Here is a 143,132-nt window from a genome sequence, read left to right as displayed (position 1 = left end):
ATATCGCGGGAAATGATGGCCCGAATTGCGCAAACCAGTGAGCCAGGCAATGATTAAAGGCCTGCAGGTGCATTATCACTTACAGACACCTGCAACCGCAGCTGCTGATAAACGACATAAAAAAAAAAACCTCCGCGTTCTCAGACGAGAAGAAGAACTGTTTTATTGGCTACAACAAGTTTTGAAATCACAATATGTTTTCCCTCATCTCTCTTCAGTTTAGCAGTTCTCGTTGCTTTGACTTGCAGCTCAAGTCCTGCCTATATGGATTCAAGGATCACAGGGTTTTTTTCCACAATCAGAGCTTCCATGAACAATTATGACCACTTTCGTCCATCGTTGGTCGTCCTCACATTTTCACAGACAACAGCTGCCAGCTTTGATGCGTTGAAGATGTGTGCTGATGGACCAAGACAAGACAAAGAAACTACACTTTCAGCAAAGCGGCTGTTTTTATCTTATTTTGCTTGTACTTGAGACATGGCCAAAAATGACCAAAGGGTCATGACTTTAACCCTTCAACCCTTCTTTCCACTATGGAAACTCTTTAACCGTTCATGCTAGTGGTCTCCAAATCCTGCTGGTTTTCCAGAATCCTCGCCTTTTTTTTGCTGCTGATTACCTGGATCAGGTGTGTTTTAGCCAATAAGGATCTTCAATGCAGGACCCCGGCCCTCAAGACCTGGATTTGGGGACCCCTAATACAATCAACGTAACCACATCTTGCATCCCGAACAGCCAGATGATTCCTTCATTGCTGTTTCTCTCTATTTTTACGCAATCAATGGCTTTATGCTCCTTGCAAACTGGCGTTAAGGTGACACGAAAAACCGCAATGTTGCACCTCAGCGTTACGGTAATCACGTAAAAGGTTGAAGAGTTGCAGTAATTAACAAATGTCATTGTTTTGAGTGTATAAAAGTGAATATTGGTCTTCTGTCCACATTCTGAGGGACTCATTTATGAGATCACTTGCACACCGGTCACGGTAAGCAGGCTCTGGCCTGTGCGATGCCGACCTTTGGCAGCAACATTTAACCCTTTAACACCGAAGCATTAGCTTCTTCAACCGTTTACGCGATTAAAGCAATTCCAGCTGATTCTGAAGCGGAGGAAACCGGCTTTGCATCGCATTAGTCATGTGTCAGAACAGAAGTGCGGGTCAAAATCAGCTGATTGGCGTTGATCGCATTAAAGGTCAAAGAGTCAAAGAGCGTGGGTCACTCAGGTGTCACTGGCAACATCTCGGTGTTAAAGGTTAGATCATTTTTTTTATGTTTGAAGGGTATTTATAGAGTATTTCAATGTTTTCGTGATATGCTAGGTATATTAATGTGGTGTGAATAGACAATGCTAAGTGTCCCCATACGGAGCCTTACATCCATCAGGCAGGCCCATTCTGATGACAAACCATCAAAACTTTAGATTCAAAAGTATTTATTTTTGTTTTACTGAACTGTTCCTCAAAAAAAAAACCACAAAACTATTTAAAAAAAGAGATCGTTAAAAAAATGGGAAAAAAACAAGTGTTTTTGTACATTCAAATGTGATCCATTTCTCTTGTTGTGCTGGAAAATAATGATTGTGCGTCGGTTCTGAGCGAGTCCAAAAGCTGTGGAGGCTTCATCTCCAGCAGGCGGCCGCTTTATAATTATCTCGGTGAACCTCCCCAGCGAGGTCCCGGATGCTGTTAACCGTGGCGACAAAGCCATCGCCTCTGGCTGCATTCAGGCTATTCTTGGGTGTTCAGCAGGTTTCCAAATTAAACCAGCCAGTTGCATTTCATCACATGACATTGATTCTGTTTTTTTGTTTTGTTTTTTAAATACTTCCAAATTAACTCCATAGGGGGTTTAAAAGGCACTAGGTGTGCAGAACACGTATTTTCAGAGACGGGTTGAATATCAAAGCGTCCTTTTTTTATGCAAGTTCATTTAGCAAATCTGTTTTTGTCAGGACACCGAAACAGAAGCCAATTAACATTTCCACCTCACCGTTTGTAACGGCCATCACTCAATCTGTCACATTACTGAACATTTCAAGGTGAGAAATCACTGTTTGCCCTTAGATGCACACAAACAGGGCGCCTGCAACCTCTAGTTGATAAAAACACACTTCAAATATCCTGCTTCACACCGCAAGATGCCCACAAGAGTTATTTGATCCGAACACGAGCTAAGAAATGAGTTCAGGCACAGACGCAGACATGCAGGTCATTCCTGTAGAGGAGTTATGAAACTAAGAGTGACGCACGGAGTGACGAAATAGGCGGACGGACGCCATGTGGGAGATAAGAGCTCCGGGCGGATTTGAAAGACATCCGTCACAGGTGGCAGCTACACTTGGACGGATGACACACGACGGGAGGAGAAACCGTCCTGGCAACCTTTAAACGGACAAAACACCCCATTTGGACGTGTTGATGTGTTGTTGTTTGTTGGAGTATTGTCCCCAATAAAAACAAATGTTGCTTTTCGGTCAATTTACAGACCAATAAATGACACTCTTGCACCAAGAAAACCCCAGAAAATTGTCACAAATTCAAAGTTCTTGGGCAAACTTTAGGCCGTACACTTATCTTTATCACACTTAAGTGTTGCTGGAGCTGATTCCGCCTGTATCAAGGCAGAGTGCAGCTCTTGAAAATCCATCCTCTACGTTCTTAAAACGACTGCATCAGCCGTTAGATAATAACATCCAAGCCAACAAAGTTAACAAAACAATAAAAACATCTTTGGAAAGCGTCTTTTCCAGAGAGGAAAACATAAGAAGAGCCTTTGATTTCAAAATAAAAATAAATCTGCATTTAACAGAAAAAAACGGGACTCCTTATTCCAAATATGGATTTATTGTGACCATTATAGGAACGGAGAACATTTAGCATCCGGTTGTCTAAAGTTACGAAGGTGCTGCCAATAAAGTTGATCAAATGGTGGATTCATTATAATATTTAATAAACACAAGTAGACTTCCATTTTGACAGGTATGGGCTAAGGCAGAGTTGTCTAATTCCTCGAGACTTGTTGTCTTACATGTTTTGCAACCAAACTGCTGTTGAAGCTCCTTGTTGGCTAAACACACCTGATCCAGGTAAATGGTGTATACTTGTGTAGCACTTTTCCACCTTCCTAGAAGGTCCAAGGTATTCAGCAGTCACAGTGTCGTTCCCACACTGATGGCGGCCCCGCCGCCGGCAGCCTTCCACCACAGGTACACTTCGACATTTAGGCCCGCAACGTTCCGATCGCCACGATCAACTCGCCCTTCTCAGGACACCAAATTGCAGATGAGACAGGGTTTTTGGAAAACCAGCAGGAGGTCAGACCCCCAAGGCCTGGATTTGGACACCCCTGTGCATCATTTAGGCGACTTCCCACCAACAGCAGGAGGGTTGAAGTCACACGGGAAGCAGTGAGCCGGTCCTGACTGGAAGTTTGCTCACACTGATGATGCTGACAGGAAATTTAAAAGAAAAAGAAAAACGTCTATTTTGGAAATGTTCTCTGCAAAGTGGAACAGGATGGCACTCATGAGAGAGGAAATATAAATATCCCCGTTTTAAAATGATCAGATGGCACTCTAGATTGATTGCAACCTTTTACAAAATGCAACAAAGGAATGGTAATTAGTGCATGACATCTTCTGGCGGGTGATTATCCAGTCAGATTGCAGCCAATCACCAAGAAATTGCATTGTAGCTCAGAGGGTGTAACTTTTCTTTTTTTCCTTCTTTTTTTTAGATGCAGCATCTGCGCACACAAAAGCGACACACTCGTCTCTGTATTTAGTTTTAATCACCTTTTATATCGTGTCACAGCGGCAAACGTCACCGCAAATTAACAATCTGCTCTGGTATTTTGATGAAGCCACAGAGGAAAGTCCTCAAAGCCTCGCTTACTTTTGTCCTGCATCTGCTAAGAATATTAGCATGGCTGCTTAACCCTTGTGCCATCTGAGGCACTTTAACATTGGGAGTTGGGTCATCTAGACCCACTAGACAGGGCTCTGAACCTTTTTTCTTCAATGATTTGTGATCTTCACTGGTGTCCATGGATTACATGAAATCTTTCCACCTTAATCCACCTTTGTCATGGTAGGGAGAACACGTCAATGTGAGGGTGGGGTCATCTAAGATAGCACAATGGTTAAGGGAGCATGCCGGAGCCGACTGGACCCAGGCAGAACTGAGAACCGGGATCTCCGGAAACCAACACAAAGTGGCTTTAAGGCATGGAGACGGGATAAATGAACGCACATGTTTACCCCCACAAACTCATTTCCTCGGTAGAGTCCTTAGTTTACTTAGAGGAATGTCAAATTAAAACGAAATGGCTTCTTAGTTTGTAGAAAGCGGAAAACAACAGTGATGAAGTTTTGGGGGGGGGCACCATAAAAGAAGGAAACTGAACAAAAATATATGAGAATGAAGTGGTAAAATTATAAGAATAAAGTCATACAATTATGAGGAAAAAGAAACGATGGAAAAGTCAAACATTTATGAAGGAAAAAATGAAATTTTAACAAAATAAAATCAAAGTCAGACAAAAAAAGTCAAAATTATGAAAAAAGTTGTACAATGATAAAAATAAATAAATTAAAGAAAGTCTTACAAGACGAGAGAAAGATAATCACAAAAAGTCAAGATTTTATATTCTACATAAAATATAAAAAACTTTACGACATTAAAACTATGACATTACGAGGAGAAAAAAATAAAAATGTTACAAAGACAAAGTAATAAAATTATGAGAAAAAACATCAAAACTTTACGCATACAAATATGAGAAAAAAGTCATAATTTTAAAAACAAAGAAGTTGCAAAAAAATAACCATCATTAGACAAAAGTTTAGAAGAGTAAAGAAAAACGTGTAAAACATGTAAAAAAGTGATAAAAACTAAATGAAAAATATATTATAATTACATTTAAGGACAAAGATCACATGAGGTAAAGCCTTTTATTTTGGAAATTAAACACCAACAAACTGCAGCATCAGGAAAAACACAGCATACTTTACCATTGACATTTAAAATTGAGTCCAGCAGTTTTAATGTGGAACATCTGCTTCAACGAACTGCCACAGAAAAGTTTTGTTTTTTTTAAGTAAAATGTCACCGAATTATTTCTAGCAGGAGTCGTTATGTGACGTCTGGAGGAGGAAAAACTCAGACAGGAGCTGAAATGAATCCAAGGCTGTAGCAAATCAAAGCTCCGTGACAGCAGATGCAGCATGGAAAGGACACTTTGTTCTTCTGCTTTATTCTCACTCACATTTGCAGTAAACACAATATATCATCACATCAAGTGGTGGGGATGAGACTTAAGCATATTTGGTCAAAAATAGGTCTGTGTTTGGTGCCCAGCTGGACCTCTGCAGACGTCTACTTGGCGTGCTTGTTCTGCTCCTGGAAGAAGTCGTTGCAGGCGACGGTCAGGGCGGCCACCAGCACCACAAACTCGTTGAAATCCACCTCGTTGTCTTTGTTTGAGTCCAGGTCGTTCATGATTTTCTCCACCAGCAGCGGATCCTTCTGGGACTGAAACAGGAAAGGAAGAGTACCTTTAATGTACAGCTTCAGGTGTTTGTTCGGTTAAAAAGACTATAGACGCGTAGATCAGGATGTCAGAAAAGCGACAGAGCAAATCCATGGATCTGAACGCGATATGTTAATTTCAGTGATATTGACACGTCCTCATAGTAACTGGGAGGACATGTTTTACCTACTTTCTTTTAACTCTTTAACACCAGAGCTCCAGTGTTGACGTTCTTTCGACTACCGTAACTCTTCAACCGTTTAAGCAGTTTACGTAACTCCAACTGATTCAAAGATGGGAGGAAAAAGTAGCTTTGCGCAGATGTGGAACACTCTACTGTAGTGAAGTGCTCACGCAATCAGCGTAAGATGATTCTGATGCAGACAAGAGCGTCTTTGTTCTTATTTCTTAAATCAGTTGGTACTACGATTAACTGCGCTAAAGGTTGATCATTCAAAGACTATCAACCCTGGAGCAACAGCTCTAGTCTCAAGCACAAAGCCGGCAGCACAGAATAACACAGAATAACACATTATTGCAACCCTTTACGCAGTTAACAGATTAACAGAGCTAAAGATTTACGGTAATTCAATCCATCCATCCATCGTCTCATCTGGGATCAGGTCACGGGGGCTTCCCTAGCCTCGGCCACTTCCTCCAGCTCCTCTGGGGGGACCCTGAGGCGTTCCCAGGCCAGCCGAGAGTCTCTCTAGCGTGTCCTGGGTCTTCCCCAGAGCCTCCCCCTGGTGGGACATGCTCCTGGACGCCTTCCTGGGGAGGTGTTGGGGACATGCCTGGAACACCACTCCAGGAAGGCGTCCAGGAGGCATCCTGATCAGATGCCCGAGCCACCCAGACTGGCTCCTCTGGATGTGGAGAAGCGGTTCTACTCCGAGCTTCTCCCCCTACCTCTGAGGGAGCGCCCAGCCACCCTACGGAGGAAGCTCATTTTAGCCGCTTTTATTCGGGACCTCGTTCTTTCGATCATGACCCAGAGCTCATGACCAAAGGTGAACATTATTAGAAACTGCAGCTGAATCTCTGACTGCTCTTGGACATTGTGCCACAAGGGGGACACTAATTTCAGTAAACTGGGTTTATGGGGTGTTTTGATCCCCCTTGAGAGTCATTCCTTCAGCTATAACAACATATGAGGTCAACAGTAGCTGTTTCATTATTCCTTTCTGTTCTTTTATCATGTTTGTCAAACAAGTGAAACTTTATTTAAAATATTGTTCGAAACATGTGTGCTAAAATTTATGTTTTAGAAGATAATACAGATAATAAGGTCAGTGTGGAATCATAATAGAATTTATTAACAACAATTAGGGTTTTTAAATGGTCAGTAAACCATCAAGGTGTGGAAGATGTTATGCTATGTACACAGAGGCATGTGCATACAACGACTCCATAAAACAGATGTTAAAACATGTAGCGATGAATTAACGCAAGAGCTTTGAACGCGTGAAACGCCTAAAACGCGCATACATGTGCGTTTACTTTGACTTTTCGTTGAAAGTGGCCGTATGTAGCATGAGGCTCCTGCGGATCGTAAGTATGTGACGACACATTTCTCTGTTTGGATGCGATCCGGACGCATGAGCACACCGGAGGCTTCCCGGCAGCGTGAAGGAGACCAAGAAGCATCAAGGATACCTGAAGCCGGCAGAGCCTTAAGATCTCTGCTGTTCGCCTTCAAGGTCACAGGCTTCGCACGCCGCCATCACTCAGACCTCCTCAAATGACCTTATTTATCTCCGCCTCCACATCCTTTATTACTATGAGCAGTTACGCTCTGACCGACGGATACAAATCAGTGAAAAATCAATTTCCTCTCGCAAGGTCAGACTGCTAAATCATTTGAAAACAGCATCATCCAGTTTGACCTTTGAAGGCAAACCGAACCTAAATCCAGCACCACTGCTCTTTGGGAAAACGCTGGCTCGCACGTTACCGTGAGGAAGTCGGTGAGCTCGCTGTGCAGGAGCTCCTTCAGCTCGCCTTTGTTGAGTTTGTGCTTGTCTCCGTCGTTTCCGGAGTAGTTGTAGAAAACGGTGATGAGCGCGCCCATGGCGCCTTCCAGCTGACTCGGCATCCTCCTGAGGGGTTCTGAAAGGTTTCCTGCAGCTTCTTCAGAGGAGAAACATCGGGTCACAAACGCTGATTTTGGCCGATCAGAAAGGTGCTCCTACCTGCTCAAAGTCCCGTCCAAAAAGACGGAGAGGCCCAGCAGCGCGGCTTGTTTGTGAGGAAATGTGGGGCAGGTCCGCCTCCACCTTCCTGGAGATAATTAATTCCACAGGTGAGAGGCCCATGGTTACTGTCTTTCATCGCACGTCTTCGGTAAGTGAAAAACAAAACGCGCAGCGGCGCAGCCGGCAGGCCTCATGGGGGCTCATCAAGGCCCGCGACCGCGTCGGCTTCGTCACGTCTGTGGAAGTGTTACTCAGAGGGAGGATCTGTTAAGACCTGTCTGCCCGCCGTCACCAGGTCATCAGAGATGATGTTCATTAAGTTTGATACAGACGCCGCCAGCAAGACTTAATGAACGGGCTGCATCGATTTTCCACGCAAAGTTCACAGGCCTGAGAGGCACTAATGAAATCAGGAGCTCCACTGGAAAAAACGCCGCTGGTCGTTCAGTCCTGATGTATGCAAACCTGCAGGGTTAAAGAAAAACGTTACGTTACCAAAATAGTGTATTTGTGGCTTTTGCCATATATTAAAACTCTAAATGAAGGTTCAAGGAAACATCAACCAACAAAAAACAGGCAAAAATTCCTATATTCCAGTTTATTCCAGAGGTCAAATCATCCCAAATGTATTACAATAAATATCCTAAATAATCAACCGACAGATTATATAATCTTGAACAACAAAATAAGAAAACTGTTCACTGAAAAAAAAAAATATCACCAAGTAATTCAGTCTAGTTTTTACTTTAAATATGTCATTACATTCAATAAAAGACAAAACTAACTTTCTAACTTTTCTGTAAAATGTAATGAATGGACGATAATTCTTGAATTTCTCGTTGAGTCATGTGATTTCTTTCAATCAAACTTTATTTTTAAAAAGCGCCTCCAATAATTGTGCAGCTCAAAGCGCTTTACAATAAAAAGAATTTAAAAAAGCACTGAAATAAAAAAAATTAATAAATAGATAAATTCACCTAGACAATAAAAAAGAGAAACAGTTGGAGACCACACCAACAAGCGACGTTTCAGGAGTGTGAATGGTCCTTCTGCATCCTTTTATTGAGAATACAAGTCGGAGCTTACAGCGTACAAGCAGAGAAACAACGATAAAAGGTTCATTAGGAGTGTCTTTTGATGAACCTTTTGGGCATGTTTTCCGTTCAGACAGCAACCTTCCTCATCTGCAAAGGGCAGAGTGACTTAAAACCCCCTCATCCTAGTTTGGGGGTGAGAAGCAGGGCATAAAACACTGAAGAACTGTTGCTGAAAAGGTGAAAAGGTCATCTGCGAGCTACAGTTCGAGTTAACATTTTAAAAAAATCCAATATGAACAAATGATTTCACAGATATAGTAAAGAAAAACCCAACCAACCCTTACCCCCAACCTCCCTCTGGTGACACGTACCACCCTTCTTTGACAACTTACATAACTGACACAAATATCACTAAAGAATTGCATATAAACAGCGCGATAATCACACACATTTATGCTTTATTTATATTTCTTCCATGATTTTAACATTGTTCATTCGTGACACATCTGCGAAAATGTAACATACTTTTTCCACGTATTTCTGTATAACATGCACAAAATGTACGTAGTGGCTGTGTGACACCGCCTTTAGGCTGGGGGTGTGAGTGGCTAGTGGGAGAGCTTGTAAACGGAGAGCTCTCAGCAACAGGGACTGGGGTGTGGTTCCCACAACTCAGAGGTGAATTTTGAATGAACTCCTGCTGCTCTGCAGAAACTATGTCTTAGAAAACGACACAGGTTGTTTTTATTTTGGCTAAAAGCAGCATAATATAATTAAAAGACCACATGAAATGCATTTAAAAATGTTCAAAATTTGACTTTAGTGGGACTTTAATGACCAGAGATGCTCCCAAATCTTTTTTTATTTATCAAGAATTGTGATTCAAATTGAGTGTTCATGGTCACACAATGTCACTACACAACCAAAAGAAACACAAATATGGTCTCTCTCTGTGCCTGTCTGTCACACAAGAACAAGAAAATGGGAAATAGATCTTAGCCGGTGGATCTGACAACGTCCCAGAGGTGAAACCACAGATAAACTCACGATCATCAGTCAGAAACCTGAAGTGTCTTTCAGGCGAAACTCAAATCAATTCGTCCAACAAACTGACAACTGAAAAACTAACAAAAACAGAGAAACCCTAACGTGAAGAGAAATAATAAATGAAGGATGTATCGCAGACAAAGTACATTGATCTGTTTTTGGTAAAACCGTTTCTTGCATCCCAGTTTTAATCAGATGGAGGAAACGTTTTTGGATTTGCTCTTTTCCCTCGGTTTCACCTTCACAATTCCTTCCTCTTTCTGTTTATTTTTAGTTGCTTCAGCCCTCCTCCTCTGTCCTGGGTGTCCTACGTCATGGTGTCATCACTGACGGGGGAGAAGAACTCCCTCCTCACAGGGGCGCTGGTCGTCAGGCGTTCCCGACACTCTTTTCCACTGCCGTGAGGAAAAGCTTTTTCCATTTGTTGAGGTGATGAAAGCGTTTCCCGGAGGATGTCGCCCTCAATGCTCACATTTGCAGATAAACAAAATCTTTGGGTGTAAAAGTCGGATTTTTGATCTACCCATGGTTATTAATAAAGTATTTATTCACTCAGTCCGTCAACAATTACGTCTATAATGAATTAAAATCAATAAATAAAGTCAATTAACTGTTACATTTAATTGAAAAATATATAAAAAAGGGATTTTTGTATTTGACCAATGAAGTTTCTGTTTTAACTTACTTTTAATATTCTGTTGGGTTTCATTCAAAGACAAAAAAAATGGATTTATTTTTTATATTTATTAAGATTTTTGACGTTTGAGATACACAGACTAAATGGAGTCTTTTCAATCTTTCAAAAGTTGATTTATACAGCACTTTTGATCAAATATAATATAAAACAAAATCCTCCACATGTTAAAAAACGAAATGAAATGAAATGAATCGCCTTCATCCTTCCTCTATGAAAAAGCCTTAAAACGTTTAATAACATTTTAAATAAGCAAAAACATTTTTGCCAATAGAGTAAAAAAAAAAGGTCCTACCAAGAATTCTTATTTTAAGAAATAAATTCTAGACATGTTTTCTTGGACTATTTTGCTTTTGAACAAACTTTCTTAAGATAAGATTATTTTTCTTGCAAGACACAAAATCAGACAGAATTTCTTGACTTTGACCTTCTGAAAGGTCAGTTTTTGGACTGTGATCCCATAGATTTTTGTCTGCTGATAAGAACAAAAGAAACAAAAAGTTAATTTGATCCTTTTCTAGCAACCACAAAAAAAATTAAACAAATAATAAACGTAGAAAATAAAATATAATTATTTTTCAATTAAAAGTAAAATTTTATTTTAAAAGTAATTTAATTTAATTAATTTATAATTTTCCTTTTAATTTAATTTTTAAAACAACCCAGCAGACCGATCTGACCCTGTGGGTTCTCCAGGGTTAATATTAAATGAATTTTCTGTTTGTGTGTCTAAAAATCAACAGAGCTTGGCAGTCAGAGGAAGGGTCACTGAAAGGTCAACTTCTTTCATTCTTTTTTATTCTTTTCTTAGTGAGTTTGATTTACATTGTTTTTATGATTATAATGATTACTTTTAAGATTTTTAACATCATTTTATGATCCTCATAATTCATTCATTGTTTACATTTGGAATGGATGAACATGCAAGTTCCCTCTGGATTCATAAAGTCATATCTATCTATCTATCTATCTATCTATCTATCTATCTATCTATCTATCTATCTATCTATCTATCTATCTATCTATCTATCTATCTATCTATCTATCTATCTATCTATCTATCTATCTATCTATCTATCTATCTATCTATCTATCTATCTATCTATCTATCTATCTATCTATCTATCTATCTATCTATCTATCTATCTATCTATCTATCTATCTATCTATCCTTTAAAGATGCACACTGCTCATTGTTTGATCTATTTATGATTATGATGTTTTTTAGGCTTACAGCCCCTCACCACCTCAACCTAACATTACCGGTGCAGCAAAAACGGTGATCTAAAATATACAAACTTTTATGCAATTTAGATAACAATATTTCACTTCCGACAACAAAATGGGATGCGGATTTGAGCATCAGCACAGATGAAAGTTTTTGGTCAGAAGTTTGTCTAAACACCTTTAAAATGACAAAAAGTCCAAATCTGCAGCTAATCCATTTCAAAACTCTTCACAGAATTTACTACACTGGACAGAGGCTGTTCAAGATGGGTCTCAGTAACTCAGACATTTGTCAGCACTGTGACAGTAATCTACCCGACAATTACATGCATGCACTATGGTTCTGCACTCCTGTCCAGGCTCTCTGGCGGCAGGTATGTGCCGATCTATCAGTCTGGCTTAAGGTTTCAATCACAGCTTCACCGTCACTTTGTGTGCTTGGTGACATGAGTGCCATCGATGTAGAAGGAGGACTAGGCTCTATCATTTTCATAACTCTTTGCATTGCTAAAAAAACTATTTTAATAAATTGGAAAAGCAAAAAAAATATAAATATAAGTCAACACAGAAATCTGCTGCTTGATCATATCAGCTTGGAAAAAATGTCAGCCCAAAGTTCAAGTAACTTCGAAAGAATTCGGTCTCTCTGGTCTCCCATAGCTAACTCCGTGACTTAGGGGGTGGGGGGGGCCTGGTCGTCGCTGCTCCTTGCCCTTCTTCCGTGGGCTGGGGTGGGGGTCGGGGCCTCCGGTGCCTGGCGGGGGTTGTTGGGGGCTCCGTTGGTCGGGGGATCGGGTCCGGCGCCTGGGTGGGGCGGGCTGGGGCGCTGCGTGGTCCTTTGGGCTTGGGTGTGGGGGTGCGTGGTGGTGGTCTGGCTTGGCTTGGGGGGGTGGTCCCTTTGCCTGTGCTGGGGGGGGTTGGCGGGGGGCGCTGCTCGGGGGGGGGGGGGCCCAGCGGCGCTGGATGGGCTTCCCATCTACGCCTGGGGCTGGGATCGGCCCTTCCCTGGCTCTGGGGCGGGACGGGACAACCCTCTTGGGGCCCCCGGTCGCTCTGGGTGTCCTCCGCTTCGGCTGCGGGGTCTGGGGGGGTGGGGTGGGGGGTCTTGTCGGCCCTGACCTGTGGGGGGGCATTCTGGGGGAGGGGGAGGGTCCCCCTTGGAAGGGGGGGTGCTTGGACATCACTGCCAGCAAGCAGCGGATGTCCTCCTAGCACCCTACCCGCCAATTTTAACCGCACCTTAGACATTTAGGGCCCCTTTCGTGGGGAGGGTGAGGGGACGTCACTGTGAGTAATCAGGAGATGTCCCCTTAGTGCCCTACCCGCCAATTTTAACTGCACCCCCCTTAGTACACACACCCCTCCCCCCTCAATATATACATCCCAACATAAACACACACACATGCACACACACACCCTCTCAAACACACATACACGCACACACATTTTGCAAGGAAGGTGGGACCTGGGTCCATCTGTCCCCTGCCTCTTCCCTGGTGGGGGGTGCGGGCCCCTTTGCAACGGCGGCCGTGTCCCCGGGGTGCCGGCTTCCTGGGCCCGGCGGTGCTCTCTCCGCGCGGTGGGGGAGTTCACATTACATCTGAGCCGGGGGTGTCTGGTCCCTGGGGGGTGGGTTCTGGTCCTTGCTCCTGAGTGCTGGGCCCCGCCAAATTTCCAACTGTGGCCGAGCCTGGTCGGGCCATATTTATAACACCCCTTGTGGGCCCTCTTTTTTTTCCCCGGGGTTCCCCCCTCCTGGGCGGGGGCGGCGGGCCCCCTGCCTCGCTCCTCCCTGGACCAACCGTGGGCCGGGCGGATGGCTGCCTGGAGTGCGGAGCGGGTCTCCCTTGGGGGGTCCTGGCTCGTACCTGGGGTTGGGGCGGGGGGATGCCCGTAACTCCTGGGTGGTGGTGGGGTGCTCGTTTGGGGCTGTGGGCGTCCTTCTCCGGTGGGGCTCTGAGTTGGGTTCTCCCGGCGCGGCGGGGGGGCTGCTCTCCTGGTTGGGCGGGGGCGGCGCTCTCTTTCCCTCCGTGCTTCCCTGGCCTCTGGCTCTGGGGGCCTTGCGGCGGCCCTGCTGGCCCTGGCCTGGGTGGCGGGCTTGGTCGCCCGGGCGGCGGTTGTTCCCTGCCGGTTCCCGTGTGGCGTTGGGGGGATTCCGGCTGCCGCTGCTGCTGCGGTGGGGGTCTTGGGGTGGGGATGGCTGGGCACTCTCCCTCCTTCTTTTCACGTTCCACCATCCATTTTAGAAGAACATAAACACTCACCTGAGCACAGGTGTTAGCTCACCTTTGCACTAACAGTTTGCATGACTGAATGACTGAAATATTTCACACTAGTTGGTTTTAAGGCATAAGTATGCGTGTGAACACTATCTGTTTTGTGTACATGTCGACAGGTGGACATTTTTGCAGCTAGCAGATGTGTTTATAACATTTGAGTGTGTGTGTGGATAGGCCCCACCCTTTTTGTACTGCATTTGAACCTTACCATAATGATTAACAACCAGTAAACCTGTCTGCTCTATGCTGCTTCATGGTCTTATCCCCCTTCCCCTCCTATTATCACCCCCTACCCCCCCCCTCTCTCTACCCCCCTCTCTCTAGCGTCCCTCTCTCTTCTTCCCTTCTTTCCTTTTCCGTCCGGTCCAACACCAAAGATTTTCAGACATGATTGAAATTAATAAAGTTTGCCCTCAATTACAAAAGGGGTTTATTCAGACATACCTTTGGTTTGTCTGAAGATTAATAACCCCTCTTGTTAAAGCAAAATATGTCCAACACAAGAGGCCCTCAGCTCTCGTCTGTCTGCCCAGCTGTTGGACAGGACAAGTTGAAAAGAAAAAAAAAAGAAAAAAAAACGGTGATCTAAATCCGAGCCATCCTGTCGTACAGTTTAGATCCAGATTCCAGCTCAGACGAGGAAAACAAAGTTGTTCAGATCATGGATCTGTTTGTCTGCATGTGGATTCATCAGAATGGAGCGGAGCAGAGGAGATGTGGACTGCTGCGGTAGCTTCCACGTCACTTCCACAAGCTTTTGTATTTTAAAAGGCTTTTTTTTTCATCTGCTCCTCATAACGGTGATTTGAATGAAGAAATCCTCAAAATGCAATTTTGAGGTGAATTTCTTTATATATGTCCTCCATTATCAGAAAAATGCTCAAGGGATGTCATGTTATAACATGTTATAAACACAATTTTCAACAGAGTGGGTCTTTAAAAAAAAGGTATTTTACCAAACCAGCATTAGATTTAGTTTTTTTTTCTCTCTATTCTAATTAGCTTGCTTGTTACTATATTTTCAACATGTTTGTCTTCATGACACCAACAAATCTGGATTTTTAAATTTCCACTTGTGTCTGCAAGGCAGCTGAATCCTCTCATGTTCAGCTTTCTTTCCTTCTGGACAGCTAAGCTGTTTGTTTGTTTGTGTGTTTGTTTGTTTGTTTGTTTGTTTGTTGAGTTCGGGACATAGTTTCCTAACTTCGCTAAAGGCAAAGTTGCAAAAATGTTACATAAATGCAACAAATATCAGCTTTCTTATGAGGTGAACGAGGAAGGTTATGTATTCTGAAGTGTTGATACCATAAAAATAACCATAAATATTGAGTTTTAGCAGTACGATTACCTTTAAACGATGAACATAAGTTAGGCTTGAATAACTAAAATCAGTGGGATTTATCAAAAAGGACAGATTGCTGCAAACGTAGGCAATAAGGAGGAAGACAACGTCGTGTGGCGTTACAGATGGAAACCATCTCATGGCCAAAAACATACTACAACAACAAAATAAAACTATTGATTACTTTTCAACCCTTTTTGAAGAGGTTGAGCCACAGGGAAGGATCCCTCAGGAGGTCATGGGTTTGGATTTGGCAATCTCAAACTTTATTTTTCCTACATTTAGTTTAAGATCTTATGAAGATTTCATCTTGAGCCTGACTTTAAGTTGATCTAGAAGACCAAAGTCGACCATGAAGCTCATCAAAAACAACCCTTTAAGGGGTTTTTAGTTGGTAAACTATCATTTTAGTGTTGATTTAGGTTTTAGTTAAATATTTGATTCTCTAGTGTGCAGCATCTCTGTTGTATGTCTCAAAACTAACAGGCCAGCTGAGAAACTGATTTTTATTTTACGCTAAAATGGAAATGTCTACATGTGCTTTTTTCCATGTCAAACACCAAACAATAACATCAACATTTATCAAATATATGTACATGAGATTCCACAGTTCTCAGTTTCAGTCACTGACTCTGTTTTTTCTAAAGATTTGAGTTCTGCTGCCCCCTGTTGGCTGATTCTACCAATCACAGGAGCCTGAAGCAAATTCTGCTTTTACTGTATTTGCTGTTTCCATCCCTATAAGTCTCTTCTCCTTCTAGAAATATTAATAATTATTGCTCAATTATGTTGTTTATGTCAAAATAATTACCTGTATATATTTTTTAACTTTGTATGGATGTCATGTCATATTTGGATGATGTCCCGGTGTGTCACTTTGTGTTCTTTTAGGTCAAGTTGTGTTACAGTTTTTCTCAATGGCTTTAGTACAATTCTCAGATCAGAATTGAAGTTTGCAAATACATGTGTGAGGGCTGCACGGTGGGGCAGTGGTTAGTGCTCTTGCCTCACAGCAAGAAGGCCCCCGGTTCAAGTCCCGGCTGGGGGACATGAAAGAACTACATCAACAGGGGACCTCGCGGGGGCCAGCCGTACATACCTGTAACACAGAACAGCCAATCAAATTGCAGCTACTGCAGCATAGTCAGCCAGTCAAACTGTGGCTTGTGTAGCGCTGTCCAAGCTGATGAAATCCTTTGGTCCCGAGTTCAAACCCCGGTTAGAGTGATGTCAGTCAGAAGTTGTGGTATAATAAATGTTTTTGTTAAACTGAATATGACATTTCATAATTATTGTTTTCTACTTCTGTCTCTCCTTGTTCCAAATAACAGTCATGATCTGTTGCTCATTTCAATTTCAACCATGTTTTATTAAGAAATCAACATGAAAATAAATAAAACACAGTATTTAACACAAAATGTACCAAAATGTTCAACCATGGATTTACAATTGAAGGGCAGAAGGGTTTAAACAGGCAAAACTTTAATACAAGTATTTTAAAGGTGTAAAATGAATTGAGGAAGTAGTAAATATGTTTGCTTTTTCTATCAAAACTAAACACTAATAATAAATATGTAAGAAAATTGTATTCACTAAATAGATTTCACAAACTAAATTAAAAATATTTTCACATTGATAGATAACATCACGAGTTCTATCATAATCAGTGTGTTATCAGAAGAGAACTTAATACAGGCAAACATATAGACAGGTTTAGCAGAGATTTTGACGTTTTACACTTATTTCTCATCCAATATGACAAGCTGAGGTAAAATGAGACAAAAGTGGTCAAAACAGCAACATCTTTTGATAACAAATAGAACAGACATAAAAGCTATCTCTTTCCCTCTTCTGCTTGCCGGCCAGCAGCCCACCTCATCTTTTCAGCCTCATAAAAAGGAGACTGAGAGAACTCCTCCCAGGTCATTTCTTGAGTCATCCCATTTGCCCGGTGGAGGGACAAGACTCTGGCAGGACAGTAAACATACTTCCCCACAACACCAGGGAACCCGGTGTGAATGTGTGGACTCTCTGGACCTTGTTTCAGTGGTTTGTGGCAGAACCTGCACAGACGCCCACTGGGATGCTGCTCCCTTGCCTTTCTTTTATGTCGGTCCTCCAAAACCTTTCTGCATTGTGCAGACCTCTGCTTTGCAGCCTTTAACTCTCTCTCAAAAAATGGCGTGGCAGCAAAGTCTGCAAATGGCATCCTGGGGTTTGTAAGGCCTTCTGCTGCATAGATCTGGAGTACTTTTTTGGAGCAGTAGAAGTATCTCACATCCCCAGACTGATAAAAGAAATGAACAGAAGATCCATCACCAAGGTAACGAGACTTTGGCTGCCCACAAGCAAGACAGTTCCTTGTCATTTTTTTTTCAGGTTTCTGCTGTTGTTGCTGCAGACCTACAATCTCCTTCACCATTTTTTCAACGTCAGTCTTCGTTAAAGGAGCTTCATCTGGTTGAGAGCTGGGGGGGTTCACTGGAGCAGGAGGGAGAGTCACAACTGGCACAGTGACAGTTTCACTGCCTTCAGTGAGTTTATGCCACAGCTGCTGGGTTTCCAAAAGTTTTTCGGGACTAGTGTTCATAGACGAACTTCTGTTAATCATCTTCGCCATGTGCTTCACGTAGCGGGAGATGTGCTGTTTAGTGGTGGGGTGGAGAAGGCTGTTGGGATTCCTGGAGGCAGTTTGAACAAGGGCGGCATACTCTGCGTCTACCTTGCTCAGAAAGTCCTTTTGTCCATGGTGCTTTGCCAGAAGGACATCAATGGCATCTCTCATTGGATTTGTCCAACGAGAATGGTCCAGGACAAAAAGCAGACCCCCTGCTTTGATAGGACCAGTGCGAGCTGCGCGTGGAGAGGCAGCAAAAGGCAGTGGTGGTGGTGTCGTTGAGACATCTGATGGAGAGGAAAAAAGAGAAAAGTTAACCCCTTCTCACTTCTCTTTCCTTGAATGCAATGCACAAATAAATTAAAAAAGGCTGAAAATTTGAACTAAATTACCTTTCACTTCAGGGGCTTGGGGCATTGCTAGGGATTCATCAGCAACCACACCTAAGACGTTATCCTGAAACATTGGACCATTCAGTTAGTTTAAACTTGTTATGTAGCTGCAGTTTTATTGTAATAGAGTGAGGATGTTTGTTACAACAAACTTACATGAGCAGAGTGTTCTTCTCCATGTTCTTCAGGCAGGTCGATGACTGTTTCATTGGAAGGAGGTGGTTCTGGAGACAAACGCTCTTCTTCCTCAACAACCGGGTCTCTCTGAGACTTGTGTTTGTCCCAGTGAAGAGGAACCGGACGGCAGCCAGGCTCCACATACTGCAGTCAAAACCTTTCCCCAGTGTCGGCCTGTGACAAGACTAAGGCAGGGTACTTAGCTTGTCCTGTCACTTCCTTTGACAGCTTGTTCAGCTGTACAATCAGAGCTGGATTAAAAACTAAAGGAAGCTTCAGACCAGGTTGCTTCAGGCTCACAAGGCGCTGGAAGTTCCACCGAGCTACTCCAGTCATGCCTTGGGCCTGGAAAAGTTCTGTCGAGACCTGATTTCCTGTCACCCATTTGGACTGGTGGAAATGAAATCCCTCCTGCTGGGATGTTCCTCGCACCGGGATCCAGATCGGTACCGCTGCCGCTTCCCCCTTGATGTGGTTCAGCTGTAACGTGCCACCGTGTCTGTAGAGGATCCCGTCTCCCACCTCCGGGTCGCTCAGACAGCCCCTGAGGATGTGAACGCGCTGAATCCTCCACACTTTCAGCATTGTTGCCTTAAACAGTGGTATGCCATCTGGATCCGATTCCAAAAAGAACCTCTTCAGAACACTCTCCACCCGCACCAGCAGCTCTCTGGGTTCTGGGATCTTGGTGCGGCAGTGCTCCCTGATGTGCTGCTTTGTGGGGTTAGCTGGCTGGATCCCACAGAAGGTGTAGGCCTCCTTCAGCCTCTGAAGATCGGTTTGGTCCACCACACAAAAAGCTGCCGAAAGGAACTTGCAGAAGGAGCTGTGAAGTGGATGATGCTCTGAGATGCACTCCCTGGTGAACCGCCGCATGCAGTGAAACAAGTCCAGCTTGATGCTTATTTCTCTGTTGTATTTGGTACGGGATGCACATCTATTGGTGAAGTCTCCAGATGTTGCTTCACCCACTATAGCCTCTATGGTCTTCCAGGAATCCCAGAGAAGATGCTCCTGAGGCTGGGAGTTTGGGATCCTGAATGGAGAGCAGCAATCCCTGTCCATGCACACAGGTAAAGCACCTTTTAATTGTTTATTGTGCAAATAAAGTGATTGTTTTTAAAACAATATTTACTTGTGTTTTTCACGTTTTTACTGTTGAAACCATTAAATTAGAAGTAAAATGAACAAAGTTTTTCTCACCTGTCAACCTACTGGTACTTTGCTTTTGGTAGCCCTGCAGAAATGTAACGCCGGGACAGCCCGTCGTACATTGGCTCCAGAGACTTGTCGCTTTCTGACTGCAGCATCACCCAGGACAAAATCATCCAGTTTTCATTCATAACTGCATAAGATGACATTGTGCCTGATGCCAGGACAACCTTCCGTGCCACCTTTCGGGTGTGGTCAGCCCTCAAGACCTCACCAAAAGTGCCTTGAAGGAGCAGATTGAGCGTGCCCTCCTCCCTATGGTACTCTTGTATGAGGCAGTCCACCAGGTAGTGTGAAGTCACTGTTACCCCACACCAGCCATCTATGTCTGTATACCCACCAAAAGGATCTGGTGTAGATATTTTCCTCATTGCCCCCGTGATTGTCTGCTGGCCATATAGTCCGCTCTCTCCATCCAGAACATTCTTCACTGTTCCCAGATAAGCCAAGTGTGCACGCTCGTATCTTAGGTGAAGAGCTTCATTTAGCTGATTGGCCATATCACCTGGAGACTTTGCTGTACGCCGCAGCTCATCCATCACAGTCTTGCATACTGCCTTTTTGTGGGTCAGGAAGGCTGGAAAAATCTCCTGAAAACGACGAGGCAGCATGTCCATCCATGAAGGTTTGTCTGCAAACCAGTGCTTCTTGCAGACTTTACAGGTCAGCCGAGAAGCAAGTATGTAGTACTGACCACTTGTGCCAATTATGACACGGGGCCGACCTGTTCCAGAGGAGACCACGAGGGGTTTTGGGCAGCCATGCAGACACGGGAGGGGGTAGTTGTTACGCACTCTTTCCATTATTGCATGGTCTGGTTTCCAGATAAAAAAAGGATGGAGGTGAAAGTACTTTGGGGATGGTAGCTCATAAATTGAGTCAATGAGTTCCGGCTGAGGTGGGTTACGCCACAAGGAGATCATATTCATGGCATGTCTTACAGGTGGAGACCCAGGCCACAGTCCTAAGGCTTCCATCTCTGTTTTCATCCAGATCCTCTGCTGGGGAGAGCAGTTCCAGCTGCTAACATCCTGGTCATAAGATGGAAGTGGTGAAGCAGCAGGCGTTGGCTGAAAGTGAGCAGGAGAAGGAGCTGCAGACTGAGCTGAGGGTCTTCCAACGACTGCTGCAAAAATAAAAAAATACCTTGAGTTGTTGTTGAATAAAATATTATCTCAAAGTCCAAATGAATACAGTACTTTGCATTTTTGTCAAAGTTAATGCACTGACTGTAGGTTTTATCCTGGACACTTTGAGGCAGTTCCAAAGCGAGCAACTCTGGTGGTACTGGCAGAGGAGTCTTCACTGGAGCTGAAGTAACTGGTGAAAAAGACAGTCAGAAACAGACAGGAAGCTGCAGCAGAGTAAAGCTGACAAATGATCCTCAACACTCACCTGCATGTGTGGCAGCAGGACAGCTGGACCTCTCAGGATGGTCTGGATTCAGATCAACAGAAATATCCATCAGTAATGCCCAGGTATTTAGAGTTCTTTGTTAGTAATTGTGCAAAACACTCAAAACCATGCAAGAAAACATGCTCAATAGAACAGGTGTGGTATGAAAATCAATAAATTAACTATTAGTTTCATTTTTTTATCTTTTGATTGACCAGGAAAGGTTCCATTATGATGTAATAATCCATGTGTAACCACTTTACTCTGATGTGTTAAGACATGTACTTTTGTTGTAATTCTGCTTTTTAAGACTGGTTTCCTTCAATCATTTTCATACCAAACCTATAACCAAACCCATGCAAATAACATAAGTCTGTACTTACCCTCGACGACGAACAATGAATACCTTCAGCATCATAAAAGCAGTCAAACAAAACACCTGCATTAGAACAGGCCTGAACGTGGCCAACCAGCAAACAGAGGAAAGGAAAAGGTGATCCTGGTTTACGACAGAACCATCAGGTACCAGCGGCGGCGGTGGCAGTGGCAGCAGCAGCATCTAGACCTTTACTCAGTGAACCTGAAAGAAAATAAACCAATGAATATTCTTCTTTTTGAACAGACACATTTAAAAGTGCTGAGTGTAAAGAAAGGACTGATCTAAGACTAACATGTAGTCTAATATCAGTTTTTCAACTACCAGTACTACTACTCCACATACAGAAACATAATCAACACGTGATGCATGATGTGTGCACGTTGGTGCTGCTCACTTGGTTGGGTTGGGATTGTTTCTAAACATGTTGGGCCTGTCATCTTCTTCACTAAATGTCTCTGCTCTTTAGTAAAAAAAATAAGAAAACAGGTTTGAATTAGAAGTAGTAATTAACACTCAGTGTGTACTTGTGTGTGATTTAGTTTTACCTTGTAAAGGGAGGAGTTTGGATGGAGAGACAGAAAGCATCATTCTCTCCAACTCTTCATCATCTTCCATCTCTAACGAAGATACTGAAAAGATGGGAAACATCATTTCTACCATCTTTCCTAACATCAGCATGAACGTCTAGTCTGCCACAGACCTGGAGGACTAGAAGAAGGTTTAGTAAGAGCAGGTTCTGAAGAGCTCTGAGTCTGAGCCTCTTTCTTCTTCAGGTACTGCTGGAGGACATTTTAGCGTCTGAAACCCCCTGTTTCCTGAGGATAAATGATGCGTATCCATCTTCTCTTTTCTCCCAGACGTCCCTCCAGGTCTTCTTAGAATGCACACCAAATCCAACCAGCTGGTTGTCCTCACTACTTGAAGGTGGCTCCACTGATCTTTCAGCTAAATAGTTTCTCAGATCTCTGATTTCGTGAAAGTGTCGGGTATAATCCAGAAATGAAAAGAGACTCTCCTTCTTTGGTCCCTCGGCATTAAAGAGTCCAGCTCTCTCCTCTTCCTCAACCTTGTTAATTAAATAAATGGTGTAGCCAATATCATTTTCTAGCAGCCACCGAAAGGACTTCCCCTTGTATTTGCCAAATTGAAGAACATACTCCCCCAACACCTCCTGCCTGTCAGATGTATCTCCACCCCTAATGAAGACTTTTGACAGGGCGTTTTCCTTCACTTTTTCCTCTCTCTGGGGAGCAGACTTGTCCTGGAGCTCAGGATTATTTTTGATCCTCTTGGCTTCATCTGAAGGGTCCTGCCTGAGAAACCCAGTTGGGCCTCGTCTGAAGCTCACGCAGATTTTTCCAGGAAAAATTAATTTCCTCTTCATTCTGGAGATCTATAACCAAAGATACATTTATTGTCGTTAGTGGGTGAAGTAGCCCAGGTCTACTGTAACTCAAAAATAGTAAAAAAAAAAACAACAACATACAAATATATATATATATATATATATATATATATATATATATATATATATATATATATATATATATATATATATATATATATATATATATATATATGTGTGTCTTCTTCTTTCTCTTTCGGCTTTTCCCATCAGGGGTCGCCACAGCGAATCATCCTTTTCCACCTCACTCTATCATGAACATCTTCTACCCTAACGTTAGCCAACTTCATGTCCTCTGTTAAGACATCCATGTATCTCCTCTTTGGCCGTCCTCTTGCCCTCCTGCCAGGCAGCTCCATCTCCAACATCCTTCTACCAATATATCCACTATCCCTCCTCTGAACATGTCCAAACCATCTCAGTCTGGCTTCTCTGACTTTGTCGCTAACACAGGCAACATGAGCCGTCCCTCTGATGTACTCGTTCCTTATCCTGTCTAACCTGGTCACTCCTAAGGAGAACCTCAACATCTTCATCTCTGCTACCTCCATCTCAGCCTCTTGTCTCTGTCTCACTGCTACCGTCTCTAACCCATAGAGCAGAGCTGGTCTCACCACTGTCTTGTACACCTTTCCTTTGAGTCTTGCTGGCACTCTTCTGTCACACAACACTCCTGACACTTTCCTCCAACCGCTCCAACCTGCCTGCACTCGCCTCTTCACCTCTTTTCCACAATCCCCATCACACTGAACTGTTGACCCCAAGTACTTAAACTCCTGCACCTTCTTCACCTCAGCCCCCTGTAACCTAACGCTTCTACCTTGATCCCTCTCGTTCAGACACATGTATTCTGTCTTACTACGACTGACCTTCATGCCTCTTCTTTCCAGAGCAAACCTCCACCTCTCTAGCTGTTCCTCCACCTGCTCTCTACTCTCACTGCAAATTACAAATATATATATATATATATATATACTGCAAATATATATATATATGTGTGTGTGTGTAAATGCACATATAGATATTATTAAAGTTATCTACCTTTGGTAAAATTCAAAAGCTTTTGAAAACACACAAACTATCATGACTAAGTTTGAAGAGGTTTTTCATCTCTTACGAGTAGCCGTATCCTCACCGCTGGAGTTTCAGACCTTTCATGCTCAACAAAAAATAACGGGAAGAGAAATGTCTTCAAACTAGGAACAGTTTTTTTTTTAACTTTTTACTTACATCAGACTTTAACTTGACTTTAACTTGTTGTGCTCTTGTGTTTTAACAGCGATCGGATCAAATCTGGCCGCAGGATTATTGTTGTTTTGTCTTCCTAAAGGCTCTTCCTGTGAAAACCTTACTACTAAGACGATGTGGAAACAGCGCCCCCAAAATCCCGCTAGTGGTGAAAAAGTATATTACATCCGTAGTGTTAAGAACTACCATAGAGAATGAATGAGAAAAGTTAAGAGAGTTAAGCTTAACCATTTTCGGCTCCCGCCGCGTTTCTGTGTGGAGTTTGCATGTTCTCCCCGTGCATGCGTGGGTTTTCTCCAGGATCTCTGGCTTCCTCCCACTGTCCAAAAACATGCTACATAGGTTGATTGGCAACTCTAAATTGTCCATAGGTGTGAGTGTGAGAGTGAATGGATGTGTGATTGAGGATATTCCACCCTGCAACAGACTGGCGACCAGTCCAGGGCATCCCTTGCCGACGCCCAAGTGGCCGGGATAGGCTCCGGCAACCCCGTGACCCCGAAAGGGAATAAACAGTTAAGAAGATGAATGAATGAAATACGTGTGTGCATTCCTCAAAACAATTTGTACAAACAGCAAAACACTTTCTTGCAAAAGCCTGTAACTTGCTCAAAATCTTTAGTTCAACTCTCAAAACTAAGTCTTTATGTCATTGAACATGTCAGTGCCATCAGAATGTCAAGTCCTTGTGTCATTGTCTACGAACAAGACAGTCAAATTACTCAGTCATGTTGTCAATATAAGTGTGTACTTTAGAGGGAGGTTCTGATGGAAACTATGGCTAAAGTTTGGATGACAATTATTGTAAAATGTAAGTTACACCTTTTTGATTGATTGCAAGAGACTGGACAAGATTCACATTTACACTTTTATTGTTCATATTGTAATTTGTTGACAGACCATGTCATCCCAACATAGAAAAAACCCACTGCAAACAGTAACACAAAGGGGAAAAAAGATTTTTCTGTACAACAGTCCAGGCAGTGCAGTAGGAATTGGTGTGGTCTTCCTACACCTCTTGTCGTTCCTGTATGTTAGGACACAAATTCTCATCCACATCACAGCGAATATCCTCTCTTGCAATGCAGCCAAATATGTTTGTCACATTATGACAACTTGGTCAACCATTTTGCTGTTAATGACTTATGGGATGAACTAATGACTAGGTGTTTTGAGGAGTAAGACTATTGCACAGTGAACTATATAATACATTTTGATCAACATGACATAAACAATTTAGAATGAAGGAATGAGCAGAGAATTGTACATAATCATTTGCATGGATGTACCAAAGCAATTGCAACTTGTTCAAAGAAGTGAGAAACTGCTTATATGATGTGCACAAGTGACATCATGATGTGAAGACTGAACAAACAGTTTTGTGAATTTCATTCTGATCTGAGAATTGTACTAAAGCGACTGAGAAAAACTGTAAAATGATGCATTTTATTTTGGTACTGTAAGTTCTGAAAATGTATTAATAATAGGTTGTGTGGGATGTTGTGTGTTTTGTCCACTAATGGCATCACATGTCCCAGCTATTACTGTAATATAAGCACTCAATGAAAAATATAATATGACAGATAGGTGGTCGTGTGGTTTGCTGTGGCAAAGTCCAAAGTCGCCTAACAGAAGTGACGACTCAATCTTTAGGTTCCTCAACAAAGTGAGATCAAACTTGACGTGATTCTAGTGTTGGGACATTAAAAAATGGTAAAAGCTGTTGGTAATCTGAAGATAAAACTGAAGTCAAAACTGTTTCTGTGCCTCTGTTTCAACTAGCCAGCCACGCCTTTTGCCTTCAGAACTGCCTTTAGTCCTTGGTGGCATGAATTCAACAAGGTGCTGGAAACATTCCTCAGAGACTTTGGTCCATATTGACATGACAGTATCACACAGTTACACTGTGTGATACTGTCATGAAGGGATGGACATGGTCAGCAACATTACACAAGTAGGCTGTGGTGTTGTAACCATGGTCTATGGCAGTGTTTTTCAACCCTTATTGAGCCACGGCACACTTTAACCTTGACAAAAATCCCGCGGCACACCAGCATCCCAAAAAAAAAAAAAGCAGAAATTCATGGTCTGTATTGATCGACAACCCCCCCCCCCCCCCCCCGGCCGCAATCTCACGTGAATTTTTGTGATAATTGTGGCAGAAAAAGCAGGAAGTTGCGGCTGTTTTTTATATGAGATGAAATAAAAGTTAAATTAGAAAATTTACAAACTGTTTGTTGTGGTTTCAAGACGTTTCACAAGGTCGACTCAGTATGCGCTGTCCCTTTAAGCCAATGCATCATGGGAGATGTAGTGTGAAAACGGCAGAAAAAGGGCAGAAAGACTCCCGTCTCTGAGCTTCATTGTTTTGTTCACTTGTTCCACGGTCTGATACCGGATTCTGTGGAAAGCTACACCGCTAAAGACGAGCTTTAGCTGGTATTTTTGTTGGAACTGGGAGACTTTATCAGCAGAATTAAGAACAAGGAAGTGAAAACTTCTGATTGGTCCGACTGATGACATGTGATTAAGCCTTCAAGAATGATTGGCGGAGACAGTTAAAGGGGCGGGGACTGCAGGTAAATCGCAGTACCGTCATAATTATCAAAATGTCTTTAATAGAATTAAATAAACACAAAGAAAAAGTTATTTTAAGATCTTTCATATTCCTAATTACTCAGTGTTTTATCAGGGCCTGTTTTGATGAACAAAGAGCTGAAATCCTGGAGATGGGAAATCTTAGTGCAGTTAATGAGGGCAATTTCCCACGGCACACTTGACCATCTCCCACGGCACACTAGTGTGCCGCGGCACACTGGTTTAAAAACACTGGTCTATGGTACTAATGTGGCAAGAAAATATCCCCCACACCATTACACCACCACCACTACCAGTCTGAGCCATTGATACAAGGCAGGATGGACCCATGTTTTCATGTTGTTCTGACCCTATACCATCTGAATGTGGCAGCAGAAATGGAGACTCATCTGACCTGACAATGGTTTTCCAATCTTTTATTGTCCAGTTTTGGTGAGTCTGTGTGAATTGCAGTCTCAGTTTCCTGTTCTTAGCAGACAGCAGTGGTACCCGGTGTGTCTTCTGCTGCTGGAGTCCATCTGCCTCAAGGCTGGACGTGCTCTGTGTTCAGAGATGCTCTTCTGCAGACCTCCATTGGAAGCAGTGGTTCTTTGAGTTCCTGCTGTCTTTCTATCAGTCTTCTCCTCTGACCTCTGGTGACAACAAGGCATTTCTGCTCATAGACCTAGAGATAAACTCTAGAGGTGGTTGTGGGTGAAAATCCCAGTAGATCAGCCGTTCCTGAAATCCTCAGATCAGCCCGTCTGGCACCAACAACCGTTCAAAGTAAGTCCACTTTCTTCTCCTTTCTGATGCTCGGTTTGAACTGCAGCAGATCATTTTGACCATGTAACACGCCTACATGCATGATGTTTCTGCCATGTGATTGGCTGATAAGAATTTTGCATTGGTTAGCAATAGGAAAGGTGAGCCAAAAAAGTGACCAGGAAGTGTACATCTTTCTATATATTCTTTTCCTTTTTAATCTTCCAATGAATTTCCAATTAATGAATTCTAACAAAGTTTAAAATGTATATATTTGTTTATTCTTTTGTTTGTTTTTGTTATTTATTTATTTATTTTTTGCTTAAAAAAACAATTTCTAACTGACTGATAGTACATCATATTCTGCTATGTCAAGTTATATGCAGATGTTTTTTTTTTTTTTTTTTGCCGTTGTTGAATTTAAAGCTTAAAAATTCATGTTTGAGTTGCAGAAAAATGCTCTGAAAGGCCCTGAAACCTCACATTGCTTCATAAGCTATCCTATGACATGTAATTTTTTCGATGATGTTATCTGGAGTATATATAGTTTCTACGTTCCAGCTTATGATGTTGGATTATTTATCTTATTTCGTTCAATTTTGTGTCATTTTATCTCAGCTCCTGTTTGCCACACACACACACACACATATATATATATATATAAAAATATTTATATAGTGTTTATTTTTTATTTATTATGATTAATTTACCATAAATTAACTTCACTTAAGTCACATTAACTTAGCTAAGATATATTTATTTTTATATATTATTATTTCCTGTTTTGTGATCTCATCTCTGCTTTACAGCCATGTTTTGTTGTGTTATGTAATCTCAAACAACGCAGGGTTTTGATCTCCTCTCCTAAAATAAACCTTGTAAAGGTCGAACATGAAATATTCAATCAATCAATCAAACTTTATTTATAAAGCACTCTTCATATAAAACTATAACACAAAGTGCTTCAAATTAAAACAAAATAAATGATAGAAAAACAAGCAGGAAAATTAAAATAAACATGCACAAAAATAAAAAAAAAATAAGGCCCCCCTCCCCGTACCTAGACACAGCCCCCCACTTCTTTCACACCTCCCACCCCCTAACAGATGGGGAAAGACAGTGAGAAATAGGCTGAGCACGAAAACAAGATGTTGGAAACGTTAACAATTTGGACTTCCCTCTCTGGGAATAACTGCATAGACTGCCAGATGCAGCATCACAGGGGGGGACCGCTCCACCACAGCATGGTGGCAGGTCCCCATCTAGAGCTGCAGCGGCTGAACAGCAGCCGACCCAGAGGGAGAGGATCCAACTGAGGAAGCACAGATAATAAAAATTTAAATATAAATGAGAATGAAAAAGTAAAAATACAGATAAAAGCCATAAATTATAAAACATTGAAACAAGGTGAATTAAAATAAAGCATTAAAAATCGAGTGTAAATTCACAAAACAAGATGTTGTTTCCCTTTCAGCTTTTCCCATCAGGGGTCGCCACAGTGAACAAGTCGCATGGTAAACTTGGCAACGTTTTATGCCGGATGCCCTTCCTGGCGCAACCCTCTCAAAGCAACCGGGCTTGGGACTGGCACAGAGGTAGAGAAGGGAACAGGGAGCAGCCCGGAGTTGAGCCCTGGTTTCACAGACGGAAGGTGCCGCAAACCAGCACGAGCTAAACCGGCTCCCCGTAAATTCACAAAACAGGATAAAACGAATAAATAAACAGATAGATAGATAGATAGATAGATAGATAGATAGATAGATAGATAGATAGATAGATAGATAGATAGATAGATAGATAGATAGATAGATAGATAGATAGATAGATAGATAGATAGATAGATAGATAGATAGATAGATAGATAGATAGATAGATAGATAGATAGATAGATAGATAGATAGATAGATAGATAGATAGATAGATAGATAGATAGATAGATAGATAGATAGATAGATAGATAGATAGATAAAAGAAGTAAAACTTAGCTAAAAGCCAGGTTAAAAAGATGGGTCTTGAGCCTTTTCTTAAAGGCATAAACGCTCTCTGCGGTCCTCAGGTCTTCTGGCAGACCGTTCCATAAATGAGGGCCATACTGCTTAAAAGATGCCTCTCCATGTCTCCTGGTTTTCACCACTGGAATGGGTAAAAGACCAGCTAAAGAGAGATGTAACATTTTATCTAAAGGTCTCTTGATGCTCTAACTTCTGTCAAATCCCGGCAGCAGGGGAACGACCAGAAGCAGCTCAGAGTCACATGTCAGCCGTCGGCAGAATTATTGCATCAAACCATAGAAACAAGAGCTGCGGTCGCCGCTCCAGTTCTGTCCAGCTCTTTCAAAGCACGTCTGATTTGACAACATTTCGATGATTAATGACTTCTTTGTGCTCTCTGCATGAGCCTGAGGGTGTGAGAGGCTGAAGCAGCATCAGGCCTTACGATTAGCATGCAGGGCAGAAAAATCGGACTGCTTTGGGAAATATCTTTGATTGTGCTGACGGCCCCAAGTCGGCGTTGCTCTGAAGTCAGATTCACAAGGAGGCGGAAGCTCTCTCTCCATGATTTGGGTCAAAAAATGAGAGCCGCTGTGGCCCGGCTCCTGAGTTCTGGCTGCCGTCCTTGTACCCATGAAAAAGGGCCTTCACAGAGTGCCTTCTTTTAAGATGCAGAGAGTGGAGGGGGGGGCGGAGGTGGGGCTTGAACATACATAAGAGCCAAAGACCGTCCGCCAGTCCAATTTGGCATAACATCACCAGACAATTTGTTTAACCTATACGAGGCAGCTGATTGGACCTCTGCTTTCATTTAGTGCCTCTTTATCCTCTCCCGAGGCTCGTCAGAATTAATCCTTTGGGGTCGGCCCATTTTGGAAGAGAAGCGGCACATTGGTGATGAGCGCAGGCCGGTTGCTCAGAGCAGAGGCTTTGTCCTGGATGTCGGATGTTCAAAACGTGACCGGGGGCCAGTCCCAGGACTTGGTTCTGCAACCTTTATGGGACTACCTCCACCAGAACCACCATGACCTTCTGAGGAGCCCTCTCTTCCCCGTGGTGCTCTCTGTCACCACCTACTTTGTGCTGGTGGGTCTCTACACCGTGCTGGACTTGCTGGCTCCCTCTTGGCCATTCATCAACCGTTATCGGTTGCATCCTGACAAGCCCGTCACCTGGCCCAACATCTGGATGACTCTTGGCGTCACCATCTACAACCACCTGTTCTTCATTTTTCCCGCTGCAGTGGCGCAGTGGCTGTGGCGACCACCGACTCCTCTGCCCCCTGAAGCCCCCACCCTCTGGAGCTTCTTCCTGGGCATCCTGGGCTGCATGTTTGTCTTCGATTTCCAGTACTACCTGTGGCACCTCTTGCACCACCGGGTCCCCTGGCTGTACCGCACCTTCCACGCCGTCCACCACCAGTACAACCAGCCCTTCAGCCTGGTCACGCAGTACCTGTCCGGCTGGGAGCTGTTCAGCGTGGGATTCTGGGCCACCATCGACCCCATCCTGCTGCAGTGCCACTGCCTCACGACGTGGGGCTTCATGGTCTTCAACGTCTACGTTTCCACCGAGGACCACTGCGGCTACGACTTCCCCTGGGCCATGCACAACCTGGTGCCCTTTGGCCTCTGGGGGGGAGCTCCCAAGCACGATGTTCACCACCAGCGCCCGGGCACTAACTTTGCCCCATTCTTTGCGCACTGGGACTGGCTGGGAGGGACGCACATCGCGCCAGCTCAATCCAGCCACGCTGCCAAGTGGGAGCCAGACGAGATGAATGAGAAGAAAGAGTGAAGAGGCTGAATGAACCTCTGACTGACTCTGCTCTGATCCACACAGACTCGTTTACATTCCATCCTTTCACCTTTTCTCTTTGACGTCGTCTCACTAAGTTTTCTGGAACTGCTCTAACACCTCCTGACTTGCTTGACAAATAGAATATTTTGCCAACATCGGTCATCCTGTGCTGCGATGAATGTACAAATGGGCGTAGAAATTCCTCCTGTATATATCACTGTACTGCTGCGTTTTTGCTTCTCTTTAAGCCGTTCTTAGGTCATTGTGCGTGTGCGATGTGTTTGCATTGGCCTTACAAAAATAAAACATCAAACTGCATTAGGCAGCTGTCGCGCCGTCTTTCAGACGGTGAGATCCGTCGGAAAGGATTCCCAAACCCTCTGCCTCCCTCTCGCAATGAAAGGCTGTCTTTTAGCTGCATCCCAGCATCAAGCATGGGTGCAATACTAATCTATCACCCTGCCTTTGAGGGGAGACAGTCTGCCTGCAGGAATCTGTAGCAGAGGAGAAAATCCGGGGAATGCAAAGTCGGAAACGGATCTGGGTTGGCCTGAATTACTATTGTTCTTCCTGGTGTAGGTAGGTAAACAAATACTGAACTTGAGTCATCACCTAGGCAGAAATTGATTCTTTTAAATGACAACACATGCATTTCCTCTTGAGAACCAGCAGAGGTCTTTCCTCCTGCAAGAGCTGCAAATCCTTGTCTGCATGATGAGCAACAAGTTAAACACAGGAACCCAAAACAAACCCTTCACTCTGTTTTTACATACTTTTTTTTAAGCAAGAACACGTCCAACTGATTTTAGCGAGACTGAAACGGCACTGGAACCAGTGACTCATTTTCATGCTCTGCAGTTGTTTACAGTCAAGCAGCAGCCAGAACTGGTCAGACCTGATTTTGCTTTCCACCTGACACACCTCTCTGGTGCACATCCGTCTGCATATAGTGTCTCAGTAAGCCTTTGTGTGAAAGGCAAAGATCCTCATATTTCGTATTTGGTGGCCTAGTTAGCACAAACCACAGTTCTGCAAATCCTCTTGATGAGGAACCTTTGAAGCGCGTCATAAGTACCTGTTGATTCCTCTGAGTTTTTGAGAAGTCTGTGTTCCCTTTTACCTGCATGTACAACTTTGATCGTTTGGATATTTGTACCAAGCTTAAAGTTCAAATGTGATCCAAAGGAGCAATATTTTATGGAGCATGCAGAAGGAAAAACATAATTGTTTCTCAACGTGACTATTAGTTTATATAAACATTAAAAAGGGGGCTGTACACAAGCTCCTCCCCCTGCAGGCAAAGGAGGAACACGACCGACCAGACAAGTTTGTGGTTGTTTTTTGTGTCCACCTGCTTACACGCCGTCTGTCAGCCCTTTTTCTCTGTTGTTCTCATTTCTGTGTGTTTTGTCGAATCATCGTTTTGTATTTGTTTCTGGTTAACAGGATTCTGGACTGATTCATTTGTGGATTTGATTATATTTGGTCTTTTTCCATTCTTTTAATTCTAGCTTTTGGATTTGCAACAACCTGCAGCACAAAGTTGACTCATTTTATGGTCTTTATGGTAATTTTATATGAGAAGGGAGGGGGTAAAAGACTAGGGTGGCAAATGACAACACCGGTCTAGGAGGCCATTACAAATTAAAGGATTTTGAAGCCTATAATTTGAGGGGCCGAAGATTTTGTTTTAAAAAATGCATTTTGTAATTTTTGCAATGCTGAAAGAAGCTTCTGTTGATGGTTTCTCAATACTAACGATACTTAAAACTGACTCAAAAATTGGGAGGCAAAGCTTTTTAGCTAAGGGGGCCTTTGCCCCTCCGTAGCTCCGCCCCTGCTCCTCCCGTTTTACCAGCATTATTATTTTATTCAAAAAAAAATTTGAAACTTCAAAATGTTAACACTGTCTGGGACAACCTTGAAGAGGGGAAATATGTTTTTTATTTTAATAGTCAGTTCCTTCCTCCTATATATTATTAGTCTGCATTGTAAAAAAAAAAAAAGCACTTCTGGTTGGATGACGACTGCATTTTAGCCACATTGACAGTAAAGTTGAATCTGATTATATCACCATAGCAACCTCTTTAAATTCAGAAACAATGAAGCCACAAAATGTACAAAAGTCACCTGCATGCATTTTCTTTGTGTCAAAACGTTAAAAAATATATTTATGATTTTATATTTTATTCTTAAGAACCCTATGTATGGAGGGTCAAATGTTGGGTTAAAGTGTAACTTTTATTAGAAACAAAACTTTTGAAACTTTTACATATCAACACCCGCAGACTTTTACTTTGTTGCAGACTTCACAAATATTTTAGGAGACTGAAACGGATTTCCCATGATGCTTTAGCAAAATGGAGAACTTATCATTGAAAAACAATTTTGCATAAAGTAATTGTTTTTGTGTAGTATTTGTTTTTGTACATTCATGGTGGAAAGAGGAAGCAGTGGTCATGAAAGTGTAAACATTTATGTTTCAGCTTAAATGCATAATAAAAACACAAACTGGTTTAAGTGAATGTATATTAAATACTAACTCCACTTTTTGTGAAATACATTATAATGTTAAAAATAACAAGAATAATTGATTTACTTAATATTACATTTTAAAATATTGTTTTTGTAATTGTGGTATAAGGACAATGCCCTTCGAAGTGTCCATTATTAGACTTTAATGGACTTTACAGGCGCAACCTCATTGGGAATTATCCCTTCCATATTTATCAGCACAATCTAATACTTTTTTTGTATTTCTTTAGAGTGTGCCACATTAAAGCAGGCTACACTTTAAATATAAATCTGTTATTTGGATTTTAGGTTTTAATGCATCTCTCTTAAAATGTGGCTCCTTTTTTATCCATAGCATCACGCTGCGAGAAAACAATTTTTTTAAGTCATTAAATATTACTGTGAAGTTATCTTAACAGAACTAATGAAAGCAAATTATCAAATGAGCTACAAAGACTTTATTGTTCTTCTTTTGTTTGTTTTATACTCGTCCTGAAGTCGATCATCATGGCAGATGCTGCTCTACCCACAATGCCTGAAAAAGGTAACTCGAGTGCTGACAAAAGGACAGGTGACTCTTAATCATTTACCTCATCGTTCACGGTCTGTTTACCTGGGGGAGGGAGGTGACTTGGGTGGGGCTTGAAACACTGACTTCTTATCTCCAAAAACAAATGAACTAAGGACCCCTCAGTCAGAAACAATAAACTCTTTGTTTTCCTTTAGGTTGAGAAAATAGAGAAATACGGCTTTGAGGCTCTGCCATGAAGCTAAAAAACAAAACTTCTTTGACGTAGAAGTAACTAAAACAATGACTTGTACTGAAACCAGTGGATAGGATCATCGTCAAAGCATGTCCCATCCTGTTCTCAAGCATTTCCACCCCCACTCCCAAGCTCTGGCTGCCTTTTTTAACCAGAAAACCTCCTAAAGAAGTGTTCCTTCTCATGGTGCAAGTCACCAGCACATTCCCAGAATTCTCAACATTTCAACTCATCAAGATGATCAACCTCTGATTACATCTGTGACCGTCAGAGGAACAGCGCGGCTCGGCGTGACTCAACCAAAACAGCACGAAGGACTTTCACAGATATTTCCTTCTGTCGCTTTTATTTATAAAAAAATATGTAACATTTTAGTAGCTGTAAAAAATACAGAGAAACCATAAAAAAATAAAAACAGTGTTGCACAACTCATCTTAAACATGCTAACTAGTTAGCATTAGCGTCATCATCAAACATTACATAATTGTTAAGTTGCTTTCGTGAATGGCACCAAACCCCGGCCTTGGACAGACGTTCCCCACCATTATGTACAATATAAAATACATATTTAACAACAATAGTTGAGGTTTTTTTATTATTAACCACAGTTTTTTTCACATTTTGTAAGTCTAACTTTGTTAATCTATTAACACCTGAGCGTTGGCTTTAGTGTTGACGTTCGTTGAGCTATCGTAACTTTTTAACCGTTTATGCAAAGGGCCTATACCATGCAGTGTCAACAATTGAACTGTGAAAATAACTAATATGTCATTAAAAAAACATTCTTTAGTGTGCTATGGGTCATATATTATCATATATAAGAATATAGTTTACTCTGAAAGGCTCAAGAAAAGCATTATATAGGCAACTCCAATGGATTGTGATATGTTACAATTACACAATTAACGTAAACCGCTAACTGTACTAACAAAGTTTTGCATATAGTCGCTTTTCTCAGCATCAGAATCTGTTAGAATTACATCTATTGTGTACATGGTCAAAGAGTTACGCTAGTTCAAGGAACATGTGTTACTTTGCTGTCGCTAGCAACAGCTTAGGTATTAGAGGGTTAACGTGACAACAAGGGTTTCGTGCTACAAGGTGCTGGTCTGCGTGGTTCCCGAATCCGACACATACGCCTTGCTCTTTTTGGAGTATTTCATGGAGCTAAAGGATACTCTCATTCTCTCCACAGTCCGGCTGCTCCTGCAGAGCAGCGTGTTCTTCACGTGGTTCCTGAAGTCCTCCGACACAAAGTAGTAGATGAATGGGTCCAGGCAGCTGTTGAGGCTCGACAGGCACAGGGTGGTAATGTAGAAGCTGTAACTATTTTCTGCCATCCCGTCTTTCAGAAGGGAATAATGCAACACCAGCATGATGTTGCTGGGGATGAAACAGACCAGGAACGTCACCAGGACGATCACAATCAGCACAACTACTTTGTGTCGGTTCTTTGATGTAGCGTTCTCCTCCTTGGCGCCCCCCAATGTTTTCAGTAGAAGGATGTAGGCCGCAATGATCACCACACATGGGACAAGGAACACTACCAGACCCATGAAGATGAAGTAGTAGAACTGGAGCTGGATGGAGCCGAACGGGTATTCGGCGTCTTTAATGATGCTCACATCATGGCAAGTGGTCACGTTGGGATCCTTGAGCTTCACCGTGTGGTCGTACAGGTATAGAGGCGTGGTAGTTAGCCAAATAAAAGCCCAAATGGCCAGAGAGATGCCAATCGCAATTTTGTTGTTCTTCCTTTGCATGGACAGAGGGTGTGCAACAACCCAGTATCTTTGCACGCTGAGGCATGTGATGAACAGCACGGAGCAGTACATGTTCCCGTAGAAGAAGCTGATAAGGACTTTGCACATCGGCTCTCCATAGGTCCAGTCGTTGCCATTTAGGTGGTACGAAATTTTCAGAGGCAGCCAGATGACGAAGAGAAGGTCAGCCAGAGCCAGGTTGGCCATGTAGATCGAAGAAGGGTGCTTCTTCTGGGTCCTGAAGAGGAACACCCATATAGCCATTCCATTTGCGGGAAGTCCCACCACAAACACCAGGATGTAGATCATCGGGAAGAAAACGGTGGTCAGGGGACTCTTCAGAGTCTTCACAGCTTCTGCACTCGTGATATAAAGACCCGAGTTGTTAGGGTCTTCCTGCGCTATAAATGTTCGAGCTAAAAAATGAGAGAGAGAGAGAAAAACGTTAGGTAGCTCAAAACAACGATATTTATCACAACAAACCCCGAGATGTTTGTTGGTCAATAACCAACAGGTACCGGTACATTGATGAATTTGATCAAGCATTGAATAACTGGGAGTAATCAGATGTTTGCTAATCAACTTCAAACGCTGTGTTATTTTTGTAAACTTCTGGAGGTCTGTCCTCCGTAAACACGGTTGCACAGACGCACGCAGCATTGGCGTTGATAATGTATGAGCCGACATGTCGGCAAAATACGACACATTGCTGACATTTTCTTCTCGTGAGGAGGAAAGAGTGGCTAAACTATCCCGAGTCTCATATCTTCTTCTTTAAGCGAAAAATCTGATCATTTAAAAAAAGCTAAAAACGATCTTAGCATGTTTTAGTGCACTTGCATTTCAATAAACGCAGTGAAACGTCGAAGGCCCTTAGTGTTAAAACGAGACCGTCCGGTTTAAGTCTTGGCTGTGTGTTGCACTGCTGGTTTCTGTAAAAACCCTGCCCCACCTTCTTCTGCGGATTACCTGCATCAGGTGTGCTCCACCAATGACAAACACCATGAAACACAAAATCCTGCCCTTGAGGACTATAAATGGACATGCCTGATGTGGGACGTCCACGGGCAATGTCAAAACCAAAACCAAGCTCGTCCAAAAACAAGAATTCATGTTCCTATGGTCACTCAGTCCCATGGGCTGCTAAGTAGACCTAATGAGGTGTGGCTTTGAAGAGTTTCCCCGATCCTCACTGTTCTAGTAAAGAAGTAAGAAGTTCTCCTCAGCCACAAAATGGGCCTTCAGCAAAAATGAATGCATTCAAAAAGAACTTCCCAGAGAAACTAATGGTTTCTGTCCTGCAAGCTTCACTGAGAACAACAGAAAATCAAAAGGGTTCAAGTTAAACAACTGTTTAATATACAAAAACTAATATCTTTGCTGTAATAGTTTTAAGGGTAAAGATAATAAAGTAAATCGTAAAAACTAGTCCAGAGCTTGTAATAAAAGCATAACCCGGTTGTTACGTAAACGATATTGTTTTAATTATTAACAGAAGAGGTAATTGTCTTCTCGTCTGGGATTTTTTTTTTCCCTTCTGAAAACAAACACTCATGTCAGTGAAACAAAAGCAGAACTTACAGTTTTTGGATTCTCCCACATAAAAGCAGCAGAAAAGCAGCAGCACGGCTCCTAGGATCCGCACGGACTCCATGTTTCACAGGTAATTCCTCTGGGCGCGCGTGCGTCTTCACGTTTCCTCTTGTCGGGGAGACCCTTTAAGAAAACTTCGACGACACGCCCCGAGACTACCTGCTGCAGCGGTGACGTCACTCGAAACCGCCCACCCCGCATTGCTCTCGGGTGGCTGGTGTTCTTTCACGGTTGCTATGGTTTCGGTGCGTGAGTAAACCAAACAAAGATGTTGTCGTTTTTCCCCATAAAAAAATAAAAATAACACACGGCACACACTCAATTAGATTAATAATACGGTTCTTTTAAAAAACCAAGGAATGAAATATTGAAAATAGGAAATATTGGATTAACTTAAAAAAAATCAAAGGACAAAAAGAAAGAAGACAAAGAAATTAAAATAGAATACAATTAAATAAATGTATTTTTAATCATATTAATAATATTTTCTTCACATATCATTCACTTTATTTGAATACGATTTTATATATATATATATATATATATATATATATATATATATATATATATATATATATATATATATATATATATATATATATATATATATATATATATATATATATATATATATATATAATATGTAGTGCAATGTAATTTAATAAATATCATATGATATGAAATAGTACTGCATATATTGATTAGAAATTTTTACAAAGAAAATATTTAGATCTTCCTGACATTATAATAGCTCCTAATCATGCTATTTTAGATGTTACTTAATAAGGTTGCACACATTTACTAAAATTTTAATTTCTACTCAGGCTATAAAACGGGTTAGCATATATTTTAGGGTCAGAAAACGCTGAAGAAAAATAATTTATATATATATTTTTTAAATTTGATTGCCACAAAACAAAAAAAAACTCAAATAAAATGAAATGAGAGCTTGAGAGTAGAAAAAAAATCAAAAAGAAATTAATTTTTAGGAAGTTTAAAAGAAGTGAATAAAGTTGTGAGGTTGTCTTTGTGATTTTCTTTTGTCCAAAAGTTCCAAAAAGTGTTCTGTAAGAAACACTGTCCTAAAAACTGGTCTAACCACCCCTATTATGAATCTAACAGGAAATGTCCTGCCTGACAGACACAAAGTCAATAAAATAAAAGGTCAAGGTGAAACTTATATTTATTTAGTTTCATTGTCTTTATTTTTATGTTAATGTAGATAATACTGGACATAATGTTTTTACACTAATTAGAATTTTTTATTATCATGTTGCTTTCTTAAAATGTTTTCTTTGAGAATTATTTCAATTATATTTGCAAAGTAAATGTAATAAAAGAAAAGAGCATGATTTGTCTTTTGCTTGCATATTGTAGTGAACTTTTCCTGTAAGCCCTGCCTTTAAATAAACCCACACCCTGAGTGTGCTTCTGAGTCAGCGAATGCCAGAACAATTCCAAAAATGTCCATTACCTCATGTCTACATGAAATTGAAACATGCTTTCAGGTCACATGAAAACCAAAGGTATGCTGCTGATGCTCTGATAAATAGCATCCGCAGGAAGAATAAGAATATGGCGGCTTATCTATGTAGGCGTTAGCACTGCGTTGGTAATGCTAGAAAATACTGAAGGAAATAAACAAATTTCTTGACATCTCCTCCCTTTGATGCAAATTCAACTATTCTAGGAGCTGCTTCAGGAGGAGGTGGTTCCCTGTCACTGTGGGGAGTGTTGACTGGAAACCTTTTAATCTACACACTAAATACAGATGTGATAATATAACACTTAAAGAGCTGATTTTACTTCTGAGCCAAAATAACATATGGACCTCATCTACACAGTGTTAAAGTGACACTGAACATAGTGTTCAATTTTCAGAGTTAACATAACTCTTTTGGGTGTTAATAATTGACACCATCTGTACAACTTTAACACTAAAAATCGTTGAATAACCCCCACAGAGTCATGTTTACTCCACCAACGCTTGGGAAAAGGTCCTTACGTTTGCTGTTTGACTACAGATTCTTGACACTGGGGGAATGCATTTGTTCATCTTGTAAACCCGTTTTGTCCCTTTCGGGGTCACAGGGCTGCTGGAGCCTATCCCGGCCACTCATGGGCAAAGGCAGGGTACACCTGGACAGGTCGCCAGTCTGTCGCACGGACACAATCACACACTCAATAAATCTCACCTTCACACCTAGAGGCAATTTAGATTAACCAATTAACCTATGAAGCATGTTTTTGGACAGGGAGGAAGAAAACCCACCCATGCACGGGGAGAACAAACACAGAAAGGTCCTCTATTCTGTTTCAGGTGTGGGACTTGAACCGGGAGCCTTCTTAGTGTGAGGCAACCACTACACCATCGTGCAGTCGACTGGGGAATTTGCTTTATTTGGAGCGTTGTACAGCAGGAGCAGAAAAAACAGTTAGAAAAAGATTGTATTTGTTATGCACTGGGTGGGCCATAAGCTTCCTGCTCCGCTCCATTCAGATGCATCCGCCTGCAGAAAAATGGATCCATGAACAGTTGTGTTTTCCTTGTCAGATCTGGAATCTGGCTCAAAACTGTACGGCTGGATGGCTCCAATATTGCTCGCCATATTTGTTGCACCGCTTTGGGGTTGTGAGGGGCTGTAAGCTAGAAGGGGTGAGAGATGATGGGAAGTGAGGTGCAGACTGCTCTGCATAAACGACAGGTTGTCTTTTTTAAAATTTTGGATAAAATCAGCATAATTAAAAGGCCTCTGGGAACGCTTTAAAAATAGATTAAAGAGGATCCAAGTGGGACTTTAAGAGGTCAAAAAGGCATTTTAAGACATATTTAAAATAATACTAGATAAACATATTTAAACACTGTAAAACTTTTCATTGTACGTTATCAATACAGTCTGTATGTTTCACACTGCAGCTTACTGTAAGGGATTTACAAGAACTACAGTAAAGTACTGTAAATTTTCCCACAGTACCTTAGTGTTATATAACTACAATGCTTCACTGCGTAACAACAGTTGATTATGTAATGTTGTATCTTCCTGTGCTGTTGTTTGTTTCTCAATTTCATCATGCATGTCAACCACTAAGTGTTAGCATCATTGTAGTCGGCTTAGCTTATCTGAGTCCTACACACTGAATGAGTTCATCAGGCTCACCAACTGGCAGACTTAATTGTCCTTAGTGAAGACATTAGACCCTGAATGAGCATAACTTTATCGAAAAGGCCAATATCATACAAAATCCACTTTTTTGAACTTTTAAGTGTATTATAATGTTAATTCCTGATATCAAAAAACACCTCAAAGCGGCATTTTGACCCATTCTTGCATCTCTGAGTATTTCTTTAAAATACACAATCCAGAACTGTCATTGAGGATTCCCACAGATTTAAATGGAGTTTTTAAAGCACCTAATACTCTATGAACACTAGAATCCTGTGATACTTACACCCATTTTATCTGTGTTGCTCACCTGAAATATGATACATCTACCCATAGATGAATTAAAATCCCTTTAAATCATGAAATGAGGTAATTTTACTCTCCACTAGCTTGATTTTTTGTTTCGGTCTCTCTTGTTGTCTTATATTTAACAATATTTTTGTTGCAAATTTGCCATTGATTTTTGGTGTAAAATCCATTTAAAATGTTTGATGTTGGTTCAAAATTGTGTATTTTTGTGAAAACATTTACGGTTAATGCATTGTAAACAGCCAACTTCTGATTATTCTGTAAATTTGATGTTTATTTGTTTTGTTTTTATACAAGAGGATTGCATGTTGATCCTTCATCCTAAATTTTAACTAAAAAAATAATAATGAAGTGTTTAAAATGTGTCCAGACATCTACTAAATAGCATATAAATATGAGAAATGGAAAATATTTCATGACCTTATACAAAATGACCTATAATTTCAAAAAAAAAAACGTTTATTCTGCATCATTTGTTTAAAAGGGTACGTATCACAGCTTCTTGTCAGGGTTAAAAGTACATTCATCTCAAAAAATAACTTTAAAAACACATTAGAATAAAAATGAAAGCACGATATTGCTAAAAGTTAAAAAAACCGACATGTATCAATTCAGTAAAGTCCTTGTCGCAGATGTAGGTCGGATTAGCGGAAAGCACCTGCCCGGGGGTCTTCTAGATTTCAGAGCTCTGCGTGTTCTTGGTGACCGAAGACGTGTACGTGTTGTTCCTCCTGGAGTACTTCATGGCACTGAAGGAGACTTTCATCCTGCCCACTGTCCTCTCGCTCCTGCACAGGAACGTGTTCTTCACATGCTCCCTGAAGTCCTCGGAGATGAAGTAGTAGATGAAAGGGTCCAGGCAGCTGTTCATACTGGCCAGGCACAGCGTGGTGAGGTAGAACCCGTACAGCGTGTTCTCCGTCTCCCCCAGCAGGAGGGTGTAGTGCACCAGCAGCATGATGTTACTGGGGGCAAAGCAGACGATGAACATGACCAGGACGGTGATGATCAAGACCACTGCCTTCTGGCGCTTCTTGGCGATGGTCGGATCGGCCATGGTGTTCCTGAGAGCCTTGAGCATGAAGATGTAGGAGACGACGCACACCACAGTGGGAAGCACAAACCCCACCAATCCCATTGTCACAAAGTAGCCCGCAGCTATACTTCTTTGGCTGAGCTTGGTGACGTCGTGGCAGGTGAGGATGTTTAGGCCGATCACGGAGACCGTCTGGTCGTACATGTAGAGGGGGATGGTGAGGAGCCAGATCGTCACCCAGATGACGGTTGACACCAAAATGGCAATGCGGTTGCTCCTCATGCGCTTCGACAGAGGATCCACCACGGCCCAGTAGCGCTGGGCACTAATGCAGGCGATAAAGGCGATGGAGCCGTACATGTTGGCGTAGAAAAACCCCACCAGAACCTCGCAGAACCCATCGCCGAAGGTCCAGTTGTTGCCGTTGAAGTGGTACGCAATTTTTAGCGGGATCCAGACGACAAACATGAGGTCGGCAAGGGCCAGGTTGGCCATGTAGATGGAAGACGGGTGCTTGCTCTTGATTCTGAAGAGGAACACCCAGAGCGCCAAGGCGTTGGTGGGCAGCGCCACAGCAAAGACGATGATGTAGATGATCGGGAGGAAGACTGTGGTCAGGCGGCTCTTCAGGACCCCCAGGGCTACGGGTCCCAGTATCACACCTGCATTTGTTTCCACTCCTGGGAGGCCTCTGGTTTCTGTTAAAAGCACAAGAAACAAAGGAACACAACGTGTTGACTCTAGGAAAGACCCGAAGCTCTGGTTTGTCCACTGCAGACTGGCCTAAAGCCTGCTGTGGACAGAGTTACAGCCCCATGTGGCCTTCGCAGGTTCGGATGGTTCAGGCCACCAAAAATCTAATGTGCAGCTAAGGGGAGAATGTCACGCTTTCAAAGCAGACAGCTTTTTTAAATTATCCAGCAGAGCAACATGGAAACACGTAAAATACGTCATTAGATAGATCCTGTGTCAAGCAAGCACATATTCCCACAGCAGACGTCTGCAAGTCTAGTCTGTAAGCCACAGGTGTCTCTGTTCCATAAACAACTCAGCAAAGAAGAGAAAACAGAGACCAGAAATCCCAGATATCTGGCAATGCAAGCACATTTCACTTTGCACCAAGCAAACATAGTTCAGAATGCAATCATAATACATGGATTCAAGTAAATGCATAAATAAAAAGCATGTAAATATAACAGAATCCCTGATCACCTCTACAACAGAGAAGTCAATGTCATTCAGGAGAGGAAGAATGGCCTCAAAACACAAGCGAGCCTCGGAGTTTTGGAGTCAAACAAAGCGGCAACCGGCTCCGAACTCCATCCAAAGCAAGCAGGAATGTAACGGAAAGCAGGAAAACCGTCGTTACCGGTGGCATTGTTCCCCGTCAGGCTCGTCTGCGTCCAGCACAGCAGCAGAAGCAGCTGAAGCCACCGCGACCCGGCACCCATGGCTGCGGACAGAAACTGAGCGACGGAGGGCGCGGCTCCTCCTAAAAAAACGGCTGCTTTCCCCCGCGCGCCCAGAGCACCTGAGTGACGTCATGCGGTCAGCTGAGCGTGAGTCGGCTGCAGCCACAAATCCCGAGGGGGGCGTGGTGACTTTCGCGTCGGTTTTCTTGAGAATGATTGAGCAACAGCAGATTGCAGGTACGGCAAGCCTAATGACCTAAAAACACCCAGCATTTCACTTCTCAAAGCAAGACTGAAAAATGAAAAATGATTATTTATTTATAAAAAAAGTAAAAATAAAATAAACTTCCAACTCTTCACAAATAATGTGAATTTACATCTTTGCAATATCTGGTACGATTCCTGTTTTTTTGAGTCTGAAATACAGTGAATTACAATTCCAGTTTTTTGTGTGAGTTGTATTGACAGCTGTAAATGATTAAATTGGACTTATTTTGAATGTGGTTTTGATAAGAGTGTAGCTTCTTTTTTGCCTTTGAGACCCAATAGAGGTACTGAAGGGTAAACATTTGCTCAGCTGTCAGCCTGCTGGAAATCAAGTAATAAAGAAAAAATAAATGAATTTGGTGGGTTTACCTCTGTTTTTTAGGGTAGTCAGTAAGTTGTCCAGAAATTCCAGCTTGTTGCTGATACAGAATTTTACATGTGGGCCTTAAAAGGGCTTTAATGCAGTTTATTTAGACTTCAGAATCAAATAATGAAGAGGAAAAAAGTTATTTCTACTGCGCTTAACATGTGAGTTTTTTTGCACATCTATCTTTCAGAGGAGAAAAGATTCTGGTTTTTGCTTTAACGGTATTCTACCGCCCCCTACTGGGCTGAAAAGCAAAGGACAGGCCAACAGTTTCAGCCGCCACACCTTGAGTTCCAATAAAAAAGAATTTCCCTCTTTTTTGGTTGATTTCTGATAAATTTGTCATGTATATGTAACAAGGAAACCCTTAAAAAAGATTTTAAGAGGTCCCAACTACTATGTCATATGTGAAAATTGGATAAACTGTAAATTACCCCAACTAGGCCGACTTAAATAACTCAGGACAGATGCAGGTCAAACCACAATCAGATGTGTTGAGATAGAAAAACATTTAAACAGAAAGTGTCTGATAAAATCAACGACATGAGTCAGCCTCAACCACACAAAATGACACTTTAGATAATCACTGTAAGATCAAGGCAGAATTAAGACCCCAGGGGCTCTTAAGTGGAAGAGAGGGAGGGCCTTTTAAAGAATATTTAAACTTTAGTTTTTCCCTGTGAAATAAGTGAGTCGCACTTTTTGGGCTGTGGAACTAACTGTGGCTATACAGAATCCTAAAAGCAGGAGGTAATTCTCCACCTCAAAGACCCACTCTAATGAAAATTGTTCTCTTCATACATTCTTGTGGCGGTTCTCTGATGATGGAGGACATATATAAAGAAAAGTAAGCTTAAAATTGAATTTCTGAGTATTTCTTTGCGCTAACCACGGCACCACCATGCACTCCAACTTTAGAGAGAACAATAAATGTGAACAGTTGATCAAAAACGACCCCCTCAGTAAGTACGTTTTTTTAAATCCAACTGTGCAGCTGCTGCAGTTCATTTGTTCCACAGCTCCACTCAAACTATGGGTGGAAATGCTGAAGCTGCAGAATAATCCTGTTTAGTTGAAGACAATGAAAAATAAAATAAATCACACAGAGAGTAGAAAGCATTTATTAAAAGGTAAAACTGCAAAAATATAAAATAAAAAAATAAGAAATAGGCATTTACAGAGAGCCTTCCCTTGGTAATATAAGTGCTAAATTCGAAGGCCGGCTTATCTGCAAAAAGGGGAGCAGTTTCCTTCCTTTAACTAACATCATATTTAGCAAAAACTCAGATGGAGAGCAAAGCCAGAAGCCTGTGATGCACGCCTTTCTAATCTAAATGTCCTTCCTGCTTTAGCCTTTACTTCATTTAGTGTCATGAGCTCAGAATAGTTGCTTGTCTTTGTCGTGGAATAAAAGCATCCGCTGAAGGGGGCCCATGCAATCGCTTCATAAAATCGCTGTCAGTTTTTTTTAAAGGGTAAAAAATAACTCATTGGTCACACCAGCAGCTTCCTGTACTGGCTGTTGAGACCTTCCTCCCGAATGTCTGTTTTCACAATTGAAGAGTTCAGCTTGGAGCTTTCTGTGGTGCTAGATTTGAGAATGGCTCTTTTGCTGGATCTACACGAATCCGAGCTGGAGTGGGAGATGGCGCGCCTGTCCTTGATCTTCTCGCACGTCAGCAGGCCCGAGAGTTGCCTCTGGCACTGCGACGACCCAAAGTAGTAGACGAGTGGATCCAGGACGCAGTTCAGACTTCCCAAGCACATAAAGAGCAGGTACAGTCCGTAGGATCCATCCGGAGTGTCCCGGTCCTTCTCCAGTTCCCTGTCAAACAGCAGGTAGTGAGCCAGCAGCAGGCAGTTTGTGGGCATGAAGCACAGCAGGAAGATCACCAGCACCACCAGAACCATCACCACCGCTCGGCTTCTCCTGCGAGAGTTTCCTGGAATGCCCCCGGGAACGCTGCTCAGGCTCCAAACCACCCGAAAGTAGGACACCACCGTGACCAGCAGAGGGAGGAAGAAGAGGGCACAGCAGAGGATGATGAAATACAGCCTGAGCCACGCCATGCTTTCTGAACCCTGGACATCGTGACAGGTGGTGATGTTCAGGTCTGGGAGGTCAAAGGTCTGCTTGGAGATCACCAGAGGGATTGAGCCAGCCAAGGATAAGATCCACATGCTTATGCAGGCTTTGACAGAGTTTTGAGGCCTCCTCCAACTCAGGGAGTCGATGGGGTAGACCACAGCGAGAAGCCGGTCTACGCTGATGCATGCAATCAGCAGGACGGAGCAGTACATGTTCCAGTAGAAAGCCGCCGTCACCCCGCGGCACATGATCTCACCAAATCTCCAGTTGTTGCCTTCAAAGTGGTAGGAGATCTTAAAGGGGAGCAGGAGGGCAAAAAGCAGATCTGTGGCGGCCAGGTTCAGCATGTAGATAGCCGCCGGCTTTTTGGGCCGGATCCCCCGAGCGAAAGCCAGAACCGCCAAGATGTTTATGGGCACGCTGATGCAGCACACCAGCGTGTAGAAAGAAGGGATGAGGATCGTGGAGACGGAGCCGGTGAGGAACAGCTGAGCGTCTTCTGACAGGCTCAGCCGGTATTGTGTGGCCCTTACAGTTTGATTCCTGCTGGAGGGACTGGATTTGCTTGTTTCTAGTCCAATAATTACGTTAACGTCTATGGGTTCATCTGTGACGGGATCTCGAAAGACGACAAAAGTCCTCGGACTGGAGCCTGAAGAGAGAAAACACTAAAGCGTCAGCATAAACCAAGACACTGATGATAAATGAATGTGTTCCGATTTAATTCAGGATGTATGGCACACTAATTACTTTTACATTTCTATAGTTCCAACTTTCTAAATATATAATACGATCATAAAAAAAACCCTAAACATTTTAACCATGCAGGAAAATAATAAACAAAAATCTTCAAGCTAAAAACCATTAAAAAAATCAAATTGAAAATTAAAAAACAAACTAATTAATAACAAATTATGATTTAAGATTTTGTGAAGGTTTTTGTTTTGTTTTTAAGTTAAATAAAGTTATGTAAATCACTTTGTATCAGTAATGTTTTAAAAATAAAGTTTAATTTTATTCAAACGTTATTGCTAAAAGAATTGTTTCCAGGCCAATGTTTTAGATTTTATTTTTATTAATGTTTAAGCAATGCGTAGAGACAAATAAAAACGCGACACATTTTACGACAGAAAAAACCAAACATTTTTCGTACCGTTTTTTAGCGCACGCGACGTTGCGCAGCCGCAAACCAGCAGTAGCAGCAAACATTTCCAAGACGTCGAGAACATTCCGCCGGTGGAAAAAGTCCGCTTGGAGTGTGAAAGAAACCCGGGAATCAGACGAAGGTGTTCGCCCCTGCGTGTCCTCTCTCCAGGCTTCTTCCCCCGCTGCTGCCGCTGCACCACAGCCGTCAGCCTCTCAATGTGCGCGGGTTTGGTTCCGCCCAAAGACTCGCCGGCCAGAACGGCCGCCCTCACCAATCAGCTTCAGCCTCCGCAGATGCCTTTCCTCTGAGGTCAGTGTTCCCGTCACAGGACATTATCCGCACGTAAAACAGCCAGATGAGACTAAACAGAAACAAAAAAGTTATTTTGACTGACAGTATTCTCTTTCATTGGGGGGAGATGTAAACAATTTATTTCATCTGATAATTTAAAGATAACCTGACAAGTCAATGATGGAAGTGTTTCTGTGTGATAAAACAGAGCTATGTCTGAATTCCTTCACTACTCATTGTACAGTGCACTATGTTGTAGTCCAGTCCGAATCTAGTGGTGTGTCCAAATTCCAGGGGTGCATCCCTCAATGGCCTTCCTGGGCGACCTCGGCGGGGTCATTCGTCCAACGCATAGGCCGGATTTTTACGGCTGTGAACTTGGATGAGTCTAGCCTTTAGATCAGGGGTCCCCAAATCCAGGCCTCGAGGGCCGGCTTCCTGCTTGTTTTCCACAAATCCTGCTTTATCCGCTGCTGATAACCTGGATCTGGTGTGTTTAGCCAATAAGGAGCTTCAATGGCAGGTTGGTTGGAAGACATGTAGGACACCCGGCCCTCGAGGCCTAGGATTGGGCACCCCGTCTTTAGATCATTCCAGTCGTTACATCGGCGAATAAATGAAGTAATGGCTAAAACAGGAAGGAAATTTTAGATTAGATAGGCATCCATCTCATGAGTTTTGGTCTCAGAAAACGGTGCATTAAAGCAACAGTCTTTGTTTACAATCTTCAAACTACAGATTCTCAGTTGATTTTTAATTTCTTAAACTGGATTCTTCAAATTGTTTTTTTTAACCACTTACCACTCCATTTGCTCCCTGACTTGCTCTGTTCCTGTGGCAAACTAATGCGACATACACACCGGGCATGTGATGTGCGTTCAAGAACGCGCTCAAAGTGGGTTCTTGAACACGCTATTAGCACATGGTGTTCATACTGATGTTGCACCCTCTTGAATGATGATAATTCAGGCGTACACGAGTTTGTGAAATATCTTTAACCTTTCTTCGTTTACAATCTTTGCTCGGACCTTACGACTTTGACCATCAAACGTTTGCCTTTTTCCTTTACTCCATCTGAACTCCCCCTAGTGCCCACACACTAAAACATCTCATTTCAGGACCCCTTAGCTGTCCAAACTGCCTGATTCTCAATATCCCTGCGCTGTACATACGTAAATCAGGGAGCCAGTTTAGCTCGTGCTGGTTTGCGGCGCCTTCCGTCCGTGAAACCCGGGTTCGACTCCAGGCTGCTCCCTGTTCCCTTCTCTACCTCTGCCGGTTCCAAGCCCGGTTTGAGAAGGTTGCGTCAGGAAGGGCATCCGGCGTAAAAACATTGCCAAATTTACCATGCGACTCGTTCGCTGTGGCGACCCCTGATGGGAGAAGCCGAAAGAGGAAGAAGTACATACGTAAATCACATTGGGTCACATGTGGTCATATGTGGCTGGACTGTTGCTACTCGATACTATTGCATGTAATCACAGTTGGAGGAGGCTTGATGCGAAATGTTGGAGTGGTGCAAATCTAGTGAATCTTGTTCCAGGCTTTTCCTTTCACTGCTATATTTCAATATATGAAAGAGTTGGTGTCATATATTTCCAGCCGAAACACAAACCGCAATTATTAATTTCTCCCCTATGATCAATTTTCAAACGTTTGGTATTTCCATTGATTAAAAGGGACACCATCCATACGTCACTACCAAATCCAAGTGCCCGATTGGTCAAAGGTCAACTGGTTTTACTTTTGACACACGTTTTGCACAAGCCAGAAGAGTCACACAAACGCGAAAGTTTTGAACCCTGAAGCCTGAAACATGCACATATGTCTGTTTACATAGACTTTACATTGGAAGTGATTGCTTGTATGTGCATTGCCCAGGCCGGTATGAACAAAACATAAGAGGTTTGCTGGACCTTTCTTTTAAATGCATAATTCTTAGTCTACAGACAGCTTCATGTTCAGACAAGAAGAGATAAATACTTCATATTTGTTTTTTTGTTTTTTGATGATTCACTAGCGCTAATGTTTCCTGTTTTGACTTTTTTGCTACTTTTTTTAACAACAAGCCCATTTCTCTCTCTTCTTTGAAGACATGATGTATACAGTACACAGGCAAATGTATCTACCATATGTCGAATGTCTATATTTACTTTCCATTATTTGAATAGGGGCTAGGTAAATTGGTTTATCCAAATGTTAACAACATTTCTTTTTAAGATAAATTGTGTTTTCACAGTACAGTACTTGTGGAGCTCCTGGTAGAAAGAGGAGTGGATCAGATAAAAAAAAATAGTTCAGAAATGCTATGACTAAATAGAAATGTTCTTTTTCTTTGTGAGAGGAAAGCACATGTTTCTCACCCTGATGAGGCATTTTAGGGTGGGGGCAGTCTGACTTGTTTATTTATGAGCCCTTTATCCCCCGAGACTCTTTGTCCGTGCTCACAGACTGCCAGACTGATCTGATCTTCCCAGGCAAACATGTTCGTTTCTCTCCTCTTTAACACAAACATATGAAAAATCTACTGCAAAACTACATTAAAACATGAAATTATTTTATCATGAACAAAAAAAACTTGACACATATTTAAATATTTATCATCAGTTGTTGCATCTTTGATATGATAAACCAGGTTGATGGTTTTCTCCCAAGTCATGGTTCTCCTTGAGCGACTCGGCGATAGCCTTACGCTCAGTTTCTGCTTGCTGGAGTGCATCCGGTGCCCTCCACTTCTTACCGGTCTTCACCACAGTTCCTCTCCCTTTCATTCTGGCATTGGTAGATCTAAGGTACTCCGGGTGTTTGTTTGGTTGTGACACGATGAACTCCTTCTTGACCAAGTTGAGAGGTAGCCTGAGGTTGTTTGTGCTTCCATACAGCAGATTCTACTTAGGCAGGGAAGCACCAAGAAAGCGATTGACTCTTTTCTTGAGCCCTTCAACCACAGTCAGCGGAACCTCTTAGATGAGCAGAGTCCAGAAGATTCCTGGAAGGATTCCATGCAGGTTTACCCATGTCTTGAGTCTTTCAGATTCAGAGTCTAGATCAGAACTACTTGCCTTGATCGAGTTCTGGTCGTTCAGATTTCATTTTAAGACATGCTAAAGGTGCTCGGCTGGGTTTTCAAACATTGAGGGGATTGGCTCCTCTCCCAAAGGGGAATTCACTGTAACCGTTCCTTTCTTTGGAACCAATGATCTGTAAATTTGGCCAAATTCAAATACATCCCCTACCCTTATGGCTTCTCCCTACCCCTACATTTAGCCCTCCAAGTGTAAAATATGGAAAAATAGTGTCTTTAAATTCGGACATTACTACCACTTGATGACATCATGAATAGTCGCCGCCTCGCTGGTCATCTATCATAGAGCGTAGCTACCAGAGCTTCTATAATACATATCGACATTGGTTTTATAATTTTAAAAAGTCATGCTAAGATATAACGCAAGTCATTACTTACGTTTAAATGTAGACGTCTGGGCTTCAGAGCTCACTCACGTGAAGAAATGTGTTTCTCCTCCGCGTCATATGGGGCACCCTATTGACGGAGGGACTTCCAGCCCTAAGTCACCACGGATCCCTCCTTTAAAAAAAACAAGTTTGGACACCAGTACAGCTCCAAATGCCCCTACAATTGGAGCAATAGGGGAGGAGCCAGAGAGGTAGGGGAGGAATTTGGATTCAGCCTTTGAATCCACCTGGGTCCTGGTACAGAAGTTGTTCTTACCTTTAAGTCACCCTTGAAGGCTCGGACAGCTGGTTACTTTATTCCAGACTTACCTTACTTACCTTTGCATCCTGTTTCAGCTCCTTTAGCCAGCATGTTCCCTTCTAGTCGGTGCCAGGTAGATGCCAGTTGGCTAGATGAGACTCTCAAACTGAACTTACTGGAGTAGTTTAGTATTTGGTCTTTCAGTTACTTGGGGCACATGATGCTTTTGCAGTTTGACCTGTGGATTCCTCAGTTCCAAATTGCTCAGCTGTACTGTTCTCTTTCAGCGTGGTCGTGTTTAGCTAATGATCCATGTCTCCCGTAGTTACCACATTTAGGATCTGGTTCACATTCTTTTTATCTCTGTCCTTTTACCGCAAAGTTAGCATTTATTTCTACACGTTTTGTCTATAAACCATCGTTTTTTATATTGAAATCTTTTAATGTTACTTTTTTATTTGTTTGTTTGCCTCTAAAGTCTGAAGACTGGAGAAGAACGGTTGTGTGGAAAGGAGGTTTTGGCTTTTGATACTGATGGTTGAGCTGTTCTTCCCTGCAAAATCATGGTGACTTGTCTTTTTGAAGGAAGTGCTTTTCTGCTGAAAACACTGTCTGCCACAGCTAAAGACAATACATTTTGTCTGTGTGAAACCTAACGGAGAACAGGAAGACGCTAAAGATCTGATGAGTTTCATGTGGAATCAGAGAGTAAAACTTCATATCCGGCAGGCTCATGATTTTATGGGACCACTTCACAACACTTGAATTTGTCCTCCCGCTTCAAAATACTTGTAGTTTATTGAAGTTTGTGAGAAAATATGCAGCTGGACTTGGTATGTGCTCCTGTTGCTTTCAGGCCTGCCTGTTCCTAAAATAACATCTGCCTCCTGCTGCACAGCGGAGGAGGCAGGATGCAGAATGTGGGAGATAAGGTGGGGATTCACGTCACCACCAAGTTCAATTCCTGTTGTTTTTGCCTGAGTAAAGAGACAAAAGAAGGGCAATTTCGTTGTTCGCTGCTTGTTTTTATGTGTTGAAAAGCCTTACTCCTGCAATTCAGTTTAGCTGTTTAAGTGGGAAATGACAGGAATGCCACAGTTTGTTCTGCTTATTGACTCGATCCTTCATTAAATGTATGAAGGGAAACATTCTAGGGTGGTTAACCCTTTCATAGATCAGCTGTTGCTGGCTACAAACGAAATAACTTTTTGAACTACGTTACAGTAGTAAAGTAGTATAGTCTTGCATGTCACAGCAAAGCTGGTTTTCTCTGCCTCAGAATTTCTTTTAATTAGGGAAATTGGGTAAACGGTTGAAGAGTTGAGGTAGTTTGAAGTGCGTGTTTCATTTTGTGTCACCCATGACTGCTGTGTTAAAAGGTTCATAAACTAAAAAAAGACCATGTTTTTCACATTCATGCATCCCCTCATAGCCTTTAGTTGAAACATTTTGATTGAAAAAATTTAGAAAGCAGATGCAACTTTAGGTTTTTTGTGCCTCGACTATGGTGTCAATTCAGCGCCTAAAGAATTGCGCATCAAAACAGTAAAACTGCGAATCAAAACCCCAAATCTGCTAATCAAAATGCATAAATTGAGAGCCAAAACCTATAATTCGCAACCAAAAGCTATAACCCAAAGCACAATCATATTTCTCAGTTGCCGATTTGTTTTTTTCGCCATTCTGAAATCCTGTTATTGAGTTGCAGTTTTATTTTAAAATCGTCTTTTTGAGTTGCGCTTTTACTTTTTGTGATTTTGATTCTAAAACCTGTCGACACGTAAAAACAGCGACACGTCAGTCAAGGGGAGGGGAGGCGGGACATCCCCGACATCCAGAAGCTCATTGGCTACCAAATAACACTGAGTCTTACATCAACAGACCAGTTTCAAAGGGTGAGTCCTTCATGTTTTTCAAATATTTTACTATGTTAAATGATCAGACATGTACTTTATGTAACCAAAGGACACCAGCACAGTCAGATGAGGAGCTCCACCAGTAGCTGCTAGTGAAAAAAGATGTTAGAAAGTAAGATGTTGTTTGAAAAACTATCACCATTGTTCTCCTTTGTTAGCATGCTAGCTAGCTCAATGCTAGCGGGGTTTCCAGCTCTTTTCATGACTTTTATGGATCAAACAAAGTCGATTTTTTACGACAGTTCAGGATCGGCTATGTTAAACCTGGGAATAATTGCCTGTGAATTGTCACAAGGATTAATCAAATATTTTTGAAAAAATTGAGGGGGACCCGGTTGCAGACAAGATGGCGCCCGGACATCATTAGCTGGAAACAGAATTTCTACAAGATTTCCCAATTGTAGCACCTTCTTCCAAAATCGTTTTCATGTAAATAAAACAAAAGTGGAAGTAAACAAAAGTGTTCAGATTTTTAAAAGTGTTACAGCGCAGCTTTAGCTTTAGTGTTTATATTCCTTCAACCCTTAACGCGATCAACGTGATGCTGGGGATTTTTAACCATGGGGCTGCGGCCCAATCGTGAGCGCCAACTTGTGGGCCACAAAACAAATCTGTTCTGAATCTGTCGGCCGCGAGGACCGCAGGACCTGAATGCAGCCTCCCACCACTTGGTGGCAGTGATGCGTCAGTCAGGTGTTGTAGCTAAGTCAAAAAAAACATTATGTGTCCGAATTCCAACCCCTAAGCCTACTACTATGTAGTGTCCTGGATTTTAAAAGCAATGCGGACACCATGCTCACTACTTTTTTTAAATGGCTAAGATGACGTCATCGATTTCACGAAGTCAAAATCTCATTGATGTGGGCGTTTTGTGACGATCATTTATGAATCCACTGTGTTCTGAAGTTAAAAATGTTGATGGATTATTAAAAAATACATTTAAAAACTTTTTTTTTGCGAAAATTGTTCAAACGCAATGCATTGTGGTCGATATTCGCCATCGATGCACACTAGTTTTTCGCAGAGACTTCTGGGAAATTTCTAGGGCACTCGATTTTGGAATTGCACATTCGGACAGCACTAGGAAATGCATTAAAGGGAACATTCTGAAAACCTTCTCCACTTGTTTTTAATGCCAGTTTGCCTGCTGTCATACGTTTGACGTCTTAGTTCCTATCAAGCCAGTATAGCGGGGGAAGGGGGGCACGCGCGCCTCGTTTTGGTGACGCACCACTTCTCGCGCTGCTGCAATTTCCTGGTCAAATGCTAGGTGATCTGATTAATGGTAAGACGTACTAAAAGGTGCTCTCTGTTAATAACGTTAACGTTAATTAAGAGCGATCCAGCCATTTCACCCGGGCTGGGTTTGATCATGTCAAGGAGACGGACCCAAGTGTCTCAGGAAGAGGTGAACATGAGATGGGATGTTAAATAAAACAGACTGTTGTTGTTAATTTGTTACAAATTTGGAGAGTTAACATCTAGTACAAAAACAAAGATAACTCATTTGTCAAGTATATCAACAGGTTATAAGGTAGTATTTTAATTAGCACTTTATTTAAATGTCATGCACAGTTTATTTAATTTGAAACTTTTATTTTAAGTGTGCTTGTTTTAATTTATCATTTTATTTATCAAAAGGCCTTATACATATTTTTGGAATTCTAATCTGTGTTAAGCATGACCCTGGTTTACCTGTTCCGTGTGAAAATAAATGCCTTTGACATTGTATCATATTTTCCCCCCACAAGGTTTTACTTTGATAAACCATAAAATGAACCGATTTCATTATTGAATACAAATCAAATGAGACATAGATCAATTAAATTATGCCACGGTCTATCCCATGGACACATTGTGGCTTTTTAGAACAAATATCACCTGTTGTTGTTTTTTTAGTTTTTTTTTTTTTAATCACACTTTTTTTTTTTTTTTAATTCAATGCAATACGTTTCCATACATTTTAGTGCTGTGCTCATCAAATTGTGTCATTGGATTTCCCCAATAAATTGTTCTTTCTCATTTTGCTTTTGGGTCACACTTCAGGATAAAAGTTTAAAAATCCCAAATACAAGCAGAGGTGTTGATGAATCCTTCTCAGTTGTTTGTTGTCCATCTCTACATAAGACCTTCTCGTTATTTGTATCCAGAAATCTTATAGCAGAAACGTCTTCGCTCTTTTTCTCTTTTGGTAGCTATTGTGTCTGTAGATCATCCATTCCAAAAGAACAGATTCTTCTCGTTGGACTGTAGAGAGACAGAGATAACCTAAAAATAATAAAACGGTCATGACGACAGAGACTTTCTCGGAAATATTCACAGGAAACCATTAAAACCTTCATCTCTGATGAGATCTATTGCCTGCAGGAACTTAGAGAAAAGTATCTCGACTCCTTAGCCTAAGAAAATGTTGCTGGCAGAACATGACCAGGAAATAAAATAAAAAACTTATCAGGCAACAAAGAGGTCAAAACATTTTTCTTTTTGAACGCCAACAAAAAAAATGAAAGTCAATGCTGCCCTCTTGTGGGAAAATGGTTTAAATAGCAGTTTGCAAGAATGTTTGTTTCTGCTTGTAACAAAAATAAAACTTTTTATGAAAATAAATATATATTCTTTACTTTTTACACTATGAATACGTGTGGGAAACACATAGTGACCATTTGCTGGCTATAGAAAAGAACCTGCACTCAGATGATTTGTCTTTCTCTCCTGGTGATTATTAATTTTGTTTTAGATGAAACGGTTTTCATCTTTTTTAGTTAAACATCAAATTAATGCAGGACACGTTTTCAAGAGGGAAAACACATCACCCTTTTTTTATTTGTTGACTTTTTCCAAATATGGAAGTGGCAGAGATCCACGCCACTCAGAGACGACTCTCTGTTCTCAGTTTGCGGCGCTTTTGATGTTGGAAAAAAAGACGTCACTAACATCCTCCAGGCCACATCTGTGATCAGCTGGAGGCTGGACCCCAGAAAAATAAACGCTTTCTGGGAATTTCATCACCCCTCACTGACATTGGCTTTTTTTTTTACATACATATATAACTTTTTTGGTGTTTTTTTGTTTTTTATGTGGAAAAAGTCACTGCAGAGGAAGTGAAAAGTAAACTGTTGGCTTATCATCTGCATTCAGGCATTTCCTCTTCTCTCCAGGGCATCACCTCATACTTCCTCAGTTTCTACATGCCAGCCCTTTTTCTACATTTCCATCCAGGGCTCGAATCTTTCACTTTAATGAGAGTTAAAAACAGTTCTGGCAGAAAACAGCGGCGTGTTAGCATGTGGGCTGAAGACGGCCGCTGCATGTTAAAACAGAAACCAACGGGGGGGCGCATTCTTGCTGAGCTTTCTGCAGACACCTCGGTTGTCCTTTATTTACCCCGAGCATTTGAGGAGGTGTTCTGACTTGACTGAACCGTCAGTGCAATCCGAAGGAGCGACGAGCGAGCTTCTCCCGTGAGCCTCGGCCGGTTTTTGCACCAAGAAGATGGAGAAATCGGAGAAATCAGCCGCCTTGCTCCTTGTTGCTCTCGTTTCAAGTGTTTCTCCGAGCAACAGTGGTAAGAAACCTATCAGTTATTTATTGTTCAGTGAAGCTTTGAGACGACAAGTGATGAAGATTAAACAAAAGCTAAATTAAAAGCAGCAGAACCGATGGTCACACTGATAGCAGCATTTTTATGACAGTCATTTCTGTGTGTGGTTTGTTTGTGTATCAGCTTTAGATTTATTGGAATATAAAGTTTATGTGAAAAATATACTAACAGGAAGACCTACAGACTACATTACACTGTCAAAACTTCAAACTAAATTACTTGTATCATGAAGTGAATGTAATGTTAACTACTTGATTAGCCTATAAATAAAAAAAAAAAATATATATATATATATATATATATATATATATATATATAAACTTTCGTTCTCTTTTTTTAAAAATGTGTTATTTTCAAGTGTTTTCTGGAATAAAAGGATTTATGAAAGGTAATTTTGAGATCCAAAATTCTGATTTAAATGAAGGTTGACTCCCTTCCACCAAAAGGTCAGTGTTCAAATTCTTTATGACCTAAAGTTTATCATTTAAACTGCAAATTCGTAGCATGAAAATGTTAAACAAAAAAGCGTTAATGGGATTATTTTTTAATTATATTTTTTATTATTTATTATGATTGAGGGAGCCGGTTTAGCTCGTGCTGGTTTGCGGCGCCTTCCGTCCGTGAAACCAGGGTTCGATTCCGGGTTGCTCCCTGTTCCCTTCTCTACTTCTGTGCCGGTCCCAAGCCCGGTTGCTTTGAGAGGGTTGCGTCAGGAGGGGCATCCGGCGTAAAACATTGCCAAGTTTACCGTGCGACTCGTTCGCTGTGGCGACCCCTGATGGGAAAAGCTGAAAGGGAAACAAACATTATTTATTATGATTATTTATTTTTTTGAGAGATTCTGTCGCATATTTTAAATGTAGCCTTCATTTGAAAAAATAAAGAAAACAAATAAACGTTAATACAAAGTGAATCATTTGTTAGCTAAACTTTATCAGCCTGTATTTACCTTAAAATAAACATATTTTTGTCACTAATAAATAATAAACAAAGGAAATTGACTTTTGCAGAATATGAAACGTCTGCACTTTTGATTGAGTCTAAACTTTGATTTTATTTAAAACTTTTAGTATTAGCATGAACTATTAAAGAAAAAGGCACCGATGGGATGATTTTTTAGTTTGATGAGGGATCCTGTTGCATACTTTAAATGTAGCCTTAAATTGAACAAACTGACTAACATAAAAAAAACACAAGTAGCATTTAAATGACTTCATTTTAATCTTCAAACAAATTTACCTGCATGTTTGCTGATGGATTTGGAAGAAAAGGTCAAGTTTAGTAAGTTTACTGGAAATCACAAACTTTGACAATTTTTTTCCTCATAAATGCAGCTTTCTTTGATATGTCACTTACTTTGATCGCTGCTTTTATTCACTTATACAAGAACATATTAACATTTTCAAGAAGTAGAAGAGTTTGCATGAAATTCCCCACACAGATAAATAGAATGTCAAAACATGTCGTCATGGAAATGCTTACATGATTCCTTTAAAATGTAAACACAGCAGCGGCTTTAACACAGTTCCACTTCTCGTGCTTCTCTTTTAACAGGCACGACGTGATATATTTAGTTCAAACAGAACTTCTGGATTTCATCTTACAGTAATTCCAACCGTCATGCTGCTTCAACGTGCTTCTGTTACAAGCATTCAGATTTACAAGTTTTTCAAATGAAATTTACTGCAGAATATCATATCCTAGTAGTTGGTCATAGACGCAGCAAAGCAGTCGGCTACAGGGATGCTTTAGAAACACAATAAACAAAATGTTCATGTAATGCTACATTCACACCAGGCATGTGATGCGTGTTCAAGAACGTGTTAAGGGGAGATTCCTGAATACGCTTTTAGCATACGGTGTTCACACTGGGCTGTCGCTACCCAATACTAGTGCATGTACTCAGTAGGAAGAGGCTTGGTGTGACATGTTGAAGTGGTGCAAATCTTGTTCCAGGCTTTTTCTTTCACAGCTCTATTCTGATATATGAAAGACTTTGTGTCAAAAGTCGCTGGGCACAAACCACAATTCTTTTCTCCTTCATGATCACTTTCCAAAGTGTGAGGATTGTGTTCTTGGACTTGGTTGGGTTGTTGGATCCTGCACCACCATTTGCTGACACAAACGGTTGGCACCTCCATGTTTTGGAAAGGATGCTACCCGTACGTCACTACCAAATCGGAGTTCCTAATTGGTCAAAGTTCAATTCACTTAACTTTTGACCCACGTTCAATGGCCACGTGTTGTTTACGTAGAGCCTGAAAACAGATTTAAAAACTTGCGTCACAGCACGTGAAGACGAAAGTACTGTACGCAGAAGCCTGAAACGCGAATAAACATGCGTTTACACAGACTTTTCAGTGAAAGTGGTCGCTTGAATGTGCGTTTCTGAGCCTGATGTGAACGTATCATGACAGAAACATTGTCTGGAAGTAAATATTTTTATCTTATTCTTTTTTTTACAGATGAGAAGAGCGGTAAGGCATTTCCTAATCCCAGAACCTTTTTTGGGAACCTGGTCCCTCAGACAGACGTTGAGAAGAACAGCAGCCAGGTGGTTTCAAGCCCCCCCTCTCCAGCTCTGCAGTCCCTCAGTAACAGCACCGTGGAGTACCTCAGCGGCCCGCTCAGCACCCGGGTCGTCCCCTTCATTTATATATTTGTGATTGTTTTCGGCGTCCCGGCCAATGTCGCCATCCTGTGTTTCCTGGCTACTAAAATCCGAAAGGTCTCCTCCGCCATCCTCTACTACAGCCTGGCGGTCTCCGACCTCTTCCTCCTCCTCTCCCTCACCTTTAAGGTTCACTACCATCTCCATGGAAACAACTGGGTTTTGGGAGAGGCAGCCTGTCGGGTGGTCACTGCCTGTTTCTATGGCAACCTCTACTGTTCTGCCGCGACGTTGGCCTGCATTAGCATCAAGCGCTACATAGCTGTGGTGCACCCCTTCATGTACAAAGGCCTGCCCAAGAGGATGTGCACAACCTGGGTCAGCTTGGGGGTGTGGGGGGTGTTTGGAACAGCCATCATCCCAGAGCTCCTGATTCGGCAGAGCTTCTGGCTCCCGCAGCTGAACCGTACTTCCTGCCACGATGTGCTCGCCCGCGACGACAGCTCCTTCAGCTTCGTCTTTCTGCTCTCCTACAACCTGGTTCTTACAGTCATCGGTCTTCTGGCTCCACTGGTGGTCTCAATTTTCTGCTACATTCGGATCATCGTTGAGCTCAAGAACTCCCTCCAAGACTGGGGAAAGTACATCAAGGCCAGCTCGCTGGTTTTTGGCATCTTCCTGGTGTGTTTCCTTCCCACTGGAATCTTGCACTTTATCCATTATCTGCAGCTGGAGCTGAATGGATCAGAAGGTTTGTACGGGTACTTTAGCATGGCAGTGTGCTTGTGCTGTCTCCACGCTTGTCTGGACCCCTTCCTCTTTGTTCTTATGTCCACCTCCACTGGCTCCCGGCTTTTCATAATGACTTTCAAAGGCAAGTCCATGAGCATTACTGTCTGAGAAGAAGTTGCTTTATTGTGGAGGGGGATGGAATCCAAAGATAGAGGAAGTCTATTGTTCCTGGATGATTCGCTGAAGTTGTTTAAGCTTTTATGTTTTCTCCTATGTTAATGTTTCAGAGAAAATAGAAAATGCACATATTCTGTTACTGTAACTGTTTTGACAAAGGAAAAAGAAGTATTATGCTTGAAATATTCAGCCCTGCCTCTCAGAAAAACTCAAATGAGCTGAAAATGTCATTCGGCTTCTTCCCAAGTAACAGATTTACACAATTACACTGTTCGGCACAGCACAGGATTGATGTGTCATCTATGAAACAGTTTGAAAAGAATGTTGATGGCAAATATCGTCAAAGCTAAGTTAGCTGGAAAAAAGGGCAAAATGGGAGCCAATAGTTAAATAGGCTTAACGTTTGTAGGATTCTTTAAGTTACAGTACAGCTTTGAGAATTTTCTAAACTTGCTACACAAACCTTTTGGACTCAAAAGAATAACTGAAATCTTATATAGGAAAAAAATAATAAAGACCATATTAACCACTTCCTTCATCTACTTGCACCTCAACATTAAAATTATTGGAACTAGTGCTGGCTGCAGGAAATGAGGAGCCCTAGGTGAAGTTTAACTGCACCCACAAAAAAAAAACTAAAAAAAACTAAAAAACAGAATATGTCAAATGCAGCACACAATTTTCCCACGTAAAGAAATCTTTTTGATGATCCGCTCTGATTTGCAACAATTAAATAAGTCATTAAGCTTTTAATTAGGAACACTGAAGACAGAAAGCATTATACAATAAATATATATTTACATTTATAAAGTTTCTGGGCAGAGACTGAAACAACTCCGATTTTGACTCTTCTTGCTTTCAATGCTGGAAAGTTGTCAGGGACGTCATTATAAACCATTAGCTCTGTTTGCGTCTCTATTCTTCTTCTTTTCTGTTTTGCGCACCGGACAGTTTGTGTCTTTCTAATTTGGACGTTAATTACCTCAATTGCCTGGGAAAAGACAAGTTGTGTAACAACCTGCTGGTGTAGCGCCCCTCAGCAGTTGCCACACTAGGCGGCTGCCTAAGTCGCTTATATCAAAGACTGGGACTGGTTGAAATGGTACAAAGTTTACAGATGTAATTAGATGCAAAAAACATACCAAACAACTGCGAAATGAAGTCCAATTTTACAGAGAAAAAGCTTAAACTAGTTTAAGGTAGCAGAGCAAAAAAGTTAGATGACAGCATTCTAATTTTCATGTCACAAATTCAAAGAATTAAATAGTATGAAACAACAACATGCCCTTTAAATGAAACTGTGCTATTTTAAATGCCTAGGAAAATGTAAACCAGTTAAGTCACAACGGCTCTTATAAGGTGCATATGGACTCTCTGCGGGCAAAAAGTAGGCAAACCTGTACAGGGCTTGAAGGTGGCCGCAGGTAATATCAGGATTGTAGACTGCTTGGTGAACCCTTAGAGAAAATGTTCATGCCCGCATGGTCCAGTTGACAGGTTGTAGCCAACACTTACTTGTATGACACACAAGGGTACGTATAGGGGGAAGTAAGTGAGACGCTGGCACGTCGTACCGATTTTTCAAATTTTCAACCCCTAAAGTGCTGTTCACTTGATAAGTTTGAACTCCTTATGTGCAGCCTGACTTTTGGAAAGGAGAAAATTATTCAATTAGAGTGTAGTTTGTGTGGACACCCTATAGCAGGGGTCGGGAACCTATGGCTCACGAGCCATACATGGCTCTTTTGATGGTCACATGTGGCTCGCAGACAAATCTTTAATTATACTTTTTTTTCATAAGACCAGTCCATCTCGGGTGCGATGCGATGCCAGTAGTAGCGGTGCTTGGAGAAAAAAATATCTGCACCGCACATCAGTTTACTATGATCTATTATTTCACAGAGTTTATAACAGCCTAAAACCTGTTTGCAACTGCGCGCTCCCGTCTCTGAGAAAGAGCGCCCGGTTGCAGCGGGATGTGTGAGGAAGAGGGGGGGGGGGGTGAGGGCACGGGCAGCAAGGTGAATCGCGCAGGGATTGTAAAACTTAAAACACGCTGCCCGTCACATTCTGCAGCGTATGAATATATGTTTGGCTCCGCGTCTGCATGTGAGCGGTCTTTCTCACATCTACAGAACATTCAGACCAACCTACGATCACGTTTAAAGTCTCAAGATGAAGCTGAAACTCACCACGTCAAAATTTTGGAGTTCATTGAACGCATCAAGCAGAGATGCTGATTGGCTCTCAGTTCTGTCGCTCAGCCTGTTATGTAGTTTGGACCAATGGGGTTCAGCCATGGGCCGAATAAGGGTAATAGGAGGGCTGGTGCGGCAGTAAGCGAATAAGAAGTTGGGTGAAGCGCTCTCAGCGGTAGAGACTGAAGAGTTGCTGAATTAATTGTACGGCGTTGTTTACGGGCTGCAGTAACCAGAATAAAGAACCTTAAAAGAGGTTAAGTCTCCGTGCCTCAGTGCGGGAAAGGGACACAACATTATTGTATGGCTCTTTCGAAATTACATTTAAAAATATGTGGCGTTTATGGCTCTCTCGGCCAAAAAGGTTCCCGACCTCTGCCCTACAGGTACCCTACTTGGTGCTTGTGTATCATGTGCACACCTTGTTCGTACATAGTCAGTATGGGCCAGTACTCGAACTTTTCTTATGACTAGAATGAGGGCACCGCACATCACCTGTAACTGGGCGCAACTTCCATTAAACGTAAAAATAGTTCACGATACACTGACCACATGCACAACAATGGTACGTATCATTTTCATGACGTGCCTTGAGATGGTCATACGAGTTTCGAGGGAACGGCAAGACACACCTGCGCTCCTCTTAAAATGTAAGTCCTGCTCGCTACAACTGTCCGCAGACCTGGGCAAGCAAAAAACCTGCAGCATACACCTGTACGGGTCAATCCCCATTACTGGTATTTGTGATTACGGTTTTTTATGTTCAAGGTAGTTGTCAGTTACGATTAAATAGTGAAAGTTATTGCCGTCTACAAATTCCAAGTTTTCTTTTCATAAAGATCAGAATAGAGTTGAAGAGTTACTGTCGTTGGAAGAGCGTGTGTAATTTTGCTGTCGCCGGCGACAGCTACGATGTGAAAGCATTATTCCAGACAACAATAACCAGATCAAAGTTCTAGCAAATAAAAGGTTCTATAGACGGGCTTCAGCCTAATGTTTTTCTCTGGGGCGGGGTTGACATGACTGATAACTCCTATGCTCGTAACAATTAGAACAGAACTGATCTTTCTGTAGATCCTTACAACCTCAGGCTTTTTTCGCTTAAACAGAAGGAGAAGTTTTTCATTTTTAAAAAACAGAAAAACAACCAGAACAGCTACAATGTTGTGCTTGTTGTTAAATTATAGAGATTTTCTTCAACTTTTGTAATTATGATTTGTTTATGCTAAAAAAAGTGAATGTAACTATGGATGAATGTCGGACTTTGCACCAGATAACATTTTAAAATGAATGTTTTTTTTGTATTTACTGAGTTTCACACTGACTGCATTTCTGCAATGATTCATCAAGCTGTGATGCTGCTTAATAAAAGCTGCTTTTGATTCTTTTTGACTGTTGCAGATGGATTTTTGCATACACCATAACACCATCTCCAAAGACGTCTAGCAAATAGTTGGCATGAACGCATCTATTTGAACTCAAGCATATAATGAATCCAGTTGCAATAATCATTGTTACAAAGCATATAAATTAAAGTAAATGCTCGTATAAAAGCATAAATGAAGCCATCCAAACAAAGATTTTATCAGACATGTGAAAACCTACTTGTTTCTTTAACAGTTTGGTTTGATCTTTTTTTTTAAATGATTTTTGAGCAGGAAACCAAACTGTGAGATTGACATCAGCAAAAGTGCGTCTGCAAACTAAACTGTGAGCTGTTGAAAAGAAAACTGAAAGTTTTTCTTCTTTTTTTCCCCTCATGACTGTAGAGGTTTGTCTTCGTGTCCAACAACAGAGCAGTTTTAAGAGTTTGTGACGTAGGACCTGGTTTTTAACTTAACTTTTGGTCCCTTTTCCACCAGTCTTGTGTGTGACGCTCAACCAATAAAATGAAAGACAAGAAAGAATTGGAATCTTTAAATAGATAAAAAAAAGAACTCTTTTTAAAAGGGATCTTTTGGGTGGCACAATGAAAGCCTAGAATGCTCTCAGTGGTACAGTCACGTCTGTCTTTAACTGGATCTCATGTTGGTTAATTCTGAAAGCTCTTTCACACCTCAGTGGTTCTTAGACCTCAGTGGTTTTTGTTCACTGAAATTAAATAGACGAAAACGATGAGTCAATTTTATTTCCGGAACATGTTTTTCAAATAACTCCTCATTTATTGTAAACGTTTCTTTTATAAACTTTTTCAGTTTGTTATAAAAACACTTTTCACAGCACAAGATATGAATACTTGGACTGTTTTCTTCTGTGAATTTCTAAATCCTTGCCTTTTTAAAAAAGAAAAGTTTTTTGCTTTGAGAAGTTGTTTACAGTATCAGCTGTTTTACACTTACTTTTCATTTATTTTTAATTCAAAACCTATTTTATTTTGTCATGAAAACACTTTTAACATCACAGGATACAAAGATAGTCAAGGCTAAACTTTCATTGACAAAATTATATAATAAATTTCATGAAAATCAGTTAATTCGTTTATTCAGTGTTGTTTAGCCTAGGAAAGTCAATTTATGAGAATATAATTAATGACTATTGATTTTTATTATTATATATTATAGTTGGGCTGCACGGTGGCGCAGTGGTTAGCACTCTTGCCTCACAGCAAGAAGGCCCCCAGTTCAAGTCCCGGCTGGGGGACGTGAAAAACACAACATCAATGGGGGGACCTTTCTGTGTGGAGTTTGCATGTTCTCCCCGTGCATGCGTGGGTTTTCTCCAGGATCTCTGGCTTCCTCCCACCATCCAAAAACATGCTTCATAGGTTGATTGGCAACTCGAAATTGTCCATAGGTGTGAGTGTGAGAGTGAATGGATGTGTGATTGAGGATATTCTACCCTGCGACAGACTGGCGACCAGTCCAGGGTATCCCTTGCCTACGCCTCCGGCAACCCCGTGACCCCAAAAGGGAAAAACGGTTAAGAAGATGAATGAATGAATATATTATAGTTCTTTTAATTGAAAATCTAATTCTTAGATTTTTTTTCTATCTGTCAGTATGTTAATGTTTGCCTTTTTTTTACATTTTCATAAATAATTATCATTATCATTTGTTTTTCTGCTGCTACATTAGCATGCCACATTTTTCCCTGTCTCAGCAAATGAATGAAACAGCTTGAGTGTGTAATTCAGAGAGTGTGTTATTGGGGATGGGTGGAAAAAAAAGACTATAGATTACTTATGGAGTTCCTGACAATTTAACTACTTATTAAGCTGAAGTTACTGGCTAAGTTTCAACATTTATTTTCGTTCTTGGATGGAATCAACCTGGAGGAGCGAGAATTGACACAGAAACGATTTAAATCTCCAGATGATCAATAATCAGATGCATACAGATGGTTTAATACAATATAGGACAGTGATGGCAAATCAATGCTCAGTTTTGAATAGAAAAGTTAACCAAAAAAAACCCTCAAAATATTTAGCAGAAACTGAATATTCTGGTTTCCTTTTTTTTTTCTTTCTCAGGCGACTGCAGTGTTGTTGAACACATTTCTTACAGATGTCTTTAAACAGTCGCTCCAACAGATTCAGCTTTTCCAAAACTGGATTGCTCAAGTTCTGGCCAACACCAAAAACATGGATCACACTAGTCTTGTGTTCAGGTGTTCAGGGCTTTGAAAACGTTGACACCCATCATGATGCGCAAAAGGTCAATAATTCATGGATTTCTCCCCCCAGCTGCTGAGCAAACGTTTTGCCAGTGGAGCTGTTCATTTAAAATGATTAAGTTATCATTCATTTGAACTAAATATTCCTGCCCATAGATATAAGAACGGCTAAGACTATTTAAAATGAGGGGGCTCTGCAAAGCAGCACAAAACCCAACATAGTTGTACATTGTTTTTAATGTTTGTTAAAGATTATGAAAGTTAACTTTGTCATGGCTTCAAAACAGACTGTGTCGTCTTTATTTTAGTACAAATGGTGCCATCTGCTGGTTAGCGTTGTCACAACATGGTTAGAATAAAATAGTCTCCAAATTTGCAGTTCTTCAAATAAAAGTCTTTATTCTGAATGAGGAATCCACCTTTACACGGCATCCACTCGAGCCTTTTCTTATCAAAATATATCATATCAAGGACAGATAACAGTTTAACACACACTTCCACACACTGTTCCACAGCAGAGCTTCTCAGATGTAGATTACTGTTGGAGTCACTTTGTGCTAATTATTCTTAATGGAAACACCGCCAAAGGAAGATCTGAAGACTCCTGCTGGAAAACATCGTGGACAGTCACCTCAACACATGCTCTTTCACAAAACTCCAGAACTTTGTACAACGGACAGCAAATCTGACGACACACAAGAGTGATACATTCACCTTTAACCCAGGAACCACAGCTGTTAACCCTCACAGAGGAACAGTGAAGACACTGAGGAGGAAGAAGCACACAAAACAGGGACACTTCAGTAACAAACATGCAGGATTTTGCTTCCAGAGAGTTTGTTCAGCACGTCGTGAACGGAGCGATGCAGACATCAGAGGAAAAGCATCCGACACAGAGCTTACAGTCTTGCAAAAATATTCTTGAAAGGGAAAAAAAAAAGTTTCACACATAAGCAATGAGCAGATCAGTAAACACCAACTTAAACAGCACAGATGTTTTTGAGAGCAGAAGTTTAGAAGCTCTAATGTCCATTCACATGTTAAGCATCTAATAGCTTAGCAGCGAGGCTTCTAGTCACAAAAAAGGTTTTTCAACCTAAGCACCAACGCAAGAAAATCCAACAGTGTTAAGGGAGTCCCTTTTATTTAGTCAGATGTGGTCAATCCATTGGAGGTGAATCTAACATCTTGAAAGTCTCTCAGAGCATTCTATAAATCAGCTGTCTGACAAGGGAACATGTCCTACAAGAAACACTCTTTTAACAACTGAAAATCTTGTGGACTTTGCAGCGATAGTTTTGCATAAGTTCAAATATCTAACAAACAACTGCATCCACAGTAGGTTCAGTTCACTTTAGTGCCTTTTAATTTTGTAAAACTCTTCAAAGTCCTAACAAAAAGGGATGGCTGAAACTACTGGAACAATGATTGTATTAAATGACTATTGCGGATAAAGGTATTTAGTGTTCATCAGAAATACAATATAATTCTTTCCTTTCTTAGGTGACCTGCTCAATAGAAACACGGCAAATAACTTAACATCCACTGCACACAACATATCTCCATCCAGAGACATTTAGATCCTGATGGAGGAGGCCGTTTCTGTCTAAAACTGCTGTCGTGTTTTTTTTTCAGTAACAACCTCATTTTTCGTGTAGCTAACCTGTAAATGAATAGTAATACATTCCCAATGAACTACCATAACTCTGATCATTTATGCAATTAATGGAATTCCTACAGATTCTAATGGAAAGTCTAATGTAAAGTGTTGCATATGAGCATAAAGTGTTTTTTCTCCATGTCAGAGTCAGCTGGTTCACGTTAATTGTGCAAACACTCCGCTTCTGTAAAGCATGAAATATCAGCGCAGAGCTGCTTTTCTCCGCTTCAGAATCCGCTGGAATTAGGTTAATTGCGTATACGGCTGAATAGTTACAGTGATTCAAAGAACGTCAACACTGGAGGTAACGCTCTTGAGTAAAAGGGTTAAACTGAAATAAGTTAGTTTTGGAGTCCTACTAGGTTCTAGAATGAGACTTTTTTTCCACAATGTATTTTCTTCCTGTGAGGAAAATCTGTGAAGGTTTTTTGTTTTGCTGATGACAAAACCAATAAGCCCAAACAAAACTAATTATTCATTTGGTTTCCATGGTTCTCAACTACTTCAAATTGAACTATTTAGACCAACAATAACCAAGGCTTTTCCATAACAGTACTTCACCAATTTTATGACCTTAAGACTGCTGCTTGTTCTTTCCAAAGGAGGTTTTTCCACAGCAAGATGGAAGAGTTCTTTCAACCCCTCAAAAAGTAAAGTAAAAAAACAATTTCACTGCTTTTAAACAATATTATTTGACTTTATTCATCCTTTTGTAAACAATAAAAGCCCCCCAGAAACTGACTACCGGTACTTTAGATTAAAAAACAAAACTGGACCAAATCTGAGGCTAAGATAATTGATTTTTTTTACTCCAAGCCACCATAAATCAAACAATCAAACATTGATCCACCTAAATGAGAGGGGTGAAACTGCAACACACTGAAGTTCATTTTATCAATTTAGTGAAGACTCTTAGCATTACTTCAAAATGTGGTCAAGTGAACTGTGGGTAGGTCCTGTTTTTAAAAGCTTTTAGTTCCTGAAAGAAACACCAAATTTAAGAAGCAAATCCACATTGCATCATGGGACAGAAAATTAAGGTAAAACCTTTACTATGTTTTAGACTCAGACTACACAGCTTTATGTACAAACACATTTTATTCACCTCCAATGCATTTAGTTTGAGCAACCCAGCCCATAAACCAAATCTGCACCACAAGTACATTTCTGGATGAGGTAACCCTCATGGCTTGAATTTTTGCCAAATGGCATGAACCTAATATTTGTTTTTGCAAAAAAAACAAAAAAATAGATGACCATACACTTAAAGTCAAGTGAAAAAGGATCCAAAGCGCAGAAAGAGCAGCAAAGCTTCCAGCAAGGTTTGGAAGAAGTGACAAGAGTTGATGGAGGAAGAGGCACAGCATTTGAAAAAAAAGGCCTTTGAGTCTTAGAGGAAGCAGCAGCAAGGAAGCAGAAGATCAACAAGAATGAGCTAACAAACAAAACAGCACAAAATTCAAAGAAATTACAGAGAAAATCACATTTTCATAAACAAAATTTTCTTCTACACAGCTCTTTATTATGAGCTTGATATCACTAGACGAGTAAAGACACGAGAGAGAACACATTCGGACAAAAGGATCCAGATGCAAAATCTTTTACTGTTAAAAAGCAGAAAATGTAAACTTCTTTTCATTTTTAGTTCAGAAATATAGCTGCTGAAGCTGTCAGTTTTGGCTAAACTACGGCTTTGCAGTTGTTGTTTTATCATGGCCTTGTTTTTATTGCAAATTGCAGCAAAAGGCTTAAATACCTCCCATAAAATATCAATCCAAAATGTAGAGGCAAATGCCAAAGAAAGCAGCTATTCAAACACCAACATGAAATCTGGTACCAGCTTGTTAGCCGAGTTAATGGCAAGACTGAGAGCAGATGGAAAACGGCAACATGTCTATGGACCCGGACCTGTAAAGCTCACAAGGGGTTTGGTTTAAGGTCCTCAAGATCTCCTGATCTCCAATCCCTACTAAAGATATGCAGATAAATCCCCACCATTAAAGTTTGAGATAATAGTTTTCAGATGGGTGAAAGAGTCTCCACATAAAAATTGTTTTTATTCTAACATGACTATTAATTTGTGAGCTTCAGGGAAACAAACGTAAGAATTTACCAAAGTGGTTTTTCCAGAGAAATCTACACTAGAGGTTGCATTTGATGCTTCTGTTGCAATTGATGCTTCTGTTTACACTCAGAAAAATATCTGGTTGTCCCAGTTGAGGGTTTGAACTCTGCATTAAGTCAAACTACATTTATATGTGGGTTTTCCCTTAGTTTTTCTGTAATTAGACCATCCGTTGCTAGCAAAAGCAGCAGGTGTGGCATGCTAATGCTAACAATTGGAGGCCATTGTGATTTTTTTTTTTTACTTCACTTTCTTTACTTTACTTTACTTTACCAGTCCTTTATAAGTGCATCTCCATTGTTAGTTGGTGATAAATTGATGTAGCTTGCTGTGAGTGTTGTAGTGTTTGGGTGAATCATGATCTTTTGTTTCATAAATATATATTTTTTTGTTGCAAAAAAAGACAAATAGCAGTTTAGGTAACTCCAAAGACTTGCCAAAGGATGTTAGTGACTTTTTTTTCTTGTATTAACCTTTTATTTGTTGTTTTTTTGTAAATCTCCACCTGTGTTCCATTTGAAGGCAGATCTTCTGAGCTCACAGATGTTTCGAGTAAAGCTTTTTAAAATTAAAATGTCTCGCTGAGTGCCTCTGAACCAGTTGCAGCAAGTCAGTAAATGAGAGGAACCCTGGAGGAACGGTGAGGTCACAAGGAAAAGAGGTGAAGAAGGAGGACGACTTTAGGGTCAGACCAAAAACAACAACAGTGTGTGGGAAAGAGGTGAAGAGGAAGGTTTCAGTTGTGATGTATAGAAGACGGGAGGTTGGAGATACCAAAGAGGAGGTTCATTGATATAGTTGAGGAGGACATGAGGGTGGTTGGTGTGAGCGAGAAGGATGCAGAAGAGAAGGTTATGCAGAGGTGGTTGATTCTCTGTGGCTTTTACAAAAGGTATCAGCTAAAAGTGTTCTGTTCTGTACTGGACCCAACTAAATAAGATATTTTGATTAGTATCTCTGCATTCAAGGTTCTTTCAGGCTACAAACGATTAAGAATGGAAACAAGACCTAAGAGAGTACTCTCGCTAGATACTATTCATATTGTGTCCAAGCCAGTTTGATCCCCAAAGTCGGGTTGGTTTGGCTAATGGGACCGCTCCTGTTTGGGTCACCTATAGTCAAGCTGTGGATGGCTTGGGCTGGAGCACGGTTCTTTGGACTCTGCTGTTCTCACTAAACATGCCCGAGCCTGGTTCTCCAAATCTGTGACATTAATTAATTAACCTCTCCTCTTACTTTTCAGGTATGAGACGGTGCAATGAGATTAAACATAACACGTTCTTTATTAGCAAATGGTAAACCTACAAAAAGTGCGTACTGCCATGTACTGTCCTGGACTGTTTTAAAATAGTGGCATCTGCACTCGGGTTGAGATCATCGAGTCCGACTGTTAAAGCAGACCGCAGACCAAGAGGTCAGGCAAATAGTTATGCTCTAGCACAGTTCAAAGAAAAGGGACAACCAGATAGCAGATCAACACAAACAGATCTTATCTTCTGTCAGAGTTGTGCTACATTTGCTCGCTCTGATAGAAACCTGTGACCGACCAATAAAACAACTGCTCAAACACAAATAAATCAAGCAGGCAGCGGGAAAAAGGCCAAACCCTTCAAACAATGAACACACCACTGTGATGAATGCTTGCATAACCAGTGGTTGCTTGCTGTTTTAAATAATTTATTTTTTCATTTAAGCTAAGCTAACCGTCTAAAACATGGAAGTCTAAGCCTTTTGCCGCTTTGGCACACTGAGATATATATTTTTTTGATGTAAGGAAGCTTTGAACCTTTAAATCAGGTTTTATAACAAAACACCGGTAGAGTGTTTGTACCCTTACATGAACCTCTTTTGAGCTTTAACGGGCATTTACTCACAACAGAAAAACTTTCACCTCTTGCACTTTTGGGTTTAAAGTGACATGAGGTGCCTTTATGATGAATAAATGTATTTTTAATTAATGATTAATGGAACTGTTGCTTTAGTTAGAATTCAGAGGTGAGTCATTTTTCGGTGCACTGAGTAAAAACCTGGTAAATAAGGTCCTTCTGGGACAAGGTCTACATGAGGACGTTGGCTCGTGTGTCGGGCAGCCGGAGTCCCACCAGCCCCCCGCCAACAAGCACGGAGGACGCCAGCAGGATGGGAATAGCCTTAGTGATGCCAACCAGTGAGCCGAAGATCAGGTTGCCCAGCACTGCAGCCAGCTTACACATGGCATTACAGAAGCCAAAGCCCGTTCCCCTGAGGAGGAAAACAGAGCCAGAGTCAGAAATGTACAGGACTGCCAACTTAATGTCTTAAGAAGCTAAAAGGTTGTATCGAAAATAGATTCTGCAGATTCCTCAGTCAGCTTTGAGGTGCGAGCGGTGTTTTGTCTGTTGATGCTGGGGGCGCCTAAACTGTTTTAGATGGAATGAATGCAAACATTTTAAATTCCCTCCTGATCCGGATGTGAAAAATGACAAAATAGAAAATCGCTTGATATATTTTTAACTAAATAAAAAATGTAAATAAAAGAAAAAGTACCCAGTTAAAAGAGAAAAAAGTGAATCAGGTATTTTTCAGCATGAAAAGGTCACAACAAGATTTCAATTTTTCTCTGCATGAGAACCACACTGATGGCCTACATCTGAAAATATAGAGAACTTGAAAACAAGAGAACCTTCTCAGGAGTACGCAATCAAAGTGAGTCCAAGAAAACTATGGCGTTTTGTGACTGCCATTTATTGAACAAGCGCAAAGATAACTGAGCGAGTGCATTCAGGAACTGAGTGAGCGGACCTTACAACTGCGCAAGCACAATGCTAACCGAGCGACTCTGCATTTTACAACTGCACGGTTGCAATCTTAACTGAGCGGCGATCCTGCGCGCTCGCTGCACTCCTATGCGCTCCTTCGGTTTGTGAGCAATGTTCAGGGGGTGTTTTTGTCACTCGGGGGCGGTAATCTTTCTGGTTGATCTGATTGGCCGAAATTTGCAGGTCAAATCCAGCAAGGCAGCCGGGCGGAACTTTCATTTTTTTGAGGCTTTAATAAAAAAAAACGCCGCTGAATATTCAGCTATAGGTTAAACCTGTATCTTTACTGGTAGGAGTACTGCTCAGTTAGGATTGCAACCGTGCAGTTGTAAAATGCGGAGTCGCTCGGTTAGCATTGCACTTGCTCACGCAGTTCACTCAGCGAACACAGTCGCTCAGTTATCTTTGCGCTCGTTCAATTAATGGCAGCCATGAAACGCCATAGAAACCAACCAGGACTTGTGTAGGAAGTCATGAAAACACTGAAGATCATGGAAAGAAGTACAAGCCTCCCATGACTAAGTACAGGTCAGAGTTCATGATCCAACAGTCAGAAAGAGACTCGATGATAAACTCAGATCTATGAAAGGTTCTGGGAGAAAGACTCAGCTGAACAAGAACACAAAGAAACATCTGGATGAGCCATAAAACGTTTGGACAAATGTTCTGATGAGACACAAGAGGAACTTTCTGGAATGATTGTGTTATTACATCAGGACTTAAAGCAGAAAAGAATAACAGAGCAACAGCAATGGTGGTATTGACCAGATTGCCATCAAAACTGATGGAAACATGAAGTGTTTTTTCTGCAGCAGAAAAAATCTATAGAAAATATGTGAACAGATTAGTTTGATGAATCATAAAGTATGAAGGATATTTCAAATAATGCCTACATGCCACGAGGTAGGCGGATACTTTCTGACAGTTCAAAAGCAATCAGATGCTCTTCACAGTCCTCACCGTCTATCTGTGGGGTAAAGTTCTGCTGTGACGACGTCCAGAGAGTTCCACGCAGAAATGCTGAGGCCATTGTAGAGACAGAGCATGAAGATCATCATCGACTCGCTGGTGCCGAACCAGAGGAAGAAGCAGCTGATGCCTGACAGAACCATGGAGCCTCCTGCAGGACAAACAGTTGTAACCCATCCATCACAAAAACACTGCAAACGGCCTGCAGGCAGAGAGGTCAACACCACAACATGTCCAGACATTTCACGGTGAGAGTTGGGTCTGAGCCAGCACAGTACCCAGCATGCTGAGGCGTCCAATCTTGTCCATGAGCAGAGCAGACACAATGTTTCCCGGCAGCACGGCCAGCGTTCCCAAGAAGTTGACAAAGTAGACCCAGTAGGCACTGTAGTCGTTATCGAACGTCATCTGACAGCCCGTCTTGTTGTGATGGAAGGAGCTGTTAATTATTCTGGAGTTGGTTAGCTTGGTGTCATCGATATCTGGCAACAGGAAAAACAAAAACATGGATGCTGTGAAATTGAGCCTGAAACAAATTTTTTCTTCAGTTTAAACGATGCATTCAAAACTAAACTGTGCCAGAACTTTACAGAAAAAATTGATCAATATATTTGTTTTACCATAAAATGAATTGTTGATAAAATGATGAGACACCAGCATAAACCTTTGTTTTTCTTTTTTGCCAAAAGTAAACTTAGAGGATTGCAGATATTATTTAGTGAAAATCTGTCTGTAAAGCACATCTTTATCTAAATAAACAGTAGAATTCTTCCTAGAGAACCATACATCATTTTCAAATATTCATTGTATAGTTAGCACAAAACTGAAGTTTTTTTAGTCAAAAATGCAAAAATCTCTGCAGACTCACATGTGAATTCCTTTTTATAGCAACCTAAACCTTTTCCTTTTTCTAATCAATTCATAAGGAACTACAATAAATGCCTAAATCCTTTCCAACAAACACCTTTTTTCCTTAAAGTAAATTATCCAAACCCTGCCTTTCTATAAACATGGATCGTCTTTTTCTGAAAGTAAACCCTTAATAAAAACAACTCACTCTGATTTATTTCTATAGCTTTGAACATGTTTTATAAAAGTAAGAAAACACAACAGCAAATGTAATAAAGGCTTTCACTTGGTGATTAAATAAGAAGTAAATGTCTAAGGACACCTGAACTACGATCCCAAACGTTCCGATTGGTTTCATCTGTTTGTAAAACTTTTTAAGAAACCCAGAAAGGTTTGAGGTTCCGTCTGTTTGTTCTGTTGAGCTCAGCTTTAAAACAGCAAGCACAGAGCAACGGGCCGGCGCCGCGCAGCGAAGCATCTGCTGCCGAGCTGCGGGGGCTCTAGCTCAGCAACCAAGCTGAACCTTTGCTCAGGAGGACTGCAGGGAAGATCAGCAACAAAGTATGAGATTAATCCAGGTCAGTGACAAAAAGACGATTTAATCCAACACCACAAAACAGGTTTATCATGTCGTGTTGCATGATGGGAATCAGCCAAAGATGTGAAATGTCTACAAGAGCAAACTGCAGTCTCCAGAGTTTATGACGGAGTTTCCAGGAGGGAAATGTTTCCCACATCATCGAACCGCCACCACCCAAAGGCTTTACTTGATCAATGGAGCAGGCACCATTGGGTTCTAGTGGGTTCTAAAAACAAATCAGAAAAGTTTGAATCGTTCATCAGAACTAGAACTGCTCATCCCACAGCGGCATGTCCCTTCCAGATGCTGCTCCACTTACAGGGAAACAAACAACAAAGATAAATAATTTACTCAACTCAAATGTTTGCTTAGATTATTAGAAATGCCGGAAATGCACTGCTGTAGTTTCAGGTTAGCTTGAATGTCTAAAGGCTTTTCCCTCAACATGAAGTGTGTTTGAGTAACCTCAACAGCAGCAGTTCTGTCTCTGCACATTTCTTTTCATCCTCTGCTTTCAGGACTCATCGCTGGGGGCAAAAAGACTTTGTTTCCCACCAGTAAACCTGGTGAGCTTTCGCTGTTTCTGTGTTCAGTGAATCCCCCCCGACTGTTTTTCCAGCCTCCACTCCCACAAGGTCTGAATCAGCTCCACTTCTGTTAGATCATTTCCTGACGCTCCAGATTTTTCTTACAGTTTGGCAAAAAAAAAAGCCTCCATGACACACGAGTTGTTTTGCAGATTCTTTTTTTTTTTTTATAAGCTACTCTATTGCAGCAAGAAATAAAAATCACAGTCATCTGAGCTTTCCCATCTAAACAGAACCATCTCTGCAGCCCAATCTTGTTAAATAGTCAGCAGTGGTTGCAATCTGAGTGAAGAACGAAGAGGTTAAGCAGCAATTTAGCAGCTGAGTGCATCCTTTATGCTTGAAGCTGTGACATTAAACCCTGAACGAGCTGTCAGGCAAACAAAAGACTCATGAAAAGGGGCCCACTGTAAAAAGCAAGAGGATGAGGAGAGGAAACTGGCCTCAGTGCAGTGCTGGATGAACACGCTGAGTGTGTGTTTTGCAGATGCACTCACCTGTGTTGTAGAAGAAAGAGTCCACAAAGGAGCAGTTTTTGAAAAATGATCCCACCGAGGAGACGTCCTCGAAGTAACAGTTAAAGAAAGACGAGTCAATGAAGGTGACGGCCTTGAACTTCATGCTGATGAACCTGGAAGGACATGGTGGGTTTTTTTTTTACACAAAATACACATAATGTATGTTGAAGAAGTTAAATTAAATGTCTGTTTTTTTGGTTTCCTGGCCATAAGTCCAATGTTTGAGAGCAGACAGGTGTGTTTCTGTTAGAAAAATATTTTCTGATGACTGTGACTGCTCCTTTAGAGATATAGGATAGGGTGAGAAGCTCGGAGGAGCCGCTTCCCTTCCACATTCAGAGGAGCCAATTGAGGTGGCTTGAGGCCTCTAGTCCGTATGTCTCCTGGAAACCTCCCTGGGGATGTGTTCCAGGCATGTCCCACTGGGTGGAGAACCTGGGGAAGACCCAGTACACGCTGGAGAAACTACGTCTCTCGACTGGCCCGGGAACAACTCGGGGGTCCCCCCTGAAGGAGCTGGAGGAAAAGGCTGGGGATATGGAAATCTGGTCATTTTTGCTTTGACTGTTGCCCCCGCAGCCCGGTCCCGGACAAGCGGAAGAAGATGGATGGATGGATGGACCACTGATAAGCTCTCTCAAGCTCTGACTTGACCGAAGACTTGAATGCGTTCATGACAGCTTTCAGAGGTGGTTTTGAGCCTAAGTGTCCTCTTGAGGAGATCGTGCCATGCCACATTTACATCGGCCTCTGCAATGAGCATGCAAGCGACCACTTTTAATGGAAAGTCTATAAAAAACGCAGGCTTCTGCGTACAATACTATCACGTTTACGCTACGATAAGCAAGTTATGAAGTCTGTTTTCGGACTCTATGTTCAAAACGGGCTCCCTTTGTGAGTGCTGTGAAAGTTAAACCAGTTTAACTTTGACCAATCAAGGATTTGGATTTGGAAGTAATGTTTTATTTCACGGACGAGTTTTGTTTGACGGGCCCTATCAGAATTCTATGACATCAAATCTTTCATATATTGGAAAGAAAAAGCCTGGAGCAAGACTCCCGAGATTTGTACCGCTTTGACATTTCACACCAAGCCTTTCCCAACTCGTCTCCGCTCGGTACCTGACCGTGTACCTCGTCTCTACTACTGCTTCTACACCTGGCTGTGGTTCCTGTCTCCGGCTCGACTCGCGCCCCTGACGGTCCCCCCAACTCCGGCTGGATGAAGCTTGTCTGCTGGACTTTAAATATGTAGTTGTAGAGTTAGATAAGTTAATTCTTCTCTATGAGTTCTGGTAAATCGCCTGTCCGTCCTGGGGGAGGATCCCTCCTTCATGTGGGCACCCCTGAGGTTTCTTCGTTTTTTCCGGAATCCGTTATTTTTAGGAGTTTTTCCTTACCGCGAAGGGGGGTCTAAGGGCAGGGATTCCAGTATAGCTTAGTCAGTTTGTTGGTTCAATTTAGTATTTTCCAATTGAACTCTCTGTACTCATGATCCTTCTGATTTTATGTTTAACTTTTCCAATTACCGATACGAAGCCCATCAAGACGACTGTTGTTGTGAATTTGTGCTATGCAAATAAAATAAAATTGAATTGAATTGAGTGCATGCGCTAGTATTTGGTAGCGACGGTCCAGTGTGAACACTCTATGCTTAAAACCTGCATTCACCTGGCTGGTGTGTATGTAGCATCAGACTTTCATGCAGCTTAATGGCCAAACATTTGTCACCAGGATTGGTCTTGGTGGAACCAAAAAACAAAAACCAGATGGTCGGTTCTGGTATTTGTCTTTATGATCTGCTTCATGTTGCTGCACAAAATATGGCTTTGATTTTATCCACATAAACCTGGAAAAGACTCAGAAATGACAGGAGATGGACTCTTAATTCTTAAGGTGAGAAAACAGATCATGTGTGAAGGAGGAAAATTGAGGGAAGGAAAGAGAGATACGCCTTCTAATTTCCACCGATGAGGAGGAGTCTGGATTAACAGCAGCGCTGTGGTCATCTGGGAGAAAACAGCATCTATTGGATTTTAATTGGTAATTTACCTCAAGTAAACGAAATACAAAATATTTCAAATATGAAAGGTTTGGGAAAGGAATGGATGGTTCCATCAAAGCAATCCCACATTATTTCACTACCACCTCAGCGTTTGACTGCAGCTCTGATGTTCGTTTTCTGAAAATATACATTTGAGTCTTGAGTGAGGATGCTCTCTTTCTAGAAAGTTCCTTTTCTGTCTCATCAGATTCTTTGTCCAGAGTGTCATGAGTGTCCGTCTCCTTCTACTCTTCATGGATCCATGTTTGTCCAAAAGTCTCTGTCTTACTTTCGGATCAGGAACTCTTACCTGCAGGTCTTTCCATGATCTCCTCCTTTTTTCATGGCCTCCTGGATGAGTCCTTGTCGTGTTCTTAGAATTGGATTGATCAGTTCCAGGAAGGTTTTCCATTTTTCCAAGTTTTCTTCGTGTTAGGTACCAGGAGGGGCCAGGGCGGCCGATATTGTTTTTGATTCACTTCCTGTTTTAGTTTGACACTTCCGGTTCTGGTCACTAGTTACACTCGTTGTCTTTACCTCATTGATTGTTTTCACCTGTTTCCACTTTAGTCACTGTATATATTCTTTGTCAACCCAGTCATGGTCACAGGATCGTTTCGTTTGTTTGTACTCTCACGAGAATAGTCGATTAAATTCGAATTATACGTATCCGCTGGCGTCCTGCGTTTGTGTCCACCACCCGACCCTGACATTACGATCCTGTCAACAATGGACACAGCGGGCGCTGATCATTCTGGAGCTGATGCCGGTAACCAGGAGCGGATCATCCAGCTCCAAGCAGAACAGCTTGATTACTTGCGTCGAGGGATGCTGGAGATGGCCGGTCGCCAGGAGCAACAGTTAACCGCGCTCCACAAACGCCTGGACCTCCTGGCCACGCAGGTTCAGCCGTCTTCTTCATCTCACACGCCTCATCCTTCCTCCTCCTCCTCGCCGGCTCCTGTGGCTCCTTTTCAGACTTCTCCGGCTCCTGTGGTGCAGCTGGCCCGGCCAGAGAGGTTCTCCGGTGACTCTGGGGACTGCAGGGCGTTCATCACGCAGTGTGAGCTGCACTTCGAACTACACGCCGCAGCGTTCCCTACGGAGCGGTCCAAGGTGGCCTTCATGATATCGCATCTCACGGACAGAGCTGGAGCATGGGCCACAGCAGAGTGGCAACGTGAAGCCACGACCTGCGCATCTCTTCCTGCCTTCCTGGAGGCGTTCACCCAGGTCTTCCAGCACACAAAGCCTGGGAGGGAGGCAGCCCGGGCACTTATGCGGCTGCGACAGGGGCCTCGGCGGGTGGCTGATTACGCCATAGAGTTCCGGACTCTCGGTTCAGAGAGCGATTGGAACCCCGCTGCGCTGACGGACGCTTTCCTGGAGGGTCTTTCCGAGGAGATGAAGGACCATCTCGCGCCGTTGGAGATCCCGTCGTCCTTGGAGCCCCTGATAGCCCTCGCTATCAGGATTGACAATCGCCTGCAGGATCGCAGAAAAGGACGTCGGGCGGAGGTTCCCCGTTTCGAGGGACGCCCCGTGGACTCTTCACACTCCTCTCATCATGCTTTGTCTGCTGCTCCCACAGATCCTTCGGAGCCCCTGACGGACGAACCCATGCTTTTGGGACATGGGCGCCTATCCTCCGCTGAACGTAAACGCCGGATAACGGCAGGTGAGTGCCTTTACTGTGGTCAGTGGGGTCATTTCTGCAGGGCCTGCCCAAAAGTCACCGCTCGTCATTAAGTGTGGGCACACTGACGAGTGGAGGTCCAGCGCCCACCATTTCTAGTCCTGCCTCGTGCTTACTGGAGGCTCATATTATGTTTAAGGTTGGGGGGGTTCCCGTTCGGGCCTTATTGGACTCTGGGGCTGAGCAGAACCTCATGGATGCCGAGCTGGCCAAACAGGCGGGTTTTACCACCGAGTCGCTTCCCCGTCCGTTATTAGTTAGCTCTCTTAATGGTGAGATTGTTTCCACCGTCAACCAAATTACTGAACCAGTCCATCTCATAATTTCAGGTAATCATCACGAGTTCACCCGGTTTTACGTATTCAAGTCATCTCTCAATCCTATAGTTTTGGGGTTTCCCTGGCTCTTGGCTCATAACCCCGTTATCGACTGGCCCTCTGGTCGCATCACTCGCTGGAGTGATTATTGTCATGAGACCTGTTTGCGCTCAGCTCGACATCCGAAGGCCGATCCCGCTGTCCCGGTGGGGCAGCCGCCCTCACCTGACCTATCCGGGGTGCCTTCCGAATACCATGACTTGGGGGAGGTTTTTTCTAAGGATCGGGCTCTATCGCTTCCACCTCACAGGCCTTATGACTGTGCCATCACACTGCAGCCAGACGCAACGCTGCCCAAGAACCACCTCTACAACCTGTCGAAACCGGAGAGGGAGGCCATGGAGCGGTACGTGGCTGATTCCCTCAGGTCTGGACTCATCAGGCCGTCCTCATCGCCTGTAGGGGCCGGGTTCTTTTTTGTTGGAAAGAAGGATGGGTCGTTACGACCCTGCATCGACTATCGGGGGTTAAATGCCATTACTGTGAAGAACCGGTATCCCCTTCCTCTGATGAACTCCGCCTTTGAGTCACTGCAGGAGGCCAGGGTGTTCACCAAGTTGGACCTGCGGAACGCCTACCATTTGGTGCGTATCAGGGAGGGTGACGAGTGGAGGACTGCATTCAACACCCCACTCGGACACTATGAATATCTGGTGATGCCTTTCGGTCTGTCTAACGCCCCTGCAGTGTTTCAGGGATTCATTAATGATGTGCTTCGGGATTTTGTTCATCACTTTGTTTTTGTCTACCTGGATGATATCCTGATATTTTCTAAGGATTCCAGCGAGCATAGGCGGCATGTTCGTCTGGTTCTCCAGCGGCTTCTCGAGAACAAACTGTATGTAAAGGCTGAGAAGTGTGAGTTTCACTCCCCTTGTGTTTTGTTTTTGGGGTTTGTCATCGCGGGTGGGGAGGTACGAACCGATCCTGCCAAGGTTAAGGCGGTTGTGGAATAGCCCACCCCTGTTAACCGTAAACAGTTAAAACGGTTTTTGGGGTTTGCCAACTTCTTACGCCGCTTTATCCGTAATTTTAGCTCTGTCGCAGCACCCCTCACGAGCCTGACATCCACCTCCTCTGCTTTTCAGTGGTCGGAGGCCGCTGAGGCTGCTTTTGTCAAACTGAAGCATCTGTTCACCACCGCGCCTGTCCTGATCCAACCAGATCCCTCCAACCAGTTCATCGTGGAGGTTGACGCTTCTGATATTGGGGTAGGGGGTGTGTTATCACAGCGGTCGAGCACGGATGACAAGCTCCATCCGTGCGCCTTTTTCTCCCGCCGGCTTAACCCGGCCGAGGTGAACTATGATGTGGGGGACAAGGAGCTTCTAGCGATTAAGTTGGCTCTTGAGGAGTGGAGACACTGGTTGGAGGGGGCGACTCAGCCGTTTGTGGTCTGGACCGACCATAAGAACCTCTCGTACATCCGGACCGCTAAACGGTTGAATCCCAGGCAGGCGAGGTGGTCGTTATTTTTCACCCGTTTTGATTTTGTTGTTTCTTACCGTCCTGGCTCCAAGAATGTAAAACCTGACGCCCTCTCTCGGCAGCAGGAACTTATAGTGAAGGATCAACAACCAAGAACAGTCATACCGGCATCCTGCGTTCTAGGTGCCCTCACTTGGCGTTTGGAGAGGGACATCAAGGCTGCTCAGGCGCAGGACCCAGACCCAGGTGGGGGGCCGCCTTATAGACTTTTTGTTCCCAGGACCTGTCACAGCCAGGTTCTCCAGTGGGCTCATGCTACGCGCCTGACCTGCCACCCCGGCATCCGCAGGACCATCTCATTCCTACGCCGACGGTTCTGGTGGCCCAGTCTAGCAAGGGACACCCGGGAGTTTGTTTCTGCCTGCACAGTCTGTGCCCAGAATAAGACCACCAACCAACCTCCTGCTGGGCTCCTACACCCTTTACCAGTCCCGAGCCGTCCTTGGTCCCACATTGCCCTGGACTTCGTCACCGGTCTGCCGTCCTCAGCTGGCAGGACGGTCATCATGACAGTGGTGGACCGGTTTTCGAAGGCAGCCCACTTTGCGGCCTTGCAGAAGCTGCCTTCGGCCGCGGAGACTGCCAAACTCATCACTGATCATGTTTTCCGGCTGCATGGTATTCCGGTGGACCTGGTCTTGGACCGGGGTCCACAGTTCATTTCCCAGGTGTGGAGGTCCTTCTGTGCAGCTTTCGGTGCCACTGCAAGTCTCTCCTCAGGGTTCCATCCTCAGTCTAACGGGCAGGCTGAGAGGACCAATCAGGACCTCGAGGCGGCCCTCCGATGCATCTGCTCTCATCACCAGACCTCCTGGAGCTCCATGCTTCCCTGGGTGGAGTATGCCCACAACTCCATGTACTGCTACTGGTATGTCTCCTTTTGAGTGCTCCCTGGGTTATCAACCTCCTTTGTTCCCGGAGCAGGAGACAGAGGTCGCGGTACCATCCATCCAACACCTTTACCGCCGCTGCAGACGAGTCTGGAAGGAGGCGCGTGCCGCACTGCTTCGCTCTTCCGCAACCAACAAGAGGCTGGCTGACCGGCACCGCCGCCCAGCCCCCGCCTACGCGCCAGGTCAGTCAGTCCTCCTCTCCACTGCTAATATCAAGTTGCGGACAGAGTCGAGGAAGCTCTCCCCCAGGTACATCGGACCTTTCCAGGTGGTGAGGGTGATTAACCCCGTGGCGGTCCAGTTACGCCTACCACAAACCATGCGGATCCATCCAGTTTTTCACGTGTCTCAGCTTAAGCCACACATCACGAGTCCCCTGCATCCGTCCCCCAAACCACCACCGGCGCCTCGCATCATCGATGGTCAGCCCGCATGGACCTTCCGGCGCATAATGGACGTCAGACGGAGAGGACGGGGCTTCCAATACTTGGTGGACTGGAAGGGGTGTGGGCCTGAAGAACGGTCCTGGGAACCGTCGTCCCGTATTCTGGACAAGGACATGCTCCGGGAGTTCCACCGGCGGCACCCTCACAAACCTGGTGGTGCGCCCAGGGGCGCCCCTTGAGGAGGAGGTACTGTTAGGTACCAGGAGGGGCCAGGGCGGCCGATATTGTTTTTGATTCACTTCCTGTTTTAGTTTGACACTTCCGGTTCTGGTCACTAGTTACACTCGTTGTCTTTACCTCATTGATTGTTTTCACCTGTTTCCACTTTAGTCACTGTATATATTCTTTGTCAACCTAGTCATGGTCACAGGATCGTTTCGTTTGTTTGTACTCTCACGAGAATAGTCAATTAAATTCGAGTTATACGTATCCGCTGGCGTCCTGCGTTTGTGTCCACCACCCGACCCTGACACTTCGGTTATGAACAACGGAAAATGACTCAGTCTCACCAGACACTTTTGTTGTTGAATTTCTTTACATGGTAGCATGATGTTTCTTCAAAAAATCTCTGCTGCTTCACTTTTTCAGAAAACAAAAAGTCTGACATTAAACAGTAAAAAAAAAACCTTTCATCTTTCTTCTCTTTTCCCCCAGCTTTATCTTTTCTAAACGTTTATTTCTTTTATCGTGAAATCGATCATCTGAGTGTTGGCCTGTTTACGGTCAGACGCCGCTTTGCGTACCGGTCGTTTATGAAGGCGCCGTTTCTGTGGATCTGGTTCTCCAGAGTGAAGTTGAAGGTGAAGTCTTCGATGCGTTCGTTGTTGTGAATCTTCACTCTGGAGGCGTAGTCGTCTGCCTGAAGGTGCTTGATGACATCAGGGAACCACACTGACAGCCCATAGAACCTGCAGACAGACAGCTGTTTACTAGCAGTTTAATACTTTTTTACATGTAGTTGATCCTCTCCTGTTTGGTGAAACTGAATCTGAAAATGTTCTCACACGCAAGTTCTTGTATTTTCTTGCGTTTTTCTGTAGATTTTTGGTCTACTTGTGGCGTCTTTTTTTTTTTTTAAACCTTTTAACCAAATGTTTTTACATGTTCTCAGGTTTTGCTTCTTGTTTTTAGCTGCCATCACACCAAACCCAAGCCAGATGTCAGGGGGGGCCTGTTCTAATGTTAAGTCAATGTACATACGCAATCAGAGGTCCTGAGGCGCGTTTTGAACATCGGGTACAGTGCGATGGTCTGACGACAGCGTTGGGCGGCGCAACAACGCGATTCAGCAAAAAATGTAACACGTGGCGAATATTCGGCCGCACGACTTCAAATATATGAACTTTGGCGAAGAGTTTGCATTGTGTCAAACCAATTAGGAGCTCAGCCTTGGCTCGCCACGTGATGATGCGCGATCAGTGGGTGGAGTCTAAAACCAACTCAGAGGAGAATCTGATTGTTGTCCTGAACTTTTTATATCGTGACAATTAAAATGCATTCACATTTTCTCTGTGACCTTAAAATTTCGTGCAGGGCACCTGCCTGAAGTTTGCCCAGTTTTTTGCCCCCAAACAGCCTGAATCCACCCGTAAGAGCAGTTGTGGCTAAGACTTAAAGTAGATGACTTGTTTGAGTAATACATCTTGTGATTATTTGAGATTCTGAAATGCAGGATAAGTTGCTTTCTTGGTAGTAAATCAAAGCAATAAAACTTTCCAAGAAATATGAGAGTAGATTTCTCTCTTTCGTTCATTACAGCAATATATTATTGATCCAACATCAGCCTTACAGCTGAAGTCTTCAAGTAAAATGTTATTATTCTAAAGGAAGAGTGATGACTCAGCTGATTTAAGCAACACATTCCATCCTGAACCTGCATTAAGACCAAAGGCAGACGCTGAGGCACAGCTGGAGAACGTGTGTGTTATTTCTTACCCAAAAGACAGAGTAAACCAGACTGTAGCAAGTTTTATGGTGTTGTCTTTTACTGGGTGGATGAAGCATCTCAGAAAAGTTAACCAAATCTGAGAACAACAAGAACAACAATTCCGACATAGTGAACAAAAGAACAAACCGCGCTGCGTGGATTTCAATGTTATAGGAAAACAAACTGTTTTTTCAGTGGGTCTTACTCCTCTGAGCTCCGCTTTGATCTTGCAGAAGACCTTGAGCACCGGGTTGGCTGACTCGCTCTGCATCTCCACCAGCTCATCCAGCTGCCTGGGGACTTTTATCCTGTTCACCTGCAGGGGGAGACACCGATCTGTGGCCCACTGCAGCAGCAGTGAAGGTGAGCTTCATCCGGAAACAGGTGCGGTACTCACAGTGAACACTCTCTCGGGTTCCCCTCTGGCTCGCATGTTTGTGTCATGGATGTGTTTGAGCACCATCCAGGCCTCATCGTGTTTGCCCGTCTGACCAATAGAAAGGGTGGAGTCAGAGGGTGACAGCACATCAAAGAAAACCCCCCCGCACACACACTGTAGAACATAACCACCCCAGAAAACGTTCCTTTATTTACATAAAATTAGCTGAATTTTGTAAATGAATCATGAAAAGACGTAGCACAAAAATTAAAGTGTTTCTTTTAGAATTGCTCACTTTTTAAAGAACTCAGATTAGCTCTGAAAACCTTTTCTAATATTTGTTAAAAAATAAGTTGCAAAAAAACCTCTTAATACATCACTGAAAAAATTATTTAGAAAAATGTAGTTAAAAACTTAAACAGATACATTAATTGTGAAAAACTTTTATAGCTTACTTTAAATAAAAAAAGATAATTTTAGATTAAAAAAGATCAATTTTTAGTGATAACTTGTTTTTGTTTAAATAAAAATTGGAGCAGTTGTCTGGACTGATCTTGGCCCCATTTGGTTGACTCTTTAGTTAGAACTTCTCAAAGACAAAAAAAATACTGGTTTGTAAATAAAACAGCAAATCTCCTGTTTTACCTCCAGGAAGAAGCGGGGGCTCTCAGGCATAAAAGTCAGAGCTACGACCGCTGAGACACACGGCAGCGCACACACCACCACGAACACTCGCCAGCTGTGGAACTGGTAGGCCGATCCCATGCTGAAACTCCAGCCTGAACACAGGAACAAACAAACAGTCTTCAGCCCCCGTCGGTCATGAATCACACTCTGCATGTCAGGATGGAGGCTTTTCGGACTCTTCAGGATTTCCTAAAACTTTCATTACATCTCAATGGTTTTTAAAGACAGAAATTCAGGCTTCCTGTTTTTCAGTATAAATCCAGGTTATGTATAACTGTCTTTAACGTTAGAATCGGTGACATTTGTATGCTCTGACTTTGAAATATTTTTAAGCCCCCAAGTCACCAGCTTCAAGTTTTCAGTTAACCGGCAGGATCCCTCTTTCTCTCTCATCATTTTATTACAGTTTAGTTCAGTTTTCACTCTTCACCTCCATCCCTGACAAAGCTTTATAGCTTATTTTTAGTTTTAGGCTGAACCCGAATTGCTTCCCTGCCATCTGGCTTCTCTCTATGACTCCAGTTGTAGGGGCCTTTGGAGCTGTAGTGGTGTCCAAAAGTTTTTTTTTTTTTTTTTTTAAGGAGGAGACGTAATGACTTAGAGCTGGCTATCCCTCCGCTGGTAGCGTGATCTGTGTCGCAAGAGAAAGGCATTTCTTCATGTGGGTGTGCTCTGAAGTTCAGAAGTTTACACTTTAATGTAAGTAATGAGTTTTTGTTTTAGCGTGACTTTTTTAGTGCAGCTACATGCTATTATAGATGACCGGCGACTATTTATGACGTCTATTTCTCCGCTTGGAAAGAGAAATGTAGGGATAGAGAGAAGGGGCATGAAAGCATTTCAGATTCTGACATATTATTTAGGAAGATTAAAAGTCGTGGGTGGGTAAACGTCCGGAAACTTTACAATATAGCTCTTACAAAGCAACATAATGGTGTGGACACAGATTAAATTATCTAGGCAGGAATTACAGACAGGTGTAAAACTCAAAGAGGAGGGCGAAGGACCATATAGTTAGAACCAAAAAGCCGGGCGGATTATAGGGCGCCTAAAGCAAATCAAATCAGTCAAGCAGTATGATATGACCAGACTACCCAGAATGCCCAGAGGGACCAAGAGGCAGGCAATTGGTCATGGTGGTTGATGGGAAGTTATCTTAATGAACTGTGTTATTCTTCATGTGTTATGCCCAAATTCCCTCACTACTCACTACTCGACAGACTATATAGGGACTATGTAGTGCGAATCTACCATTCCAAAATCCAGAGCCTTGGATATTTCCCTGAAGTCTTTGAGAAAACCCTATAAATCAAACTTTATTGACAATAACTCTCAACACTGTTCACTTGTAACACACAAAGTACTAAACAGTAGGTACTCTTACTTTTTCACTTCGTTGTGTTGAAGCACAGTACGTATCACTCCACCTGTTAGCTTCTGACTACGGTACCCATAATGCTCCATCAACGGTAAGGCTTCATAGTTTCCCAAAGTCATGCTAAAACATTTGGACAGATTTATGTGCGCCGCGTACCACAGAGAATCTGCTCCAGGTCAGTAAACACCAGAATTCAGACATAAGATGAGAAAATTAAAAGATTTTTAATGCTCTTTATGGTCCAAAAGTACCACACTAATAAAGAGATTTAAAGAGCTGTGCAATGTTACCCATAATGCCGTTTTGCATTGTAGTTTGACACTTGCATTTTACGTCTAAATCAGTAAAGAACTTGCGTCTGTCTGCAGAGGAACCTGCACAGTTACCCACAGGCTGTGAAGCAGCACTTAGCTGTCTGAATGCTAATGATGTGATTTTTATCAAAGAATCAGCATTATTGAATAGTGTGTTGGTGTGTGTGTGCATGTGTGTGTTTGTGGCCTGTAGGGCTTTTCTTTCCTGTATGAGTACAAAGCTCATTAAGGGGATTATAGCTATAATGGACCGCAGGTTATGGCTGACTGATTCAGACTCTGCAAGATTTATGTCCCAGTTCTATTAGACGTGAGCTCTGCAAACATGCATGCACACACACTTTTACACACTTCTTACAAATATGAAAAGTGTCGCTGCCATTAACATTGACTGTCACGATATTAATAGTTTTTTTTTACAGTGAAAGCCATATAAAATGTCTTTTTTTTTACCCAAACTGGTTGTTCCAGGATAAACTAATCTGTTGGTCCTTAAAAACTTACTTTGAGGGAGAAATTCTGATGGGTTCAAACACATCTAATGTACTGGAAAGACTTCTTAAAGACAAACCCTTTACATCAAAAAATATTTCTTTTCATTTGAACAACAATCTAAATTTCCCTTTTGAGGCCTCAAAAAGCAGCCACAGAAATCCTTAGCTATATTGCACTTCAGTTGGGCAGAGTTTTTATGTGCAGTTTTGCATTATTTATTTAATTTTTACAGCTTATCGTGTTCCGCATCCTGATTGGGTGTTGACCAATGTAGAGCATTATCTGAGGTCATGTGATATTTCTGGATTTTTACTTTCGTGTACTTTTACAGTTGCATCGTTGAAAATGTTCATTTCATTTTCATTAAACGTTTAGTTTGGTTTATCTGGAAAGGAGCCATTTAAAATGAGGGAAAAAACTTCAGCATGAATTTGATAATACCAATAATTTGGACATTATATATATATTTAAAAAAAAACTAAATATAAATACAGGAAAGCTTCTCTAATAAAAAGGCCTTTCCCAAGTTACAGTCATGCCACTTGGTAAAATCACCTTGACAACATGAGCAAAACACTGCCGATAAGGAAAGGAGAACATTTTTCTGTAAGGTAAAAAAAAAAATTCTTTTTTTTTAAAATTTTTTTTATAACTTGTCCTGTCCAACAGCTGAGCAACCAGATATGAGCTGAAGGCCTCTTGTGTTACTGTTACAACAGGGGATTATAAATCTTGTAACATGAGGGGTTTATTTATATAAACCCCCTTTTGTATTTCAGGCAAAATTTTACGTATGTTAATCATACTGTATACATTTCTTGTTGGACCTGAAAGAAAAAGGAAAGAGAAGGGTGCAAAATAGAGTGGGCTGTTAGAGATAGCGGATGAGGGTAAAAAAGGAGAGAAAAAGAATAAAAGGTGGCTTGAAGAGGTTGTACAATGATTAAAACGTAGGAGGGGTAGAATTAAAAAAAGAGAAAACATGTTGCTTGAGGTAAATCATTAGTACTGTCAAATGTAGTTGTTAGTCAAAAGGGCGGGGCCTGTCCACAGACTTAAATACTACAAACATACCTTAACGGTGTCGTTTTCTAAAGGAAAGATTGGCTGTTCCTTAATATGTAAAATTCTAATTTTTCTTCCTTATAAAAACATTGCCCCCCCCCCCCCCCCCAAAAAGAAATCTCTAAAGTAACTTTAGTGTTTGTGAAAATTAATTTCTTTTGGAAGAATGGCAGGAGGGGGAAGCGACTGCTGTACCAGCAGAGCAGTGGTGTCAGCAGAAACATGGCAGCGTCAACATTGGTTGCCATAAGGAAAATGTGACTTTGCAGCCTTTTGTGCTGCATGCAGCTTGAAGTAGAATGAAACCCTCTGACGCCCAAAAAGTGATGTTCCTTTCATCTTGTCATCAGTAGCAGCTCTTTTTTTCCTTATTTTTTTTTCCCATATCCCCCCTTCATGTTGGTTTTGATGCTTCAGGTTGAAAATCATGAAGTTTACCTCAAGCTGTGCATAAGATTCAATCTGCGCTGCTGGTTCTGCACAAGCATGCGCCTCCTGCAAAGCTGGTCGCAGAGGGCTGCAAGCTTTGGGTTTATTCAACGGGATCTGTTCATTTTTTAGTGCAGAGAAGCTCAGAGCGCTATGAGACTCTCTCTCTCTCCAACACACACGCTCTTTGTCCAGCAGTCAATGAAGAAGCACTGCGGCGGAACCTATTACTCAGACACCACCGCATCTGGTAGAAAAAAAGCTGTTATTACCCCGTCACCCGATAACTGGAAAATTCCCCAAGATTTATGCGCAGAAAGTTGTGATCCTAAAGCAGAAGCTGACAGGACAGGACGTGCTGGAAGACATGAAAGCTATGAATGACAGAAGACAAAAACACTTTTTAAAAATGTTTTGAGCTTCTTCATCTTCTTACCTTTATCGTAGTTTCAAATTTAGACCCCACAAACAGATTTTGTAAAAGGCAGTCACACAGATATAGAACATTATCAGACTTTTTAATGTTTCTTTAAAGACCCACTCAGATGAAAATGGCGTTTCAAACATGTTATTGGGGCTTTTTTTGCATGACGGAGGACATATTTCAAGAAAATTAAGCTTAAAACTGCATTTCTGAGTATTTCTTTATTCAAAGAACTATAAATCAGGAGCAGATGGAAAGAAATGCCGTTTGAAAAAGTGTAGCATTGTCGTTAGTGCTCCCTGCTCCCCTCCATTCTGGTGCATCCACTAGCAGACGAATGAATCTGAACTGGTATCTGACTGAAAACTGTACAGCCGGATAGCTCCAATATTGCTCGCCATTTCTGTTGCTGAAAGACCGCATAGATTTTGTTGTTCCTCTTTTGGTATATTGTTCAGGGAATCAGCTTTTACGGACTTGCTCAGTTGGTTTGGGAGAGATTTTTAGGCCGGATGCCCTTCCTGACAAAACCCTGGGTTTTATCCGGGCTGGGGACCAGCACAGGGACACACAGACTTAGAAGTTAGCGCAAAGGGTCTTCCCCAAGGACCAACACTGAATGAAGCTCATTAAGCCCCTTGGGAATCGAACCCTGTTTTCTCATGTGCCAGTTCTGCCCTTAACCAGCTATCCAGCCACTTTAAAAGACCACGAGGAACGCTTTGAAAATAGATTAAAAGATGATCCAATGGGTCTTTGAGGGAGCGTTTCTGTTCCCGTTGCATCTCTGCACAGGATGAATGGTTCCCCCCGACTGAACAAGAGAGCTGGACTGAGTGAGAGTGACGGCACCCATGGAAAATAGTTTTTTTCCAGTTCCAACAAAATGAAGTCAATTTAGTCGCCATTTTTTTTTTTTTTTTTTTTTACTTGTTCTGTCCAACAGCTGAGCAAACAGATTAGAGCTGAAGGCTTTTTGTGTTGGACAGGTTTTACTATCACAAAAAGAGGTTATATAGCTTCAAGAAACTAGAGTGTAGATTTGTATAAACCCCTTTTTGTCGTATTATTTTTTATTTATTTGTTACATTTAGTGTGTGGGGAGGGAGAGGGGAAGAATGTGAGGGGAGGGTGGAAGAGAGTAAAAGGAAGAAAGGTGAAAAGGTGGGGGATACAAGCACTGATTTGAATAAGTTATTATTTTAAGCTGTAACAATTATACCAGATCTGCTGGAAAGACGAATGTTACATCAAAGGTGAAAATCTGACACTAAGATGAGCGAAAAAAATCTGTCCATCAATACACTGTGGGTAAGGAGGAGGGATGAAGCAGACAGGGAGCAGTGTGAGAGTGTGCACGTGCACGTGGGGGTGGAGATTCATGCATGCTGCCTACATGAACCGTGTGTTCATAAGGGGAGCCAGAACCTACCCAGCAAGACCAGCCAGACCAGGAGAGGGGAGGAAAGCCCCCCAAGCCAGAAGCCCCCCCAGCATCCGGACCCAAGCAGCCCGGGAGGGGAGGAGGAGGGGACCGCCCACCCCACCAGCCAGGCACAGAGAGGGCCCCCCTACAGGGGCCCCCCCAATGCCCAGAGGCACAAGCGAACCCAGTGTCTGGCCCCCAGGCCACAAGACAGGAGCGCTTAGCCGTACCAGGCGGCAGCCATGGGGGCCACCGGGCGCCGGACACCGACACAAAGGCCAGGGACGAAGCCAGGGCCCCCGGAACCCATGAGCCGGCCACCACCCGACCGGCGCCCCGTCTCCGCAAGCCAGCCCAGGCACGCGACCTAAGCAACCCAGGGATCGCCACGCATCCACAGCCAACCACCATAACCCTAAAACCCTACGCACTACAACCCCCCCCCCCCCCGCCATAATCGTATAAATAGTCGCCATTTTTCAAGTTACGGCCATCGCCTTGTTGGAATCAAACACTACTATGGCAACCTCCGATTTCAAACCCTCATCGAAGAAAAAGCCCATTTTCATAGGATCAACTCTTTCCTCTCATTGTTCCATTTTTCCTGATACAGGCCTTATAAATTAGGCCCCTCCTTCCTCGTTTTCAGCCCTGCCCTGCAGATCGGATTCCTTTTGCTGGTTGTGTTCTCATCCTCAGACGCTCCTCTCTTCTTTCCTGCACCAAACCAGCTTTTTATTTCTTTTACGGCCTCGTAAAATCCCAGGAAGCTTCAACATCGCTCATGCCTCCTGCACGCCCTTTGAGTTCATCCCATGCATCTGATCTCCTGATCTGCTCGGAGCTCCACCAGCGACACACTGGCTTTGTTGCAGTTCTGCCGCAGCAGCTGTCAGAGCTGCCTCCCGCACCCACAGCGGCCTTCTGTTTGTTTGCACACCTGGAGGCTCTTTATGTTCGAAACAATCCCCGTTGTGATGAGTTCCCCGAGCTCCATGCTGGCGTTTGCTCTCATCAAGGTGTGTGGACTTCACGGTGACAGTAAACGTCATCAGGACTCAAACTGGTCTTCATCAGAAGAACCAATTATACTTTACAAATAAAGTTTTTAGAGGTGAAGGCAGACAGATGCATTATTGGGGGGGAAAAGGAAGTTAAGGAGGATTATTTTTTCTCTTTATAACTATGAGTGTGTAGTTCCATTGCTTCGTACTTTTTCAAATGAAAACAAGGACCCTCCAACTCTGTTTTAATAAGATTCCTGCAGTGAGAATCTCTATGATTCCCAGAATGGTTATTGTGCTAAAAAAAGGAATGTTAAATTGGGTTGTGTCCATTTTTTCAATTCAAATGCCTGTTTAAATGGATTTTTTTTTGGTCCTTCAACAGTTAATAATGGTAAAAACAAAATGTTTACAGTCCTTAAACTAAGATTATATAGTTGGGAGAGGCTTATACAGAACTAAAGCTTATGTCTAAACCTGTTTACTGTAGAAATAAATGATCAAATCAAATAAAATGACATAGTAATAATATAACTGACCAAAAGAATATCATCAATTCATCTACAAAGCAACAATAAACAATTATAACAAGTACATGTTCTTTAGCTGTACTGTAGAATTTAATTTATCATATTTTGCAATATTATAGCTCCTGTACTAATTTATAAACTGCTTTAATTCAACGTTTTATGAATTTCCAGTTCAGAATTGAAGATATTTCAAATATTAAAAAAATGTAAAGTCTTTTCTGGGTCTTTTTATAATGTTGGGGGAGTTTCCTTTTCTCTTTTGACAGTTTTCTGAGTTTCCAAGTTCATCTAAAGTGTGGACCAAACATGGAAACTGACAAACGATTCAGATCAGTTGTTGCGTGTTTAAGTTGAAGAAAATACTTCCAGCAGCTCAGTAAGTCTGCTGTGTTCCTCACTGAGCCTCAAACGTTCATTAGAAGAGCACTGACCATAATGCGGGATGATGGCCCAGGCCATGGCCGAGGCGTAGATTCCCCCGATCATCCAGAACATGCAGAGCCAGCTCAGGTGCTCCCCTCTCTTCTCCCGGGCCAACACCTCTGCGAAGTACGAGAAAACTATGGGCACCGCGCCACCAATCCTGCAGGGGGAGACATTGTGTCACAACAGATTTTGATTCACGCGTTCAAGTGAGAAGAAAGTCGTTGTTTAGACATTTTCTTTTTATTTGACTTTAGTTACACAGAAAAGTTTGTAAAACGTCTTTGTCCCATAAAATGTCCAAACTTTAGATTTGAAAAAATTCTTAGCTTCGTTATCTTTTAATTTCTTGTAATAAAAAAAGTAAATGACGTACGTACATTGACTTAACATTAAAAAAGACACCCCTGTGGCGTAAATCACGTTTGATGCGAACGCATTTTAAGGACTAAACTGTTGATTCTCCGCTTCAGAATCCTTCGGAGTTACCGGTACGTTGATTCCATATATGGTTGACGAGTTGCATTAATTCAAATAACGTTAACTCTCAAAGGGTTAATGCTGGCCTTTATACTGCCCCCTACTGACCACTTCAGTCCCAAACATGTCCCTTCTAGAATCTTTAACAAAATTATCCTATTGGAACCTTTTCATTGTAATCTTTGCTAAAACCAGTACATTTCCCCAGAACTAACCAGCTGTGTTTGTGGCAGAAAGTTAAAATTACAAAGTTCATGAAAATACACTTGTTTTTTTTTTAACATTGAGGATTTATATGCCGTAAAATATAGTCACCAAGTGTACAAAGAAGGCACCAGTTTATTGACAAGGGAGGGCATGTCTATTATCAAAGATGTGAGCAGCGAAGCAGACAGTAGCTTTAAAGCGCACAGATGTTCATTTATCGTGGATGGCTTATTTCTGCAAATATTTCGACTTTCTGCTTTGTTTTGCTTTACTTCCCTCCCTAGATCAAGGGATGAGGAGGGGTTGATGTGTGGCAGTTCACCTCCTTGTGTACTTTAGAAGACATGGGGGCATAAAAGCAGAGAAAAGTCCTTTCAGAGTCTCCAGAACACGAACTGAAAGGGAAAGCAACTCACCCAAAGCCAGACACCATGCGACAGAAGAGGAAGGTGCTGTAGCCTTGGACGAAGGAGGACAGGAAGGCGAAGAAGCCGTTGACGGACATGGAAATGAGCAGACACTGTTTACGGCCCACTTTGTCCGAAAGGCCGCCCCAGAAGAAGGCTCCGAACATCATCCCCAGGTACACGATGCTTCCTGAGGAGGGGGGAACATGGCCGTTAGGAGAACCACAGACAGGCTGGACTGCGTTCCGCACTTTCCTGTGGATTGATGGGACACTCACTGCAGCTGTTGAATGTCATTAGTGCTTCCAACAAAAGAAATTACGAATAAGATTGGGGTTTTGATTTGTAATGACATTTACAGGTAAATGTAGGTCATGTACTCCAGAGAAAATACTTAGGATTAATTAACTGAACTAGTTTGAGGCTTTAGAAATCCAGTCTGGGAGGGGCCGAGTCACCGACTGCAGCACCCAGTTCTGGTTGATCTGGTTGAGTTAAACAGATGTGTGCCTCACGTCGAAGTGCCCTTGAAAAACTCCAGAAACAGCTACTGGTTTATTAACTGGTCACATTTTTGAGAGAAAAAACCACATGTATGACGTAAAGGTAACTCAGTTAGCAAATGTTTTCCTTCTCTCTCGTTTTTTGTGTGTGGCTCCACATGGATAGACTCCGCCTTCTCAGCTGTTGAGGTGGAGCACCCCAGAGCTCCACCTCAGTAAATGGGCTGGTTTGAAGACCACGTCACACAGCCACTACTTACAATTTGCCCATTTTCCATGTATGAAATTTCAGTCTTTCATGATACATACATGGGTGATTTACATAATCCATAAGTGTTTCTTACGTTTGTCATTTATGTGTGCAGATGTCCGTCGAGGGTTTAAGCCAACGGGTCTTTATGTGAGTTTGGTTTAGAGCTGTTTGTTGGTTGGTTGAGAATTACACAGTTTATGCATATTTTATGTAGTTTTTCTTTTTTTTTTTACGTAAGCAAGTTGTGCGTTATTTTTGCAAGATGCAAACTCAAATTTTTGGGCTTTCCACGACAGTTCCACGTATGTCTAACTGACTTTTCACACACCTACCGCCGATGTATAACTTTATATTATATTGTAACACATATCACATTAGACGTCCACAATTGATGCCCGAACCCCTATAAATTGCAAATACACTGCGCAATAATCACGCACAGTTCATGCATTATTGGCGTATAGTGCAACTGACCTTAAGTCTCTGGACTTAGATCCTTTATCTTTGAAACGTTTTACCACTCATCCAAGTAGCATTATCAGTCTTCCTCAATCTTTTGCTTTTCCTTTTGTCTTTCATCTAAATTTGATCGATTTGTCTCTCTGGTTTGTGCATTTTTCATTATTTTCATTGATTTTATGTTTATTTTTTTCATCATAAATTGTTCTCTAAAAGCCCCACCTTTTAAATTTGAAGCAAACCCAGAAAGAGAAAATCTTGCAGTTCCTCAAATGGCCACTGGAGGCTGGTTTCAAACTCTAACATTAAAACCCTTTCTTTTAAGAAAAACAGTCTAGCTATTATTTTTACATCAACTGTATTCAATTTAATTTCAGCAGCAAGAATCTGTGCCTAATTATTGACATTTTTTGATTGGAATTCTCCATTTTTGACATGTTAATCAAATTTAATTCAACTTTATATGAAAAACTTTTCGTACAAAAGTAATGCAATAGCTTTACAGGACTAAACCATTTAAAAACAAATTGATAAAACATGCAGAATTAACCCTCCTGACCCCTTCACCCTACATCCAACTTAAAATGACTTATGAATAAAACTCAAAGCATACATAGAAGTAGAAACCAAAGTGGAAGTTGCCAGAGTAAAGTGGGCTTCATTTTCTTTTAGGTGACAGGAGAGATTTTCAATCCAGTGTCTCCATGTCTATGGATTTACTCCTGTAGGTCAGCATCTCCTGTTAGAACTGTCTGTATTTGCTATCAAAATAAATGCAAGTCTGGCTCTGCCATGTGTTCAAAAGCTTAAATATGATGGTTCAATAGTTTAATGGTTCACGAAGGAGGAAAGACTGAAAGAAAAACGCTGCACAGCTGCTTGATGGACCAACTTTCTGACAGATATTGGTGGCCTCATGTTGTGCTTTTCTCAACCATTAAATGAGGATCCTTGAGCACATCTGTGGAGTTGTTGTTTTGGAAAAAAACACTCTGAGAGGTTTCATAAAATGCAAGTATACATAAATAGCACATCAGGGATCGCTCTTTAGAGCTGGACTAAGAGCTGAAGATGAATCGTCTTCAGAGGATATGAAATGACCTTTGCTGTGGTTGAGGGTTTAGTGTTCCTCAGCTTCACTTAAAGACACTCAAGTCTCTGATTCAGACAGACTGGATTAGTTACAGGAGACTAAAACAGGTGATAGTGCTGCTTTTACTCAGCAAACTGCAAACACTGGTCATCCTAAACAGTAAAAGAGCACTGTAGTTAAGAAAAGAACTGAATTTTTGTGGAATTACTGTACTTCTAGGTAAAGGGAATTAGACCCCCTTCTTTCATTTTAGACAAGTCTGTTACATTCTTGGTTAATTAAACCGATGGAAATAACTAGTTTCTGTCGAAATGTGGCGAAAAATTATCCATAGTTAGACTTTAAACGAAAATCTGTTAGATTTGCATTTTGAAAAAAATCATTTTTCACAGAAATGAACATTTCCTTTTCGTTACATGGAAAAGTTTGAATCAGACAAATGGAATTTTATCATGTAATTTAGAACAATTGGTTCACATTTAACAAACAAAAAAAACAAACATGTTTTTTCTGCACAATTATTTCATTGAGCTATATATCGTTTATATACACTGATGTCTTTAAAGATCCACTCAAATGAAGATTGTGTTTTTGGTGTTTTAACATCTTCTTGTAGCATATATATATACACACACACACACACACACAATGAGAGAAATGGGGTTGCACGGTGGGGCAGGTTAGCGCTCTTGCCACACAGCACCCTGGTTCAAGTCCCGGCTGGGGGACCTGAATCAGAACCTCAATGGGGGACTTTTCTGTGTGGAGTTATTGCATGTATGGGTTCCCTCCGGGGTCTCCGGTTTCCTCCAACCGTCCAAAAAACATGCTTCATAGGTTAATTGGTCACTCCAAATTGTCCATAGGTGTGAATGTGAGTGTGCATGGGTGTGTGATATGTGTGACCCTGCGACAGACTGGCGACTTGTCCAGGGTGACCCCTGCCTTTGCCCATATGTGGCCGGGATGGGCTCCAGCAGCCCCGTGACCAAAATGGACAAACGGAAGAAGATGAATGAATGAAAATGAATGAATATATATATCTGATGCATCTTTAGACCAATAGATCCACAAACGTCTTTGTTTTCCTCGTCTTAGCTGGAATCTGGATCACAACTGTACGGCTGGATAGCTCAAAATTGCTTTGCTGTTTTTTTGCTATGCTAATGTTCGCTCGGGCGTGTGAGGTGCTGTAAGCTAGCTGGAGAGAGAGTAATCAAAGGGTTTATGGGAAATTAGCGCCAACAGTCCCGCCCACAACCCAAAGGCAAATTTCTAATGAACTCTTGCTACGCTACAGAAAATGTCTTAAAAAAACGACACAGGCTTTGGGATTTTGGCTAATAACTGCGTAACTATGTTAAAGACCGCTGGGAATGATTTTACAATAGAAAAAATATAGTTTGAGTGGGAGTTTAAGTTGTTTTGACACATTGAACATGCAGCTGTACCTCTGTGTTGCTATGTAGCACATCTGATAGCACGTATGATGCTCATTAGAGGCCAAAACATCAAAACGCATCATTTCAAACTGGACTGGTCCCAGTTGCTACACTCCACACTAAAACTACAGCTGTTGGACAGATGAGGACCACAGCCAACTATCCAAAACTGCACCCTAAAAAAAAATCAATTTATTTCATTTATGCTTTTATTTTAGAGTGCCTTTTGCTCTAATTTTAGTCTTTTGTTGAGAGTTTCAGATGAAGCTGCTCTGCTGCTTCCGCCTGACACAGGGACCAGCAGCACAGAAAAAGGGAGGAGTTTACCTCAAAAACATGACCGCCAACCAAAAGTGTGTCAGAACTCAGGCTGGGCTTCCCTGCCTGAAAACCAAATTGGTTTGTTTGACATCTTCACCACATCAGACAGAATTCAACTAAACATAAATCATTCAAATTTCTATGCTAAAATTAAAAACGAGTTGGGGTTTAAAATATTTTTTGCAAAACCAGTAAACATAACTGAATAAAGTGAAACTTTTATGAATAAAATCCTGAATTCTTACATAACAAACACAAAAGTTGGGTTTCTTTTGCTTGCAAAACAAGAAAAATTGCTTTGAAGGACATAATCAATATTACAGGAAAGATGTTAAAAATGGATAGATATGAAGTCAATCTTTTTTTACGTTTTGTTTAATCATATCTATCAATTTCTAAAATAGGGAAAGGCTTTTAATCAGCATTTAATGTCCAACTGTATTAATGTGTTTACAAAATGAAAAAAGTGTTTTTCCTAAGTAAACCAAAATTTTTTGGGATAAAAAAACATACATATTTGAAAGGTAAAAATGTAATGCAGTATTTGGCAGTTCTGATTATAGGTCAGTTGAGTTTTGATCAATAGATTTTTTTTTTAAACTTGCCAAAATAAGATGAACTTCTATTGAGATTAATAAAAAAAAATCTCAGAAATGACAACAAAAAACAAAAAAACAAGGTGCCATACGGTTAAAAGAGTAAAGAAAAACCTTAAAATGCTATTTGTGCAAAAAAATAAAAGAAATGTAACATTTTAAAGAGCATCTTGGTCCACAGCTGTTCATCCCGAGCGAGTTATCGACAGAAAGTGGGTGGGGAGGCCTGCAAACAGTCCACTTTCCTCTGTTTGTGCTAATAAAAATGCTAATGTGTGTGGAGATGTGCTCGTTTGATGAGGCAGCACCAGGAAGAAAGATGGCCGAGCAAAGGAAGCTTACTCTCCTTAGCCTCGCTGGTGATGGGACAGATACGCTGAAAGGAAAGGCTCTTATCAAGCTGCGCAGACACCAGCGAGGGCCGGTGATTCATTTCAGGTGACAGGCGCAGCCACTGCCGCCGCCGCAGAGGAGGCTTCCTCAGCGGGAGATGAAAACAGGGCTCCCAAGTATCACCCCCAAGTATCAAAAGTGCTGCATTCGGCACAGGAAGGTACCATCTTCTGATTTGTGTCGCTACATCTGAGAGGGAGTACTGAAGGAGACACTATCTCGGAGCAACGCTCTCGTTTGTTTTATGGCGCCGCTCACGCAGGTTTTGTGTGTGCAATAAAAGGGAGGGGTGATGAGGCACCGGAGGCACTTCAGCTGCTCCAGAGATTGGATTTGAGATTTGCTGCGGGGGTTCAAACTCCGGTCAGACCTTCGGAGGTTTAACGGACACGAGCTGTAGTCCGTTGACGCCGTCAAGACAAAAGTCTGATCCAGAAAACAACTGACCGTCACTCCAATGTGGATTTTGCTGAGTTAGCCAGTGCTCTTAACTCTGTAGAACCGAATCCCCCGCCCCCCGGCTCTGACTATGACTCAACCCGGAAAGAAGCACATTTTGCATTCCCTCAAATGACCAGCAGAGGCTGGTTTCAAACAAATGCCAAACCTCATTGACTGTCATGCTTAGAAGTTTAGCTTTACACCCAAATAAATATGTCTACTCTACTTATTTGTTTTCCTCTATCCCATCCAGTCATGTTGTTCTGACTGAGGTTAAGATGGGTGGAGCAAATACATTCAGTCCCCCCTTTTAGATTCCTGACGCTGATGTTAGGTCATCCACCTGCCACCCATTTTAGCCCAGCAGAACGTCATTGAGAGCAGACGCTGACGCTGGAACGTTTCTCCTTCACTTCTCCACCAATTTAAAAATCAAAGAAGTTCCTAAAAGTTTTAGGAGTTTTTTTTTCAAAGCAAGATCTCTGCCGATTCAGCTAGGATTTAGTCTCAGTTCAAACATTACTAAATACGTTTTTGCCACGTTTTTCTGCAGGATCGCAATGAACTTTTAAAAGTTTCAAGCTACTCAAAGATTGTTTTTAATGTTACGATGGGTTTTTGTCGTACATTTAAAGTCTGAAAGAACCCCCCCCCCTCCCCCTTCAATATATACATTCCAACATAAACACACACACATGCACACACACACCCTCTCAAACACACATACACGCACACACATTTTGCAAGGAAGGTGGGACCTGGGTCCATCTGTCCCCTACCCCTTCCCTGGTGGGGGGTACGGGCCCCTTGGCAACGGCGGCCGTGTCCCCTGGGTGCCGGCTTCCTGGGCCCGGCGGTGCTCTCTCCGCGCGGTGGGGGGGGTTCACATTACACCTGCGCCGGGGATGTTCGTGTCCCTGGGGGGTGGGTCTTGGTCCTTGCCCCTGAGCGCTGGGCCCCGCCAAACTTCCAACAGTGGCCGAGCCTGGTCGGGCCATATTTACAACACCCTTCGTGGGCCCCCCTTTTTTCCCAGGGGTTCCCCCCTCCTGGGCGGGGGCGGCGGGCCCCTGCCTTGCTCCTCCCTGGACCAACCGTGGGCCGGGTGGGTGGCTGCCTGGAGTGCGGAGCGGGTCTCCCTTGGGGGGTCCTGGCTCGTACCTGGGATTAGGGCGGGGGGATGCCCGGAACTCCTGGGTGGTGATGGGGTGCTCGTCTGGGGCTGTGGGCGTCCTTCTCCGGTGGGGCCCTGCGTTGGGCTCTCCCGGCGCGGCAGGGGGGCTGCTTTCCTGGTTGGGCTGGGGCGGCGCTCTCTTTCCCCCCATGCCTCCCTGCTCTCTGGCTCTGGGGGCCTTGCGGCGGTCCTGCTGTCCCTGGCCTGGGTGGCTGTCTTGGTCGCCCGGGGGGCGGTTGTTCCCTGCCTGTTCCCGTGTGGCGTTGGGGGGGTTCCGGCTGCCGCTGCTGCTGCTGCGGGGGTCTTGGTGTGGGGATGGCTGGGCACTCCTCCTCCTTCTTTTCACATTCCACCATCCATTTTAGAAGAACATAAACACTCACCTGAGCACAGGTGTTAGCTCACCTTTGCACTAATAGTTTGCATGATTGAATGAATGAAAGATTTCACACTAGTTGGTTTAAAGGCATAGGTATGCGTGTGTGAACACTATCTGTTTTGTGTACATGTTGACATGTGGACATTTTTGCAGCTAGCCGGTATGTTGATAACATTTCAGTGTGTGTGTGGACAGGCCCCGCCCTCTTTGTACTACATTTGAACCTTACCGTAATGATAAACAATCAGTAAACCTGTCTGCTCTATGCTGCTTCATGGTCTTATCCCCCCCTCTCACTATCACCCCCCCCCCCCCCCCCCTAACATCCCTCTCTTCTTCCCTTCTTTCCTTTTCCGTCCGGTCCAACACCCAAAATTTTCAAAACATGGTTGAAATTATTAAAGTTTGGCCTCAATTACAAAAGGGGTTTATTCAGACATACCTTTGGTTTGTCTGAAGATTAATAACCCCTCTTGTTAAAGTAAAATATGTCCAACACAAGAGGCCCTCAGCTCTCATGTGCCTGCCTAGCTGTTGGACAGGACAAGTAAAAAAAAAAAAAAAAGTCTGAAAGAAAAATCACATCTCTTTAGGATGGCATTGCTGCCATGGAAACTGGTCATGGATATCACATTATTTTTACAGTATTTGGGAGTTTGGCTACGTTTCTGTGAATTTACAAGGGTGGACAAAATTGTTGGTACCCCCCAGTTAAAGAAAGTCCACAATGCTCACTGAAATGACTTGAAATGTTCAAAAGTAACAATAAATTAAAATTTATTGAAAATTAAATACTGAAAATCAGCCATTACTTTTGAGTTGTTGATTAACAGAGTTATTTAAAAAACAAACTAATGAAAAAGGGCTGGACAAAAATGATGGTACCCATAACTTAATATTTTGTTGCACAACCTTTTGAGGCATTCACTGCAATTAAACGGTTTCTGTATTTGTCAATGAGCCTTGCACCTGTCCACAGGTAATTTGGCCCACTCCTCATGAGCAAACTGCTCCAATTGTCTCAGGTTTGACGGTGTCTTCTCCAAATGGCATGTTTCAGCTCCTTCCACAGATGTTCAATGGGATTCAGATCTGGGTTCATAGAAGGCCACTTCAGAATAGTCCAAGGCTTTTCTCTTAGCCATTCTTGGAGGTTTTTGGCTGAGTGTTTTGGATCTTTGTCCTGTTGGAAGACCCATGACCTGCCACTGAGACCAAGCTTTCTGACACCAGGCAGCACCATTTCTATCCAGAATGCCTTGATAATCTGGAGATTTCATTTTACCTTGTACAACTTCAAGACACCCTGTGCCAGATGCAGCAAAGCAGCCCCAAAACAGAACTGAGCCTCCTCCATGTTTCACAGTAGGGACAGTGTTCTTTGGTTGAGTGCTTCATTTTTGAGTCTATGAACATAGAGCTGATGTGCCTTACCAAAAAGCTCCAGTTTTGTCCAAAGGACATTTTCCCAGAAGCTCTGTGGCTTGTCAACATGCATTTTTGGAAATTCCAGTCTGGCTTTTTTATGATTTCCTTTCAACAGTGGTGTCCTCCTTGGTCGTCTCCCATGAAGTCCACTCTGGCTCAAACAACCACGAATGGTGCGATCTGACACTGATGCACCTTGATCTAGGAGTTCACCTTTATGCCTTTGGAGGTTGTTCTGGGCTCTTTGGATACAGTTCCAACTATCCGTCTCCTCAATTTGTCAACAATTTTCCTCCAGGGAGGTTGGCTACTGTCCTGTGGGTCTTAAACTTCTGAATAATATGTGCCACTGTGGTCATAGGAACTTCAAGCTGCTTAGAGATGGTTTTATAGCCTTTAACTTTACCATGTTTGTCTATAATTGTGTTTCTAATGTCCTGGGACAATTCTCTCCTTGGCTTTCTGTTGTCCATGTTCAGTGTGGTTCACACCTTTTCACCAAACAGCAACGTGACTATTTGTCTCCCTTTAAATAAGCAGACTGACTACTACTACTACTACTATGACTACTGATTATGGTTTTGAAAACAGCTGTGATGTCAATTAAAGGACATACCTGAGTTCATCATGACCCCCTGTCTTATATGGAGGTATCACCATTTTTGTCCAGCCCTGTTTCATTAGTTGTTTTTTTTTTAAATAATTCTGTTAATCAACAACTCAAAAGTAATGGCTGATTTTTATTATTTAATTTTCAATAAATTTTAATTTATTGTTACTTTTGAACTTTTGAAGTCATTTGAGTGAGCATTGTGGACTTTCTTTCTTTAACTGAGGGACACCAACAATTTTTTTCCACCACTATAAGTGAGAAAAATGCCTGTTTGAGGATAAAAATATACTGAAATGTTTGTTTGGTTTCCTTCTCAGAACTGGACTGATATAAAGCTGTCCAAAGATGATCTTTATTAGGATGGATGAGTAAATGTAGTGACTCCAAGATAATATCTTGAAAATATTTTGGTTGAAAAGTAGACCTGTATTAAAATGCTATTATTAAAAAAATATCAACCAATCTTTACTAAAAAATACATTTTGAATTTCTTTTTAAAGCATTTCTTGTATTTTTAAGGCAAAAAAAACCTTTTTACCCTAAGAAATTTATTATAAAAATTTGACCTGTTCACAGTTTGAACCTCTCGTTATGTAAAAGCTTTTTTGTAGAATTAAATAACGACCCTCTTTTTCCTCCAAGCATTAACCGAAAACATTGACATTAAGCAATTCTCAGTGAATCAGGAATGGAATTGGTCCAGTTTGGCAGTGAAACCCAGCCACAGTGAACAGGAAAAAATGCTCTTTAATGTTGCTTCGTGTTGGGATTTACATAAAGATGATAAATAAAACAGTAATCTTATTCTCGAGCAAAAGCGTGTCGCATTTCAGAGTCTACTGTTCCCTCAGATTTGCTCCCAGAGGGAAGATTTTCACCAACTCCTAAACATCAGCCTCCGTTTGCGTCTCCTGGTTCAAAGTAATTAGCTCTTCTGTGGGATTCTCTCTCGACGCCTCAGTTTCTGCTCTGATTTCTCCTCTGGCAGCCGCCAGCACGGATGAGAGCGGCGTGCAGGCGGACAGCTGTCATCGCCGCTCAATCCAGAGCTGATTTTTCCTCTGCGGGAGCGAAATTCAACAGATGAAGGAATTCCCAGAGGATCACGTGACGGATGACAGAGGAGGAGGAGGAGGAGGAAAACACCCCAAGATCTCAAAACAGACCTCCAATACTCCTGACAAAAACATTTCCTTTGAACTGAAACCAATCGGTTTAAGATTTGACGATTCGAGGCTCCACAAAAACCAGATTTAAATCCAGGGTAAAACATTTGACCTGCTTTTAGGGAGATCATTTAACTGGTTATTGATGAAGATGTTGGGAAGCAGAGACATAATTGAGCTTCTGTTTCACAGAACTGACTTCATGAAACATTACAAAAATGTAAATCAGTGTTTCAAAAAGGTTTGATTGTATTTTTTATTCATATTATCTCTAAGTATGGACTGTTTTAATATACTGTTTATTGAATGAAAAAAAAATCTACGTATTTACATTAAAACTACAGAAAACTACGATCACAAACACTCAAAAAAAAAATGTTTTCACATTATTTTTCTTACAGTGTTTACTAAATTTAAACAAATAATTCTTTGAATATCTTTTGATTTTATAAACAGTACAAACAGAGATACACAAAGAAATCAAAAAGTGTTGATTGTTACAAAATGATAAGAAGTCATCTTTAAAATATTAATAAGCTACAAACATTAAGGGTTGAAATGTTTTGAACACAGAAGGACTTCAGTCAATGTAGAGTTTGAAAGAAAAGCGATGAGCCCAATTTCTCAATATATTAACACATTGTCTAGATCCTCATTCTATCCCTCAGTGTTTTGAAACCTTCTCTAAAATACTCTATAAATGTAAAGTAAACAATACAAGACATAAAAAGACATAAAGTCCCATTCCAATCATCTTTTGATCTATTTTCAAAGCGTTCCCAGTGGTCCATTAGTTTGAATTATGCCGTATTTAGCCTAAACCCTAAAAAACCTGTGGACGTTTTTTTTTTAGGATGTAGTTTCTGCAGAGCGGCAGGAGTTCCCTCTTATATGCTGTATGTCCTTCATCATCAGAAAATGCCACAATAATATGTTCAAAACACCATTTTCATCAGAGAGGGGCTTTAAGAACGTTTTTACTTTGAGCTTCTTTGATGGTTTAACAATGCAAAACTAGAAGGAGCTGCATTTCCAGAAGAAAATGCAGGGTTGAATGCTGTATTGCTGAATGAAAGCAGAAATATGATGAAAAAGCTGAACATTGTATAAGTAGAAAGTCTAAAATAGGTCAAACATTGTAGAAGGACTTAAGCATGAAAGCTGAAATTGTTGAAAAAATAGCTGAAATGTCCTGGAAATTCCTGGAATATTTTGAAAAGTTAAAGGACCAAAAGTCAAAGGTGAACATTGTAAAAGTAGAATGACCAAAACAGGTTAAAATTTGTAGACAGAGATAAGCATTAAAGCTGGAATTGTTGAAAAAATGGATGTACTGTTGAAAATTTGAAGATGATGCTAAAATGGCTAAAAGTGCTAGCATCAGCATCATCAACTGACTCAAAAAACCACATTGTTTGAGAGTATCATATTGGTAAAAGCTACATGTTCTTAGTTGACAGAAAATCCACTTTTTTCAAAATGGTGGCTTTTCTATTAATTTTATCTCCATAGCAAACATTTTATGTTTGGGTCGGCATGGGATGAGGAACAAATCGACGTCAGTTTCAGACAAATCGGAAAAAGTAAACCTTTGGACGTCCTTAGCAACGAAGTTTGTTTGCTAACCACGCCCACATTCCTTATATGTCCAGATCCAGTGAATTTCAATCTGTTCAGTTCCAGCCATGGATGAAGTTTATTGCAATATTTGCTTCAGATTTTGTCATAAAAAGGCCACCAACAGTAGGTTGTGTCGACATCCCATAACGATTTCTAAATGTATTGTATAGTCCAAAGCCTTGTGATCATTTTAATGTTTGAACTGTGTCTCTAGCTAGAAGTATGTTGAAGTTATATTCGTTTAAAGAAAAAAAGTCTTCAGATTTGAAAAACACAATATGGCTGCCAAACTGTCTCCATCCCATATTGACTTCAAACCTTGATGTTGTAATCCAAAGCACTGATTATTGGAAATTAAAAATGGAGTCACTGCCTCTACTAGGGGATTTCCTGTTTATTGCTAAGCCTCAAGATTAATTCTCTCAGCTATTCATGTGCCATCAAACAAAGCACACTCATCCATGAAAAATGGCAAGACACATTGATCATCAGCTAGCTAGCTGTATGACACAGCATTATTGTATCATTTAACCACTAACATATGTGGTGTAACATGATAGTCACTTCTCGTAACAGCCACCTAACTCATGGTTTGGGAATCAACACTTCCCATGAGCCTTAGCAGCCGTGGGCGACGCTTGTTCACAAGATGGCTGAAGCACATGTTTGAACTGCAGCTTCCAGCTACGAGGAGGAAAATAAAAAATACATCAAAACTAACTTAAATTTGCTCCCACTGTTTTTTCTAACATACATTGAAACGTCAAAGCTTATGAGTAACCCCACCTCAAAGAAAATTCTTCCATGTAACGAAATCTAACTGAATTAGTCAAACTCAATTTTATCAAGAAAGGCAAGGTAAAAAAAAAATGCAGCTAAAGTTGTAAGCAAGCCTCAAACTCTGCATGATAAACCCCCTAACTAACCCATTGAGCTAACACTTTTGTGCTGATTAAGTGCAGCCGGTATAAATTAATCAGGCTCGTTGTGTATCATCTTATTGGGAGAGGCCGAGTTGAAACGATTTCATGCCACAGTTAGTTTTTTTACGTAGAAAAAACAAACGAAAGTTTTCACTTTTGAAAAGTCGAAGGACCAAAAGTGGTGGTAAAACATTTGTGGAGGTAAAAAAAATTGTAGAAGGAGTTAAACAAGGCCCGAAATTGTTGAAAAAATGGCTGAATTACTGAAAATTTGAAGATTTGAAGGAAAGGAATGAGCTGAACTGTTTCATACAATGGTTAAAGTAAGCAAAAACCTGTAAAAGAAGTTAAGCACAAGGATTCTCTATGTATTTTAATGGAGCAAAAAATCCTGGAAAATCCTGGAATATCTTAAAAAGTTCAATGATTTGAATGACCAAAAGTAATAACTGTAATAAGTTGAAAGAGCTCAACATTTTAAAAGTAAAATGGTAGAAAATTTTGAAGCGTCCGAACCGGGTGTCGAACCGGGCACCTCATGCACCATAACATCCCTATGCATTTTAATAGGGCAAAAATTCCCGGAAAAACTGGAATATCTTAAAAAATACAAGGATTAGAAGTACCAAAAGTCATAGCATCAATAAGATGAAGGAGCTGAACATTTTAAAAGTTGAATGGTTAAAATAGGTTCAAAATTGTAGAAGGAGTTAAGTGCCGAAAAACGGCGGAAGATAGCATAAGAGAAAAACAAAGGGTTGAATGCTTTACAGCATTTACAGCATTCAACCAAAAAGAAGAAAATGAACTTTCCAGTGAGCTTAGTGATGGAAAAGCTACTGGTTTCAAACTAAAGGGGTCCACCGGGTTGTTCTGGACAATTCTGGAGCAGAGCTCCTAGGAGAGATGCTGCAGACCCATTTCATGCTGGAGAGACTTGAAATGAACATTTTACCCTTTAGAAAATGTCCTTCTAAATGTTGAAAGTCCTTCCACGGCCCAACTTCTAATGGGTTTTCCTTTAAAGGAAAGAAACAAGTCAGTTCAGGTGCGGACCAGGGAGGGAGAGGTGAACACATCAGACTGTTGGTCTGAATCTATGAGTTAGCTACGCGAAACGCTGCAGCCGTTCATGTCTGCATCGTGTTGGTTCACCTCAGCCATCAGGGGTGATGGCGACTACGAAAGAACAGCAGCCCGAAACAGTTTGACTTAAAAAAACATCTGCATCAGCTGCATCGGAAGGCGCCCCCCCTAAGGTCTCCACTTTCTGCTGCACCTGCAGGTCGGCCCGATCAACAAACGCCTCAGAGATGTTAGCAGAAAAACACCCACTGACAAATCTGAACCAGATGGGCAGGCGGAGGAAAAGAAGAGGAGGGAATTGATCGCACATTAAAAGGGAACGCTCTTTATCCCTCCCCCCCATTCCTCTTGGGAGGTATGTGAGCCAGTCTACCATGGCTAAACTGCAGCGCAGCACAATGCTGCAGAGATTAAGTCTAGCCTATGTCTTCTGATAACCCGCAAGGCTATTAGACACAGAACCGTTTGAAGAGAGTGTAATAAAGGGATTACAACACTACCAGCAGTCCAAGAGAAGACAGAGGAGAACGAGGGGGAACAAACCCAGTTCATCGAGAAAACGTGTCACATTTGTCTTTTTGAAAAAAGCCCCAAACGGAAAAATCTGACAAAAAAACCTAAACAGCAGAAAAGCCTGACCCACGTTCCCGTCGACTTTTAAATGTGACAGGGGGTCGGCACCTTTCAGAGCCGTTTCCAACAAAAGATTCAGAGCTACTCAGGCCGGCAGTATCTAAAGTTTTAGTCACAACTGCCCTGAGGGTGCAAACGGGCTGTCAGGGGGTGAAAAATGGGCAAACCTGGACCGGCTACACAATTAAATATGTAAACATCAAAAACATTTCAGAAAACAGAATGCATACAGGCTTACAGTGAGATGTCCTTTATCATGGAAGTGACGTTCTAAAAATATAATCACAGATGTCTTCCCTCACCACACATTACATACACGTTTCTCAGACAGATGTGAATTTTTTCCCCCAATTTTTCTCTCTTGGTTAAACTCTCAAAGTTTTAACCTCTATGGAAAAACAAGTACAGGAATATAGAATGATATCATTCTAGAGATAGAGATCTATACGATCAGAGATTATTGTAGATGAGGCAGGCTCAACGCCTTCTCTACAGGAGACGCGACAAGGAGGAGATTGACAATGAAGCCAATGAAGATGGAGAACACAATGCACTGTTAAAAAAATAAAATAAAAGCATACAAAACTGCACAAAAACAAATTGATGAAACTGCAAGACTGCAAAAGTGAACCACGTTAAAGGGTGAGACCACTTTAATGTGTAAAGTTGGACTTTGTAATATGGGGGTCAATGAGGAATGGCTCCTTTTTGCAACCTGCCTCCAGAGGCTTTGAATAAACTGGAACATTCATTTGTTGGGTTTGGATTGACCCTTGACCTTTTAACATCGGAGATGTCGCCATAACACACGCTCTTTGACTGTCTATTGGCTGATTTAGACATGGAGATAAATGGCTTTTTATATTGGGTTTGCGTCACTGCAAAGCCGCTATAAAAAAGCTTTCCTCCGCTTCAGAATCCGCTGAAATTGTTGAAATTGTTGAAGAGTTTCCGCAGTTGATAGAATGTCAACACTGGAGGTAAAGCTTCTGTGTTAAAGGGTTAAAGTATAGATAAGCTTTGACAACTTCCTTTGCATTGGGTTTCAAATTTATTCTTACCACAAGTTATAATAAAGTCAAGTTTAATGTTAATATGTAGGTCCTAAAATAATCCTGTATTAGGAAAGATTATCTTTGATTATCTCTGCATTATTGCACTCAATTAATTTAAAGAAATTCTTAAGATTGATCAAGTTACCAACGACCCAAAAGCACAAAAAAGTCATGTGTTTTAGATCCATTTCAATACGTGAATATTTATGCACATCTTTTATTTATACAGTGTGTGTGTGTGTGTGTGTGTGTGTGTGTTGGCAAATGACTCATGCTTGCTATTCTTTCTCCCACAGGGAGATGAGTCAGAACGAGAGAACAGGTGGAATAAATTCCATTCTGTGACACAAAGGTTGTCCCGGTTGTCTAACAAAGAAGATCAAAACAGTATATCCAGAAAAAAACAGTGTTTTGCAGCCATTCGTTAACAGACACGCGTCAGAAGGTACTAATTAGAACGCATCGCTCGACACGAGCGCACAAACACACAACTTTCCCCTAGATTTGCAGCGATCACACCTCCTACTCTCATGCAACCAAATACCTGGTGCCATGACAACTCGCTGGCTGCCTCTCAAGCGGGATTTACAACTAAAAGTGTCACAAAAAGGCACTGTCGGTGCTGAACATTTCATCAAGTACTTCACTTTGTGAACCTCACATCGCTTTTACTTAGCTACGAAATTCAGATTCACCTCCTGAACACTGACTTCTAGCTAAATTACTGGAGCTTTTTCAAACTAAGCTTTCTCCGCAGAAAAAGACGTAACATTCATTCTTGAGAAAAAAATCGTCTTTCTTATTTGGACAAAAGGTCAGATCATTGTCAAAACCACTCTGTGTAAAAACATGTACCAGGTATGCCCATCGATACAAGAGCAGTTTTTCAAAAAAGGGACATTTGTGATGCTCTTTTCGTCTCTCTGTACCACTGTAAAAATATCCCTTAAAGCTTTTTGTACCACTTCCTACCCGTTTCTGCTGTCAACACATTCAGATCAACATGTTTTTCTTCACCAAAATGCCTCAAAGACACTTTTATTACACATACCGTTGCACACTGCCCTGCAGATTTATGTACCACAGCTGCTTTTTCATAATAAACACAGCAGTATTCTGTGGTGCATCAAATAGAAATAGAGATAAGAATTGGTACGTGTGAGAAAATCAATGATTTACAGATGTAGATAAAATAACAATATATGGAGACTTTAGTAAAGAGAGGCCCAATGACATAAAGCAGGATAAATATTTCTTCCCAAACTCCTATATCTGTGTCTACATCATTGTTTGTTATTAAACTCAGAGTCTAGCAAGTGTGTCATAAAGTGTGTTAAAGATAGAAACAACTTTATTTGAATTCCCTCACTACTCACTTACCCCTAAAGCTGGGTCTTCAACTAAGATTAAAAAAAAAAACAATATGGCAATTTAAAAAAATTCTTGAAGTTAAGATCCGAAATAAAAATTATTTCTAAATATTCAGTGTAATATATTTTTAAGTTGCAGAGGATTGGCGGCACATCTGCATGTGATTACTATCCAACTCTCACTTCAAATGAATTTAGTACAAATGAAAAACTTTTTGACAATATAACATAAAACACATGGAACTGTGCGACACACACACACACACACACACACACACAACACTACCTGGACAACTGTGGACATTACCAAGGAAACTAGATGAAAGGATCCATGAGCCCTCGTTAGCTTCTTCCACAAATCAAACACCTCCCCTGAAGAACGTAAATTTGAACAAATGTTTGAAATGTTCCAGTCTATCAGGTTTGCATTTCAAAACTGGAAAATTCTGACTTAATTCTGCCTTTGTGTAGGACAAATTCCTAAATATCCCTTTTACAAGTTTCCTCAGTTCAGAGACGTCTTCAGCAGGCTGGCAACTTTATTTGATTGACCCTTCATTCTCTGTAAAATATTTGCAGCTAGTTTAAACGTAGACTTTGTCATTAAGATTTTCCCTTGTCAAAGTGGATGCTGACTTCAGCGACCTCCAACTTTTAAGGTGTGACGGATTAATAAAGCAAAATAAAACCACACAACCGTTGTAAAACTGGTATTTTCAGAATATAATATAAACGTATTATTGTTGTGAGATTATGTGAAACATTCGAGAGTCAGTCGCTGCATATCATGCAGAGTGAGAAAAGCAGCTTTGTGCTGATATGCAACACTTTACAGGAGCTTCCATAATCGATTATCAGTAAATCAGCTGATACTAACACAGAGTTAAGTGGCATTGCGAAACACATTTCTGCGCACCGTTGGAATTCTGTCAATTCAATAAATGCTTGAAGAGTTGCTGTTTATTTTGTTGTCGCCAACAAAATCCCTTGTGTTAAACAGTTAACAGCATCATCAGGAGCTCCACTAACACGTATGTTGCTGTTTGTGAGTCCTTTTTGTTTACATGACAATAGTGCATGCAGTTGTGTGACTGTATGGTTTCCGGTCTTGCATTAAAACACCTCAGACAAATGGCCGCTCATGACATGCCAGCCTTTGCATTTCTTGATCTCTATGATTGTTTTATGCGTTTATTGACGTGGCATGCTTTCATTTTCAATCAGATAGAAATCCCTAGAACAGTTAGCAATACTGTATCTCATGATTCCGTATCGTCTTTCAAAATCCTTTGTTAAAAACTAAGGATTGTAGTCCTTCATGGGTTCTTTTTTTGTAATTATGGACAAAAGGCAAACATACCTTGACTTTGATCAATTCTAGAAGGCTCAAATTTCTGGTTTTAATCCGCATTAAACAGTTTTGCTAAGCTGTAGTCTTTTTGGACACTTTAAATGCGGTCAGAGGAAGGAATTGACTTGATCTTTAAAGGACAGTTGGATGCGTTTTCTGTTAAATCAGTTTAATATTGGAGTGCCTTATTTTAGACTAAAATGTGGTGTTAATGTTAATAATACCAGAGCTGTCACTGGCTACAGTATAACCCCAACTCTTTGAACTACCCTCTCATCTACCGATTACACAATAAGTGTAAGTCTGACCCAAAGCCACTTTTCCCCTGCCTCAGAATCTGTTGGAATTACGTTAATTGCATAAACAGTTGAAGAGTTGCGGTAGTCAAACGACTGTCTTCACTGAAGCTAAAGCTCGGGTGTTAAAGGATTTATAAGAAGGTTGACTGCAATATCATCCTGAAATTGCAAACACTTACCGAGCCATCCAGCACCAGAGTTGGGGACGCACATGTCTGTCTCGGCGCTGGGCAGGACGAAGCCCACCACGAAGACCTCCACGCCGTCTGACATGAGTGCCAGGCCCAGAACGAAGAAGAGCTGCCACTGGAACCTCCCATGGCCACACTCCTGCATGATCAGCTCGTACTGCTGGGCCAGCTCCTCCTCGTCCGCCTGCCTCTCGTTTTCCAGCTCCTTCCGGCTCTTTGCGCTGTCGGAGACCGGCTTGCCCAAAGCTACCTGACTGTCCTGCACCTTCCCGTCGTTGTAGGCTGGAACACCTTGGTACTCGCCCTCGTAGATCTCATCTTCATCGTCGTGGCCCTCTGTTGCATCACTGGAGGCCCCGTCCTCGTCATTGTCTGCATTGTTTGGGTAGGTGCCATCTTGCTGAACGTAGTTGTTGTAATTGTCCTCTTCCTGATCATCGTTATGGAATCGGTTGTAGCTTCGATGAGCTGAGTATTCGTCCGAAGCCCGATCCACAGCTTTGCTGAGGTTTTTGGCAGCGTGCCGTTTGGCTTCCTTTGCTATGTCCTTGGCACCTTTGGCCAAGGAAGTCCTGTTGTTATGCGCTTCATCCATCTCAGCACAAGGAAAGTTGGCTCTTTAACTTCACTTCCGTTGCACTTTTATTGCACGTCAGGGAGAGAATATAAGCTTCCTATTTTTATTTGGGTTTATGATATTTCTTTTCCAAAACCACAGACAGATTCAAGGCAGAAAATGGAGCACTGTACAAAGGAGCCAGTTAGACAACTGACGATTTAGTTGAACTGTCTGATTCCATTGAATGGGAGTAATTAAACTGAGCTCTAACAGAGGGGGGGGCTCCTCAGTCCTGTTGAGTTTGAGTGACGGAAACCATCAAATCTGTAGGAAGAGCAACAGAAGAACAGGTTTAGTTAGACTCAAATCTGTTCCAAATCGCCTGATTGATACAAAATTCAAAACAAAGCCATTCACTGTATCTGAGAACTGAGAACTGGACTTGGTGTCCCCCCCCCCCCCCCCCCCCTGGCGTTCCAAACAGAAAGAACTTGCTGACTCCAAGAAGCCAAAATCCAACAGACTTCTATAGACAAATAAACAGCGGTTACTTAGTCATTCTGTTTGTCAGAACTATTCTTGCTTTGATACTTTTTTGAAAACGTTCTTGATAATGCTTTTCTTTTCTGTAGTTCAAGTTATAAACTCACTAATTAGATGCCTCGAGTAAGGTAGTGGAGCCCGCTGGCCCCTCAAGTTCAACGTTCAAATCGTTTGACAAATTAGGTGTAGACAGCTTTAGAGTGGTAGGGGTGTGGCCTTCCAACAGCGCTTGCCAAAAAAAAACGTTGTCTGAAACAGACTTCAATCAATTACTGCTTACTGATGACATCTGGCTCCAAAAGGGTGGGGTCTGTACCGCGAAAAAGGCGACTAAATTGACTTAATTTGGTTGGACCTGGAAGTAAACTATTTTTTGGTTGACGTCACACTCACTCTGTCCCCGTTCTCAGATTCAGTCAATGAACAAAACAGATAAATGTTGGGTTAAACTTATTTCAAGCCACCTCCAAGGTTGACAGTTTATGACATTAGCAAAATATCAGTATAAAAATACAGAAAAAGATAAATAGTTAAATAAAAGCTGCAACAATACGTTTTCAAATCTGAACCTGAAATAGAAGTACCCCATGTTGCAGTTCCTCAAATGACAACTAGAGACTGGTTTCAAGTTGGAGTGATTTTCATCTTTACACCTGTCTTTTAGACGTTACCCTAAAAGTTACATCTCTGTACAGACATTAATATCTTTATGTTTGTAATTTGTTTTCTTTTCTTAACAACTAACATCTAATATCTAACTAATATCTAATGCTTCTGTACTGAACTTTTGGCCACTTTTCATGACTTTGTCATATATAGTGAGTTGTGTTTTTGTTTCTTCAGTCAAGAGATGTTTGAGAAAGTATTACATTTTATTTGAATTTTTGGTTTTTGCCACGGCTGTTTTTCAGATGTTCCTTTTCTTGTTTAATTTCGGGATAAAAGATTATTATTATTTTTAATCCTGGTATCTTAAATTCTTACCCATTGAGGCATAATAATAAGCAAATGTTTAACTTTTTCAGAAGCTGTTACAGATTACTAAAGGTCTTTTTTTTATTACAAAAATAACTGCAAAAAAGTCATTTTTTTACTTTTTATAGCATAAATCTAAAAAGGTTGCCTCAATATTGGCTGTCTAGAGGTGAATGAATTGTTCTCAACTGATAAAACTCAGATTTTTACATCAGATCTTCATGATATCCGTTGTGTTTATGATAGAATAATAATAAAATTAGAAGTAATCTATAAATGACACCATTAAAGTCAAATTAGAGTGGTAGAACGCCCACGCCAACACAGTTCATTGACAATGAGCGATGTACTTGAGAGGTGATAGGTTTGTTTGCCGTCAGCAAAGCTTCCAATCCAGGAACAGAACTCTTCTAATAACATCATGTACTTGAAGCCCTTTGGATTCTATCCAAGACTGAAGCAATCAGAAAATTACACAAAAGCTGCAAAGGGTTCACGGTCCGTTGAGCTCCATTCACACATTAGAAACATATGTCGCTACACGGAGCGGCCATAGATTATTTTTGCATGAGTAACTGGTTTAGGTTCAACTGGAAGCGGTTAAAGCACAGTTCCATGAGGATCTTTCCTCATATTTAAATGATGTGCATTGGGTTTTTGTAGAGGAGCTGGAATATTTGCCAAAAAACACATGCAAACTTCAAAAAGAAAGCCTCCAAAAATGGTGCATCGGACCGTCTTTCTGCTCACTTCTCAGCTTTGGTGCAACATAAACCCTTCCTCTCCATGTTTTTGACGAGGTAATATGTGTCAGCCTGTATGGGTGAGTCTCCTGGGGGCTCCCCCTACCATGACATTAACATCACCCCCTCCCCCCCAAAGAACTGTCAACCCACCAGTTTCTAGGAAAAAGCTCTGGACTCTCTGCAATTGCCACCAACAATACAAACATATAGGACTAATATAGTCTGTAATTCTCAATGGTGGGAATAATTTTTTTATTAAAAAATTTATATTTACACTTCGTCTGTGTCAGAGGTGCAGAGATTATGAGACACATCCTGATGAAAGTGCTTTATTTGTGTCCTAAAGACAGAAATCTCCTCTAGATGGGCTTTTCTGTTCTTATATATGACTCTCCGGGTTGGAAAGAACACGCTGAGGTGTTGAGTCTGGGTTAAAAGCACCGAGTCCATGGCAGGTTGATGTATGGGGCTTCTTCTCACCTTTGCTCAACAGATTTAGATAAAACATCAGTTGTGTGTTATCGCTTGAGCGTTTAAGCGCCAGGGGCTCTGCAGCGACAAAAGCATCCCAAGAGCTTTTGGTGCAATGCAGTAGTCAAATGATGTGGGAAAAGTGTCCTAACTAACTTTGAGTGCGGGCAGATGATGAGACGCAAACTCCCCAAGGCCATGACAGCATCTGCGCGCCGTTAAAGAGACGTTTCAGGGAAAATGCAGCTTTGTTTGGAGGAGACAGTCCAGATGTGAGGAGTTTTAGTCTGGATTTTTCCCTCAGTGGCAAACGGAGGAGCAGAGAAAAAACAAGCCTAAGGTTTCATTTTCCACCTGGTTTGGTGGGTGCGCATGTTCACCATGGAGTAAGAGTCAGCTCAAATATAATTTACTTTCCATAAGTTCTATAACTCTTTCTACAGTGGTTAGTTAATCAGTCAGTCCATTTATTTGGACTGTAGAGCACCTTGTAAACAACATGCATGGACATATTTTAAGTAGGGAATGATGGCCAAAGAAGTGTGCATCATCAGAAATTAACAGGCTGAACCACCCAATGAGAAACGGGGGGATGGCTGCTTTTGCAAATTTCATTTTTTTAAATTATTTTTAATAGATATTTATTAACATGAAGAATTTCTATCAAAATTTGGTAGCCTTGCTTCCCATTTTTTCCTAATTTGTTCTGTCCAACAGCTGAGTAAGAAGAGCTGAAGGCCTCTTGTGTTGGACAGATTTGTCAGGTTCGTTTCAGGAGATCTTTACGATCGTCAGATGTTTGGTTTTTTCTCTAAATCTACGTGTTTCTTTTCATGAACTTCCAATGTATTTATAGATGATATTGTTGTTAAAATGGGTTTTTCATGTTGTGGACGTTTGATTTCGATCCTAAACATCTTCATGAGATTGACAGGTTGTGGTAGGAGCCAACCAAGTTTTAAAGGCTCCATTTTGAGTTGCATGACCCTAAAAAGGTGCATTTCTTTCTCAAATGTGATGATTGTGTAGTTGAGTTTAGTCTTTTACTGATGTTTTGTTTTGAGTTGTCCCTTGTCAGTCACTCCTGTCGGGTTAATCCTAGCTGTTTCTTGTCCTTAGTGTCTTATTTTCAGTTCTCCATGATCAGATCACCTGCTTAGGCACCAGATTTATTGCTTCCTTAGTTTCGTCATGTCAAAGTTTATTTATTAAATGTTTGGGTTGCCGTCACCAAGCCCGGTCTCCTGCGTGTTGAGTTCTACACACCACCAGTTCCTGACACTCTAAGTCTTTGCATTTTTATCTTTTTGCTTTTATAGGATAATTATTCCCAACCTTCCTTTTGTTTTTCTCGGGTTCTTCACATATGAGTGATCTGAGTTGTAGTTTGTTTTTTTGCTGCAGTTTCAGCCGTGACAGAGGTTTCTGCACATAAAAATGATCAGACAAATGGCTGATTTGGGAGGAGATCAAAGGAGAATTTGTGAGACCCTTTCACGCGTTCACTGGGATTTTTTTCAGGTGAAAACGTTTTCCTTCATCTCAATTCCCTCTGCATTTTTTTGCTGGATATTACTGCTACTATTTATGGTGCTAAACTTAGAGAATGACGATGAATTTTTGCTCTGTTCCTCCACCAATTCTGATGAATTATTTGGTACATTTTTGCCAAAACATCTTGGTTTCTGACATTTAAAGGAAACTCCTTAAGCCCAAACTATCACACCTCTGCAGCAGATCTGGATAGTTTGTATGAATATTTTCCTGCACAAAAACAATGTGTGACTCTAAAGCCAATGCATTTAAACAAATATATATAACACATGTACTTGAATGTCAAGTGATTTAAGGTTCTGCAACTTTGTCTGCTTGTGATCTTTTTCCAGCAGCTGAAAAACAGCTCATGAGTAGTTCTGTCCGGTCCAACTCATTTAAACACCTAAGTGGGTTTTAAAAAAGGGCCAACTCGTCATGAAATTGTCTTTTTTTTAATGATTAATGTGTCAGTAAAGCTAAAAAAGATAACTACATTTTTAAAATACAATCCTGAGAGAAAGCTGGAAGTATCTCCGCTCGCTTCAAAGTCATCGTCTCGACAGTTTTTAAAAGATCTGCCTCTGCTGTTGACATTTCTCATTATTAACGATAGGCTATAATTCCTTCTCCGTATGCAAATGGCCATTGATGCTGACATTTAGGAGTATTTCAATGCAGTTTGCGGTAATGAGATTCTTGAAAGTCCAGTCCTAATGTGAAAAACGTCACCTTTTCTCAGAAGCAGAGAACAAAACTGTTTCCTCGAGAAATCCTCCAACCTTGTCTTCACCGCTGTAAAAAACAAAGCTGATGTGAAGGATGCTGCGGGTATTTTTTACGCCAGCGGCCACTTCGACGGTGTTGATTGGGGTTAGTGCAGGAGAATTCTTATGATACAAATTTTGCAATCAGCACAAATCTTCTGGGCTCTGAATCAGCAGTCTGCAGAGGCAAGAAATGATTTCCTTGCAGTCGTGCTGTCACGGCCCGCTGACGCCACGCAGCTACGTTCATTAATCACTCCCAAACCCAACTACAGCGGTAGCACACCCACGCATGGCGCCAAAGTGCACGTCTCTGTGCGTGCTCAAACAGGAAAAAAATAAAAACTCTGCAGGACAGGGTGCCTTCACTTTCTTCTGAACTGGCAAACTGCAAATAGAAAAAAAAAAGAACATGCAGCTCTGAATAGCATCAGCATGCGGCATTCTGGTTGACAGTATGTGCATTTCAGTGGCGTGTGCGAAGCCCTACGGGGTTTCTTGGGTGTCCACAGATGGCTACATTGCACATTTGATTATGCGCATCATGTGGATACAACCCGACGCCAAACTCGGGGACACAAGAAAGCCTCTTGAAGTCTGCCTACCTGCAGATTAACCATTATAAAGGAAAAGCGCAGGTGGGGTTTAGAGGGCGGGGCCACTGGAGGGGTTTAAGAAAAGTGTGGAAAACATGTAACCCGTAAATGAATTAAAAAAGAAATGTGGTGAGGTTCATAAAAATTCACTTAAAGTAGATTTTCATGACTGCAAATATTAACCCTTAACTTAACTACCAAGACTCTTCAAACATTATGCAGTAATAAGAATTCTGACGGGTTCTGAGGCTGAGATAAAAAACAGCTTTGCACAGAGATGCAACATTTCACAGCAGTGATCAACATGTTCCAAATCAGCACAAAGTCGCTTTCTACGCTTAAAAATAAGATGGAATTCCATTAGTTTCGTAAAAGGCCAAAGAGTAATGGTAGTTCAAAGAGTTTTGGTTATTTTGCTCTCGCCGGTGACGTCTTTGGTTGTTAAAGGTTGAACACCACAACTTTAGCTCCAGTGTTGACATCTAACTAATCCAACCAGTTCCAGAGGAAACAAACAGATTTCTCAACAAAGCACACAATTATGTCTTTTCTGCAACTTGGAAGAGGACATGGGAATCTTTTCAGTAGTTCTCTTGTCTTTTCAAAGAAGCTTGTACAGAATCCAGAACATCCCAATGGTCAATCTCCACAAAATCGACAAACAACAGCCCAGAAGCAGCTTTCGAGATGCATTTAAAGTAGAACAACTGCCAGTGGAATAGAAAAGAGGACATTCCGCCTCAGACTCAGGCCTTCCAGCTCTGAGATTCACTGAGCACAAATGAAGAAACATAGAAATCCATAACTGAGCAGATGCAGCGAGGGAACTACCAAACGGGCTGCTCCTAATGTGGGATCTCCTCCTGCTGTGCACACACACACAATCACACACAATCACACACACACTCACTCACACACATGCTCAGAGCTGCCTGGTAGCCTGTATGTAATTATAGCTGTGAGCGGTTACCAACTGCTGGAGCTTGGCGAGAAGCTGTGGATTCTCCATGTCGATGTTTAGCTGCTGATTTGATAGAAACTTTGTGTGTGTGAGTGTTTATATATCTCTTAAACGACCAAGGCCTGACAAAGCGTCATGTTCAAAAAACCTTTTAAAATTAGGTAAAGAATTGTAAGTGATTTTAGAGTGTACAGACGGGATCAAACCTTAACTTTTAGATGTTTCAGATAAAGATGCAGTGGCTAAATGGTAAAAGATGTCTATTGGATGTATCTGCATCCACGCTCATGTGTTTTAATATCACTGCAAACATCAGCTATGGGGGGTTTTAACTTTATTATTTTATTTTCTAACAAAAAGATTTTCCTGTAATCCCTACCCAGACTAATACGCAAATTATAACTAAAAAGACTGTCATTGAAAAAGAAAAGGGACATGCAGTCAGGGGAGACTATCCTCACCTACCATTAGGAGATGTATACTAACGATAAGATACATATTTGTTTTCCTATCTGCCCTACATTTACAATGCATGTGTCACTCTAATGATGGGTTGAATGCTATAAAGTATTCAACCCATTGTTTTCCTGTCTCGCTTTCTTTATTCTAGTATCTTCCGCCATTTTTTGGCACTTAACACCTCCTACAGTTTTTAACCTATTTTAACCATTCAACTATTAAAATGTTCAGCTCTTTCAGCTTTTTCCAGCTCTGACTTTTCGTCCTTCAAATCCTTGAACTTTTCAAGATATTCCAGGATTTCCAGGATTTTTGCCACCATTGAAATACATGGGGAAGCCTTGGTGCGCTGATTTCTTTTATGTTTTTGTGCTGTTTTCATTTAATTCATTGTCAAACTAGAGGATCTTTTTCAAATTGCCTTGATGAAAATAGGAAAAATATCATAAGACTCAGGAGGCCTGAGCTGGCTGTCTTTCCATCCAGCAACGGCGCTCTGTCTGCTGCCAGCCAGCCAGCCGCCAGGGTGCCCAGCGGGTTCAGAAAACCGATGCAAACGGTCTACCTGTGCACAGTTGTTGGTCATGTGACTCATTTACATAGAAAATTCTGTTGAGATTCCATTGCAGTTTTTGGGAAAAATGTCCCTTTTGATGCGCCTCAAAAATATCCTCCTGGCGCAAAAACGTTTTTTTAGATAAATGCAAGTTTCATTTTTTTTTTTTTTTTACTACATTGACGTATTTCCATTAGGCACATTCATAATTGCAAATCCAATCTGCAATATCATAGTCAATGGAAATGCAGCGTTCAAGAGGTAAAAGTGTGGAAATAGGTGGGGATTCCCAATAAGCTCACTCCTCCTTGGCAACAGTGGTTGCCATAGATACGATGACTCACAGCACTGTCAACTGTTTTCAACATGGCGGCGCCCATATGATTTGGAGGTAAGGCACTGGCGTTATCTTTATATTATGTAGGAAACGGAGAAAAACATATGAAGGTGCGCCAAAGTCACTTGCTGCAGTAGAAGGATCCTTTTTGACACAGTGTGTATTTTATTTTGAAGGGAACTTGTACTGCTCTCACAAGTTTACATGGTTCCATATAGAATTGTATATATTTCTATATTTCAAAGCTACATGTTATAAATAAATGGTTTAACGCTCACAAAAACATCGTTTTTTTTCTTTCTAAACTTTGCGGCTCTTACATGGTCCGTAAGAACTTAACCAAGAGGTTCTTTAAGTCTTAAAGGTTGCAGTACTGCAGTTTAGATCGATTGATAAGCGCCGCACATGCTGATGCCAAACAGGCAAACCAAATTAAATATTCTTTTACCATTAATGTGTAACTTTCTAGTGTTTTAATCCCTCTTTGGTGTCTGAAGGCAAACCAAACTAAAGAGGGTCAATTAGCTTTTCATCATCCCCCATCCACTGGAACTGAACCGGGGTGTCCCAGTCTGAAACCAGCTGCATCTCTGTAAGTCTTATTTGTTTCCTCTGCTTTCCTTTTCGTCACCTTTCATTCATTTTTGACATAGATTTCAGCCAACAATTCTCCCTTGTGGCAAACTGAATGTGAATTGTTGACTTTTCTGTGAGATTCAGTCAGAATCAGAACACAAAAATACAGGACTGATTCAGAGAGCCCCCACAGGCAAACACTTTCCCATCATTTTCGAGAGGGAACTTTAAGGGTTCCCGCCTCAGCAGAACCCATCCGTCACTTTCCTCCCCTTTGTTTCAGGGAGCTCAATGAATCACCGCGGAGTCTTTTGGCGCAAGTGGCGTCCCATAATTAGATTTGTCCCGCTGCCTGGGAATCAATCCTCCCGGAGAGATGCTCAGACGACGCTCAGCGCGCGCACTGCAGCGCCGCGCGCGCTGCCTCCTGATTAATAGATGCCTGCTCTGCTCTGCAGATCCGCACTGATCATCACGAACACGGGGTGCCACTTCACAAAAGTCCCCCAAACTGTTTTTATACGCAACATTTTCTCCAAAAATTGCGCGAAAAACTTAAAATTATTTTTTTTTGAAAAATTTTCAAAGTTATCTGAACTTTTCCTTCAATCAGACGCAAACAAATTGTTTCATCTCACTTTAAACTCGTCAAATCATCAGGTAAATTCCAAACCAGGAGATATTTGGGGCATATTTGCGGCGCTGGATGAGAGGAAGTTGAGTTTCTAAAGATGAAATCGGAGACTCACGTTCTGCTCCGAAGCATCGCCGCGCGGAGGATGAGCCCGGACCCCCCCGGTCTGCGCTGTCGTTCGGCCTCACAGAGAGGGAGTCGGCATCGCGGCGGGATTTCTCTCTAATTTTCGTTCTTCGATGCAGCGGATTCTTCTGCTGCAGTCAAAGAAGGCAGCGCGAGGCTGGAGGGAGGCGTGAGAGCGACGGGGGGAGGGAGGGAGGTAAGGGAGGCAGGCGACTCCGCATTTCCGCTTCAGACGGTCCTATCTGAGGCGAGCTGGACGCAAACACGAGCGCTGCGCTGCCTGCATCCAGCCCGATGCGCATCAGGCTGGATGCAGGCAGCGGGTCCTTCTGCTGGATCCGTGACGCGCAACTGAACGAAACGACAGAAAAACACGTGAAATTAACCGCCTTTGTGCTCAAATAAATCCATTTCCAGAGACCAGAAAGATGTTTTAATCATTTTTTGATTCAACAAATTAGAAAACATGAGACAAAAACCCCAAAGAAGAATGTTTCTGCCACAAAAATGAATCCTGATTAATTATATTCAAAAGGATGAATCCAAAACCTAAAATCTTTAGTCTAATAGAAAGACCTGTTTTTTAAGCAGGAACATTGGTTTGATTGGCAGCTCAGACCTGTTCATGACACAACAGACAATAAATCTAAACTCAAACACGATTTAAAGGACCTATTTCATGCTTTTCCTAAAGTCCCCCTCCGATGAAAATCACGTTTTTTGAGTTGTTGACATGTACTTGTGGCATTTTTCTTACGAAACAGAACAAATATAATTAATAATCATTTCATTTGTGCATTTCTGACTATTTCTCCTGTTAGATCGCGGTCAACCAAACGGGCACAAAGACGCTCGGTTAGAATGAATGAGCTGTGATGTCACAGTGGCCCAGGAGCGCATGCGCATCGCGCAACCTCCCTGAGCTGCTCCGTCCAGCGTGCACACGGTCATGTTCACGCGTTTTAAGTGCGTCCAAGGCTGGATTTTGTTGTTGGCCGCACGTATTTCAAATTAGACTCAAAGTTAAAGTCCCAAATGTGTTTTCTGCATTTGTGTTCTGTTTGTAGTTAGTGGGCTTGCTGTCCCGCATTAACCAGAGAGGGTAAAGATTAAAAAAAAGAGGAAAATCGGGGGATTTTTTTAAATTATTGCCTCGATGAAAATAGGACAAATATCATAAAGTTTAGGATATCCACGCAGGCTTGCGTATGCGATACGTATCCCAATACGCATCCCACGATACGATACATATTGTGATATTGTACACATTTTCTTTCTTTTTTTAAAAGTATGACTTGGGAAAAAACTCTAACTTAATTTCAATACGTCTTCCATTGTGATCAAACGGTCAAATTCAGTTTATTTAATGATCACAATGTTGAGCACAGCAACTGTATCTCATATATAAGCTGTTTTTACCCAAGCAAATTCATAGTGCTTTTATTTTGGTAACTTGAAATATATAAAGGGAACAGTCAACATTAGGATTAATCTAGGTATCTTCAAAGGATGAAGAATGTTTTTGTGCACCTGATACGATCAACTTTAGACTATAAATCAGAATTATTAAAACTTTCTTAGCATTAAAGTTTTTTTTTACCAGTTCTTTTTTTTTAATTCTCCAAGCATCACATTCACTCAGAACTATTTAATTATATGTTGCAAAACCATTTTGACCAATTCTCATGAATGTATGATATGAGGTTTAATTGATTTCTAATTACATGCCTTGGTGAGCACATCATTTCATGCTAAAACAACAACAAATGAGGTTGTTTGCATAGTCTGCTTTGGAATTCATCATGATGCTCCGCTTTGTTTTCTGTGTAATTGAAGGCTGCTCTCAAACTGCAGCTCAAGGCTCCCACGCAAACACACCTTTTATACAATTTTTACTTTGAAAAGTAGATAATTGCTTGTTTTTGGCAGAATCTTCTACCAATGAGTAAGCAAAAGCAACAAAGTGAGGGGAAAAAACAGACACATTTATGGAAATGATTATAAAAATTATGCTGCAGGTGCAGGAATCTCGGACACGCTCAGGATTCACTTTTATTCTAACCATCTGGCGCCGTGAAATCCATTTTCTTCCTTCTGCAAACACTTCTTTCTGTTTTGTTGATGTACTTTTACTTTGGGACAGAAACAGTGACCGTTTTGGTCCGGTTGTTCCGCTCCGAGCATGGAGCCTGTTCAGACCGAGGAGTCCCAGAGCGAACCAGGGCAATCAGTCCGATTGGAAACGAACCAAGACCACCTCGAAAGATGGGTCGAAGAGCGGTTTCTGGTCCCGGACCAGGATCCATTTCGGTGTATTAAGAAAATTCTTGGGGGGAAACGAACTCTGGTTCACTTCGAATGAATCAAATGTGTCCAGTCTGAATAAGAACGGAGACATCAAAAAATCTTCCACATCAGATGCCTGCTAGGGTTCCTCATTAGATCTTACTAATGTCTTGTTTCAAAGATGGAAGTTCGATTTAGCAAACCAGTGGGAGACATCGGTCCATTTTCTTACTGGTGCTGGAAGCAGGGAGTCGAGAGAATCCTTGCTCCACCTGTTACTACACGGAGCATGAAATGAACCGCTTAAATGTTTGTATCTACATGTATCATCACCAGACCTCATTCCATTTTTCTCTTCTTTCTTTTAAAAAATCTCTGAATGCTGGTCATTCAAGCTCCCTCACGTTCTGAGGCCCCAGCTGGGACGTCTGCAGGCGTTGAGATAACACCGAGTGCAGTTAAATGACGAGAAAACGGCGTCACATAGGTGAATTAGCTCACTTAATCTAGAAGGAGGTGAAGGCTTTTAAAAGAGGAGGTTCCAGCAGGATGGGAGGAGGAGCATCAGATGGAGGAGGCATCAACAGCAAAAAAACAACAAAAAAAAAAAAACGGGCAAGTGACAAAGTCGTCAATTTTCTTTGGCTGAAGTTTTTAATGCAAAAAGCATCAAAATAAAATAGTATTTACCACAAAAAGCCTTCCAGTGTTTGCTTCCTGTAAAGAAATGTTTTAGATCAGCTATTCCACAGTGAATGGATATTTGTCAAAATCCACTACTGGAACCCAAACACAAGTGTCAGGGATACCCCAAAGAAGTTTTCAAATTATTATGGGATGGCCACTGGCCCTACAGCTTGGTGGCCATTTGTGGCAAAGTGTGAAAATTTTCGCAGCCTTGCACAAGTGGCGACAGTTTAGTTCAGGCGGTAGCGCAGGTCATCCAACATACCGAAGGGTTGGCGGTTCGATTCCCGCTCTGCCCAGCCAGCTGTCGCCCCCCCGAGCGGGGCAAGTCTGCAGCTCACCGCTCCCCCCAAGGCAGTGTTTTTCAACCTTTTTTGAGCCACGGCAAACTTTGACCCTGACAAAAACCCCGAGGCACACCAGCATCCAAAAAGTAAAGCACCATTAAGCATCATCGGGAAGGTACTTGGGGAAAAAATGAGGAAATCATGAATTTTGAATGGTGTGTTAGCTTTTCCCCGTTGGAATAATGTGATAATTTAATACATGAATCGTTGGCTCAAGCTGAACAAAGCGATATGACAAAGAATATGAACGTATTAGGAATGTGGGCGTGGTTAACAACAAACTTCAGTTGTCAAGGAAATCCAACAGTTTGTGCAGATTACTCTAAAATTGACATAGACCTGTTCGTCGCCCCCGACGACCAAAAAGTAAAATGGTTTCTATGGAGATAAAACCAACGGAAAAGCTGCCATTTTGAAAAAAAGTCTCTTTTTTCCATGAATTTGTCACATGGAGCTCTGACTAGGGTGACTGGGGCAGAGGGGTGGAGTACGGTGGCCCTGAAGTGCAAATCACATCAACAAATCACCTGACATAAAAACATTTTACAGATCATGACGACAATTTAAATTCAGAAACCAAAATGTAAAAAAACGAAAATGAAAATTTTTTTTGGAAAAACAAAAAAATATTTCAGAAAAGGAAATGAAATGTTGGAAAAACGAAACACAAAGAGAAACCGGAAAAGGTAGGTACTGAGGGACATCGCTGATTGGACGAGGACGTTTTTCCAACATTTCATTTTGTTCTCTAATTATTTTTTTTTTAACATTCCATTTTGTTTTCTGGAAATTATTTTTGTCATTTTTGTTTTTAACATTTTGTTTTCTAAATTTTAATGCTGCTTTTTAACATTTACTTTTTAACTGTCGTTGTGGCGTTTAAAATGTTTTTGTATCGTGTGACTTGTTAAATGATTTGCATGTAAAGGCCACCGTAGTAGAGTAAGGGGTGTGTAGGAAAAAATCCATTTGGCGATATATCGTGATATTTCATTTGTCGATAATTGTATCAATTTTAAATGCTGTCAGGACGATAGTTATTTTATTATTTATGAGCGTCCTTCAGCGTCCGACTGTTTTTTCACCTTTAAACCTGCGACATCTAGTCGACAGAGAAACACTGAGCCTCTCTGAGCAGCTCTACACGCACAAAACAACAAGATCTCAGCCAGAATCACTTGTGTTAAATGCTAAATGTTCAGTCAGCCTCACAGTTTTTAGTGTTATGAGAAACGTCCAACTTGGTTTTTTCTTGGGATGGGTATCTGAAACTGAAACTCTGTGCCACGTTGGTGCCAGTACCATATAAAAACACACACAGTGGCTTTGATTTGTGTTTGTTTTCCAACCTAAACAGTTGCACAACAGCCCTTTCACCTTTCATATGTGTCACATCTCCAAAACCCCATGGATAGCAGGTTGGCAAAGTGTTAAGTCCTTTTCCTCCGAGAGGCTCCTTCATCTAACAAAACATCTCCTTAAACATCAATAATGGCATCCGGCTGCTCAGATGACCTTTTGTGTGGATTTGATTACACAAAATAGTCCTCAAGCACTTTAGTTTGTAATTCATCTCTCATCACTTGTGCAGAAAGAGCCTTATTTGTGAGCATTAAAAGAACCAAACCTTTGAAGTGAAACAATGAGTGAAGCAGCATCTTTGAAGCCTTCGTCTCTTCACACACGGCTTCTACTAATTACCAGCGCTGCAAATGACATCTGTGTGTGTGTGTGGGGGGGGGGGGGGGGGGGGGGGGGGGGCGTCAACACGTGCTGTCAACTGCACGCGTGAGTAAGTGTCATGAGAAACTTAATGCAATCAGGCAAGTGTGGGCGGCAGTAAATGGAGAACACATCAGTCAAGCGGACGTGTAATCACTCACGGGGTTGTGGAGGTGATGGCGGCGTTTGGACAGTAAGACTTCAGCGTGAAACAGCTGAAGGAAAAACTGAAATACATGATTAATAAAAGTCGATCGCTCGGTCGGCATTTTCTGGAGGTGGAAAGCGAGAAATGGAGGGGCAGGGAGGGGGGGGTAGAAGACGGAGGTCCATAAAAAGAGCAACAATAAGCCTCAGGTGAAGAGAAGAAGGTAGATCTTTCTGTTCAGAGAAAAACAAAAAAAAAACAAGCACTGACTCAGTTTATCCCTCAGGTCCAAAAACATCAAATCGAAAGATGTCACAGGGCAGAAGTAAAGTTGTGTGGGGAGCTGAAGTCCCTGAAGTCCGAGTACATCTATACTTTAGTGCAAAAAGGCAGGAATCTGCAGGTTAACAGGATGTCTGTATGATGGTCCACTCGTTCAAGAATAAGCCACAGGTGAAAAATTAGGAAACATTTTGTTCTTTTAATTGACCCGAAATGGCCAAAGGAATTTATTTAGCTAAACTTGAAAGTGTTGGGCCCCCAAACTAAACAGAAGAGAATTCCTAATGTCAAACGTAAACCAAGACAGAAATCAAGCTTAATTCTCCAGAAACAAACAAACCAGACTGGGACTGAAGACTCATCAGGAGGGTTGAAGTAATAGATCAGACCACTGACACAAAATGCAACATACAACATGGCCTGAAGTAAGTAAATATATAATTTACCACGGCCCGGGAGAATTCTCGATTCTGATTGGCTGCAGGGTGTGGATGAGAAAGTGCACGCCTAAAAAAGAAGTTCCGGTCACATAGCTTGAATTCTCTATATCACTGCGCTGGCATCCTTAACAAAACCTTTAGCGTCGTCCTTTTTACAAAAACTGGCAGTAAAAGGTGAACTTTCTCTCTGAACTTATGCTTTATTTAACCCATCGTGACCATCAGTGTATATATCGCTTTCCTTTGCCTCTGCACTCAAGGTCCATGCCTAAGGGGGCACGTTGTCACGTTACCACGCCAACATGCCCCACCACGTAACAAATAGTCTGTTTTTTGTGAAAAAAGCGAAAAAAAGAACAAGAATAAAGTATTAAAAACTGGTTGAATATTAATTTCCATCAGAGTCAGATTGAGTTTAAAAGCCCAGATAAAAATTTTCTTAGGTTCCCTAGGGACTAAAATTCTGTTTTATGACCTTAAATGACCTTAAAGGCCTCAAGGGCCGGTGTGGTGTTCCAACTAACCTGCTGTTGAAGCCCTTTATTGGCTAAACACACCAGATCCAGGTAAGCAACAGCCGGCCAGGCCCTCGAGCCCTGGAGTCTTAAACTGAAGAAAAGCCACAGTGTGTGTCTGAACTGAAACCAACTATTTATCTAACACAATGCAACACATAGTATTTGTTTATTCTTTTGAACGGTTTAATCTAAATCTAAATTTTTTTATATTTTTTTTGTGTTAAATTAGTCTTTCTTTTTTTTTTTTTAAAGACAAATACCCCAAAACCCTAGAAACCCGTTCCATCCAATGAGCTTAAGGTGCAGTGGAACCGAGCGTGGGTTTCTCTGTTCCTCCAGCTGTCAAACACGCCGCCGTCGTGTCACAGGAACCTGTCAAAACGCTGAAGAAGCTGTTTGTCCGGAGATGCTGTCCTTCACGCTTCACTCCGGCCCCTCCAGAGCCAGCATGTGCACCGAGTGGTGGTCACTCTGTGCACATTCAGCTGTCACCAGCAGAGGAAAACCTCTTCCTCCTCTCTGGCGCGCTGAGGCTGAGGATGGTATCCCATAATGCACGGTGTAATTTGTCATCTCCTATTAGGGCGCAGCATAATAGATGGATAGTGACAGTGATGTTAATTGGTTTTTAGTATCTTAGTCAGCTAGAGGTTGGCGGAGGGGAAAGGAGAAACTAGAGAAGAAGGCAGCATGTTAGACTTTTAGGCTTAGTTTAGTGTAAAACAAATATTCATTACAAAAATGTTTAAGTTATAAACAAATCGATTTGTTGGTTTGAATTTTGCTACCATTTGCTGAAAAACTAATGTTCGAACAGTTGAACTTTAGATTTTTTTGAAAACGCTTCCACATCACAATGCAGCCACCTCCGTGCTTCACCATTGAGATGGCAGCCCTCACTGCGCCGTTGTAGCTGTCAGCGTAATGTCAATCAAACGGCTGGTTCTGTTGGATCTGCTGCCTGTGAGCGTTTATGGCGGAGTTCTGCTGCTCGAACAGACAAACCTTCCGGTTCAGGTTTTGTTTGTGTGAACGGGGCTGACCTCGTCCTCTTTAGGTGATGGCAACAGTTTCAGCAGAAATGAAGGAAAACAACAGAATGCAGGAAATGTTTTTAAATCCCAGTTTGGCTTTTTGACAATATTCAGAATATTTAATCTTTCCACGAACCTGAGGACGATCTGGACATCTCATCGTAGTTCTGTTCTCTGTTGCTATGGTTACATCCTAAATCCAGCAAATGTTATAAACCAGGTGTTATTTAAAGAACATTATCGTGAGTTTTTTGAATTATTATTCAGGATTTAAACTTTGAACATAAACCACAGAATAAAACGACTAAATCCACCAAACACCAAACATGAAATCAGAAGTTCATGCAAACATTTTAAGTGACTTTTAGAATGGTTGGAGCTCAAGTAGGAAATATAGCGTGTTATATAATATATTGGTATTCATATATCAATTATTTGAGGGTTGACCACAAGGAAGAGCTTCTTTTTGTGACATTTGGCTTTATGATATTACCCTCTGTGTAGATTAGAGGCTTTCTTTCCAATGTTATTTGTTATCTTTGATTTCTTTTTGTTCCATCGTCTTTTGTGGTTAGTACTGACCTTGTCCCTTTTCGGTTGCCGTCCTCAATCCCGTTTACCAACGAACAAAAGTAGAAATAGAACAGTGTGTTCGTCAGTGAACCTCAACAGCTGTCACAGATGATATTCAGGAAATGACGCCCGAGAGGGCCGCTCACCTGCGGGCGGGTGAATTATAGCCGCGTGATAATGACCCCGTGAGCCATCGATCGCTCCTCACAGGAATTCACTTTTGATTTACCGTCCCAGAGAAGCAGGAGGCGCTACAAGAGAAACAAGGTTGAGGGTTAAAGAAGAGACAACAAACAATGATGGATGATAGGGAGGAGAGGAGCCGGGGGGAGAAGCGCTGGTGGTGTGATGAGAGGTAAAGATGGGGGTGTTTGGGAGTGAACACAGACCAGAGATGAATGAATATGACTAAGAAGCAATGCCGTCACAGTTTGGGTTCTAACAGCCTTTAAAGGCCGCTAAGAGAACAGAGAACCAGCTTAGAGGAACCGCAGACGCTGATCTGAAGGAGTTCTGGAAATGTCAAAAACTCTGAGCTCCTCCTGCTGTTTATTGGACAGGAACTGACAGGAAAATCTCCTCAAGTTTCATGGTTGTAAGAGGTCCCTTTGGATCCATTTCACTCTGTGCTGCTTGGTTCTACATACAATCTGCACATTTTCCACGTAAGAAATGTTGACCTTCCGTGATCCGTGCCTGATAAACGTCAATCGTGAGTGTTTCTTGCGTTCGCCTTTTGTCGATGTGCGCAGAAGTTTCAGCCGACGGGTCTTTACCTGAATTCGGTTTTGAGCTGTTCAAGATTTTTGTTCAGTTGAGAATTTTGGAATTTACGCATATTTAACGAAGTTTATACGCAATTGTTACCTAAATCTTACGCAATCGTGCATGATTTTTGTGTCTTCCCACGACTGTTTCATGTACAGTATGTCTAACGGACTTTCCATGCATGTACCACCAATGTATAACTTTTGCACCTGTATGTCACGTATATGGCGCTCGTATTGTGTTCAAATTATGCAATAGATGCAGGAATCACTAATGAATCGCATATAAAAAGCGCTATAATCCCACACGGTTCACGTTCTAGATTGGTTTGCGTGTTCTCTGCGTGGTTTATGCGCACTTCTTCCGTGGTTTTACCGTGGTTCATTCTGTGAAAATTTCATGTGAATTACCACAATCATTTACATATGACCCATTTTTATCCATGTTTATCTGTCAAGTGTTTATCCAATCAACATGAGCACAGCTGATTCTAAAAAAAAAGCCGCTTTTCTGGGTTTCTCTGTAGATGGTCAGGATGGGGTATTTTCACCTCCAGTGTTTCAAACTAGTCATTTATTATTATCATTGTTAGTATCTTGAACTGCTCAAGGACCAATAACAGTTAGTTTAAAGACCCACTCTGATCATCTTTTGATCAAAGCGTTCTCTATGGTCTTTTCACCATGATGATGCTGTTTTTAGCCAAAAACCTGTCAATTTCTATAGGACATAGTTTCTGCAGAGCGGCGGGAGTTCATTAGAAATTCCTGTCCTTCCCATCACCAATAACTGAGAGCTCTCTCTTTGCACCCCCCCCACTAGCTTACAGCCCCAACCTAACATGACCAGTGCAACGGAAAAGGCGAGCAACGTTGGAGCCATCCAGCCGTACAGTTTGGAGCCAGACACCAGCTCAGCTTCAATCTACGTTTGTTCCAAATCAGATTGGGAAATTAGGCAAGTTTTACTCTAAAAAACTTTGAAATCCAACACAAAAACCTCCATTCCACATCAGTGGACAGACATAGGTTTCGCGCTGATTGTCTTCATGATGTTTATTATGTTGGGCAACACTTTGCTGTTGTTACTGTGAATTCACAGGCGGCAATTTCAGCAGGGGGAAAACATTTGCAGAAAATGTCTAATATCGAACAATAATGACAAAAAGTCAAACGTTTTGCAAGAACAGCCTTGTATAATTATGAGAAATAAGTCAAAATTTTACAAAAAATTAAGTTGTACAATATAAGAAATAAGTAAACATTTAACTACAATAAAATTGTGAATTTATTAGTTTAAAAGTTGACATTTTACAAGGAAGAAGTTGTAATTTGATCTAAATAAAGTCGTGCAGGTACAAAAAAAGTAACGCACATTCAGCAGACATTTTATTTTGGAAAAAAGTGACATTGTCATCGTAAAATAATGACATTTTGAAATTTTATTTTATTTAATAGTGGCCCTAATACACTGTCGTGCATCTTAAGCCAAATTGTATTCATCGTTCAGGTTCTAAGTGGGGGGGCAAAAATGCAAGAGAATGTGAGGAAAGCTCCGATATTAGCAGTCGGATGGCTGTGCAGACGTTGCAGCAGAGATGCATTTCTGAGCTGGCACGGATGAAAGAAAAGCAGAGCGTGTGGTTTTAGGCCGCCTCTAAAAGGCACATAAAAGGGAAAAGTTTCAGATAGCAATATCATGGGTTTACCCCCCCCCCCCCCCCCACTCCACTGACATCTCATTTGCATCTCTCCTACATTAAAAAAAATGGAAGCAGATGAGCAGTGGAGGGAATCAAAGGTTCCTGCAAGACGTCTTCCCCTCCCACTCCTGCACGTCTAACTCATCAATAAAGCATGAGTGACTCATAGCCGGGAAGTCCTTTGCTCCTGAGTGAGACGGCAAACCTGCACCTCAGCACTTTTCTGAAAGGTTGCACCCAATTCAGGTCTTCTAATTACTTCATAGAAAACACAAACAAGTTATTTGTTGCCTGTTTGAGATAATATGCTGAAAACAAAACTGTCAAGTGTAACTCTGCACATTCTACTTATTAAGGCATTCAATCGAAAAGAGAGCAGGTCAAGAAACGATGAGCTCGTCCAAAACGCCAACCTGTGACACGGTGGAGGTTCTCTTCCTGCGCGTCCACATATGATGAGTGGAGGTGAGAATGTGTGGCGTTTGGTTCTCCATTTTAACACGGGAGCTTGTTAAGTAAGCGCCATTCATCATTTTGTGATGTTTTACATTCCTATTTAAAGGGAGAATTTAGAATGCTAGTTTAAGAGTTTATTTTAAAAGGAGGGAAAAATGCATGAAAGAACACTGATCACATGAAACCAGTGGCAGACCTCAGTAAGCATTTTTATGCCTCTAAAAAACTGAATAAACAAAACAGGAAATGAATCTCGCTATGCAACTACAGCCACAAAACATTGAAAACAACCACGTAAATTGGAATATTATAGTTATCATTTCACTCATCAAAAAATCGGATTAATTGAAGACAAGATCTATCCTTCTCTCTTTCATCAAAAACAGCTCCATCATGTAGAAATGGTCTTCAGTTCCATCAAGAAGTCCCTTTCTGTTCCATCAAGGCCAGTGCTGAGAGCCCAGTCTGTCCAGTTGTGTTTCTGCGTTGGTTTTTATTCGCTTCAGAGCTGAAAATGTCCGCTCCACAGGCGCAGTGGACACGGGGACGGTCAGCGCCAAACACGCTTCATGATTCACTCCGATTTTTCTGATTAAGGAAGTCAAGGAGATCAGTGGGAGATTTTCCTGCAGAATCCTCCATGGAGTTTATTACAGTCAGCTCTGTTTTTAACTGAGACAGATCAAAAAGTGCTCCGTGGCTCTGTGTCAAACTGGACAAGGCTGCACGTGACTTCCTGAAACTTCTGTCCAATCAGACGGTCTGAATACTGTGATGTTGCCTAAGCCTGCTAGAAGGCCCTGCTGACACCAACTCAGAATCTAATTGGTTGAAAGAAATCAATGACCGACATGGATTTCGCATCACAGGACCTTGTTGCTTCAAATACATAATGAGCATTGACGATTAAATGTTTATTTGCCCTGCAGTGCATTCTTCGGAGAACGACGCGTCACGTGTCTGCTCTGTTGTGCAAGTTTAAGTTCATTACAATATCAATGATTTATGTTTCATTGCTTTGATAAAATTAAAGAAATGTAATAAAGAAATCCGAGTTTTGATTTCATTTTTTTTTTGAGGATTCGAACAAAAAACAATAAAATGGAACGTGCATAACGTGCCCCATGACAGTCAGCTTGCGCTCGAATGACAGAACAGCTTCAAGCATTTGCGGCACCTGCAGACTTTCATTCAGCTCGTTTAGGTGGCCTGTCAGTCATATCCACCAAAAAGTGCAGCTTTTCGAGCCACAGTATCTTCCAGTTGCGGGTAGTTCAGGTCTTTGCTTTTCAGGTTTGCGTGTTCGAAACAGACGTCAAAGTGACGCTAAACGTCACCCCTGGACAGCCATCGGACTGTGTTTTGTAGCGGGAGATCAGAATATTCGCTTTAAACTTCATCAAGCAATGCACGGAACTGACGGTGGTTCGATTTACATCAGCCACCTGCCTAGCAGTCCGCTAAAAGTTAAAAAAATGAAAAAAAGCCCTGCTGGTAGTCATGTGCATTTTAGGTCTGTTAGCAGCAGGGAATTGTGGGATGCGGTCTCCTCAACTAATTAGGGCTCAGCATAAGCGTTTCTGTTTGCCCACGTTTCTTTTCATATGGCAGTTTTGTTGCTCCACCTTAGTTTATTCTTCCTGTTATGTTGTTTCTTTATGTTTCACCATGAGTGTGGGAGGGGGAGAGGTTGATGACCGCTGTGCAATGTTCAATGTGGTGTGTGTTCAAAATAAATGGGATTGTTATGCTGGAAAGGAGACTGTTCGACAACTCCACTGTTGACAGCTTGGCTCTTGCTTTGCCTGCTGCAAGTGACGTATCTGCTGGGCGTTACAAGATTTATTCTACACATTCTTACATTATTGGAACACGTTAAGAATGTTTGTGTCTTGTTTTTCCTCCTACAGAAACCATATTAAAATAAAAAAATAATTTTATCTCCCCCATCTTTTTACATTTTCAAACATTTTTGAAAATGCTCCAGGGACCCACTAGGGCAGCGCTAAAGAGCCGCATGTGGCTCCTGAGCCACGGGTTGCCGACCCCCGGGCTAGTTAGTTAGCATGTAGCTCACTAGCCTTCGAATTTAAAGCCACTGCTAAAGAGTATGTTAATAAAAGACAAGTCCTGAATATTATTATTCCTATTTGACCCTAAACTACAATATCAGCTGGCTGTCTGTCTACCGGCAAGCCAGCTGCCCGAATGCCGGCATGACAAGCAAAAGAGCTTGGACCTATGTCCGGTGGATCGTATGGCAAAGCAGAAAGCTTAGGTATCATAAATCTTATAATATTTTTCTTATATTCATTGAGACAATTATAAATTGATCATTCTTGTTTTTCTTTTTCCTTTCTTGAACGAATGTGGGTCACAGACTCGGAAGTTACCGCTGAAAGCGGCTTTTGCGGTCGGACGGAGAGCATATCCGTGTTTATGAATTACTTATGAGGTGAATAATTATTGCATTCGAACAAATTTATTATGTTGTTCGCACGAGTTAATCATTTCGAGGGAGCGAAATAGTATTTATTATTTATTATTAGATATTAGTCTGTGGGAACGAGATATATTTTAATTTTTTAATGTCAGGACACAGGCTCTGTAACTTCTACTTTTATTTTGACTTTTTTTTTACTTTCCAATCAATTCATGACTAATTTTCGTATCTTAGTTTGATAAATGAACGTATAAAAGCAGATATGTCTTTTGTTTGGTTCTTGAAGTCAGACTGTCGACCTGTTTATTTCTTCTGAAGCCTGCCCCTAGTGGTATCCTGAGGAACTACTTCCTTCTTTGCATGAAATTCAATAAGTGAAGGTGGAGGCTTGCAACAAACAGGAGTTGACTCGAAATGGTCCATCATTACCAACTAGATTTATGGCTTAAAGAGCAGTCTGGTAACTCTGCAGCACATCATTGTGAAACTGTCAACTGGCTCCTCCAAACTATTTGTCTTGGTCTCCTTCTATGTAATTCAATTAAGATTAGAGCTGAGAGGTCTCTGTGGACGGAACAAACGCCTGCAGCTTTCAGAATCCTTTAAATCAGAGAAAGCGTGTAAACGTGCACAAGTTTTCTGCGGGAAAGAGGGGACTGTGTTCCGTTTTTAATCCACCTCTGCCTCCCCTGTTGACTCAGACTCAGACGGCACAGAAAATTGAAACAGGGAGTCGGAAGTGAAGACTGTTCTTTTTCAGCCGTTCAGCGTTTTCCGCGACACGTAGAGACTTGCAGAAAGCTTCGGTCGTGACGGATCCACGCCTCTGCCATCGAGGCGGTGAGCCCTGAGCGTGCACTTTTCCCACTGCACCTCACATTCACTACAAAAAGACACAAGTGACACCACTTCACTGCGGCTGACCTCAGCGGGGTTTTTTTCCAGATTGAATCAGTCTTGAATCGTTCCCTCTTTGAGGAAGTTCCAACACTTTTTTTCCTGTTCGGTGTTCTCTTGAAGACCCACTCCAATGATAAAAGTATTTTTAATATGTTATTGTGGAGTTTGTCTGATGATATATTAAGAAAATTAAGCCTAAAATTGCATTTCTAAGTATTTGTTTATTCAAATCGATGTGAAATAGATGAAAAAAATGCTGTTTGTATCGTATTTGTGACGTAGAAAATACGCTGGGCGGGCCACAAGCTCCCTGCTCTGAGCTCTTAGAAACGGGGACAGGAAGAGGGGCGGGATTGCTCTACCCCAACGGTTCTGCCCACAACTCAGAAATTAACTTCTAATGAACTCCTGCCGCTCTGCAGAAACAATGTCCTAGAAAACAACTCAACAACTTGATTTGGTCTCAAAACGGCTTAATCATTATCATAAGACCAGACACAGGGAGAATGCGGACAGGAAATGGGGGTCAACAGAGATGGGGGACCCTGATGAGCGGGGTAAACATGGACCAACCAGGCTCCTGTAGTGTTGGACACTGTAACCCTTGTGTTATCCTAGGCACTTTAAAATTGGGAGTTGGGTCATCTAGACCCACTAGACAGTGCTCTGAACCTTTTTTCTTCAATGATTTGTGATCTTCACTGGTGTCCGTGGATTACATGAAATCTTTCCACCTTTATCCCCCTTTGTCATGGTAGGGAGAACACGTCAATGTAAGGGTGGGGTCATCTAAGATAGCACAAGGGTTACAGAGGCCACCACAAAGAAGCAAAGACCAGAACCAGCATCACAGGGGCAGGTTCTGGGCATCGCCAGGCTCCGATGTGATCTATGGCTCGTGGCCTAGCCAGGGTCTCAGGGAGAGACGACCACCTGGCCAAGGAATGAACCAAATGTTTACCTGCACAGGTGAATCTTCTTATTTGTCATCGAACATCCAGAACCACTGATGGGTGAAGGGATCCTGTTGAACCACCAGGTGTCGATAAATCTGCTTCTCTGCTTACTGAGATGACCTGGATCAGGTGTGTTTCGACAATTTCAACCTCCTGGTCTGGATGATCAGGAGAGTGAGGTGAGGAACAAGGCAGGGCGGTGGACCTGGACGACCAAAGAAATCCCTCACAGACCCAGAAAACTAAAAGTGTTTTAAAAGAGTTAAAACGTTTAGTTTGAAGTTCCTTGATGCCGTCTGGTTCTTTGACCTGCAGATGGACCAGCAGGTCCATCCTGATGCATCATCCCGAATGTCGGAGCTTTTAAAGCTGCCTGAAGGCGGCCGCTGTGACCTGCAGCGTTCAGACTCAAGAGCCACAAACGTCCTGCTGACTGGATTTGTGCGTATGCACGCGCCATTTTAGGACTGTCAGCTCAGCTCGGTCAACCTCAAACCAAACCTGAACCCTAAAACGGGGCAGAACCAACCCCAAATGCATGGATTGTTCTCAGGGTCCTCCTGCAGACGTGTCTGCTTCTGCTGCAGCTCCCCTTTGCAGGCATGTGGGGAGGGGGGAGGGGGGGTCCTCACTCATGCGGGTGACGACTAATTTGGCTGGGAAGAAAAAGCGCTGAGCTGGCAAAGCCCGGCTGTCTCGGGAAGGTCACAGCATTCCCATGTCACTGATAAATGAGCCGTGTTTTAGGCCCCATCTCGCCGCCGTTCCCCTCTGCTGTCTTTAAAAGGTGTGTGTGGTGGTGGGGGTGAATTTACTGATTTACAAGCCAACTTCCAGATAAACAGTTCAGTCATTTTTATACAAAGTAACAATTCATAAAGTCTTTCCTCATGTTTTTCCCCCATGGCAAAAAATCGTTTTTTTTGTGCTTTTTTTTAAAATAAAGACTGCATTCTTGAATAGTATCACCATGGCAACACAGATGCAAAACTTAAAACTAGTAAAGACTGAGAAAATTCAAAAAGCTGCAGATTTAAGATCGGAGTCAAACGGAGAGCGCCATCTAGAGTCCAAATGTCGGCTGCAGGGCTTTCTGGACTGTTGGCGACCTTCATGCTGTCAGTGTTTGGGCCGTTGTCCTGTGGGTGGGGGGGTCCCAAACCCAGTTTATTTTAGTCCTTCTAGGTGAATATCAGATTTAAAAGAAAACCTGAACTAAAGGGTAGAAACGTTGCAGCTTTTCCACCGGCTGTTCCTCCAGTGCCACCGGCTAAAACAGACGGTTTAGAAACACGTTTGATGAGAAAAGAGGGACTTCAACCTAAACTCAGCTCAATCAGGATTGTTTTGTCCTTATTACAAAAAATATTATTCTAACTGTTAGATAAATTAGCAAATAGAATGTGATTTTAAAGCAATGAAAAGTGAAAAAGTTGTGTTTAAATTGGAATTTTCTTATTCTAAATTTAAAAAGAAAAAAAAACAGTCTTGCACTTTTCATCTACAACCAACAGAGGGCGACACTTACCCTCAAATCACTCAGTAAATCTTCTGTCAATGAAATGAAAAATAGGAAAACATGACTAATTCATTTCTGCTCAAATTGTAAATATTTAATGAAATGATTCAAAGTTTGCGTTTAAAACATTTTACAAAGTCAGAGTGAATTAGTAGGAAGCTATCATAGTACAAATGTGAAGAATGAAAGCAGAGGGTTGGCAGCAGTGATTCATACAAAATCCTAGTGTCTGCACACGTGCACACACGTATGCGCATGCACACACGCAGACTGTCTGCAAACACCACCTCCAGCATCCTCAGGTCCCCTTGTGTCGTGATCACTGCAGCAGCTGAGGGGCTTTCAGTGGGTCAACATTGTGAGGATTACACACTATCCTGTTACGACAAACATTACACACTATTCAGCATCGGGGGGGGTTTTAACCGATTCAGCTAAAATACAATTCCTGGAGATTATTCATTCCCAGCCATCCATTTTCTAAACCCGCTTTGTATCCCTTCAGGGGTCACGGGGTCACCAGAGCCCGTCACAGCTACAGTGGGGGCGAAGGCGGGCAAAACCCAGGACAGGTCGCCTGTCTGTCACTCACACACATACGCACACATGCACGAAATCATGAATATTTGTAATGTGCGACAGACTGGCCCCTGCCTTCACCCACAAGTGGCTGGGATAGGCTCCAGCAAACCCCATAAGGGATAAAACGCTTTAGAAAATGAATGTAATATGAAATAATATATAGTAATATTAAAATATTGTATGACAGAAAAAAACACTTCAACTAAAAAATTATTCTAAAGCTTTCACCCTTCCTGATTCATTTCATTTAAATCACTGTACATCTACCCGTCTGTCCGTCTGCCTAAATGAATAAATCAACGGCATATTTTATCATATTTTTGTTCTATACTGTTTACGTTTTATTATATGTTTGTAATAAACAAAGATAAACAAACAAACATATTCCCGGTGCTGTAAAGTCTTTGTTCTGCTGAGAGGAAAATGTTTAGCTTCCAAAACTGTTCGAGCGTTTGGAATTTAAATTTGATCGAATTGAGTTTGTAATTTTTTTTTTTTAATTTAAGCTTTATTTTTCCAGGCAATGTGATTGTAAGTAGGAAAATTCCATGTATTTTTTCATATTAATTCACTAAAATTCTGTTTATCTGCCATTTATAAATGCAGGTTCTTCACTTCTGATGCCAAAGGAGGATTTCTGTCTTTGCTCTGTCAAGAAAACTTGAAACTAACCATGTTCTATATCCATTCATATATATATATATATATATATATACATACCTTTGTTTTATGATCTACAAACCTTTTAACTTCTGTTTTATAAATAAATAATAAACATAATAAATAGTACTAAACAGAAATGCTTATTTGTGATTTTCATTTGTTCAATAACATTTTTCCCCCCAGATGTTTACATTGTGCAGAATAATCCCATATAGTGGTCGTTTTTCTAAACATCCTTCATTTTCCCCGGAGCTCCTCTGTGTCTGTTGCAGAGTTCCCGCCTGTCAGGCAGTGGATGACTGATCAAAACCTGACTAAAATAATCCAAAGCAGCTGCCGGGTCCCCTTTGACCCGCTTGGATCTGCTGATCCACGAGGAGAGAGGATGTGATTGAATCACTACCGCGCTCTCACCGGCCCCGCCCGAGTCTTTCGCTCTGACTCCTGGCCTCTGAATGAATCACAGATGCTGCCAGTCAGAAACTATTTATCTGTCGCCGCAGTGACATCAACCTGCCTGAAACCCAGGACCTCCTGGAGGCCTTCACTGGGGTTTCAGAGCTGCTGTGGGACACAGCAGGGACAGCAGGGAGAGCAGATCGGATTTCATCTGTAATGTGGGACTGATAAGAAGAGCTCTGCTGGAGAACAAAGACACACAGAGACAGACGATGGTTTCCTCTGCGGACGTATAGAAAACCAGAAAGCTCAACCACAAACGCCATCTGCTTTCTATCCAGTGGAGCAGTCGTGGTTGTCATCCTGCAGCTTCCTGGACTTTTCCTTTTACTGGAAAACAAAGGGTTAACTTGTGCTGCTAATGGAAGTCTTGTGGGGCTTTTTTTTTTCAGGTCTCATGGTTTCATGGAAGAATGAGACCCAGAAACCCCATGACGGCAGTTCATCCACCCTCTGCTCTGCGCCAGCTCAATGAATTTCACAGGACGAGGTGAAGCGTGGCTTCGCCTGCAGGACTGCACCGTCATCACATGACACAGAGCGGCGCAGAAAGGAGGCCTTCTTCATCGACGGTGGGGTTTCGTCACTTAGTGTTAGAATTCAATTCAATTTTATTTATATAGCCCAAATTCACAACAACAGTCGTCTCAGCGGGCTTCGTACCGGTAATTGTAAGGTAAACATACAATCAAAAAGGATCATAAATGTATAGAATTCAATAGGATAATGCTAAATAGACCCTTAGACCCCCCTTCGCGGTAAGGAGAAACTCCTAAAAAAAAGGAATCCGGAAAAAACGAAGAAACCTCACATGAAGGAGGGAT

General features: G+C 41.9%; 8 protein-coding genes and 2 long non-coding RNA genes across 10 annotated transcripts; 3 read left to right on the top strand and 7 right to left on the bottom strand.

Annotated features, from left to right (window-relative positions):
- Nucleotides 1-4,937: 4,937 nt before the first annotated feature.
- s100z (S100 calcium binding protein Z) lies at nt 4,938-7,817 on the bottom strand. Its single transcript, XM_004074501.4, has 3 exons — nt 7,727-7,817; nt 7,489-7,664; nt 4,938-5,536 (listed from the first exon to the last, which is right to left on the bottom strand). The coding sequence occupies exons 2-3, from the start codon at nt 7,627-7,629 to the stop codon at nt 5,381-5,383; spliced, it is 297 nt and encodes a 98-aa protein (XP_004074549.1). The 5' UTR covers nt 7,630-7,664; nt 7,727-7,817; the 3' UTR covers nt 4,938-5,380.
- An 8,883-nt stretch (nt 7,818-16,700) lies between these two features.
- Nucleotides 16,701-18,629, bottom strand: LOC111948342. Its single transcript, XM_023960917.1, has 3 exons — nt 18,521-18,629; nt 18,365-18,428; nt 16,701-18,259 (listed from the first exon to the last, which is right to left on the bottom strand). The coding sequence occupies exons 2-3, from the start codon at nt 18,387-18,389 to the stop codon at nt 17,190-17,192; spliced, it is 1,095 nt and encodes a 364-aa protein (XP_023816685.1). The 5' UTR covers nt 18,390-18,428; nt 18,521-18,629; the 3' UTR covers nt 16,701-17,189.
- Nucleotides 18,630-20,222: 1,593 nt separating this feature from the next.
- Nucleotides 20,223-20,940, top strand: LOC111948344. Its single transcript, XR_002874309.1, has 2 exons — nt 20,223-20,651; nt 20,747-20,940. It is a non-coding gene; the product is annotated as an uncharacterized LOC111948344 (long non-coding RNA).
- LOC111948343 lies at nt 20,667-24,419 on the bottom strand. The gene is made up of 7 exons (XR_002874307.1): nt 24,163-24,419; nt 22,228-22,920; nt 22,073-22,156; nt 21,922-21,987; nt 21,149-21,728; nt 20,984-21,073; nt 20,667-20,879 (listed from the first exon to the last, which is right to left on the bottom strand). It is a non-coding gene; the product is annotated as an uncharacterized LOC111948343 (long non-coding RNA).
- Nucleotides 24,420-29,774: 5,355 nt separating this feature from the next.
- On the top strand, nt 29,775-33,833 carry LOC101168135 (cholesterol 25-hydroxylase-like protein 2). The gene has a single exon (XM_020707478.2). The coding sequence runs from the start codon at nt 30,411-30,413 to the stop codon at nt 31,308-31,310; it is 900 nt and encodes a 299-aa protein (XP_020563137.1). The 5' UTR covers nt 29,775-30,410; the 3' UTR covers nt 31,311-33,833.
- Nucleotides 33,834-34,907: 1,074 nt separating this feature from the next.
- LOC101174360 (proteinase-activated receptor 2) lies at nt 34,908-38,072 on the bottom strand. Its single transcript, XM_004074500.4, has 2 exons — nt 37,936-38,072; nt 34,908-36,770 (listed from the first exon to the last, which is right to left on the bottom strand). Exons 1-2 carry the CDS (start codon nt 38,006-38,008, stop codon nt 35,686-35,688), a joined length of 1,158 nt encoding a protein of 385 aa, XP_004074548.1. The 5' UTR covers nt 38,009-38,072; the 3' UTR covers nt 34,908-35,685.
- A 3,601-nt stretch (nt 38,073-41,673) lies between these two features.
- On the bottom strand, nt 41,674-44,020 carry LOC101167884 (proteinase-activated receptor 2). Its single transcript, XM_004074640.4, has 2 exons — nt 43,826-44,020; nt 41,674-43,154 (listed from the first exon to the last, which is right to left on the bottom strand). The coding sequence occupies exons 1-2, from the start codon at nt 43,905-43,907 to the stop codon at nt 42,094-42,096; spliced, it is 1,143 nt and encodes a 380-aa protein (XP_004074688.1). The 5' UTR covers nt 43,908-44,020; the 3' UTR covers nt 41,674-42,093.
- Nucleotides 44,021-45,607: 1,587 nt separating this feature from the next.
- On the bottom strand, nt 45,608-48,012 carry LOC101167634 (proteinase-activated receptor 1-like). Its single transcript, XM_004074639.3, has 2 exons — nt 47,745-48,012; nt 45,608-47,243 (listed from the first exon to the last, which is right to left on the bottom strand). Exons 1-2 carry the CDS (start codon nt 47,818-47,820, stop codon nt 45,997-45,999), a joined length of 1,323 nt encoding a protein of 440 aa, XP_004074687.1. The 5' UTR covers nt 47,821-48,012; the 3' UTR covers nt 45,608-45,996.
- An 8,777-nt stretch (nt 48,013-56,789) lies between these two features.
- On the top strand, nt 56,790-64,368 carry LOC101167381 (proteinase-activated receptor 3). Its single transcript, XM_023960583.1, has 2 exons — nt 56,790-57,225; nt 59,727-64,368. The coding sequence occupies exons 1-2, from the start codon at nt 57,153-57,155 to the stop codon at nt 60,770-60,772; spliced, it is 1,119 nt and encodes a 372-aa protein (XP_023816351.1). The 5' UTR covers nt 56,790-57,152; the 3' UTR covers nt 60,773-64,368.
- Nucleotides 64,369-66,963: 2,595 nt separating this feature from the next.
- On the bottom strand, nt 66,964-124,194 carry LOC101167134 (synaptic vesicle glycoprotein 2C). Its single transcript, XM_023960723.1, has 13 exons — nt 123,813-124,194; nt 113,973-114,867; nt 95,205-95,385; nt 94,110-94,261; nt 86,572-86,705; nt 85,945-86,034; nt 85,753-85,863; nt 85,556-85,644; nt 84,364-84,528; nt 76,657-76,790; nt 74,422-74,625; nt 74,135-74,294; nt 66,964-72,617 (listed from the first exon to the last, which is right to left on the bottom strand). The coding sequence occupies exons 2-13, from the start codon at nt 114,577-114,579 to the stop codon at nt 72,434-72,436; spliced, it is 2,211 nt and encodes a 736-aa protein (XP_023816491.1). The 5' UTR covers nt 114,580-114,867; nt 123,813-124,194; the 3' UTR covers nt 66,964-72,433.
- Between the last annotated feature and the right edge of the window lie 18,938 nt (nt 124,195-143,132).

This window comes from Oryzias latipes, chromosome 12, assembly GCF_002234675.1.
Source record: "Oryzias latipes chromosome 12, ASM223467v1".
In the NCBI taxonomy this organism is placed as follows: domain Eukaryota; kingdom Metazoa; phylum Chordata; class Actinopteri; order Beloniformes; family Adrianichthyidae; genus Oryzias; species Oryzias latipes.
Note: the sequence above shows the minus strand (reverse complement) of the source record. Positions and strands in the feature narration are given on the sequence as shown.

Bases quoted from the DNA above. Each gene is read 5' to 3' on its own strand.
- s100z (XM_004074501.4), bottom strand. From the start codon at position 7,629: ATGCCGAGTCAGCTGGAAGGCGCCATGGGCGCGCTCATCACCGTTTTC. The intron at 5,537-7,488 runs GTAACGTGCGAG...TTCCTGTTTCAG, and splicing joins AGCTCACCGACTTCCTCACG to TCCCAGAAGGATCCGCTGCT.
- LOC111948342 (XM_023960917.1), bottom strand. From the start codon at position 18,389: ATGCCCCAAGCCCCTGAAGTGAAAG. The intron at 18,260-18,364 runs GTAATTTAGTTC...CCTCTCCATCAG, and splicing joins CCAAGCCCCTGAAGTGAAAG to ATGTCTCAACGACACCACCA.
- LOC101168135 (XM_020707478.2), top strand. From the start codon at position 30,411: ATGAGCGCAGGCCGGTTGCTCAGAGCAGAGGCTTTGTCCTGGATGTCG.
- LOC101174360 (XM_004074500.4), bottom strand. From the start codon at position 38,008: ATGGAGTCCGTGCGGATCCTAGGAGCCGTGCTGCTGCTTTTCTGCTGC. The intron at 36,771-37,935 runs GTAAGTTCTGCT...CTCATTTTTTAG, and splicing joins TGTGGGAGAATCCAAAAACT to CTCGAACATTTATAGCGCAG.
- LOC101167884 (XM_004074640.4), bottom strand. From the start codon at position 43,907: ATGGGTGCCGGGTCGCGGTGGCTTCAGCTGCTTCTGCTGCTGTGCTGG. The intron at 43,155-43,825 runs GTAACGACGGTT...TGCTTTTAACAG, and splicing joins GACGGGGAACAATGCCACCG to AAACCAGAGGCCTCCCAGGA.
- LOC101167634 (XM_004074639.3), bottom strand. From the start codon at position 47,820: ATGTTCTCGACGTCTTGGAAATGTTTGCTGCTACTGCTGGTTTGCGGC. The intron at 47,244-47,744 runs GTACGAAAAATG...TTCTCTCTTCAG, and splicing joins GTCGCGTGCGCTAAAAAACG to GCTCCAGTCCGAGGACTTTT.
- LOC101167381 (XM_023960583.1), top strand. From the start codon at position 57,153: ATGGAGAAATCGGAGAAATCAGCCGCCTTGCTCCTTGTTGCTCTCGTT. The intron at 57,226-59,726 runs GTAAGAAACCTA...TTTTTTTTACAG, and splicing joins TGTTTCTCCGAGCAACAGTG to ATGAGAAGAGCGGTAAGGCA.
- LOC101167134 (XM_023960723.1), bottom strand. From the start codon at position 114,579: ATGGATGAAGCGCATAACAACAGGACTTCCTTGGCCAAAGGTGCCAAG. The intron at 86,035-86,571 runs GTAAAACAGGAG...TCTATTGGTCAG, and splicing joins GCCCCCGCTTCTTCCTGGAG to ACGGGCAAACACGATGAGGC. The intron at 74,295-74,421 runs GTACTGTGCTGG...TTTGTCCTGCAG, and splicing joins TGGACGCCTCAGCATGCTGG to GAGGCTCCATGGTTCTGTCA.